Consider the following 144,179-nt stretch of genomic DNA (forward strand, 5'->3'; position numbering starts at 1 on the left):
GCATACAATTGTAAATCATACTTTCCATCTAATAGACACATTTTTAATTTATTAATCTTGTTTACTGATTGTAACTGATAATAACATTATGCATATTTAAAGTACTCACCATTTATATTAATATTCTAATAATTATTGTGCATTAACCCTACTTAAATACACAAAATTTAGTTTTAAAACACTCATGTCACTAAACTGTGTAATAAAATAAAAGTAAGGAGTAGACTGCACCGTGCAGTTTTGAATAATCTCATTTAAACAACATTATTTTTGCTACTAGGAGAAATTAAATTTACAAATTCCAGCAAAAAATATAAAACATAACATTAAAGTAATATCAGAGTATTGATTATAAATTTTCATCAAACATTTACAGAATATTAGATTTCAAAAAGAAGTACCTTTAACCAAAAGACAAAAGTTTTACTGTAATTTACGTGTAGGTATAACCAGATACAATATTGTTCTAACAACATATGAATTTATCAATATACACAATATATAGTCTACAAAGTATTACACTATGTATACTCATCAATAGCAAAAGAAAGCCATAAAAACAATGATTTAGAAAATATTTCCTTCTCCACCTAAACAGGAATTGGCAATTAATTAAATAACATAAATAGTGTTTTACAAGTTATATTGTATCACTTAATAATTTAAAATTATATTACAACAGAACATTTATATCTTTACTGTAATACCTTATTTTACGTACCTGACTTTACATACATAATACCTTTCTCAACCCTTATTCAAAATGGTAATTTTGGCATTCTTAATATTCCGATTTTGATTTCATTCATTTCAGGAATGATTTTCTCAGTCGACTAGTGTTAAAATGTAAAAATGAACTTTATTACAAGCAGATGTTTATTTTATAACATAAATATTTAAATTAGTGAATTATATGGAGTTCTTTAATGGAAAGTGTTAACTTTACTGAGGAAAATTTAATTGCAGAACGGTTATTACTATGAATAAGTTTTCCATGTATGTCTATCTACCTGTCCTTTATTTTTATTGCATCATTAGTTTTAATTGCTTTAATTATATCAAGTTAAATCCATTTGCATAGTATCATTGTGCATAGGTGTATATTTTAGTAAGCAAGTACTTTGAGTCACAGACATCTATAATCTACAGTCTGTGGATAATTCTGAAATAGATTTACATATTTATTTATGGAGCTGTATTGGGATCACTGGGATAGTTTCCTAAAATAGAAGAACTAATTTCTGCGAGAGTATTAAGAAGACAGCTGTCATGTAATGCTTCCCAAGTAGTTTTTAAAGTACATAAACAATATTCTGTAATGAACACTCAGATTAGCATATCAGATGAAAGAGTAGAAATTCATCCTGAATAACTTCTTAAAAGAAAGATATTTTGAAGAATTAAAAAAACAGAGTTTTTTTCTGATCCAATATTACTGTGCTTTTTCAATCGAAAGTTTGAGGGTGTATTTGCTGGTTTAAGCAGCTTCTGAAATGTTGCTGAAGCCCAGACCATGTTTTCCAATGAATTTAAAATAAACATGAAACCACGTTGTGATACCAAATGAACAAGAGAAGAATGGCACTTATCTTTTAACAAAAATGACCCTCAAGGAAAAAAAAAGAAGAAGAAAGAAAGAAAGAAAGAGAGAAAGAAAGAAAGGGAGAAAGTACCGAGGGAGAAAGGAAGGAAAGAAAAGACTCTAAAACATGGATTTATGTAGTAATCTGTGAAAGTCGCTTCATTTGCCTTTTTTTTAAACATTATAAAGTGAAGAACTAGTAGATATACGAAATACATAATATATATAGCACTGTATATATGAAAATATAAATACTATAAGTTCTATATGTTTACATATACGCTGTATATTTACTAGTATATATATATATATATACTAGTAAAGCATACATATTTACATGTTCTATATTAATTACACTTTGGACTAAGTATATACTATACATATAACTTTGAAGTAAGTAGTAAAGAAAACCTTGAGATCAGTGTTATTGAGAATTAAGGTAGCCATTCACAATCACTGATAAAAGATAAACTACTAACTGCTTCAAGTTATCCAAAAACAAAAGTATATTGTGGTAACTGGATAGCAAGACTACAAGCAGGGTGGCTGAATACAGCTGGTGTATAGTTTATACACTACCCTTGTAATCTCAGTAGAGGTGGAAAATTAGGTCTGAAATTCCTCTTGCTAATTATGATCCCTAGACTGAAGTTGCCTTAATGCAAAAGGAGTGATGATTCATAATTTATTCACTCAAAAGAAATACATATGCCTGTGTGAAGGTCTTACAGAGACCTAGCAGAGAAAAGCCGTTTCATCACAGCTCTTAAATAAGCGAAACCATGACCTAGAAGTTAATGATGAGTATTAGTAAGTACTCCAACTTAAAATACAAGAAAATGATGCTAATGGAAAATAAGCACAGAGTAAGAGAAAACAAAGAGGTTGTGTATCGTTTTGTATGCTCACATGTTTTGCACATATTGACCTCTCTAACTACAGTGGTGAGAAAAAGTCAAACAAACCAAGGAATTAAATCAGGAAAAAAAATAAAAATTCTTACTTTTGAGAATAACCACTATTGAGTATGGAAGAAATATACAAGACCATCTATAATAAAAACTTTACAAATCTGACTATAAAAGAGTAAAAGATGGGAAAAAGAAAATAAAATACTGAGAGGAAAATGGGAATAATAAATTTTGGCGAGTTGTCGGAAGATGGTACAAAATCTAAATGGAAGCAATGAAAAGTGCTGCAGAGAGAAACAGAGATGGGAGAGAGAACTTGGCAAATATGGAGCTCCCAGAACTGAGATGATACATGTGCAAATAGCATGGTGTCTAAACAAGGGAACAGACAAAAATAGAAACAAATAAAAATATAACTTATAGGAAATCATAAACTATTGATATCTCCTTAAAATCAAGAAGTAGGGAAATCGTTTGAAAATAGAAGCGATCAGAGGCTACAATTCGGTTTCTAAGGTTTCTATTCTTTAAGCCATGGCTAAGCAAGTCCAAAGAAGGAGGAATACAGAAAGGACATGTGCTTGAAAAACAAGAGCCTTTTTTTCAAATTTAATTTTAATTTTAATTTTTTTAAGAGAGAGAGAGCCAGGAAGCACGAGCAGGGGTTAGGGAGAGAGAACAGAGCCGCACGCAGAGCTGGATCTCAGGACCCTGCGATCATGGCCTGAGCCGAAATCGAGAGTCAGGCACTTAACTGAGCCACCCAGGCACTCCTAAAAACAAAAACACTTTTAAAATAGCTTCTGATAAACTTGATTTAGGTTTTTAATCTATCTTTAAATTCTAAGTCAGATTTAGATTTCAACCGGTAAAATATTAGATTTTACTTTTGAAACTATCCCCAGCTTCAGTTCTGAATCAAACTCAAATTGAGTTGACTCCTTTGTTCCATTCTCCTTCTCCCATTGCCTATTTTTTATCTTAGTCAATAACGAAAAAAATATAAATCTAGAAGGCTCAGTTGGTTGAGCATCAGACTCTTGACTTCAGCTTAGGTCTTGATCTCAGGTTTGTGAGTTCAAGCCCTACATTGGGCTAAAAAAAAAAAAAATCTAGAAGACATATTGAAAAATTATACAGCATAAAGCCATAATAACACTCTGTCAATTGAAGGCTTAATATTTCTGTACACTAGTGAAGTTATATGTGTATTATATATACTTTTACATATATGTAAAAAAGTATATGTGTACAAAATATATAATACTTATTCAACAATATGTATATACAAAAGTATTTACTTTGTATATATAATAGCAAAATTTATATATATATAATCTGTATATTATGTATATTATATATACTTATATACTAAATGTGTACGTATACTTTGTCTTAGGTATATTAATAATAATAATAAATAAAAAGTTGAAATTTGGGTCAGAAGGTTCCTAAGCAATTGGTATACAATGTGTGTGGGTATGTGATAAATACATGAACAAAACGGACATTTGCGGTTTTACTACCTTCTTCCTCCTTGTTTTTTCCATTGATTGTGAATTTTTATTTATATACTGGCTTTGTGTCAAAAAGGATAAAAAAGAGGTAAATATGAGATCATAGGTCCAGCAACCTGATTATGTATTAAGGAAGCAGTAAAATGATAATTGTCCATTAGACTGCATAACACGTAGGGTGGTTAAAACTTGTCGAGTTAGAGTAGAAATTGTATTATATATAATACATGTTATATATAAAAGATATGCATTACATACACGCTATATATATATATAATGTGTGTATATAAATATAAACATTTATGAGTTTATAGAAGTATTAATCCTTCAATAATGGAAAGCATTATTATGACTTTCCATTGTATAATTTTTCAGTATCTCTTCTAGATTTTATATTTCTTAGTTATTGACCAGATAAAAATAGGTGGTAGGTGAGATAAAACAAAGTCGGCTACTCAAATTGAGTTTGACTCAGAACTTAAGCTGGCAATAGTTTAAAAAAATAAGAATAATATTTAGCAGTTGAAATCTAAATCTAACTTAAAATTTAAATCTAGATTTAAAATTAAATCTAGTTATAAGTAGCTATCTTAAAAGTGCTTTGTTTTCTAAGCTCATGTCAATTAAACTATCATTTCAGTTTAATTTACTTTACAGTAAAGTAAGCAAATGTTTAATAAATATAGAAATTATAATTCAAGTAAATTTTGATAAAGGCATTGAACCAAAGGCATTGAAAAAACAAATGAACATACTAGCAACTGTTCAGTATTCTGTAAGAAGAGAGAAAAATAGAATAAAATGTTCCTTTATGTAACAATATAAAAAATGATTTCAAAAGAATACATTATTAGGATGTGAAAAAAAACAGAGGTGTAACTTGCTGCCTGTAAGCTTATCAAAATCAGAAATATAAAATTAAGCAAGAATGGCAACTAAAGCATGATTATAAATGTAAATTACTTATAATTTCTCATGTTCTTTCTCTCTCAAATACATAAATAATCTTTAAAAAATAAAAAATGAAAGATTTTTCAGGTCTTCTAAGGATTAGTATTTTGAGGAAATGCAAAGACAGGAACAAAACCCCCTCAGAATTATTACTAAGGTAAACCCATTTCCAAAGAATTTCCTCCCACTGTTGATACATTACAATGTGAAGCAGAAAACAGCCAAAGTAAAAGTTGAGCAGTTAGCATTTCTTTAAAATGAATCACTCAGAATATATCTAAATAATGAAGTTCATTTAACTAGTCTAACTGGCTTCAATAAAAATGAAAACCGAGGCTGAAAGTAATTGTTACCATTTTCAAAGGGCTGACTTGGCATCCTGCAACTATCACCACAAAATTTAAGATATCACTGCTGGAAAGAACTTCAGGTTTGTTTTGTTTTTAAATGACACTCGTAAAAAATGTAAACTGATCTTCATTAGAATCTTATCCACCAAGGCCCTGGAAGTTCTTGGGAACTCATTTGGCTGCTGAAACTTTCAATTCCCGGGATCATCCAAGCAGAGCAGATGCCAGATGCTCCCATGGCAACAGGACTCAGTGCCCTATGTGGTTACATAGAAAACGTGATATTTAGTGCGGGAAGTTATTTTTCCTTTCTTTTTCTACAAGAAAGAGAACCAAAAATAGTCCTAGAAACAAGAGATGACTTCGCTATTTGCATCATCCAAATACAGCCAGTGTCAAACTTCTAAAATCACAGACAATTCAAAGGAGAATAGCGCCTATTTGTTTTGAAGCAAGTTCTCACTTTGTCATGCAATTTGATTTAGTACATGGTGTAAGGCAAATTATTTTTGACGTTTAATTTAGGAATAATTCATAGTAATTTGTAGAAGTAGAAGAGATCTTAGAGAACATATAGGTCAAATCACAGACAGCATAGGCGAGAATATAGTCAGTAAAATTAATCAAGCCAATTTAGGAAGTGGTAAGATTAACGATTAATTTTCTTTCATTGGTAAAAGTAACCTTATAGTTATTGTAGACCTTTTGGATACACAAAAATTGTCTCATTACATTTAAAGGTCTGTTCAAACTAAGCATAATGTCCCTTTTTCAAGGACATAAAATATTAAATGTCAACTTAATTTGTACATTATTTATATGCATAAAGGTATAACATTATGAATATATAAGTGTTTTAAAGATTAGCTTCAGCACATTATATTGGTCAGATTTCAATACTCTTATCGTATACAACATTCCCGACCTAACCTGTTCTGGTTATATTAACAGAACTTGATAATGTTTAACCATGCCTCTAGATCATTGTTAACATATGTGTGTATGATTAGTTATATGCAAAAATAACTAATTTTTGCATATATTAAATTTGTATGTAAATGAAATTAAGCGAAAATATAATGTTTTCTGGTTATAAAAGCAATCCTTAAGAGAAGAATGAAAAAAAAGTTATGCACAAAAGTTTGTATTAGAAAAAGAAAGAATAACAAAGTCAGAGAACACTATTTTCCAAAGGATTTTAGATCTCAGTTCAGGGAACTGTTTAAGAGTAGAAAAGCAGAACAAAGTATTTCAAGTTATCCTTCTTTTCAACACAAAACCCACATGGATCATACTGCACATTGGATTTTTAATGGTGCCGATTGAGCCCTGCAGTAAAGAGGTGATTTGACTTTACTTAATGCAGATTTTCCTTAAGTTGGCTTGCTTAATTACTGATATTCTAAAGAATTGCATTATGTAGAATAGAGAACCGGACTGGGACAATTTGCTATAGAAAATTTCAGGACACATGAAGATAAGGAAATATTGTGATGGTACAGAGAGTATCTTTGTAGCAGAAGTCTATAAGGAAATCTTATTAAATGAATTTTCAAGGATAATATCGTTCAGCTTATCCATATTAAATACTCAGTAGGGGACACCTGGGTGGTTCAGTCAGTTGAGCCTGTGACTTCAGCTCAGGTCATGATCTTACTGTCTGGGGATGCAGCCTTGCACTGGGCTCCCAGCTCAGGGGGGATCTGCTTGTCCCTCTCCCTTTACCCCTCCCTTCCCTTCATGCTCTGTCTCTCTCATAAATAAGTAAGTAAGTAAGTAAATAAATAAATATTTTTAAAAATTTTCAATGGGATACTAATATATTTAATATCTAATATCCAGTTTCGTTATAAAATTATTAAAACATGGAAGAGTATTATGAGTTATAAGTCATGGAACAGATACAAAAGTTTCTATTTTTAAATAACACCTAGAAAATCTAAGAAAATAAGAAGATTACAGTTCGTAAGAGTTTGGTAAATTACTTGATTACAATTAAAATATATAATAGCAACTTATTTATATATCCAGAATCAACTAAGTGTAGAGAAGGCATTTCACTAATGATAGGAAGGAAACCTGCAAAGCTTAGAAAAACTTTTTCATGAAATGCTAAAAGTTAAGTTTAAAGACACTGTGAAACTTTAATGTAAAAAATACAATTTGAATAACCAGAAGCCATACAATGCTGGCATGGTATGGTATAGGGATTAATGAACACAGATTAGCACCTAGATTTTAATTTTGAAATATTATTCTTCAGGAAATCCAGTCAGGGCTCCTCAGAGAAATGTGACTTCTGACTTCAGGAAAGAATGAAGAAACAAAACAAAATTAAAAAAAAAAAAAAAGGGGAAAGATGAACCTGGTCCTGTTTTTTGGTTTGTTTGTTTATTTGTGCAAGACAACAAATATGCAATGAATGATGGGGTTTTGTCAAAATATCACAGACTGCAGTTTGAAGATTCTCTAGCTGGACAAACATGCAATAATTTGTGTGTGGTTATAAATAATACTATAACCCACTACATAGAGCAGGAATCCATTATAAATTATCAATATATCACACTGATTTAGAAAGATAAATTAATAGTTGCCTAAGGAGAGAAATTCTACTCTCTTCCAATCTTAAACAACTAGAAAATGGACAAAATATTTGAAGTAATACTTTTCAGACTTTGGATAACAGGAATCAAAGGACATGTAAAAGAACAGAGTGGGGTGTGGGGCCTGGTTGCTTTATAATTCTCTAGCTTACTTTGCAGAGGCAGTTGGAAGGCTTATGTAGCCCAGGGAAACTATGTCTCACTCTGGCCAGAGAGCGTGACAGTCTCCTTAAGTTGCAGACATTGTCGGAGTCTAGAGAAACGAAGGTAGATAAAGTCTGCTAAATAGAGTACTGGATAGAAGGAACTACACAAAAAGAGTGCTTTGAAGTTTGGTAGAGGAGCACCTGATTTTCTTTCTCTGATTTCTGATTTTTACATGTGTGGAAGAAACTACTTCAAACTGGGGTAAAAGTCATAATAAATGAATAAAAAGGATAATTTCTGAATATCACATAGAACTGGGAATAGATTGTTGCACAACTAACAGGAAAAAAATATATGGTATAGCAACAGAACTTTAAAGGTATGTTACATGATAGTAAGGCTAAATTAACCCTTGTATAAAGAATGCTCTGAATCTGCCTGGATAAATTGTAAAAGCCCAACTTGAAAGGACTCAACTGATTTCAATTAACTGTCCATAATAACAAAATCAAACACTATTAAAAGACTGTATTCAAGGTTCATCAAAAGAAAACACATCAATATCATCAATTAATATAATCAATAAGATAAAAAGAACTATTCAATTCTCTCACTAAATGCAGAAAGAGAATTTGACAAATTCCAACACCATTTCTGATAACAACACTCAGAAAATGAATTATAGCAGAGAATTTCCTCAACCTGATCAAAAATATCTAAGAAAAATCCACAAGTAACATCATATATTATGGTGAGACTATACGTTTTCCTCCTAAGATCAGGATCAAGACAAATATGTCTTTCTTCTCCACTAGTATTTGACATTGTACTGAAGGTTCTAGACAAGGCATTCAGGTCTGTTAAAAAAAAAAAAAAATTAAAGACATGAAGATTGGAAATGAAGAAGGAAAACTAGAAAACATCTATGTAGAAAATTTCAGACAAATGACAGATAAAAACAAAAACAAAAAACCCTCCTGAAACTAATAAGCCACCATAACAGAGTTGTAGAATACAAGCTTTATATACAAAAGTCAATTATTATTTATATGCTATCTATGAACAAATAGAATCTGAAATTAAAAACACAATGCTACTTATTTCAGCTACCCACAAAATAACTCTAACAAAGTTCATATAGGCTCTTTATGAGAAAAACTACAGAACTCTGATGAACAAATTTTTTTAACAAACTAAAATTCCATATTTATAGATAAGAAGACTCCATATTTTCAACAGGTCAGGTCTTCCCAACTTCATCTATAGATTCACTAAAATTTCAGTTAAAATTTTAACAAGTTACTTTGTTAATATCAATAAATTGATTCTAAAATTTATATGGAGAGGCAAAAGACCCAGAATAGCTAACTCGATATGAAAAGAGAATAATAAAATCAGGCAACTTACACCATTTCACTATAAGACTTAATAGAAAAGCTGCAGTAGAGACAGTGTGGTATTGGCAAAATAATAGCTTCCCCACATAAAAATCCAGGGGGAAGTATAGTGAGCCCAGAGTAGCCCACATATACAGACAATTAATCTTCGACAAAGGAGCAAAGCCAGTATCATGAAGAGAAGATACAATTTTCAATAAGTGATGCCTGAAAAACTAGACATTCACATGCAAATAAAAGGGGATGATCTAAACACAAGCCTTATATCCTTAACAAAAATTAACTCAAAGTAGATTATAAACCTCAATGTAAACTGCAAACCTTTAAAACTACTAGAAGATAACATAGAAGATTAGACCGATGACATAGGTATAGTGGACGACATTTTGAGTACCACATGAAAGATATGATCCATGAAAGAAATAATCGATAAGTAGGACATCATTAAAATAAATTTTAAAAAACTGCTCTGTGAAATATACTGTCAAGAAGGTGAAAAGACAGCTGGATTTGGGGAAAAATGTTTGCAGAAGATATATCTTATTAAAGACTGACATCTAAAATAGACAAAGAACTTTTAAACCTTAACAATAAGAAAATAAACCGTCCTGTTAATAAATGGGCCAAAGACCTGAAAAGACAACTCACCACAGAAAATATATGGACAGCAAATAGTCATATGAAAAGATATTCAACATGTATAACATCAGGGATTTGTAAATTAGAAGAACAATGTGATGCCACTGTGAACCTATTAAAAGGGCAGAAATCTGGAACACTGACAATACCAAGCTCTGGTGAAGATGTGAAGCTATAGAAATTTTCACCCATTCTTGTGAGAATGCAAAATGGTACAATCACTCTGAAAGACAGTTTCTTACAAAGCTAAACATTGTTTTACCATTTGATTTAACAATCTTCCTCCTTGATATTTATCCAAAGGAGTTGAAAACTTATGCCCAAACTGAAACCTTCACAAGATATTTATGATAGCTTTGCTCATAATTGCCAAAACTCTAAGGAACCAAAACATCCTTCATCAAGTTAATGGATAAACAAACGGTGGCCCATTCAGAAAATGAAATATTTCTTAGTGTTAAAAATCAGTGAGTCATCAAGCCATGAAAAGATATGGGGGAACCTGAAACACATATTACTAAGAGAGAGAAACCAAAATGTTATCTACTACATGATTCTGACTATATGACATTTTGGAAAAGGCAAAACCAAAGAGACACTAAAAAGATCGGTGGTTGCCAAGAGTTCAGGGAAGGGAGAGATGAACAGGATGAGAACAGAAGATTTTTAGTGTAATGAAATTATTCTATATGATGTTATAATAGTGGGTACATGATATTATACATTTGACAAAACCCCGTCCACTGAAAGTGAATCCTAATGTAAACTGTGGACCTTGGTTGGTAATGATGTATCAATATAATTTTATCAGTTGTAACAAATGTACCACTCTGATGTGGAATGTTAAGAGTGGGGAGATAAGATATGTGGAAGCATGCATTTTGGGGAACTCTCTACTTTATATGGAATTTTGCTATGAACTTAAACCTCTTCTAAAAAAACAAATTTATTTAGGAGTACCTGGATGGTTCAGTCAGTTAAGCTTCCCAGAGTTCAAGCCTCACATTTGAATTAATTAAATAAAGAAAGAAAGAACAATGTTTATTTAAATGTCCTATAATAAATAGATATGACAATCACTATTTTAACCAAGTAATCAAAAAAGAAAAATCAACATTATGTACCAAACAATGGACTGCAATGAGAAAACTATGTGTGTTTTTTTGTTTTTGTTTTGTTGTTGTTGTTGTTGTTGTTGTTTTGTTTGTTTGTTTTTATGATACTCTAGTTCTAGTTTGTAGAGATAATGACCATTTGGTTGAGTTCACGGCTTTGCTGCTGAGTTCCCCTGTAGTGGCCCATATGGACCAAATTTCACTACATAATAGATCTTGGTGAATTTTGATAAGAAATATCTTTGTCTTTCCAGTATTTGATTCTTGCAGGTAAACGTGAGTTAAAAATGATTAGGAAAAAGCTAATATCTGACTACTAAAATGGGACTAGCCAGTTCTGTGGCAATTCTGGGGAGCGAAAGCCCTGGCACCTGGCAAGAAAACACATTAGACCCTAAGAAGGATGGAGATAGGAAGACCACCAATAATCCTTTCAATCTGAATCAGCCCTGCATCATCCTTGATGAAAGGAAAACACCTAGATACAGCTCATTCAAGCTTGAGAACATGACCGTGACTGTGACTCAGACTGCACTCTCTTTACCCTTACCAGGAAATCTAACTGAAACAGCAGAGGATGACCCCAACTTCTGCACCACACGATTATATTCCTATAGCTGATAAACCCAATTACCAAATACTGGATGTATTAAAACATATATGGATTTATTTACTTAAAATTCTAGGGGATCAAAATTCCAAAAACAGGTGTGAGCAAGGCCACATTCCCTGCAGAGGATCTAGAGGAGAATTTGTTCCTTTGCTTTCCAAGGTTCTAAAGCCACATTCCTTGTATTTATTTCTTGGCTCATGGTCACTTCTTCCAACTTCAAAGCCAGCAGCATAGTATAGAACTTATCTTTTATAGTAGAACCTCTCTCTGTATCCCTCCTATAAGGATGCTTTGAACCAAAATTAGATTCACCTGGATAACCCAGGGTAATTTCTGCATCTCAAGATCCCTAATTTAATCATATCTGCAGAGTCACTTTTTTGCCATGTAAAATAACAACAGTAGATATAAAATTTGGACATGTATATCTTTGGGGAACAACTTGAACCTTGGCAGATTTCTGGTTGGGCCCTAGGATTCTGCACTGAAGTGCAGGATGCTGCCCCAGGCTTTGAGTCTCCTGGAAGGCTAGAGATTTTTGGCCTGAGCATGCGCAATTCACTCTACCTTGTGAGGTCTGGTGGGTGGGGAGCGGGGTTGGGCAGGTCAGGGGTGGGGACAGTGAAGTGGGGGACAAGAGGAGGATTGGGTTTTGCTCGGTAGATGACAAGAGCTAGGCTCTTTACAGCCAACCGCATCTGGGACAAGGGGTATCCAACTTGTGGGTCATCTAGGCATTTTTCATCCCAGGTCTCCCCTGCTGGCCCCAAAGTACTCCCGATATCCATGAAATGGGGCTTCTGGGAAGGGTGGGTCAGAGCAGCTGCTCCTGAGGTCGTTTTCCTCCCTTTTGGGAGCCAGCTCTGACTCTACGTTCGTCCCAGACCATCCTCTCTTTGCCTCTCCATCAGGACTCTCCCTCGCAGTCCCACAAAAAAAAGAGAAAAAAAAAAAAATTCGGCCTAACACCATCTACCTCAGGTCTCCAAAGTTTCACAAAACATCCCGTATACAAAATGCAGTCAAAATATATTAATCTCTTCCGAACATACTCTGGCTTCTTGGGAGAGTTTCCAGAAGGTATATTTCACAGTTATTAAAGTCACATTCTGGAAATTTCTCCCTATGATGGAAGTTATCAAATTAAGAAAGGCAATACAAAATTCATCCTTGACTTTAACTGAAGTAATCAATACAACTACCTCAGCCTAGGATGGCATTCTGGTTATCTTCAACACACTGAGGAGAATAAATTCTATGGAATATTACTTTCCACATGAGTATTTTTTTTTTTTAGGCTTCCAGGTAGATTATTATTTTTCTATTTATTCTGCTAGCACTCCGTACTCCTCTTTATCATTTGTGTTGATTTATTTTGCTGTGTTTATCATTAGACTATGCCCTCTTTAAAATGAGATCTCATTTTGCTCACATTTTATATTCTGAAGAGCGTGGTACCGTGTGCTGTAAAATATGCTTTTAGTAAACTGTTGTTGGAAAAAAATGTCTGTAGAGCTATTTTTGTGGAATATTTTAATTGGGGTTTGAACAGCTCATTCAGGGCTTTTACTAAAGAGGCAATTGGGAGTCCATTGATGACTTTTTGAGTAGGAAAATTATATAGTCATACATGCAATTTAGTAAGATTAATTTGAAAGTGGTTTTTATGGTGCATTGGAGCAAGACATGCATGAGACAATTACTTCTGTTAGGAGAGTGTTTCAATAGTCCAAATGGTAGTTGTAGTAGAGTTAATCCTAGGGTGCTGAGAGCCATGAAGGAAAAGAAACAAGATGTCACATGGAAATATGTTATGGAAATTAGAAAAAAAAAAATCTAAAAATTCAATGATGCTCTACTGGGAAGGACAAAAGTGCATATTTATTTATTTAAAGTAGACCATTAATTACATCATTTTACTCTTACAACTGAAGGTTAATATTCATAACACATAAACAGTAAGTTCATGAATTAAGAAATTCTACCTATTTGTTTTGTGTTAATGGAAAAAAAGTATGAATCATCAATTTTTTGCATTTGTTATGTGCAGTCATAAATAGAATCTGCATTTGTGTAATTTATCAAAGTCTTTATAGCCTACAAAATAATTAATAAGAAAATATTCTTCATTTTTAATCAACACCCAAAGTGCTAGCATTATTGAGTTTTAAAGAAATAAAATTATCATTGTACTCTCTGATATAAAAGTATAACTCTAATTATAATTCATATAACAAATGGCCTTTTAAACAGTATGTGGATTTTAGCTATGTTCTAATAATCTATAAATATAAAATTTAACAACTTTTTTCTGCCAGAAGTTGAATCTGTGTGATCTTCCAAGGAAAATATTATTAGAAAGACTATTATTTTCTGTTTGTCTTAAATTAAATATTCTTAAAATGTTGCTCTGCTTCTCTTCTTGAAATTGCATTTGAATTATCTATAAACTTTTAAAAATAACATACATATATGTCAGTATGTATGTAAATATTAATCTTTATACAGACAATATCCCTAACTTTTATTATATTTTAAAATATTTATAAAGGTAAGAATTACCATAATACAGAAACGTGCTTTAAAAAATATTAGAATTTAAAAGTTAATCATCATGTATTTATTCTATTTTAGTCTATGTTTTATTGTAGGAGACAAATTCAGTGGAACATAGGTATGCTTGCTGTTAATAAGTAGAGTAATCCCTATATACAAATATATTGATTCAAATTAAAAATGCCTAAAACTTACCTTCAATATACAGGCAAACTATTCATTGAAGTCTAAATGCATAAGAAGATTATAATTTTTCAATAGATTTTATTGTTTAGGACAGTTTTAAGTTCACAGCAATACTGAGTGGAAAGTATAGAGAGGAAGGTTTTTTTTAGGGTTTGTTAAAGAAGTGATATGAAAGACGTGGGAATTAAATGGACATAAAATTCTAGCACTTGAATTTGCATTGAATATTGAGAGATTACATGTATTTTTACTGAAACTGGTTCACCTTGGCTATTGAGTACCTATTTTTATTTTTTTATTTAATTTTGTTGTTGTTCAAGATCCTACTTTTAAATGCCAAGAATTTTTGAGTTAGGTGGTAAACAAAATAAAATATATATTTTTTTTTAATTTTTTTTTTTTAAGATTTTTATTTATTTATTTGACAGAGAGAAATCACAAGTAGATGGAGAGGCAGGCAGAGAGAGAGAGAGAGGGAAGCAGGCTCTCTGCTGAGCAGAGAGCCCGATGCGGGACTCGATCCCAGGACTCTGAGATCATGACCCGAGCCGAAGGCAGTGGCTTAACCCACTGAGCCACCCAGGCACCCATAAAATATATTTTTAAAAAGGCAAAACACAACCCATCTTTTTCTAATTATTTTGTGAAATTTTACCATCACCTATTCTTTTGAGATTATTTTTGTCTATAGTATCTGTATGGTGGAAAAACCATATAACATTGCATTACTATTAGTCTCTTCCTAAATCTTTGGTCAATAATAACACAAAGGTATTGTTATGGGTTGGACAGTGTCCACCCAAAACTCATGTGTTGAAGTCCTAACACCATGTATCGCAAAATGTGACTGAGACTGTATTTAGTGATAGAATCAGTATTTAGTGATAGGTACAGAAGTAATCAAGTTAAAGTGAGATCTTTAAGGTGGTCCCTAATGACTGGTGACCCTATGACTGGTGTCTACAAAAAGGGGAAATGTGAGCACAGAGACATGTACAGAAGGAAGATGATGTGAAGAGACTTGGAGAAGACAACCACCTACAAGCCAGAAAGAGAGGCCTGGCATAGACACTTCCTTCACACCCCTCAAAAAGAACCAAAACCCTACAGACAATTTGATTTTAGACTTCTATCCTCCAGAAGCATGACCAACTCCAACTTTACTTGGACCACTCTCTTCCAAAGCAGGTTCAGCCCATAAAGGCACACACCTATGCATCACTGAATGATGAAACTGTACCAGGCACCTGCTGTGACCTTCTTAGAATGTTAGAGTCCTTTGATTGTCTCAGTACAAAACACTCAGTAATGGAGAGATGGTACAGGGAATTATTTTGCACTTCAGAGCACTATAATTTGGAGAAGTGTAAATGACTTAATGTCCTATATTCCTCATGTCCAAATGGGCATAACCTTTCCATACCCCATATTTTTTGTTGAACAGTTAATAAGTGAGAAGATCCCTAGAGATCTGGCAAGTCAGTGCTTAAAAATACTAGCTATTACTTTTTTGGTCGTCATATTATTATACCTCTCTCTGTGAGGGTGGGAGGTGGAGCATATTTATCAACATGACAGGCTGTTACACACGGAGACTCATTTAGGAAACATCTTGATAGAGATGGCATTGTTAAGATTTTAGAGTAAACCGGACTTGGGCTTATTTCTGGATTTTCTGTCACATAGAACACAGTTTTGAGCATGTTTTTAGATTTCCTGAAATCAGTTTATTCATCTTTACAATGTGTAATTAGGGTGCTTTTTAAGGAGGGTATTGTTTGACAAGATAATACATGCAATGTGCTCAGATTGCTACTTGGTTTATAATATTCAATAAATTATATCTGTTTTTTTATATCACAAATATTACTTATATCATTACCAGTATCAAGATCATGTCATAGTTCTAAGGGGAGTGTGTAAATACTGTATTCATTATAAGATCTGCAGTAAATAATTCCTACAGGGGATAAACATGTATAAAGAAGCTTTATGGATTTTTAGGTCTATTCTTGGTTATAGGCATTCCCCACAGTAGTCAGACATGTTAAAGATAATAAATTAAGTAGAAAACACTTATTACTTAACTGCTGGTTTCTAGTAACTTTAAACTGCCTGCCTACCCCATCTCATTTATGGCCATTAATATGTTTTTCTATCTGGAAGTTAAATGGTTATTGATCATCTACTAAATTCTAGATGTGAGATAAATAGTGGTAAACAAAAGAAAGTCCCCAAGCTCAGGAAAAAAAAAATAATAAGCAAATTAATATGTGCCTGTCAGTGATGTTAACTCTGATAAAGAAAATGAAGTATGATTATGGGACAGATCATTTGTGGAAGGGTTATTTCAGTCAAAATAATCAATAAAGTCATCTTAGATAAGGAGACATTTGAATAAACACATAAATAAAGTGAAGCAACAAATGATATTGATTGAGAGAGAGCGTTCCAGGAAAAGAAACAATATGATCTAAAGCATGTGGGTATGTTTGGATGGTTCTGGAAGTACTAAAGAAGCCAGGGTTGGAAGAGGTGTTTGAACAAAAAAGAAAGTAGAAGGTAATGAAGTTGGAGCTGTTGTTAGGTATGTGAGGGTTGCTATAGCCTATAGGGACTTAGAGAGCATAGTGGGGACTTTAAATTTTATTTTGTGTGAGGTTATAAACTCCTGGAAGTCTTTGTATAAAACAGTCACATAATCTTGCGGCTCTCGGCTCAGTCAGTTGGGCATCTGCCTTAAGCTTGGGTCATAACCCCAGGGTACTGGGATTGAGCCCCATATTGGTCTCTGATGAGTGGGGAGCCTGCTTCTCTCTCTCCCTCTGCCTGCAGCTCTCCCTGCTTGGACTCTCTTTGTCAAATAAATAAATAAAATCTTTATTTCAAAAAATTCACCGGGCGCCTGGGTGGCTCAGTGGTTTAAGCCGCTGCCTTCGGCTCAGGTCATGATCTCAGGGTCCTGGGATCGAGTCCCTCATCGGGCTCTCTGCTCAGCGGGGAGCCTGCTTCCTCCTCTCTCTCTGCCTGCCTCTCTGCCTACTTGTGATCTATCTCTGTCGAATAAATAAATAAAATCTAAAAAAAAAAAAAAATTCACAGGGCATCTGGGTGGCTCAGTGGGTTAAGCCTCTGGTCTTGGGATCATGGGATCGAGCCCCACGTTGTACTCTTTGCTTGGCGGAGAGCCTGCTTCTCTGTCTCTCTCTGCCTGACTCTCTGCCTACTTGTGACCCCTCTCTGTCAAATAAATGAATAAAATCTTAAAAAAAAATAAAAATTCACATAACATACGTCAGTTTTGAAAGTGTTCTTAGCTGCTGGGTAGACATTACGATTTAAATAGACAAAAGCAGAAGCAGGGAGATCAATTTGGAAGTGGATACTATTTTCTATGCCTATCAGATAAGTAGTTTGTAAATATCATCTTAAGTGAATTCATTAAAAAGAGGAAACTTTTATTTTTATGGAGATTATATCTCCTTACTTTGAAAAATAAGCCTCAGAACATTTTATCTCACTTTGTTTGTAAAGGAAATTTTATTATTATTCCATAAGTTTCCCAAAGAAATTATATACAAATATTCATTTTCTCTTTTTAAAATCCCATGAAAACATCAATTTCATATTTGTCTTTTGCACCAGCCTTAGTTGGTGTATCATTTATTAACTTATTTCAGAGTTTCATTGATCTCTCTTGACCTGTAACTCATTCTCCAGTGAAGACATAAAATCTATACATTTCCACATTTTTCCTTCTTTCATAGTAACTAGTCAAATGTTGCCAGCTCCTCACATGTCATGTGTGAGACTTGATAATCTTATGATCTTTCATACATTCTACATCTTCTACAAATCTTACAATTTCATTTCATGAATTATTTGTGCTATTTCACTGCATTGTGGTCATTGCTGTTGATAATTAAAAATAAGGACAATAAGTTGAGATGGTGAGCTGGGATCAATGTAATAAATATAATCTAATTTTATAATGATTCACTTGATTAGCAAATGATTTTATTTCATGATGACGTGTCACTCTAATGAAAATCTAAGCTTCATCCGAGCAAATCAAGCTAGATATATTTGGGAGGAAGACACTGTCTTTAAATAATCAAATACATTTTATGGCTTATTGATATTTCAGTTGTTGTGAAAGGTTTATATCTGGTGATGCTGAGTAAGTGATGTATGATTTTAAGGACATGAAGTATTAAAGAAAACTCTTTCAATGTGCTGAATTGTTCCTCCAATTTTTCAAAACTATTCTAAACCCCAGGCACCTGGGTGGCTCAGTGGGTTAAGCCTCTGTGTTTGGCTCAGGTCATGGTCTCAGGGTCCTGGGATGGAGCCCCACATCAGGATCTCTGCTCAGCAGTGAGCCTGCTTCCCCCTCTCTCTCTGCCTGCCTCTCTGCCTACTTGTACTCTCACTCTCTCTGTCAAATAAATAAATAAAAATCTTATATATATATATTAAAAAAAAAAACTATTCTAAACCCAAATTCCAAAGGATTGATGCCCTCTTAGAACATATATCTAGAAGATCAAAAAGCAGTGTTGCTCCTCCATTGGTCTTTATTTATACCGAAGAAAATTTACCTAAGTCAGGACTTCAAGGTCTTAGGCAATCAGAAGGAAAACATGTGCCCAGTTGGGAATGTTCTTGAAAATATGCTATTAACAGTCTGTTAAATTTTCCATTGTAATGCTAAAAAAATTAACTTGGTATGTCACAATCAAGATGCAAAATAAATTGGCTTTTGAGTATCTAAAATGTTTTGGCTGTGGCCAAGAGCAGACAAACACTATCAGATGCAAAGGAATGACCAGGTCAAATGAATTGCAGGAAATACAAAAACAGCAGAATGTTTAGGTTGTTTTGTGTCAGGTTGGTACATATTTTGTTCAGCATACTATTGAAAGCCTGACTCATTAGGAAATAAAATGAACATATGTCTAACGGGAAGCACATATGAATCTAATCTGTTGATAACCAAGTGAGTAGAGAGGGGGCTACAGGTAATAAATGTACCCTGATTATTGAGAACACTTCAGATAGAAAGTTCTATCTTTATTATTTTTTTAAGAGAAGGATAAATAGCAACAACATGGGTTCCTCTGAAAATAATCCGCTGTAAAAGAGTAGCGGAGGGAATGGGAAAAAATCATGAAGCAAATGCATTAGTAAATGAATACTTCTCTCTGTATATAGATGATTGATGATAGCTAGATATATCATAGATAGATGATAGATGGATAGATAGATAGATAGATGATAGATACACAGATACATAGAGATAGCTAGTTATATAAGATATTCTATGAAAACCCTCTCTTATGGTATGGAGCTAAAAAGACATAGTTTCTGCCTTTAGAAATCTTAGGAGTCAGGGGAAGAAAGACAGATAAACCTATACGCATGGTAAAAATGTGCTATTGTCATTACCAACTGCTGCACAATACGTTATGAAAATACAGAATAAAGTAGATTTTATACTAGATTTTACTTGTCAATACATTTTAAAAATGCATGAGTTTATGGAAACAAAATATTTAAACATAAGAAACAATATGTGTTTGAAAGAGATTATATGTATTGGAACTCAGATAAATATATGTTTTGAGCAAACTAAAACGTCAAAAGCAGAAAAAATTTTTACATGGATTAGTGATGTAAAAATAGTTTTCAGAATCTGCCAGCAGTTAAAGAAAACTGGGAGAGGGATAATGGAAATTAAAACAGAATATGCTGGATGAAGATGTTAGCAAATACAGATTAAACTGATGAATATGTAGTGAAAATATAGAAACTTGGTGGAGATAAAAGGAGAAACTATAACCAGAGAAAAAGTCAGAGTACAACAAAGGTGAAAATAACATATCATTCATATCAAGAAAATAAAAATTAAATAAGCAAACTAGACAAAACTGAAAAAAGGTGGCATATTCAATTTATAAATATTCATTAATAAAAATCAGAAATAGCATATAGTTGATAAAAAAGGGTAGATATTTATCTGAAAATAAGATTCTTAGAATTTTATAAAAATTAAAGAAAATACGCTTTAAAAGCATAGTATCATCTAATTAACAAACAGGAAAAAGACTTGGACAGGTACTTAACAAATGAATATTTCCAAATCGTTCAGAAATGTTTAAAATGAAAACAAAATCACTAGCTATCAAGGAAAATAAAGAGCCCAGAAAGGTTTGCATAGTCAATGATTAGTTAATTCACATTAGACAAAGGTACAAAGGCAATTCAATGGAGGATGAACAGACTTTCTATAGATTATCTAAGAATAACTGGATGCCTGCATGCAAAGAGTGATTCCTGACACGTACATGGCAAATTATACAAAAACTAACTTGAAATAGGCAAATGTATAAATGTAAAAGAAAAAACTATAACATTTATAGAAAAGAAAAGATAGAAGAAAACTAACATGATCTCAGGTTTCACGATGAAAGTCATTTATTTATTTATTTATGTGAGAATGAAAAAGAGTGAGCGAGTGAGGGGAGGGAGAATCTCAAGCAGACTCAGCACTGACTGTGGAACCCAACACAGGATTCAGCCTCACCACCTTGAAATCATGACCTGAGCCAAACCCAAGAGTAAGGTGCTTGACTACTGAGCCACCCAGACTTCCCAATGAATTTTACATATGACACCAAAACACATTTTATTAAATAAGAAAGGTGAATTGAATTTTATCAAAATTAAAAATTTTATTCTGTGAAAGACATCTTAAAATGGAAATAAAAGCAATGGATTGGAGTTAATATTTGTAAAACACATTTATGACAAAGGACTTACTCTCAGAATATATATAAAGAACTATTAAAATTCAAATGTAAGATAATAATACCCCAATTTTTTTAAACAATAGATCAAAAAATCAAAAACGATCCTTCACCAAAGAATAAATATGATAGTAAATAATCACATAGAAAGATATACAACATCAGTAGTTATCAGGAACATATATTTTTATTTTTTTATTATTTTTTAAAGATTTTATTTATTTATTTGACAGAGATCACAGGTAGGCAGAGAGAGAGGAGGAAGCAGGCTCCATGCTGAGCAGAGAGCCTGATGCGCGGCTCTATCCCTGGACCCTGGGATCATGACCTGAGCTGAAAACAGAGGCTTTAACCCATTGAGCCACCCAGGTGCCCCAAAATATGATTTTAAATAGCAGTGAAATAACCACAATATCAGTAAATATTTGTTATAACAGCTAACTCCCATACATTGTTGCTGGAAAGAGAAAATGATACAGTCACTTTGGAAAACAATTTGGAGGTTACTCATAAAAGTAAATACACATGTATGACTCATAAATTATATTCCTAGTTATTTATCCAAATTTATAAAAAGCTGTATATAAATATTTATAACAACTTTATTCACTATTGACAAAAGCCTAAAACACTTTAAATATGTATCAATGGGTGGAAAAAATAGACTGCGGTATATTCATACAACAGGGTGCTATTCAGTAATAAAAATTTGCATAACAGCACAAATGAGTTGCAAAAATCCAGGTTCAAAAATCTACACTGTGTGTGGTTCCATTTATATGGTAATATAGAACAGATGAGACTATAAGGACAGGACAATTATGGGTACAACTTCAGACAGGGATTAATAAAGGGTACGGGTGAAGAGGGAGGTAAACTCAATGGGACAGCCCAAGTTCATTTTTGAGATGATAGAACTAGTCTGAATGGTCAGTACATTTTAAACCACATGACAGTCTGGAAACAGATTATTTCCAGAGTGGACACATGGCTTTGTGCAAAACCAAATGATCAGAGTTATACAAATTATACCACTATTATTGTCCACCACATTCACAATGGAATGACTAAAATTAAATAACCAAGCAAGCAAGTGAATAAATAAATGACAAATTACAAATTTGAAGATGTGGAGCACCTGAGATTCAATATACTAACTGCGAAAGGTTAAACCAGTATAACCACTTGGGAAAATTTTGACAACATCCCTTAAATTCAATGCATGCATATGCGATGATCCAGAAATTCTACTCATATATAAACAATCCCACATATAAATGTGTATTTTCCATATATTTGCATCTATCAGTCAAATACATATGCAATTGTGTCTGATGTTGTATTATCCATAATTATTCAAAACTAGAAACTCCACAAAAGGTCAACAATACTTGAAAAGATACATGCTTTTGCAGATATTCCCATAATGGAGTATTAAACAGCAGTGAATTGAACAAAGTCGCACTTGTACATCACTATCATGATTCTAATGGTGTATGAAGGAAACCAGAAATAAAAGGTCTGTTTCACTCCATTTCTAAAAAATTCAAAAATAGAAAAATAATCAAGATGTGTATTAGTTTTCTTTTGTTGCTGTAGAATATTATCTTAAATTTAATGTTTCTTTTTAAAGATTATTTATTTGGCAGAGAGTGAGAGAGGGAACATAAGCCGGTAAAGTGGGAGAGAAAGAAGCAGGCTCACCACTGAAATTTAGTGGTTTAAAACAACACAAATCTATTCTGTTACTGTTCTGGAGGTCAGGTGTCTGAAATGGGTCTCACTGAACTAAGATCAACGTGTGGGCATGGCTGCATTCCTTCTGGAGGATCCAGGGGGAAAGCCTTTCTCTCCATCCAAAGAATGTTTGAAGTCCTAGATTTCACGCTGCCCCCTTTCACTGCACCTTCATCTTCAAAGTCAATGATTATTTTCACTCCAACTTCTGTTGTTTTAAGGACCCTCATGATTACATTGGGCCGAATGAATAATTCAGAATTACTGCCTCATTTTAAGGTCAATTGAGTAGCAGCCTTAATTCAGTCTCAACGTTAATTCCTCCTGGCTGTGTAACATAACATATTCAGAGATACCCAGGATTAAGATATGGTCGTCTTTGAGAGTCCGTTATTCTCTCCCACCAAGTGATAAAAAATTAGAATAGCGGTTACCTGTTCATAGGAAGAATAATCTATAGGGACTAAGGAGGCTTCTGGTATTAGTAAGGTCCTATATCTTGATCAGGGTTGACTTTACAAGTTATCTTTCCTTTAAGTGGTGACAGGAGCTTTAAAACTACATTCATATTTTTTCGCACTTTTAAGTGATGTATTGAACTTTGACAAAATGGTACATAAACACAAAAAAGGATATATAAAGGGATTCTTGATGTAAAATAATATAAAACATATAGTAAGAGTAAATGGATAATTGTAAGAAAATTTAAATTACCTTTTTTTACAGAAAGGAAATATTATACAAAAATATATAGTAAGGATTTTTAGCCAAGCAATTACTTTGATAGAGACTTTAAAATTTATGAGAAATGTTTTCAATGATACTTTTACCCTTCTAGAAACATTTAATGAGATAAAGGTATTCCAATGTATTTGAATCATATCATAAACATAATACCAAGAGCTGACAGAAATATCATATAAGATTCATGTTTATCTGTTTGCTTATTGCTAGCTAAACTAGCTGCTTCATAGCAGAAGTGTCTTTTAGTGCTACACCCACTTTCAAAACAGTTAATTTTTTGTTATGGTATCTTTATATACTAGCATGTGTATTTTCTTTAAACTAAGTATCCCTTATATATATTTAATATAACAATGTAATTTTAGTTACCTTAAGTTTTTTTAAGTCTACCTATATTCTATAGAAGTATAGCTTTCATTACATAAAACATAGTACTATTTTTTTCATACTTACCACTTCTAATAGAAACACTTTTTTAAATTTATTATCACCTCCTTTTACTTTTCTTTCCTAGAATTCTTCCATTTTCATCATTAAGCTCTGCTGCCTGGACCTCTATAAAAATAGGAACACACTAGAATTGTATATAGATATAGGATTATGTTATAGTCTATTTATTTTAGTTTTTTTATGAAACACTATAATTTTGTTTCTATTCCAATATATAAAGTACATATTAGGCAGGTTATTTTAAAATAAATAAACTGACAGAAATGGCCAAATGTCTATTCAGCAAACATACATACTATAAACATTCCAATGTTTCTTGATGGGGGCTTAATTCAAAACACACTTAACTAATTTGCAAAGTTTCTATCCCGCTGCAGTAACTAATATGTCAGTCTGCAGTTACCAAGACATTTTTTGGTCACTTTTCCTGAAATTTTCCTCAAAACAGAGATTTGCCCATAATGTCTCTGACTGCTGTATTATCAGAAGTTGCTTTCACCTCTCCTAAATCATAAAGTGATGTGCACAATTCTTATTAACTCTACTGACTAGAAATCTTTAAGAAGTGATTGATGTGACCATTCTGAAATGAAGCGGCTCCCAGCATTCCAACAACAAAGGTGACCACCGAAGATGATGGACCACTAAATTCTGCAGGAGAGAGAATTTTTCTATTAAGGTATGATAAACAACAGCAACTTCTGTGTCCATTTACTTTTCATTTTGCTTTAACTTCTTCATTTTTTAATTTAACTTTTCTAATCCATCTTAACTCAAAAGTAGTGTATCAAGTATCAGTTTAAAAAAAATAACTGTAAAAGTGTTTGCAGACCCTGCACCTTCAAATAGAATGACAAATAAAGTATGGTTTGATAATTTCATCAAATGTAACTCTGTAATTTCACTACGAAGTTAATAATGGTCTTTCTATACTTACCAGATTTTTCCTGCAGTCATTCAGTTAGTCATGTAGCAAAGGCTACTTGTAGTGATTCTAAAATTCAGAGTTTCTTGTGAGGCTTTGCCAGTATAATATTACCACTACATGCAATCACAGCAGAATTAGTGTTAGGACTTTGAAGGTGAATTTAACCTAATTTTCATGTGCTTATAATAAGTTGTATAGGTATATAATGTGAACATATAGGTTTCATGTGTGTGTTTTTGCCATTGTGCAAGAAATCACTCCTTTTCTCGATATATGCTTTAAAAACAAACTTTAGTATATCCACAGATATGTATTTCCATCTTTGTTATATTTATGTAAGCATAAAAATGAATGACTGAATCCTACTACCCTAGCTATATAGATCTGCCAACATTTTTAGAACCTGTCCTATCGATAACAACAAGAGTGGCATATTTTATCAGATCTAGAGTTCCGTGCCTTTAAAAAAAACTCATTCATTTCACCAATATTTATGTAAATGAATTGTAAAATATTCAGTGACTGTTACATTTCTGCCCCTTTCTTTTCCAGTTACTGATCAGGAAGTTAGAATGAATTATTATTGCTGGCTTACTCAAAATTTGAATAATTTAAATATTATTTGCTTTCTTTCCCATGCCACAACTTGGCATCAAACTATGCTAACTACATGAAGTCTTAGCAAACTAGAGGTAAGGGAATTCAAAACGAATTCATATTTTGGCCAGTGCGCAAAACACTGTTAAATAATCCACCTGTGTTAGAATTCTAATGTTCTTTAAGTCCTTTTTTTTGATGGGTGCTAACCATTTGAATGGTTTCAAATTAAAGGACAACACCACAATGGGAATCACACAAAAATAATAATGGCTAACGTTTATTGAGCTGATACTATGCAGCAGGCAATACACTGTGACTTTTACCAGGACTGAATCATTTAATCCCCAATTGATACGTTACTCGTTACACATATAAGGGAATTAATTTGTGGAGAGAGTAAGCGAACTTCCAAGGTAAGGCAGCTTGTCCATGGAAGGATTTGAGATATCTTACATCCAGTCTCTAACACAATCATGTGTGGCTACATATGTAGGTTGCTCAACACAATACACTTTTAAAAGCAAAGTAGTTCTATTTAATTAGCTTTTGTTGAGGGAAGTTCAGTAAATGTGTCTTTCATGTGTTTTAACGGAAGGAATTTGCCAACTCCCGTGACCCTAAAACATAGCCTGGACTAATGCTCTGTCCATTCACTGGCCCTCTTTCCAGAACATTAGGGTATGTTCCCACTTTTCCAGTTCCATAGACTATTATACCTAAAATAGGTATTTATCTCCCATTACCTGTTTTCCTTCAATGGTACTTACTTAAGCTGATAGTCACACTTAATTTGCTCACTATTTTATTGGATTCGAATTTTTAATTAGATATATTTAGGGATCAAATTATGTATATGCTTTAAATATATATTATCAATTTAGTCATGGCAACTAGTCCCAGATAATATATTTTACAAGATAGGTATGCAGGAACAATAATGAGTACATAAATATAAATATATCAAATGCCATTTAAACATCTAATGTGCTATAGAATAAAATAAATCATTTTATATCTATGAAAAAGTGAACTATGTGCTTTTTAAATGCAGTATGATTTTAAGAGTAGCAAGAAAATTAGTAATATCAACAAAATGAAGTGCTGTTAAATTCGTAGTAAGATTGTTCTTGAATCCTCTCCTCGTTAGAAGTACTGTGTACACTAACTTGTTTTCAAGTTTGTTATTTCCTGGAACTAGAATTGTCCTTTCCTGACAAGAAAACAAATTTCTATCTCAATTCAAAATTCAGTAACATACATAAGCAAAACAATAAGACCATTTATAGTCAAGGTAATAAAAAGGGCATGCTTGCGTACCCTAACTACTGATAGTAACATTGATTTGAATTTTTCTAGCCAAATTAATAACACATACATACATACACACACGGTCATGAATACCAAAACACTATCACTATTGTAGATTGCACCATTCTCCTGAGAATCCTAACCATTGAGTAAAATAGAGAAAACACATGGTGTTCAGTTATACAGCTGCATAAAATAAATAATGAAATCTATATGTTATATATGTCATCAATGGGTAAAAATTAAAATGGTAAGAAAATCCTACCAGGAGGAACAAAGAGCAAGGATAAGCAAAATAATTAAACATAATAGTAAGTACAAAACAAAAAAACAAACCCTCAAGTGTGTAGACATTTATTTTAGGAAAACTGAGCCTAATCTTTTTAGTATTTGTATGGGAAACAAAACTTGACTCCTATATCACTTTATTCTTAAAAACCATTCCCAAGATAATTGTAGATTTGAATGTTGATGATAAAACTCTAAAGCTTCTAGAAGAAAGCATGGAAGATTGGTTTCAAGTCTTGATATTTGGAATTTTTTTAACAAGTAACACAAAAGTCACTAATTTTAAGGGAAAAAATTTATAATGGAAATTCATTAAGTTTATATACATTTGTTCATCAGACAATCCCCTTTGTAAGAGGAAAAGAAAGCTACAGTGTAATAGCAGATACGTGCCAGATAAATACCAAAGAAATACTGAGCCAGAATACTCTAACTTCTGCAAGTTAAGAAAATCATATTGAAGATACAATTTTCAAAGTCTTTTACAAAATTGGATATCCAGCTGTTCCATAAGAATGTATTAGCTGTTTAACCTCAATAATGGTCAAGAAAATATAAGACAAATTGCGATATGATGTCATTTCATCTCCTCTGGATAATAAAATTGAAAACAAAACAAAACAAAATAATAATGCGGAGGGTTGAAATACACATGGAGAAGTAAGAATTCTAATGACTCCTGGTGTAAGTAAATTATTTAAAACACTTTGAAAAATTTTTTAAATTGCCTACTTAATCGGAACTTACACATTCTCTTAGATTAAGGTAGATAGAGAAAGATAGTAGTATACAAATACAGATGATAGAGATATGCAAATAACAAAAATGACTACATATATGCACTAATAGATGTGTGTGCAAATGTATCTAGCACCACTCTTCACAACCTCTCACTTAGAAAAAAACCTGATGGTCAACAATAGAATAAATTATAAGTATTAAAATGATATATGTTATAATGATGCTGCCTAACACAGCCATGGCCAGATATAGAACATTTCCATCAGAGCAGTATGTTCATTGTACAGTGCTGCATAGGAAAGAAGCAGAATTAATGTGTGCTACCCACAACCGCATAGATAAATTTCACAAACATGAAGTTGATTGAGAGAAATCAGTCACCAAAGAATGGTGTATTGATTCATTTACATAAATTACAGGCAACCTCATCTGTAATGGTAAAAATCATGATGTTTATTTTTCTTTTGTCAACTAATGAAAAATTAATGAATGAAAAAGAGCATGAAAGGTAGATTCTGAAACATGATTAATATTTATTTCTAAAAAAATTATTTCTTAATCTGGGAAATAGGTACCTTGGTATATTCATTTTGTGACAGTTCATAAACACTTCACTAATTTGTTCACATTAAATAAGAAATGGTATTTCAAATGATCAGGAAAAAGAGAGAAGAAACCTGAGAAGATCAAAATAATTAGAAAACAAAACCAAACATTTGGCTTAATATCCATTTTCTTTTAATGGTGTCAATTTTCACCTTGTCAGGAAATGCCTTCTAATTTTCAATCTATATATAATTATCTGAATGCAAATTAATAGACATTTAGCTCACACATATGAAATACACTCTTTCTTACAAGGGCTATTAAACCACTTGCTAAATTAAATCAATTTGATAACATGAATTGTTATAGGATAAATAAAAGTGTATAAATCTGAACTTTCATATTCATATATGTACTGGTAAATCAATTTATTAAATAATTTTACTGAAACTGCACCCCTTGCATTACAAAGAGACCCTTTTCCAGTTAAAAATTGAGCTGATGCATTTGACTCTCTCAGTTAACCACATGGTCTTAGTGTTTCACTGACATGAAAACAAGATCTTTTTAATATAAATGCATAATTAAATGCCACCTAAGCACATATGTATAATTGAGAAAACATCGTATTTGTTCATTGTCTAATATCACTAAGAGTTCCATTACCAGTTTCTCGAAATCATTTCTCATACAATAGATTAAAACCATGAAAAACAAACGTGAATTTCTTAGTGAGAATGCCACTGAATTTTAGAGAGCTATTGGTCCATCTTTTTTCTGAACCACTTGTTTTCAAAGTCAGGGAATCTTTCTTCAAGTGACATCGAACACAGAAACCCAATATATTAAAAAAACAGTTCAACACTTAAAAAGTGGTGTTCTGTATGAAAAAGCAGAAGACAGAGGCTGCAGCATATTTCTCTGTTCCTTTAATTTCCCAATACCCCTCGGCTGAGGCCCTAGAACAACTTAAAGTAACCATTATACATAGTCAGAAAACTGAGAATCAAATAACAGATTTAGTCGATGCTTTGGGTTATTGAAACAAAATCCATGAGATAATACAGGTGAAGCATTTTATTCAGTTTCAAATATTTGGACAGTGATAAAATGAAGAGAGAATTTTCCTCGCCTTTAGAAAAATGTTTATCTACAATCCCCAGTGACATACTTTCCACTTGGTATTATACCTCAGTAGTCCAGAATTACATTTACAGTAAAAACAAGTCTGTTGACTTGTTGAGGTAAATTTTTCTGCACATTCTTTTTCTTTTTCTTCCTGCTCAATTTCTTTCATGACCAGAGTCCTGAGTTTGAGAAGAGATGTAGTAGTGTCCTCAGGAGTTTCTTACTAGTTCTTCTGGCATTTTGGTGAAACTTATGTTTCCATAGAAACAATCCATAAAGAAATTTCTGGATCTTATATAATGTTCCTAACGAAAGGAGCAGTTTATTTTTGCCACCTTTAGTAGTTTTTCTTATTAATTAATTTTTATTTTTTTTCTTATTTGAAAGGAAAACATTTTGATTATCTCCTTGAGTGAAGGAGACAATCTAATCTATCTTTTAGATGCCCTAGTTAGGGGTATAGGATACAAAATGGGATTATAACAATTCCATAGGCATATCTGATAGATATATGAACTGATAAAATTAATTGATGAATTAAGCCTATTATAAAATGCCTCCCCCAAGAATCTAACAACATGTAAATGTATCTATGTGCCCCATTAAGGATAATAAATGTAAGGACAATACAAAAAATTGGGTCAGAAGAAGAGGAAATGGACAGGGAAGGATTATAAGAGGTATCTAGGAATTGGGTTAAAATCCTTAGACTATATAGACGTGGCATCTGTAGCTGTTTAATTAGGCAAGATTCTATAAACATAGATTGTATGAAATGAAGTAACAAGAGCGCTCATCCTGGCATTTTACTTTGAAAACATTAGCATGATGATCCGTCTACAATGGCGACAATTTGCTTAATTGCCTGACACAAACCTAACTCAAAGGTAAGTTGCTCTAGCTTGTTATTGATGAATCAGTTAGGACTTGTCAAAATATATGGAAAAAAAAGGAAACCATCTCAAGAGAAAAAGATTAGATTGTTTCATCATCCTTATGTGTCACACACCTACATAATACAGAGGGCCAAAGAATCAGCTCTATTTCTGGTTATAAATTATAGATTGATGATTTAATCCATTTTGTTTCTGACAAATATTTGATAGTTTATTCTATTATAGGTTTTGAGCATCTTTTGAGAAAATTGTTGTGGTACTCTCTTCTCCTTGTTACTGTGTCTGCACACATAAGATTTACATTGAATCATGAGATGTGGTTATTAGGTACAATGGCTATTTGGGGTCTTGAAGGAGACAAGATTGCGGAGCTGATGGAGAGGAAATGGAGGCAAGGTTGTGAATGACACTCTCAGAAGAGTTTCAGGATCTGAATCTCTTTATATCACACATGAAAAATCACCAGAATATTCCCACTGGAAAGGGGGCTCTTAAAAGTGGACAGAATAACATGTTTTATCAATAACGAGTCATAACTCACACTCTGTGGGCTCCTGACCACATACACACAAATTCCTATGAATACATAGAATGAGTTTCACCTCCCAAGACTGAATAGTTTTTGTCATCACAGTTTCTAGTTTTCCAGCAAAAAACTCCAAACTGTATCTGATGACATAGTGCTGCTTTCAAAGACAGCAGCCAGTTACATACAATGTTACAGATTGACCATATTGGAATTTTGTGATGAGAAGAGTGAATGAACAATGGAATAGATATTAATATTGGATTTGGGCATGCATGTTCCTTGGGCCTCTGGGAGTGTCAGGAAATACTTGTTTACATGCCAGTTTAGTCAGTTGGAGGATTTTTTCTCTCTCTCTGTCTCCCTCTATTCCTCCCCTTCCCTATTTTTTCTCTCTCTCTCTCTCTCAAATAAATAATGATTTAAAAATAAAAAATAAAATAAGGACCTTAAAATGGTAGATTATCCTCAGTTATCAGAGTGTGCCTGATGTAATCAGAAAGGAAGGAAGATCAGAATTTGAAGCAGGGCAAGTGAGAACAAAAGCAAAGATTGCCGCGATGGGAGAAAGAGGTCTCCAGTTAAAGAATGCTGATGAACTCTAGAAGCTGAAAAGCCAAGAATATGGATTCTCCTCGAAAATATTCTGGAGGGGACAAGCCCTCCAGACACTTTGCTTTTAGCCCAATAAGATTATGTACTTCTGATTTTCAGAACTGTGAGATAACGAAAGTCTTTTACAGCAGCAATAGGAAACAGGTACACAAAGTTTGTTCATGGGGTTTCCAGGATCATAACTGGTTACTGTTCTCCCAACAACCATGGCTATGAGCTTCCCTTTCATACAGGAAATGATTGTCAGCAATGATATCCATCCAAAGTTGTTTTTTCCCCCCTAGTCTTATTGGAGTCCTGAGCTTTAGTTTTCATCATCTAATAGAAAGATCATAATGCATCAAGTATGGTAACATTCCTGGAGTATAAAGCAAGTTGAAAAGATAGGAAAAACAGGGGTACCTGGTACCTAGGTAGCTCAGTTGGTTAAGTGTCTGCCTTCAGGTCAGGTTTTGATCCCAGGGTTCTGGGATCAAGCCCTGCATTGGGCTTCCTACTCCACAGGGAGCTTCCTTCTCCCTCTCCCTGCCTGCAGCTCCCCCTGCTTGAGTTCTCTCTGTGAAATGAATAAATAAAATCTAAAAAAAAAAAAAAAAAAAGGAAAAACAAAATAAAACCTCAGGCTTACATTCTTTCCTCAACTTGTAACTTTACTGAATTATATATTGGGATTGAAAAATGCCAAACATTCAAGCAACATCCTACCCTGGTGACAGTTAACTGTCGGTGCCCGAGCGGCTTGTAGCGTATGCGCGGTGATGCTTTTGGGCTCCGCCATGCCCGCTCGTTGCCTCGGCCGCCGCTGCCTCAAGCCGTCGCCGCCGCCAGGTGGCGACGATGCGGAGCTGCTCCGGCTGGGCCCGTGGGGGCCTCGGGCGCCGCATGACTTTTTCCTTGCCCGAAAGTAAACACGCCATTAAGATGGCGGCTGGATGCGAGCCAGTAGGCGGAACTTAGGATTTTGTATCTATGTGGCTGCGAGTGATTGGTTGTGCAACCTTGGTATATATAGACATGCACAGGCGGGGGGGAGGGAGATCCCAACAGCCACCCAGAAATAAAGCTTGCTTCGCTGAGGTCTCCTGGTCGTTCTTGCTGGCGAGAGCGACAGTTAACTGAACCCATCTCTTCCTAAATAGGGAAGGTGTCATCAGAGTGTGTTAGTGCAACAGTCTCTAAGAAGCAGATGTCAAAGAAGGCTTTTTAAAACTTGTAAGGGTTTCATTAGAAAAAGCATCTAGGAGAGCAAATGGAGTGGTAGCGAGGAGAGGCTGGGTCAGTCCTCAGATCATAATATTTGAAGTCTGACCCTGTGAAGTAGAGAAAGAAGGAAGTTTGGGTAAAAATGTCAGTATTGCCTAAATTTAAACAAGGCTGCCGAGGATTTCTTGAACAAAAGGTCTGTGAGTTCCAGTAGTGAACTCAACTTTATCCCCTATTTCTTGTTGTACTTACCTAGGCTTCCACACAAACACAGCGCCATATTTCCAAGTACAGTATCCCGGGCCTTTGGTTACTTGAGGTCACTGTATTTGGATGTCTGTGAGGTGCATGACCTCATGGATACCACGTGTGGCAGTACTGGGAAGCAAACCAGTTCTCCTGAGGCAATCATCCAGTGGCTCACCTGATGCACTATAAATGTTTAGCATGCTGCCAATAATCAATTTAACCCACTTTTTTCATAGGAAGCACATTAGAAAAATGAAAATTTTTAATGCTGTCTTGGACTTGAAGCCAAAAATCCTAAATTTTAGAACAAATCTATTGATCTTGAACTACAGGATCCATTATGCAATTTTTTTTTTATTCTTGGTTAATTTATAAATTATTTTCTAATAGACATTTATTTATTTATTTAAGATTTTTATTTATTTATTTGAGAGAGAGAGAGAGAGAGAGCAAAAGAGAGTGAACACACAAGCAGGGACAGAGGCAGAGGGAGAGGGAGAAGACTCCCCACTGACGAGGGAGCCGGATGGAGGGCTCCATTCCAAGACCCTGAGATGATGGCCTGAGGTGAAAGCAGATGCTCAACCAATTGAGCCACCCGGATGCCCCAGCATTTCTTTATTTAAAAAGTTAATCAACACATTTCTGCTGATAAGATAGATATATACAAAGAAACACACACATATCTCTAGTTCTATTTCTATTCCAATATTCAGTAACATTTTCAGGAAAGCTTAGTGTTCCAGTTGTCTATATATGTATGTATTTATGTTTGTATACATCTACCTATCATCCATCTATTATCTATCTATCATCTATCATTTTAGGTGAATTATCCTTCAACAGAGGCACCATTCTAGTATTTTTTTTTCTGTATATTGCAGAAACAGGGAAATTCAATCTTCTAAATAACTATAGAAAACAGACCCCTAACTGTAGAAAAGAAACTGAGGGTTGCTGAAGGGGAGGTGGGTAGGGAGATGGGTTAAGTGGGTGATGAATATTAAGCAGGACATGTGTTATGATGAGCACCTGGTATTATATGGAAGTGTTGAATCGCTATATTGTACACTTGAAACTAATATTACACAGTATGTCAACTAACTGGAATTTAAATGAAAACTTGAAAAAGGTAAATAAATAAATAAATAAATAAATAAATAAATAAATAATGCCTGTATGCCTTTCTCCTCAAGCTCAATGATAGAAGTACCACTTACATTATATCTGATTTTTGTAAAGTATATGGAACTATTCAATGGATGATTGTTTTTCAGTTCATAAGGGAAACTAAAGAAGAAATAATACCACCATTGTTTTTTACAATTTGGTGAATTACCAAAAAAAGGCAGTTCATTTTATCATAAAGGTAATTTAGGACAGACAATCTTTACACATGGATGCTATAAATTAGCAGTAACAATGCTGGCAAATTTTAGATAATGTGTTCAAAATATTTTCTATAAGACATATTCATTTTGCCTCTCATTCTTCCACCTGTTCAAATAAGATTAGCACCTGCTAGCAAAAATAAAAACAAACAGTTCAGAAAGAATCAGACGTCACTGAATTTATTAAAAGCAGAGTTGTTTCAGCTGAGTATGTCATCATCTGTTCCAAAATCTACATTTATGGAGTATTAATGTATTTCTTTAAAGAGGTGAGAGAATTTCCTGCTTTATATAATTTGGATTTGAAATATTACAGTATAAATAAATAACCAGGTAATTTCACATGTAAGATAGCAGTTTATCAAATACTGCAGTTAAATATTAAATTTAATTGCTTGCTTATCTAGAATTCTGAATATATAAAATAAACATCCCATTTGGGATATAAGCCATTAACATATAATGGACAGTATTTATGATTTTTACTGCTAATTTTTCTTAACCCAATTATTTCAGCATAGTCACATATAAGTTAGAATCTATCCATGTGAAAAATTACAATTGGTAAATTCATGTTCATCACTGATTAAATACTTCAACAAATTGTTGTGTTTATACTCTGTGTAAGACTCTGGGGATAAAGCAATGAATAGAAGATAAATTTCCTACTACCAAAAGCTTGTAAAATGCATACTAGGTTAAAAATATGCTACAAAATGTGGAGTGAGCATATTTGAAAGGAAATTTAGGAAGAAAAACTCATTCAAGTGAGCAAGTGGTAGCCTCTCTGGTTTCTTGCACAGTGAATGTTGAAAGGAAGAGGAAGAAGAGACAGAGACAAAGATAGAAGCCATGCTCATTTTATAACCTAATGTTGGAAGTAACATTGTGTCACTTTTGCCATACTTTCTTTAGATTATAGTCAAGAAGACCACACTTGAGAGGAAGGAAATCCATTATGGGTAAATCTTCAAAACTACCATCATTCCATCACTCTAAAACATTTGATTGGATTACAGTAAGTTAGTCACTACAGGAAATTTGTTTTACCTTCCTTTTTGTTGTTGTTTTATCGAGATACATGACATTGTGTAAGTTTAAGGTGTTTATTTGCTACATTTATATATTGCAATACGATTATCACTATAAAGTTAGTGAATGATTTTGCTACTTCACATACCATCTCTTTTTCTGTGGTTAAAAATACTTAAGATCTAGTTTGGTTATTTAACACCTTATTTTTGTCATCTATCAGATAGACCATTATGTGTTGGTTGCTTCCTTCTGCCCAAGTCCACAGTATCATTTGTCAACCCTCTCATCCCTTAAATTTTTATTGTGTGTCTCTCTTATTTCCTTTTATGTGATAGGAAGAAACAGCTCCCTGTTACTATTTTTTGCTATTGTACTATCAAATGCACTAAAAATGAACTAAGAATGGTATTTTCTTCTGGTAAATAATGGTATTACACTAAGAATGGAATGGCACTATTAGTCTTATATGTTATATAATTATATATGTAAGTATTTATTAATGGAAGAATGGTAAGGAACTAAAAATGGTATTACAGTATTCTTTGTGTTTTTTTTTTTTTAATTCTGACAACATCTATGTGAATTGTCCTTTAGCAAAATTCTCTTCACATAACCTAGAGTACAGCATCTGCTTTCTACAGGGTTTCTAACTGATGTAGCAATTAAGAAGACATCAGATATAAGACTCAGTTGAACCAGGATTCTAATCTAAGCTTAATACTACTTAATAGTTGTGTGACATGGGAAAGCTAATTAATTTCCCAATGCCTCAATTTCATCATCTGTCATATCAATTAAGAGCTTACTAAATATCAGGTCTGAAACAGTTACACATCAATTTGTGTAACACTCGGGATTGTAGCCTCATGATGTTGATTGATTATTGCCCATATTTGATAGTTATCAGTTCCTAATGAACTCACCTGAGTTTACACAGCTAGGATGATGTAGGACAACATTTTAATCGAAATTTGGTTCAAGAGCACATTTATTTGTCCATTGCTCTGTGTCATAGTGCCTCTTTCAAAGGCTTGTCAAGTCATTATGTTCACAAAAGTAAAATGCTTAGATTTGCATGGGCCAGTCCTGAATAAATGTAAATTCTCCTGATCATTATTTATAAAATTTTTACTATGAAATTGTTAAGAGATATGTCAAAACTAATAAATTTATTTTAATAAGAAGTTTTCTCCTGACTAGAAGTAAAATTTACTATTTTGATTTAAAAATTACTTCTACAAGATCATCAGTAAAAATTTCCTTCATAAATTTGAATTGTGTTCAGCATAAAACCTTAAGATGATTCACAAGAAGGCATAAGGGAATGACATATAGTACACAGCGATTTTTTATAATACCAGAGAGCTATAGTCAGAGTAACACTATTTTTATAAAAAAGTCACTTTCTGAAAATCAGACCCTATGCTCTAAAATACCTAATAATTTGATTTTAATCTTGCTTAAACACAAGTTGAATCATGATTTAAAAATAAGCTGGGTGAAACATGGAAGTTCCTTTTTAAAAAATTTTGTTTCATATAGAAATGCAAACACATAAGTGTATATGATTTTACACATACACTTTTCAAGTAACACTATAAAAATAATTAGAAATTAAGTAAATTTTTCTGAAATATAAAATTTTTATTAGTGTAGTCTTTGTCTCAGTGGAATTGAGAAAGAAGTGCTGATTTTCTGTTTGTAAGGATCATTAGGAATCTAGACCAACTCTCTTAATAAAGGCAAAAAAAAAAAAAAAAAAAGGCTCTTGGGAAGGCTCTCTGGACTTTCATTATTTACGGTGACCAAAGAGGCTCCAAGGTTCCCCTCAGCCTAAGGTTTGGTCAAGCTTCTTCCAACTCTGGGTCCCTGACCACACAATCCTTAGAGCAGTTACTTAGAAAACTCATCCTTTTTCTGCTTCTTTGTGATGTAAATTTCTTTAAAAGCATCTTGCCACTTTTACAACCCAGTAATGTCTTTCTCAAGGACCAGGGAACCACCTCTTTGTTGTCCTCTTTAAAGTAAATACAGACTCTGTTTCTTCATCTCCATAGGGGAGTCCAAGCCTAAATTCTGTGGATTCTGTGGGGCAGGAATGGGTGTACTGCTCCAAACTGTCAAATGGACACATAGAGTTTATTTTCCTTTAAGCAAGACCGATTAGAAAATGCAATGGCCTGCAATCTCTGCTCCCATCCATCCCAGCTCTTAAAAACTCTAGCCTTATATCAGGGAGATCATATGATAGCCACTTCCTCCCTGATATGAGGAAGTGGTGATGCAACATGGGGGGTTAAGGGGGTAGGAGAAGAATAAATGAAACAAGATGGGATTGGGAGGGAGACAAACCATAAGTGACTCTTAATCTCATAAAACAAACTGAGGGTTGCAGGGAGGGGGGTTATGGATATTGGGGAGGGGTATGCTGTGGTGAGTGCTGTGAAGTGTGTAAACTTGGCAATTCACAGACCTGTACCCCTGAGGATAAAAAATATATGTTTATAAAAAAAACAAAAACAAAAACAAACAAACAAACAAAAAACCTCTAGCCTTCATGGTGAGTGCTATGAAATGTGTAAGCCTGGTGATTCACAGACCTGTACCCCTGAGGCAAATAATACATTATATGTTAATAAGAAAAAAAAAAAAAACAAAAAAAACACAAAAAACAAGCCAAAAAACAAAACTCCTGCCTTTTGTCTTTGCAGAGCACAGTATTCAAGACTTGGTCTGTATTTGCTCTCCTCTTGCTGCCAGTAAAATCAGTTTTGTCTGCTCATCTGTCTGGTGTGATATTTTTCTTCAATAGGGTCAGGCAATGGGAGTGTATGTGAAAGATGGTCTCTTGGAGGGAGTGACTTCTCTAAAATATTTCAAAGGTTAAGATTTTTATCTTTCTCCTGAGTAGGTTCTATGTGCTCACATTCTGGCTGAGTCAAATTCCATGTTGAAATCTTTTTCACTGACATCCGAACACTCAGATTACAACCTCTTCAGAAGAGTGTGACTGACCTGGGTTCTCGAAGAAATAGGACGACAGCCTCAACTATAGGGGTGTGTTCAGCTGCACTGCAGCTGGATTAGTAAACTATTTTTGTTTTTGATGCAAATAATTAGAAGCAGATCTGCTCTCACTGAGGAATATTCCTTTGTACGTTATTCCCCTTATCCTTAGTGTCACTTTTTACAGCCTTTGTTACTTCTTTGACCACAATTTGGAAGCAGGTCATCCTCTTTTTGACCTCAGCAAATTAGTAGTAGTCATACCACATCGTAAAGCCTGCGTTGTTCACTGCACTTTGTCTGTCACAGACATCCTCTCACATCTCAAAAAGAAGAGTAAATGCAGTACAAAGGATATTCTGTGTGTGAGAGGGAGAGGTCACATTCATATAACTTATTATTATTATTTTTTGGATTTTATTTATTTATTTGACAAACAGAGATCACAGGTAGGCAGAGAGTCAGGCAGAGAGAGAGGAAGGGAAGCAGGCTCCCTGCTGAGCAGAGAGCCTGATGTGGGACTCAATCCCAGGACCCTGAGATCATGACCTGAGCCAAAGGCAGAGGCTTTAACCCACTGAGTCACCCAGGCACCCCTCACATAACTTTTATTACAGTTTATTGTTATAATTACCTTATTTTATTATTATTGTTGTTAATGTATTATATACCAAAATTATAAATTAAACTTAATCATAGATACATAAAAATAGGGGAAGAAAAAACAGGGAAAAGTAGGGAAAAAAACATTTGGAGATACCTATAAATGGGGGGGGGGAGAAACAAAGGTGGTTGTACTATCTGTGGTACTATCTGTGATTTTAGGCATCCAGTAAGGATCTTACAATGTGTCCCCTGAAGACAAGGGGAACTACTATATTTAAACTTGTGGACATAATTACACAAATAAGTAGAATTGCTAAGATTATGAAATCATAAATAAAAGAGTCCTAGAATGTCAAAATGAGAGAGGCACTTGAAGTGTTATTTTTTAAAACAATCTCTGATAATTGAGGAAATAATTTAATTTGTGTGATTTCTCTTTGTTGGGAGTATGCCTACATATGTATTTTCAGTTCCTAGAAAAGTTAACTGTGGTACTCCAGGCCTTATAGTTGGTGAGCAAACAAATACATGCTAAATTGCTTCTTTCTGTGTAATTTTCATCCACTGGTCCTCGTTTTAACCCTTCAAACTATGCATATTAAATGAATGCCTCTTCCAAAAGATGTTTTAAAAAGTACTTGGAATATGTTATCTCCTTTTCTTAAGCTGCCTACCTAATTAATACTTCTATTTTCATCATTCTTTCTCAAAAAAAAAAAGGGTTTTCCTCAAAGATAATATTCGTACAGTTCTTTACATGTCCTTTATAATATTATTATTTAAGTTATCTTACTAAGACTGTCCTAAATAGAATGTCTTAAAGTTCCCTATTATCACTTTTAAAAGGCAGTAGTCAAAACTAAGTGTAACACTCAGATATTATATAAATAGAAATATCTGAACAGAAATAACATATATTCAGTTGAGTTCTGTTTTCAGGCTGAGCTTGAATGATTAGCTTTCTTGAAAGCCACATCACAGGCTAACTCACATTGAATTTATTGTGCTGTGAATCACTTAAACATTTTTGTCACATGCTGATGTTAACTCAGTACTTACATCATCTGCAATTTGGATCTAAGTATGGTATTTTCTATACATCTATCTCTACTGCTTTTCATTTGTTCAATTCAGCCCATCATTACAGGTTATAAAGATCATTTCTGGATTGTAATCGTTCTGCGGTGCATTCACTAACCCTTCAAACTTCCAGTGACCCACAAATTTAATGAACATATGAGCTTCCTGTCTGTATGGTCATTCAAGTTACTGATTAAAATGTTGAGCAGGACACCACTGGAGACACAGCTCTGAGGTCTCTATCCAAAATCATATTAGTCTTATAATCTTTTTTGGGATTTTTATTTTTTAATTACTTATTAATGTACCTAATTAATGGTCCTTGCATTTAGAATATATCATAAAATGTGTGCCATGGCATACTGGCAATAAACAGGGGGACCAATTTATTAAAAAGATTAAAAAAATGATTACCTGTTACTTATTTCTTACATAGTATACACAGAGGATCTAAAAGCGAAGTAGAGGGGTACCTGGGTGGCTCAATCAATTAAGTGTCTGGCTCTTGGTTTCCATTCAGGTCATGATCTAATGGGTTGTGAGATCAAGCTCCATGTGAGGATCCACACTCAGCTGGGAGTCCACTTGGAAATTCTCTCCCTCTGTCCCTTCCCCACACTCTCTCTCAATTAAGTAAATAAATCTTTAAAAAAAAAAAAAGTAAAGCAAAGTAGAAAGAATAAAAACTAAAGATCTAATAATGTTCATGACTATGGTTCACTCTAACCTGGGCTCCATGACTAAACACATTTTTCACAAGGTTCACAGAGTTGTTTTTGACCCTTCCAAAAAAGTTCAAGTCTTCCTTAAAGCTTTAAAATAAATATAGCCTCCCAATTTCATTATGTCTAAGATGGAAAAATTCTGATATTTATCAAAAGCACCAGACAAGCAAGAGTGGTAGGGTAAAGTGAAGAGCAAAGTACAAATGCATGTCAGGAAATAACCTTAATTCATTATATAGTTCACTTTAGATCTAGTTGAAGTGGATATTGTGTTCTTTCTTCCCCACTGTAATGCCCTCAGGACTTGAACAAGTTTGTATCAGTCTTTGTCACTTATTCTGTGACTTTGGACTATACTTGAGTTTTGTATGCTGGGGTTTTCTCATCTTTAAAAATGGGGTATCGTTATGTGGGAATATATATATATTATGCATATATAATTTTAATATGTGTATTAATTTTTTAAAAGATTTTATTTATTTATTTGACAGAGATCACAAGTAGTCAGAGAGGCAGGCAGAGAGAGAGAGGAGGAAGCAGGCTCCCTACTGAGCAGAGAGCCCAGTGAAGGGCTTGATCCCAGGACCCTGAGATCATGACCTGAGCCGAAGGCAGAAGCTTAAACCCACTGAGCCACCCTGGTGCCTCATGTATATTGATTTTTATAAACATCTTATTTATAAAGAATTGTGAGCATAAGATGATAGTATGTAACACAGTGACAAGCACTTATTCAGCATTTTCCAAAGTGTTTTTGTTCTCAGGGGTGTGTGCTGTTGTTATTATTTTGTTGTGTTAGGACTGTTTCATGTTGTCCTTCTTTCTTTCCTGTTCCAAGAGGAGTATTGCTGCTCATTTTAACTATCAAATATTTAGAAAACAAAGGCAGACCTAGGAGGATATCAGGGTTGAGTGGGCATGGGGCAGGCCTTCCGCTTTTCATACATTAAAGAATTTTAATCTTGAAAACGACTGAATAATCTCGTTTAATTCTCAGTGCTCAGAAAACAGATAAAGACCTAGATCTAAATGGTGATTTCCTTTGCAAGTGTATATGCTGCTTTGAAAATGAGTAGGAGACATATGGGGGCCGTGCATTTGTACCAGTTACTTCAGGGTAAATGTTTTACAGAGCAGCCATCCCGGACCCAGGTCTTTACAGAGAGAAGATACTGTAGTACTGAATCATCTGTGTTCTTTAATCCTATGCTAAAAGGACTTGATGTTTCAGTACACAAAGAGCCATAAAAAAGAGAAAAGATGAAGACTGTATAAATCTTAAAAAAAAAAAAAAAACCTTTAAAAAAAAATCTTTACCTTTGTCTTCTGAAAAGTGATATTATCTAAAGGATCTATACATATATACCATTCTATGATATGTTGTAATCCTAAATCTATAGAACCTTACCTAGGTCCCAATTTTGTTAATTCTGTTTTTTTACATATTTACTCTCTGGTGCTCTTCAGAGATGATAGATTTGAGGCCTAAAAAAAAAAATTATAGAAACCCCTTTTAAAAATTCAGAGTTTGAATAAAGGAAAAATAAAATTAAAAAATTATAAAACTGGTGTTCTAAATATGAATGTGTCTATATTCTTTATATGTTGCTGCTTAGGTATTCACTCAGAGTCTATCCCTAGCTAATTTCTCTATTTTTCCAGTTTCAAATGAACAACAATACAAAGCAAATTACTTTCCTCTTGTCTGAGCAGTTTCCTATGTGCCTATTGTTTTTATTTTTCTATTTTGAATGCCAAGAGAATGAAAAATATTGTTATTTAAACAGCACCTTTCAATATATCACTGGCAAAAACAGCTCTTAAATACAGTGAATGATTTAAGTTTACTGTGTATTACCTTGCCCTCTGGGGTCACAATAAAGAAACCTCAAACGTTAAACTAAAATAATCGAAAAGAAACATATGACTGTCCGCGTAGTTAAGAAAGTGATGCCTTTAGATAGGATGTGCTACATATTTTGCAATATTCACACCACTTACTGGGATTAAATGTGGAAATAATGGAAATTGTGTGTTGAGTGTGCTTTGAGTTATGGAATGTCAATTTAAAATGGTAAAAATGAAAACTTTATTAATTTATTTATTCATGTAGTCAACAAAATATATTTGGCTCTTACCACACAGTTAATTTTCTCTAAATATTTTTTCTTAATCTACTGTTTTAAAGGAGGGAGGTGCCTCATTTACACTCTCTTTCCAGAACACAAAGTAGGACAGGGTACATAGAAGATACTCAGTAAATATTAAGAGAACTAATTAAATGAGTACACAACATGAATTTTAAAATTTCTGACTTTTGAATACTACAGGATTGCTTGAAACATCATAGTCAGAGGAGATCTTATATTTAGAAATGTAAATTTAAAAGTACTGTGCAAATGTAAGATCATTATTGCCATGAATATGAGTTCACTATTTCTTAAAATATGCAGGTGGAGGCTTTGTGTTTTTAAGAAGGTCAAGAACAAATCTTGGCCGTATTTTTGTCCATTCTCTCATGGAACTAGAACAGCTGGATTCTAAGACTTTCCTGTTTGCACCCGATGCCTAGACAAACTTAGTTTTCATTCATTTTACATATTTTGCCCTCTTCCACCTCTGTTCCTTTACTTAAATTGTCCTTGACATTTGGAGCAAACTAATCCCTGCATCTTTTTCATTCCACAGTCCTGTCTTCTGTAAGTACTCAGTTGGATTTTCACTTATTCAAAGAGCAGTCTCTCATTAACCCAGGCTCAAGAGCCTTCTACTCACTCATCAGAAAGAACAATCAATTCTAATTTACATGCATAAGAATCTCTGGCCAGTAGTGCTTTGGGGAACCACAGTTTTGTCTATTATAGTTTCAAGAAAACACTGAATTATATCTGTATCCTCCAAATGTCAGGTCTGCAGTTTTCATGTATTTGGTTCATTTTGGTCCTCTTGAAGGATAAGAAAAAAATTAGTTATCTTTCTCCTGCCTTAGCTATCATGTGAGTAGGCTGGGGGATGATAATATAGGGAAAGATGGTCTAAAGTCTGTTGGTTTTTTAAACATCTTGTGTATGTTTATGTCTAGGCCCAGGATTCATTTCCTTAAAATGATAATGGTTCCTTTAAATTTAATGTAGGTTTGTTATAATTGATGATATTAGAAAGGAAAGTATAAGTGCAGGAAGGATGCTATATCAGGCCAGTAATACCAAGACCACCTCATTCAATGCATAACAAAGCACAAAGGGAGAGTTTATCTTTAAAATCTTCGTATTGAAGCTCTGAGGAGGTCATCAAGGCTATTTCTGAAGTAAGAACATTCTAAGTATTTTATTTACTTTTGAAGATAAATGCACTTGTTTCTGTCTGCATGCTACTTGTTCCCATATGCACTATCATATGTGATATTTTGGGTTACTTTTCTGCCTCGATGAAATAATACTGAAAATTACACATAGATTTTAGAAGAAATGGGAAATTAAGCAACTCAGGTTTCATCGTGAAAGCTTTATACACATATATGCTTATAAAATCTGGATTTCTATCATCCGTCAGAAATATTAAAGTGACAAAAATACCACTGGTGACAATTCACATTTTTTACTTAGTATGCAAAGCAACGGCAGAAAACGGCTCTACTAGCTTTCAATTTGCTGCAAAATTACTTCAATCAAAAGGAAGAGTGCCTTGATTTTAATTGACTTTATATTAAATCAAAAGTGCTATGTGATCCATAGTTCAGGTTTCTAAAAATGAAATTTGTTCAGATACACTAGTCAAGGCCATCTGATCTTTTTATTTCTAACTGCAAATGATAAAATTGATACTAATGTACTCTGTGCAGCTATTTCAGAATGGTTAAAAGTGTGTATATGTATATATATATATATATATATATATATATATATATATATATAATAAACTGGGCAAAAAAGATGAAACAAACCAAATCCTCTGGTTCTCTTCATTATCTCATTAATTCAATTTCCACTGAGCTTTCATTCACTAATTTTTGAAGTAAGTCTTGAATTGAGATTAATATGAAACTACCTTTTTACACTTTCCCTTCCATCTAGGCTTTTAGGTTCATTTTTAAAGATGGAAATAATGAAACTGTATGCTTTGCACAGAAAGAACAATCCCTCTGGGTATAAGTATGCCAGATGGGAGTGCGTAATAGCTTCCATAAGCTAAGTCGCAAATGTGTATTGCCAGATCTTACACTATAGAATTTGTATATCTATATTCCTTGAAGAGTCGATTTTCCTTATGTAGAATAGTGAAACATGCATACGTGGAACTCTTATTGTCAGACCTCTGTGATGCTTTTGGAATTAAGGGCTTTCTATAATATTGAAGAAACGTAGCTGACCTCATATGAGTTTTTCGTGAATCTTTTCAAGGGAAAAAATGCAAATCAGTAGTTGGATACTAAATAATCATCTAATAATCTAGCTCCATCTAAACTGTACTGGATGGATATGAGCATTTACACAAAGACAATAGGAGAAGAGAAGGAAAATAAAACCAAATAAATGTTTTTAGGCAGCTTTATGCACTTTATTCTGGAAAAAGTTTTAAAAGAACAAACATTTTTAAGAAGCACAAAAATAGGTTAGTTTATTAAATCTTAGCAATAAACCTTTTACAATTGTTTTGGAGATAAAATAGTAATTTTCTAATAAAATCAGATTTTTTTGTAACCTATATATGCTAGTACATGATAAAAAAATATTTGGTTGACTCTTGAAATACATGGGTTTGAACTACACTGGTCCACTTATATGGGAATTTTTTTTGATAAATACAGTATGGTTCTGTAAATGTGTTTTCTCTCTTCTGATTTTCCTAATAACATTTGCTTTTCTTGATAACATTTGCTTTGTACAAACAAAAATGACCTTATTGCAAAAGACTGTGATAACTTTATCACAACAACACAGTGTATGATACATATAAGTTATAAATGTTTGTGTTAATTGACTGTTTATTTTATCTGTATGACTTCTGGCCAACAGTAGGCTACCAGTGGTTTTCAGGGTGTCAAAGTTATACATAGATTTTCGACTTCAGGGGTAGAAAATGTTGGCAATCCCCACATTATTCAAAGGCCAAATGCAAATATCTATCTCACTTATGCACATGTGTATGAACCTCCCTTATAAATATGTCATCTGAATTCTGAAATGTGTGTAAAATAACAATCGATGACTGTTCTATCCTTAAGATTCTAAGTGTAAAAATTGTACATTTTATTTACTACATTGTAAGATTAAAGAAGAAAAATTTTAAAACAATAATTTGTGAACTAATGTAAAAATAATCAAACTTAAAATATAAGAATTTTTTTTTGCAAACCAAGGTTTTAAATAATATTTTTTAATCCACATAAAAATTCTCTACACTGCTTAATGATAGTGTATGTTAGAAGTTTAAAATTAACAAGACATAATATTACTAATTGCTGAAGAAATATTTGTCTACATAAAAAAATCTTTGATAATTTATTTATCATTGGGATTAGTATGGAAGCGCAACAATATGGCCAAATAAAAAATAAGGTACATGTGACTTGTGATCGTTTATTTATTGTCAATGGTTTGAAAATCGCATTGAAGCTCTATCTTGAGATAGTTGGTGGAAATGGTCTCAAAATTTCTTGAAAATTTCTTCAGACATCTAATGAGGTTAGGAGAACCACAACTTTGAACTGGTGTAGTATCTGATAGATTAATCATAAAAAGACTGGAGAAAGAATAGGTTATTAAATAAATGGTGATTTAATGAAGTGTTGTCCCTATTTAAAATGATTGGTTCTTTCAGGTCATAAACAAAAAGCCCAAGTAAAATACATTCTGAAAAATAAAGGTTTTGTTTAGTCAAAAAAAGCAATAAGATATCCAAAAAATTTAGAGAAGTGTATCTTAAATTGGAGGGCAGAAGGAATTATGGGTTGCAAGACATAAATTTTGAGATAACTCTCCCACATATCTGCTTCTACTCTTAAAGTCAATAAATTGAAAGCAACTTGAAATATAAAAATGGATGGGGGCGCCTGGGTTGCTCAGTTGTTGGGCATCTGCCTTTGGCTCTGGTCAGGATCCCAAGGTTCTGGAATGGAGCCCTGCATCCAGCTCCCTGCTTGCTGCGGGGCTTGTTTCTCCCTCTCCCATTCCCCTTGCTTGTGTTTCCTCTCTTGCTGTCTCTCTCTCTGTCAAATAAGTGAATAAAATCTTTTATATATACATATATATATATATATATATGAAGAAAAAAGAAATATATACATGTATAAAAATGGGTGAAGACAGAGACTCTTGCTATCACTTCAACTTCCAATTATGTTTTCTTCACAGTGATACACCCTAGATTTTTAGGGGAATAATACAAGCTAAAATGCTATTTTTCCACCCTGAGTCTAGACATGGCCATATGACCAGTGAAATGTAATTAAACTCAGATATTAAATGTACCTGAACAAAGTCCTAACAAGTAATTCTAATAAATGAGACACAGAATGGCTAATGACAAAAAATAATAATAATGATAATTACAAGGATTGGTACAACTTGAGCTCTTTCACGTAACTGGCCATGATTTCAATTTTGATATTATTAAAGAATGATTTGGAGTACAATTTGAAAACTCTCGAAAAAGCTGCATGGTAACCAACTATACTTTTTATCATCTGCCTATTTGATTCATTTCGTCATATGTAATTGGTTATAATATTTTTTGGAATTATGCACAGTTGTTATCAAAATATATATTTATTCTCACACTACCATATATATTTCCCAAAATACTACTCAAATGGACGAATGTGGTATATTCTTTCAATAAAAACTCTCCAATAATTGAATTAACTGATTAAATTTTTATGTAACTAAATCAATAGGTCTTGAATACTGTGCTATGTAGAAAAAATTTCAAAAGTTAGTTACGATTAAATACTTTTGAAGGTATGCTGAAGAGGAAACTGTTTTTGAGATGTTAAGAAGCAACAGTAACAAGCTAAACAACCCCAAATATCAGTGACATATCATAGTGTTTTGGGTCTCGTCACAGTTGTAAGTACATCAGCAATGGGGAAAGGAGTAGAGGGTCTGTTCCACACAGTGACTCAGAAATCAAGTCTCCTTTCACAGAGAGTTCTGCAGCTGTTAGAGTCCGCTACTTCTCTGTATTCAGCCAGCTAATGGTGGAAAGAATGTTTTATGTTTTCAACAGGCCTTGCCTTGAGGTGGTGCTCAATTCTTAGTGGGTGAAAACAGCTAATGTCAGAGAGGACTGGGAAATACGATTAAGCCGTATGATCTGTAGTCAAGGGCAAATAAACTATACAATTTACATAGAAAGCAGCATCATTTATGATTTCTGAATACATATATTTATAGTGTATATGTATTAGTTTTAGCTTCTTAGTGCTGTTAAAAGAAATTACCTCAGGGACGCCAGGGTGGCTCAGTCAAACAGCTACCTTGGCACAGATCATGATCCCAGGGTCCTAGCATGAAGGCCTTTATCAGGCTCCTTGCTCAGCAGGGAGCCTGTTTCTCCCTCTGCGTGCTACACCCTCTGCTTGTTCTCTCTGATAAATAAATAAAATATTTTTTAAAAATAAGAAATTACCACAAACAGTTGATTAATTCAACACAACTTTGATCTAGTTTGGAAATCTCATTGTCTTAAAATCAAGGTGTTGTAAACGCTGTATTCCTTTCTGAAGTTTTCAGGAAAACAATCTTTTTTTTCCTTATTTTTAAATGTTTTTTTTCTATTTTTAAGCCAGCAGCAACATGGCCTCTTCAAATCTCTCTCTGATCCTGACCCCTCTTCTTGCCTCAGTATGCACTTTAAAGGACACTTGTGATTATATTGGACCCACCAGGAAAATTCAAGAATAATCTCCCTATTATAAACTAATTAGCTAATTTACAATTTTAACCCCATCTGCAACCTTAATTTCCCTTGGTTAAACAATAACATACCCATAGGTTCCAGGAGTTTGGGTCTGGAGATCTTTGGGCAGCAATTATACTTCTGCAATACATATAAAGATATTGCCTAATTTAAACAATCTGTAATATTAATTGTCTCCCTCTGGATAGACAACCTCACAACCTGCCCCAAATACTTAGACTTTATTTACAATCCTATATTTATTTTTAAAATATGACTATAAATAAAACATTATAAAATTATTATTGGTTGATTTTGGTAATGTGTTCATGGTTTAATATTAGTCTTTAAAATTTGCCACATATTAGTCATTTGAACTACAAAATGGATCACATGTAAATAAATATGAATAGAATAAAATCATTATTAAGAAATAGTTTAATTAAAAGGAAAAATGACTTATCTTTCTACAAAGTATTTCAGATATCTAAGTTTTAGTGTGAAGGGAGAAAAAAGGGAGAATGAACAGGAGAAAAATAAAGAATTATGAATTATGTACCAAAGACAATCATTAAGAAAAATATATCAAATATCAATATCATCATAGAAAAATATTAGAGTTTCACTCAAATTAAAAAGAGGATAAGAATTGTACACATATAACTTGATGACAAAAATAGCAATTTTGGGCATTGGGATATATGTGAGAAACTTCTACCTTAACTTTGAAATTTAAAGTTTCTCCTGAGGTCAAGGGAGGGGGGCTGTGCAATGCCTGCGGAAAAAGAATTTCAATTACCATCTACCAATTTTTCCCATCTCCATCAGGAGGCTTTTGATCCGAGGTTGCCACACATGATTTATGTCCTGGGAAGGGCAGATTTGCAAATAGAAATGCTCCATGTTAAGCCTTGGCAAATGCCATTGACAAAGTAGGAGGCCAGAGTAACAAGTGAAGTTGTTACTGTAGACAGAGTGTAAGTTTAGGCCTCTGTACCAACAAAAACGACCTTATTGCAAAAGATGGAGAAATGAGAGGTAGGGAAAGGAAAAATGAGGAAAAGGGTCAATGTTACCATATCTTTCACTTTTCCGTTTACAAATTTTGACATGACTACAGTCTTTTAAAAGTTCAATAAATCTTTATATCTTGGAATGAAATATTATTCAGATAATTTTTCTTTACAGATACATTGTGACATTTAGCATTTTTCAGATTCCAACTGGCATCACACTCTTTAAGTCTGCACGTTTTTAATGCCTTCAATGCTTCTAAAAATTTAAAAGACTAAGCATAAGATCAATTGAAGTAATCATTGTTTTCATATGAATGCATGTCACAGCGCAACTTTTTGCACCTTGGTTTTTTAATTGTTTCATAAAAATAATATAAGTTTCAAAAGCAAGAGAGAATTAATTGGTTAATTGATTAATTAATTGGTTAATTAATTGATTGATATTACAGTTTATCTTTCTATGTGCAGGTAAAATACCCAAGATACAAGAACACATATGAGCATTAAAGCTTTGCAGCCAAAAGGAAACTTGGGGAGGCAAATGAAAGTTGCCTTCAACTCAGTCCCCATTTATAGTTCCCTTTTATTTTTGAATTTGATCTTACCCTCTGTAACATCAAAATTTATTTTAAAAAATATTTTAAACTCCATTTTATGGCAGACATTTTGTTACCAAAAGAGGAATTATACCACATTATTCTGCTTTTGAGGAACTAAGAAAGGAGACTTCAGACACACAAATATGGTTTATTATCAAATTAAATATAAAAAATGTCAGAGGCCATTAAGACAAAATAAAACAAAATAAACATAAATTCTGCAAATGGAGGGTAATAAATGGGTGGGAGTTGTAATCTCTGCTGAGTCTTGAAAAAGGTAAATAAAAATGAGAGAAAATAATCAAGGGATAGGGATTCCCTATCATCACACTTTCTAACAATCAGCTAAGATTGTTGCCATGGGACACTGTGAAGTTAGTGACATTTTTCAGAGTTCACACTATCATTTCACTTCTTTATGCTCAAATACATCATTGTGGTTACCTCCTTTTCTCCATTCTCCTATGAATGCTTCCACTGGAGTCCATTCAATCCATTCTGGATGGACCTGCAGAAGCGATCTTCTTAAAATTGTAATTTAGATCATGTCACTTCCTGGCATAAGGTGACTCAAATCCATATTGCATTATAGTTATGAATATGGCCTACTCAAAAACAAGACGAAACCCTTCAATCTATCCACAGGATATAAAAGTTAAAACTATGCACCCTTCTCAATTACAATTCCAGATATAGGAGAGACATGTGGAGATCCATGCACTGCACAGAAAAAAAGCCAGACTCACAATATGTTCCTAGTCACTGAAGAAACCCTTCAGCACCCATAAACTAGGACCATAAAACATCTAAAACTAAAACTGAGCCTAGAGCCATGGCTTTTATGGATATTGATTGCACACTATAGTGAGAGGAAAAGAGAATACCATTGAGCCTTGGCTTAGGACAGGTTACTTGAGTTGTGATATCCCCCTGGTTACCTCTGAACAACAGTGTCAAACTGTGGGGTGTAGAGTTGAGTGAGGCAACCATAAAATCACAAGTTGGAGAGAAGTAAGCACTGATTAAAAACAAACAAACAAAAATCTAAATTAAACAAAGAAAATGTGCAAACTAAAACCTTTTATAATGAGCAGGGAGCTGGCAAATAAAGATTATAAAGCAAGCAAAGGAAAAATTTGATAAAAAAAAAAAAAAGACATGCAGATGGCAAACAGATACATGAAAAATGCTGAACATCATTCATCATCAGGGAAATGTAAATCAAAGCGATGATGAGCTACCACGTCATACCTGCCAGAATGGCTAAACTTAACAACACAAGAAACAACAGATATTGGCAAGGATGTGGAGAAGGAGGAAGTCTCTTACATTGTTGGTGGCAACGCAAACTGATTCAGCACTCTGGAGAACAGTATGGAGGTTGCTCAAAAAGTTAAAAATAGTACTAACCTACAATCCAGCAATTGTACTGCTAAGTATTTACCCAAAGGATAAAAACAAACAAACAAAACAAAGAACCAGATTCAAAGGGGCACATGTATCCTAAAGTTTATAACATTATCCACAATAACCGAACTATGGAGAAAGATCAAATAATTGAATAAAGAATATATATATAGATATAGGATATATCTATATATATATAATAGAATATTATAAAACTATTAAAAAGAATGAAATCTTGCCATTTGCAAGGATGTGGATTAAGCTAATGTATTAAGCTCAGCAAAATAAGTCATCGAAAGACAAATGCCATATGATATCATTCATATGTGGAACTTAAAAAACAAAACAAATGAACACAGGGGAAGGGGGAAAAGAAGGAGGGAGAAAAGGAAGCAAATCATCAGAGACTTAACTAGAGAGAACAAACAGGATTGATGGAGGGAGGTAGGTAGATGGACTAAATGGATGGATATTAAGAAGGGCTCTTTTTGTGATGAGCACTGGGTGTTATATGTAAGTGATGAATCACTAAATTCCATGCTTGAAACAAATTTTACCATATATGTTAACTAACATGATTTTAAATAAAAGCTTGATATTTTTAAAAAAAGTTTTTAAAAGCCCTCATTGTTAATGAAATAAACTTAAGAAATTTTTCAATAGCAGGGAATCTGACAATAATTTCAAAATAAGAGCATTCAAATTTCTTAAAAAGAAAAACAGGTAAGTAAAATGCTTAAAGGGCACATGATGACAGAAATAAGGAAACAGACCAAGGTGAGAAACCAGGTGAAAACTCCTTATAAAGGAAAATAAGAAAGATGTCATAACTGCCATGGGAGGAGAGGGAAGAGTTCCTCAATTAGATCAATTCTAGATTAATCTTACTCAAAAGAATCTGTCATTTGGATATATTTAACAATTCAGAACATAACAAGAATCTCCTTCTTGGTTTGTATGTCTGAACCTAAAATGGGATAGCAAAGCTTAGATGTTTCTCAGAAATAGGTCTGAGAGTTTGAGTATGTAAAATTTTTAATGCTTAATGTGACAGGTTTCAGCCTTGCAATACTGCTTTTAAAGACCAGGTTCTTGGGAATATAGAAACATACTGCTAATTGAAGACCGGCCCAGGTATTTCATGCTCTTACAAAAATCTCAGCTCTACAGTCAGCCTCAGCAGAACGTTTATTACTATAACTCAGAACCTAGGGTATTGAGAATCCATTTCCTGATTTGGAATTACCTATGGGGATTTTCATTTTTTTTTATTATTTTTTAAAATTCTCTCAGCAATAGAATGACATTTTGTTCTTAAATATTTTTCCTATTTTCCACCATTCTTGATTTTAATATATAAGATGCCTGAAATTCTTCTGTTTTAATAATAAATACCTTCCTAACTTTTCAATGTCTAGCACTAAAATATATTTCAGGTAATAGAAATTGTACTTTTTTTAAACAATGCAAATCAAGTATCTAGCACACAATAGGTGCTCAATAATGATTCGTTATAAAAAGAAGTGGGTCTTTTTGTGGTTCTTTTCCTTTCCCCTAACCCTTTGGTACATCTGTTTCTCAATTCACACATGTTTATACTGAACTATCTGAATACTTTTTGTCTCTTAACTCATTTGCAGAAAGTCTGTTACTTCCTTGTTTAACTGAAGTGAGTCATTCAAGTGAACAATCAAATATTTCATTCAGGCTTTAGGCAATGCAGTCCTAATGTAGAACTAGTAGGAGATGGTAGACTTAGTACAGCAAGTCCCATCTACCCCAAGTTGACTCACTCATGAATAGTGACTTCTGCTAATCCAGTATATTTCCCACACAGCATCTAGAATGAGCAGGAACATTCCTTGATGAATATAGAAATCTAGCTAATTCCTACCACTTCCCTTTCTACTCTCATTCTACTGGTGAAAGAAAAGGTCTAAAAGGGTGACTAATACATGATTGACTGTATAAATTATCATCTAAACAGGGACACTTTTCAAAGGGAGAATAAAATTAAATGAAATCATCTAATTTTAAAATATTTTTGTTTTGCCAAAATATTATTTTATAAGTTGGAGGATATAGTAAATATTTATATTACAACATATTAAAACAATTATTCCTAAAACAAACACAACTTTGTAAGTAAAAAAATAATAATAATAATACATCATCATTAATATAATAATTATATTACTTTACTAGTATAAGCAACAAATGAAGGATAAAATGAACAAAGGAAGTACTGTGCATATTCATTTATGTGAACTGGTTTCTTAGTCCTGGTTGTCCTTAAAAGCTTGTTATATTTTTTGATCAATCTATTTTTCAAATATGATCATATTATTTTGTGTAAAAGCATCAGCAATCATCTTCAGATTTATATTTTATTGTTGCAAAATTTGAAATTGAGACAATCCTTTAAACCATAATATTTTTCATTGAAAAAGTAATTTCTCTAAAAGTGCTGAGCTGAAAACAAATTCTACTAATGGAGTGTTTTCTTAAAGCTATTTTTTTCCCTACATTTGAATGTGTAAATATTTACATTCTAGCCTTTTCCCAGATGCTGCATTTTTTCCCTAATGCAGAGTGTCTTTCCTTGACAAACATTTCATAAAATGAAGCTCATTGAATAAGTTATCTCTATTTATGGCTATTAACAAGGTTTTTACTAGAGTCAGAGGCTGAAAAATGTCAAAGCCTTTCTCAGTTTTATTCCATTTTGGTACAGCATATCCACTGATACAATTTAAAAATGTGTGTTCATAAAATTATTATTCCAACAAGTTGAGAGTTTCAATATTCACAATTAATCCACATACAACAGTTTAGTTCTCCTCATTTAATGTTTGTAGAAACTCTCTTACTTTTATAAAGTTAATTGCAAATGTCTTCTGGTTGAAATATTTGTTTTCAATAAGTGTGAGTCACTAAACACTTCAAGAACTGTGTTTGTTAGCTGTTTTAATTGTGGAGTGTTTTACTATTTCTCTAATATTTTCGATCGATATTAAACAAATTACAAGCAAAAACTATCCACTACCATTATAGCACGTAGAGTGATTTACAACAGAATTCTTCAAAGAGTTCGAGCATTTCTCAAATCTGATTAGTGACAGGAAATAAAAAGAAAAGAGTAAGTACATTTGCAACAAGTTGAAAAGTGAAATCTAAATTTCTGTTAAGTGAGCAAACACAATGATACCTCCTGCTCCATGTTACATATGTATACAAATAGAGCTCAGAACACAATAGAAGTGAAGTCACTTTAGAACAGTAGTCATTTGATTTAGATGTAATGTCAGGCTTCAAAAATGATGTGCATAGACATTTTTTATAGATGCCTGTGATAACTCCTTATCGGAAGAGACAATCTTAAAATAACCAAGTTATCATTCCCTCCCTCCAGAGATTTGTTTCTTCTGGTTTCGTATGGTCCGGGCTTTTCATACAGCTTCCATAATGGATGCAAATATTGACATTTTTTTCAAGTTACATATTTGTCATCAAGTTTCTTGAGATATTGAAATCCAATGTTTATTTTTTCATTAAACACACAATTTTCCCTGGAAGAAAAGTTTCTATTATGTTGCATCTGAAAAGGGTTGAAGAAGAAAAGAAAGAGTGTCTTGTTATAAAAAGAAAAACTTGGGGCGCTTGGGTGGCTCAGATCATGATCTCAGGGTGCTGGGATCAAGCCCTACATCGGGCTCTCTGCTCAGCGGAGAGCCTGCTTCCCCCTCTCTCTCTGCATGCCTCTCTCTCTACTTGTGATTTCTCTCTCTGTCAAAATAAATAAATAAAATCTTAAAAAAAATAATAATAATAAAAGAAAAAGAAAGAAAAACCTGAAAACACACTAAACTAAATAAGTTAAGACAACAAATATAAACCAGAGCTGTCACTAACAGAATATCATCATCATTTAACTATATGGCATATATCCTATGATCTCCACCTTGTGAAGTAGCAGTCCCTAAGCATTGATCAATGCCTGCTTTCCCTCTTGTCCCACATTCTGCCCCATAATCCTTCTCAACATAGGACAATGAAAGATAACGTTAAACTATCTTTGATGAGATACACACTTGACCCAGGCCACAGCTGATTCCACAAACCATTGATAAATAAGAGTATATGATCAAAATAAGAGAAAAAGAGAGAGGGGGATAAGAGATCTTCCATGAAAAAAAGAATGCAATCTAACAATGAATAATCCTAAACTATTCCAAGAATTTATAATGATTGCTTATTGGAGACAAGGTAAAAAAAGTAAGTATGTTTCAACTGATTAAAGTGAGAAAGAAAATCTAAACTATGAATAAATTAGAAGGTACCACAAAAATTCAGATTGTGAAAAACAATGCATAGAATTTATAATTACTATAGTGAGCTTACAATTACTGTTGAAACATTTAGTAACTGAATTTGAAAACACAATAAGACATTTACAGATTAGCTCTTCTTTTGGAAAATGTATTGAAGATCACCAGTAACCTGCCGCACAATGAACTGCATATATCTGATCAACTTTCAAACATTGTAGCAAGAAATGCTCTCCTTACTCTTGTTGGATGGGTTAATTGATTGTTGTATAATGAATGAGGATGATTATATCAATTAATTTTTTAAAAATTACTATTCAGACTTCACTTATAATTTATTACATTAACTGCTTTTCTAGTCTGTTATCTTGTTTTAGCACAAGAAATACAGACAAACTAAATGCTAATTATTGCTCATTTGAAGAGGTGAATCTCTTTTCTTTTGAAGAAGTAAATCTTGAAAAATAATTTCATGAAAGTCACATATGTCTTCAAAATCAAAAGTAAAGTTTAAATGAAATCTCTGTGTTTAGAAAAAAAAAATTCTTTCAAATTGATTATCTGTTCATTATATGTAATATACATATATGTAATGTGTGTATATATATATGTAATGTGTGTATATATATATGTGTGTGTGTGTATATATATATATATATATATATATATATATATATATATATATATGGAGAGATTAATATTTCAATGGAAACATGCCTCACTCTAACAGTCTACATAGTCGGCCTTAGAGAATTGTGAAGGACAAAGCAATAAAGCCATCTGAACTAGGAGGAGAAGTGAACATTAGAAAATAATTTCAGAAACAAAATTTGAGATTATTCCAGAATATCCGTTTTATTACATTCTCCTATTATCTTCTTAAGATGCTTGATAATATTTCCAAAAATACAATCTTATGTAGTATTTTACTTTTTTAGGTAAATACCTCAATATATTTATCTACTTGGAAGAGTAATGTACTTTGAAATATACTATCTTTACTCTCCAGAAAGGTGCCCCCAAAGTCTCACTATGTGTATGCATGACTCAGACTACAATTAAAAGTAGTCTACTAAAAGAAAACCTCATTGTCTCTGTTCCCTAGAATAGTTGAATTAACTACTTTAAATTTAACAGGGGTTAATGTAAAGAACTTTTTGTGTTATTGCAACAATTAAATTAAGCAAGTAATAATATGTACTAAATAGCTGATTTTTTTAAAAATAGAGGAAATAGTAATCTCTGACTCAAAGACATATATATTTATAATATATGTCTATATAATTTTAGTATTTAGAATTGATTAACTTAGTTAAGTGGAAATCATGGTAAATATAAGCTGAAAAGACCAGTGCTGATTTTTGCTGAAACAGAAGGCACTAAAAATAATTAATCATTCCCTTATACAAGAGGAAGGATTTGGATTAAAGTTATAATTGGCACGGTAACAGTTTAGAACAGAGCAGAACAAAATAGCATCTGCTTACTAAGTAAAGACTACAAAGAATTACTTCTCCATTAGAGCAGAATTCAGTTAATGTTGTAGGTGACATCATACACTTCTGCTACAGAGTAATCTATGCATATCTTTTTATGTCATATAAATAAGTAAAAATGTCTATTATACCTCCAAGTGCAGGCATTATAAATAGATTTAGCAATTTACAATGTGTAGGATAAAATAGTTTTAAGAAAATTACACAGGAGATTTTTATTATTTCTATAATCAACTATCTTTTACCAAGAATAAGATATTTGGTTATGGATTTGATATATTTCTGTTTAAGTTCCAGTCGGGTGTGTTACTTACTATTTATATGATCTGTACAACATTCCTTTTTTTGTGTGTGCTATGTTCCTTTTTTTTTTCCTTTTCAGAACACTGATTAATAATTACTTATAAAGTTATCATATTACTTGGATCATAAACATAAAAACTTATAAATTATAATGCTCTATATAAATGTAGACTTCATTTTCCCACAAAGAATGACAAGACCCAATTGTTGTTATATCACCACAAGTGATTTTCTTCAAATGTATTACATTATAATGTGCCTTGGAACATTTGGAATGTAAAAGAGGGAAATTCCATTCAAGTATCTTCATCTTTCATCAATATTTTTTTCCACAATAAAAAATAGCTTACACTGAATTTTTCCTATAATCTAATGATTATTTTGAATAGGCATTACTGACAACCAGGTTGTAAGCTGCCTGAGGAAAGTATAATGGTGTTTGATTTTTCTTTAAAATTCTATTTATTTATTTGAGAGAGAAAGAAAGACAAAGAAAGAGAGAGCACGAGCAGAAGAGTGAGACAGGGGAGAGTCAGACTTCCCACTAAACAGGGAACCTGATGCAGGGCTAGAACCCAGGACCTGAGATCATGATTTGAGTCAAAGGCAGACACTTAACTGACTGAGCTACCCAAGTTCCCTGGTTATGATGTTTCAAATTGTCAAGCCATCTAAGAAACTATAATCATTATCCTTCTATCATGGCAGGGGGAGAGTATTGCATATCTTTCATGTATAATTATTCCTAACATGATTAATTATTCCATTTGTTATTGATGTATAGCAAATTATTCCATAATTTAGCATCTTGGAACAGCTGTGTCTGTTTTCACAGATTCTGGGGTCAAGAATTCTGATCAAAAGAAGAAGGAACGTCTTGCTTTCATTACATATTATCTTGTGGCCTCAACTGGGAAGACTTGAAGGCTTGGGTTCTCCTGATAGCTAGGGACTAGAATCATCTGAAGGCTTATTTCACTTGAAATTTTGCATTTAGGGTGGCATGACTTGAAGACCAGGATGGCACTCCAGAATACCTGGCCTCCCCAGGTATGTTGGACTTTCTCACAACATGGTGGGCTTTGGGATAGTAAGACTTCTTATATGTCAGCACAAGGTTCTAGCCCTGAGAGTTCTCATGATCAAGATGGAAGAAAGATGAATTGCCCTTTATAATTAAGCCACAGAAGTCAGAGAGCATAATCCTGCCCTACTCCTTTGGGTAAAGGAAATAGAAGTTTGCCAAAACAAATGAAAGGAAATATAGATTCCCACCTCTTAATGGGAGACGTGTCAAAAACGTTGTGCGTGTCTTTTAAAACTATCATACACATAACAGTGTGTATGTGTTTATGTACATATGAATATCTGTGCTTATATTACTAACTATATACACATATGTTATACAGATATATATGTTTGTGTAATTAATGACTATATTTAATAATAAACCTCATAGTTTAGTAAGGAAAGCCAATGAAAGATGTATATCTGTAGATCTTTGGAAAGTATATTTTTCACCTATGACACCCATTAAAATTGAGTGTTAAAATAAAAGCTGAAATTAGAAATGTACAAGAAAATGTGCAATCACATTGCCCTCATGAAAATGATAGAATAGTTTAATAAGAATTTATGTGTACCAAATATAAACAATAAAATTTACCTTTATCTTATATTTCTAACATTTAAATTGATTTGCACATCTTATGAAAAATATAATAGATTATAATATTCTTATATATCTTCTTAACTAATAATAATTAATGGTTGAAAGTCCACATGTCTTTAAGTGATGGGATATGAAATAAAAATATTTCAAAACCATATTCCAAGAAACAAGGGTAGACTTGATTTGGGTTGATTTAGTTTTCATTATGCTGAGTACAGAAGCTCTCAAATGAAATCAGACTTTTGATTTCACCCATAATACATTTGTCTATCTGTAGATTGGATGTGGACTCGGGATCACTTCACTCTTTCAGAAGCTGTGAAAGTACCATTATAAAATGTTTCTGCTTTGCAGCATAGTATATTAGTTCACTAAAAGCAATACAGACATTTTACCTTTGATCACCCATTTCTTATTATATACACACACAATTTAGTGGCTAAAAAAAAAAGCTCAAATATTCATCAAAATAAGAGATTTTAGGGTGTGCTGTCTATGTTTTTCTTTCACAATGTGTTCTCTTAATATCCTACTCAACAATTTTTGTTCTTAGATACTGGGTTTAGAAATTTGAGCAATGGATTACCTCCTGACTAAATTCCTGTGATTTTCAACATATGGCTTCTAACTTATATTAGATGGCAATATTTTATATGTAACCTGTATCTGGAAACAAAACTTCTTGCAGAAACATTTAGAAAATGCAGTTATTAATCTTTCTTTTTTGTGATTCAGCATCTATTTTTTAAGATGCATAGGATTTCAATTTGAACTGTAATACTATTTGTCAACTTTATCCTCGTATTCTGTTTCATTTGCTGAAGGACTATCATACCAAATGCAGAAGAATAAAGCTTCATATAATGATTTGATTATAGCTTGTTAAGAATAGACTTGTTTTCCACTCATCATTCCCTCTTCAGTTTTTCACTGAGCTGTGCTCTTTTAGAAATCTTGTTGAGTGGGAAGATGTGAGCTTATGTAAACATGCATTGAACAGCTGAACCGAAATGTTTATAGCCCCAAACAGGAGATTACTCATTGGCACTAGTACAATGCACAGACATTTTCATGCACAGTCTGTAATTGCAATATTGTATTTGAGGGAAAATGTGTTTGATAAAGAATGAAAACAACTCTACAGTTGCTCAGGAAGATAACATTAGTTAAGTTAACCAAATCAATGTTTCATCTGCTGGTTTATATTTCATCAGATTTATGAAACATTATGTTTAAAGCATGCTGAAAATACTAAATTATAATTAAATGTGATATGATAAAATTAATTCTAATTTATTCAATTGAGTGTAAAGATGGGTACTGGTAAATTTGTATGTATATAATAGAATTTATACAAAGAAATTACTTGATTGCCTTGTTATTTTCTGTCTGTGGAAAAAAATAATATCAATTCTAATTCTACTATTCTTTAATCAATATATTCAAAATGCTTTAATATGGCTGGTAAAAAAAAGTGAATTCAATGCTATACCAATTTACGTAAAGCAATTAGATACAGTTTCTTCACCTATTGTCTTCAAGTTCATTATTCAAATTTCAGGATTTTATGTAAAATGAAAAGAGAGACTCTTGATTAATGTATTTAACTTTTTTTTTAAACTTATATTATTAAGATGCATTTGGGAGCAGATAACAGATCCAGGTTTCCATATTTCCACTTCGTAATTTCTCTGGTACAGTTTGTGTAGCTTTTTATCTTGTTCTAAGTGTGAAGGCAACACTTTATCAATTTTTTTCAAGCTCTGACCTGAAAGCAACGTTTTCAGCTTTCAAATCAGATTTTAATAGGACTGGAAAGACTATTGCCCCCCACCCCCACTCAAAACAAGATAAAAATCTCACCAACTACAAATAAATGCTTTTTTTGAAAGCACTGGAGAACTCAATGTCAAACTACCTGAAATCTAAGGAAGGATGGGTCCATGAGAACAGAAATGGAATCTGAGCATTTGCTTTTCTGGAACAAACACCTGGTCATATAATCTGGTGAGTATATTTAACAAGAAAATTTAAATAAGTTGCTAAATATAGGTCAGCATGATAGTGTAAAGTTCTAGCAGACCATAAATGAAGGGAGAATTGCCTGTACTTGCAGGCTGTCCCTCCTGGAACTCCACCAGGATCTCACAAGGAAAATCAGGATGAAGACTTAGAAAGTTTTTCTATGTGGTATTGACTTGATAGGGGAAGGAGGCACTTCAGAATTCCATCTCTACTGATCCCATTATTATATACATATACAATTATATTGTATAAGATAGAGTATATATAAGATGTAATATATGTATAACATACACATGTAATTAAATATACAATATATGTGCACATTATGTATATGTTACACACACACACACACACACACACACGCCCCTCAATATAGGGAGTAAGAAAAAGGAAAAAACAAACAAACAAACTGTAGTCTTCGGGCATTGCTGGAAACCCAAGGCATCAGGGAAAAAGAAAGAGAAATAGTGGGGAACAAAAGAAATTCTAGCCCTGGCTGGAGGTGGGGCGTGGGTGTGGGAAGAAGAAGTAATTACTACATAGGTTAAAGAGCAGAACTGAAGAGATAGAAGAAAGGATCAGTGAATATGAAGTGGCATTTTAGAAACTGCCCAATCAAAGTAACAGAAAGAAAATAGGCTAGAGACAATGAAGAACACCTTGAGAACCTGAAGGAACAATGAAAAATCTAGTATTTGTGTCACTGGAGTTGCAGAAAATAAGGAGACTGGAGTTGAAGGAAAAAAGTATTTAAAGAAATAATGGATGACATTTTCTGAAATTTGGCAAAACTATATAAACCTGTAGAGAAACAACCTGAGTGAACACCAAACTGGATAAATCTAAAGAAATGTATGCCAAGGAACATCATAATCAAATTATTGAAAACTAAAGACAAAGAAAAAAATCTTGAGACCAGCAGAAAAGATTACTTACCTGCAAGGAAAAAAAAAAAAAAACAATTAAAATGAGATTTGCATCAGAAACCTTTGAGATAAGAAGCTAGTGTCACAGTATTTTTCAAGAGCTAAAGAAATAAAACTTTTAATCCAGAATCCTACACCCAGAAAAAATAAAATTCCTTCAGGAATAAAGCAGAATCTACCTCACAAACCTCAGAAAAATGCTAACTAAGATAATTTTCTACCAGTGCAACCTACCATAAAATAAATATCTCTGAAATCAAATTGATACAAAGGATTGAATAAAAATTAAAGAAAAAGTTCAAATCTCCCTCAAATAATTCTGATTTATTAATGTAGAAGCAATGAGGTAATGACAAAGACTCTGTCCTTAACCATATATTAGTCAGACTCCTCTAAGGCTTTTTGAGAAGAGACTATGTCTTTGGTCTTTGTCTTCAAGAGGAGGAATCCTGCTGTCATGTGGGCAAGAATCTACCCCCCCCCAAATGTCTAATCATTTTCAATATCTGCTCAAATAACACATCCCCTCGATGATACCAAATCACCCTGGCCTATCTTCAGCAAGAATCTTGTCCCCTTGGTTTAACCAGAATCTTCCACTACCCCCGACATTCCTTCTTAATACTTTTCATACACTGACACCCACGCTATTCCTTGGCTGTAAATCTCATCTTTCTCATTTCTGCCCAGACTTGAGACTGATTTCTTTCTTGAATAAAGCCTTCCTTATCATCTTTAACAATTGTTATAAATAATGTTTAACTGTTAATAGAAAATCAACATTAGAGCACCACAGTAATAATTGTTGTGGCTAAAGACTATTAAAGCTTGTGGTCAAAAACTTTAAGGAGAAACAGAACAACTTCATAGATTTGAAGTATCTCCCTCAAAATAGTTAATGACTATGGTGATTTGTGAGTTTGTCCAGACATGGAGCTTGATTCCCTTCCCCTTGAGTGTGAATTGAACTTATTTGGCCTGCTTCTATCAAACAGAGTTTGGAAAAAAGTAGTAGCTTTATAACAGAGAAATCTGACAAATACCACATTTTAAATAAGTGATCAAAACACTCATGGAATGAGTCATGTCAATACCATGTACTTTCTGATACAATGTGATGAGAACACCACTTCTATGATATTCAGATATATCCAAATAGAATGATGGTGTCTCTAAGTTGTTTGATTGGGATCCATCAATAGTGTCTAGGTAAGAATAATAACGATTTTTAAAACTTTGCAGGGGAGAGAAGCTGTAACAGATTAAAGTAAGTTAAAGTAATATGATGTCTAAATGCAGCATAATTGTGCTAGATTGTATTCTGGAGGTGGAAAAATAAACAGTGTAAAAACTAGAGAAATGAATATAGCTTATACTCTGGTTGTTATTGTACTTTGTACCAAAGTTAATTACTAAATTTTGGTAATAAAGAAAATATATAAAATCAAGGAGGGAATTCAAAAAAGATAAATCGGTGCCAGGACACATTGGAAGATTTTAACCTTAATGGAAGCTGACTGAAGGATACACAGGAACTTTCTGTGTTGTATTGGCTCTTCTTCTGAAATTCAACATTATTTCCAAATTACAAAAGTTTTTAAAAATCCTAAGTTGAACATCTTTGATATTTCCAGCTCCAACAATTCTCCTTCAAGATATTCTATCTGGAGGCACCTGGTTGGCTTAGTTAGTTAAGTGTCTGCCTTTGACGGGGGTCGTGCTTCCTGGATTCTGGGATCTAGTCCCACATCAGGCTACTTCTCCCTCTCCCTCTGGCCCTCCCTTGATTGTGTACTCTCCCTCTCTCTAGCTCTCTATCTCCCAAATAAATAAATAAGATCTTTAAAATTTTTTTTTTAAAGTTCTATCCGATCCTTGTTTTTACTTTATTTCCAGTTAGCTGTGAATTGTTTTGTGATATCAGTAAAAAATACAACCCCCAAATACTCACATATAAGCAAAATATACTTTCTGAAATATTTAAACTTAAAAGGCACATTCACAAATTTACATTCATTCTTTAATGCAATCCTTTATATGAATTTAAGCATGGATGAGTAAATAATGCAAATACTCTGCATCATCATAGAAAAATTGTTCCTAACAGCACCGTCTCTCACCTAAAGGAATATTTTCATGCACATAAAAGTATTCCTTCAGTGACGACTTCCTATTTCTATTAATAGGAACAAATTTTTTTTGGCTCTTAACCTCCCTTTGGGAAGATATCCTCCCCTATGTGACTGTGCTTCAGTAACAGTGCTTTCCACTTTTCACAATCAATGGCTTATGTATTAGATTACATTTCCATACATATATTAGTTTTTAAGGCTTATGTATTTTAGAGAGAGTGAGAGCACATGCACATGCATGGGGAGAGCAGTAAGGGGAGAGGGAGAGAGAACTCAAGCAAACTCCGTGCTATCTGTGAGAACCTAACACAGGGCTTGATCTCCTGACCCTGAGATAGCCCTGAGCCAAAACCAAGAGTCAGATGCTTAACCAACTTGCCACTGAGGTACCCCAACAATTAAGTTATTTTTAAATTCCTTCAAATAATCCAAGGATTTGACATAGAGCTTTGTTCTACATCCTTGTGATCTTCATGAGGAAAATTCCACCTACTTAACTGCCCTTGAAGGTGTTTTTCTTCTTCTTCTTCTTCTTTAAGATTTTATTTATTTATTTGACAGAGATCACAAATAGCAGAGAGGCAGGCACAGAGAGAGGGGGGAAGCAGGCTCCCTGTTGAGCAGAGAATCCAAGGCAGGACTCAATCCCAGGACCCTGAAGTCATGACCTGAGCCAAAGGCAAAGGCTTAAACCACTGACTCACCCACGCACCCGAAAGTGTTTTTATTCTTTTGATCAACACTATCTTCTAAACCACAGGCTTGTATTTTTCTTGCACTTTATGCATGGAGGTACAAATTTATTAAATCAAAATTAAGATTTTGAATTTATAGATAAAGAAACTCCAAATCACTACAAGTCAGCCAGTTAGCATCATTTTTATCTGGAAGTTTAAAGGTGATTTGGAAAGACTAAATTTTTACATCTTCCCATGCCTGGTTGCTACTCTACAAAATCAGTAATGAGTTAGTCCATTCTATTTTAATATTACCATTCTTTATTGTTATCCTATCCAATTAACTTGTGCTTATCCCTACTTTCTCTCTCATCATCATAAACAGCAGGTACTGAAATTATCGAAGTCTATACCTTTTAAAGTCTCAATCCAGATTCACTTCTCATGAAAAAATTTCCTTGAAGATCACAGCTTCCATTAAATTCACTTTTTGAATTACTAAAATACAAACAAGAAGAAATAAAAACGGTAAAATTTAATTATTTACTCTGTGTGAAATGTAATGATGTTTTACTATCTTATTAATTATCATATTCATTCTGTAATACGGGTATGATTCATGTACCTTTGAAGGAAAATTTCAAATACTAATCACTCGTATAATGCTTTTAGTCCATGCTCTTTTATTAGGAATTTTTTTCATATTATATAATCTCTTTCTCTTTCAAATTCTCTGGCTGCTAATGATATGCATAACATATATACAAACAGTACTATTTAGAATTAGTAAGAACTCAACATAATATGGATTATGATTTAAGGATAGCAAATGAGAAAGGAAGAGTGTTACAGATTGTTCCCAGCACAAATGAAGATGTTAGAGAAATTATTAGACTTGTAAGCACTGATTGATTCTGTTAAATTTATATCACTGTTGCCTTGATGTTCTAATATAATTCTATTTTGCTTGCCATCTCTGTAGATAATTAGCCTATAACAAATGTTCCCTAACCTCCACAATCTATATTCACCTTTAACAAAAGAACGTTAAATTGAAGCATGATTCAGTAAAGTATTACTAATTTCTTCTTGTTCTTTTTTTCTTTTTTTTAAACATAGATGACTTCATAATCTTGATTAGGTCAGCTGTGATTACTTTTACCCCCCAACACATGGGTCAGTTCTTATTTTCACTGTTGATTTACTCGATGGATAAAAAGAAAATTGGGTCATGATGTATTTTTCTGGCTTATCTTCATGGGCAATCTCTTATATTGATTAGCCCCCAGGAGAACAGCATCCTAAAACTCTTTGCAGGAGGACATGGCACTTTAGTTAACACCCATGGTATAACTGAGGATAATGGGGAAGCTTGCTTAGTAGAGAAACTAAAACTATCGTTGCCTTGGCAACCAAGGATAATTTGTGCCTGTTCTCCATGTGACTTTCTTGGTATATGTAAAATTTCACTCTGAGATTAATGATTTTTCCTTCATCAAATTGATTTTTCAGAAGTATGCCCCTTGGAGATGCTGAAGACATTAGTCTTATCTACCAAATGAATTACAGTTAAGAATCTGTTTTTTTCCCTATCTGAACTTCCTGTTTTAGACAGCAAGATCTTTGCACTTACCTTTAAACTTGTAAAACAACTGCACACCCTTATAAAGAGGAAACTCCTTTTCTATGTTCTGAACATGATTTGGGGTTACATGGGAGTTGGCCTACATGTGCCAGCCCTTCCACATAATGTAAAGGCCACAGATCTGGGCTAACCTAGAGAAGCCTGATGGAACCTCTTATCTTTTTTAGTGCTTTAGATAAATACAATATATTGGGAGAATATAGCATGCAGAAATTCAGAATATTAAATTATACCTATATTTCCCTTGAGTTTCCCTATACATTTTACTGATATGTATAGCCTATGATTTTATAGGACCCCTTCACAAGAGTAAGAATTATGTCCTTTTTCCAATCCTTGCTTCCCTTTTACTGCTATTATTGCTATAGTCTTTTTATTTCTTATTAAAAAAAAACACACACACACAATTCCTCACAAAAAGACGTTCTTGATTTTAACTTTTGCTTTGAAAGCACAGAATTGAGTGGATATCCTAAAGGATAGTGATGAACAATTTATTCTTCTAAAAGAGTTGTTCCACAGGATGGAAAGGCATAATATAAACATTTCACAATTTTCTAGAATTATTCAGAAGACTTGTATATCTAGAGTGACCTTTACAAGGGGCAGATCATCACCAGGTGCTAACAGGTAGATATATCATTAACCTGCAGGTTATAGTGGAAAGTTTGAGAATAGTCAGATATGGAAGAGAATGAGAATACACATATATGTAAAATATAACATATATATATTTGAAGAAAGAACTAACAGAATTTTTGTTCAGTTAGGTTCAATGGAAAGAAAAAAAAAGGAAGAGAGAAGGAAAGAAATAAAGGAAGAAAGAAGAAATAGAAGAAATAAAGAGTAGAAAGAAATCCTTCTCTATTTCTGGCATTTCTAACTATGTGTATTAGAGAGAATACAAAAATAACAGGTAGAGGAGTTATAAGTAGGCCAACTTCAAAAGTGCAATTATTTAGTATGTTATGTTTACATGACTAGGAGTTATCATATAGGCAATGACAAATAGGTAGTGTAATATACAAGTTTGGACTGATGTGGAAGATTTTTTTCCTGAATATATAAAATTGGTGACTTGTGGAATATAGAATCTGTACTATAGATCCATCATGATGTAATCAGGGCAATAAGGTAGACTGTGAATAGGTCCTGATAATAACCCCTGAGGGACATGAAGAAGTTTAGTTAGTTTGTGTCCATTTAATTATTAGTAAGCTTTAGAAATAATGTACAAATAAAAGTCAGTTTAACATGAATATTTCAGGTGAGAAAAATGTAAAACTATAATATAAACTATATTAAGTCAATTTGTCTTTAATACTGATATTTAAATGGTGACAATATTTAAATTTGACAATACTTTGTGGCATCAGGGCCATCCTGGCATTTGCAAATCACCTAGAGTAAAGCCCTAATATGAGAAAACTTTGAACAAGTGCACAGTGCACATATGAACATTGCACACTAACGAAACTGGGAACAATGGACCCTAAGGTAAGGTGGTGGCTTTCCAGCTCCCTGGACTAATGAGTGGCAGCTGCAAAAGTATAACTTAAAGCATATATACAATATGGCTTTCTCTTTGTCACTATCTTGAGCAAAGAAAATGGTGACAATTCTCAGCCTTTGAAAGATGACCTAGATCTTAGCAAGACAGACCAGCATGGAGTATCTGAGATGATTTTAGATAAATATGTGTCTTATCACAAAATAATATTATAGTTATTCTAAGCATTTGCAGAGGGTGTTCTTGAAACAATGGTAAACTAAACTGAATGAGGTTTGGCTTAAATAGCATCCCAGATACTAAGGTTCTTTTTTTTTTTTTTTTTTTTTAGGTTCAAATAAATACAAATTCATCATCATAAAGTTCCTAGACTTTCTAATCAAACTGATGACTGATTTTCTCCTAAGCAACTTTGATATATATGCATCGATATGATGTATTTACTCTATGTTATTCACATTTATTTTTCTTCATCTCTACTGTTATCCTGTTTAGACCTGTAAACATTCCTAGAGAGGCTTTTGTTATGAGTTTATGTTTCTGCTACTTTTTAAAATTTTTTTTATTTGAATTCAATTAGCCAACATATAGCATATCATTAGTTTCAGGTGTAGAGTTCAATAATTCATCAATTGTGTATAATATCCAGTACTCATCACATCACATGACCTCCTTAAAGTCCATCACCAAGTTACCACATCCCTCCACCCACCTCTCCTCCAAAACCCCTCAATTTCTTTCCTATTAAGAGTCTCTCATGGTTTTTCTCCCTCTCTGATGATTTCCCATTCAGTTTTCCCTCCCTTTCCTTACAATCCTCTGTGCTCTTTCTCATATTCCACATATGAATAAAACCATATGATAATTGTCCTTCTCTGATTGACTTATTTTGCTCAGCATAATACCCTCCAGTTCCATCCACAATGATGTACATGGTAAGGGTTCAACCTCTGGGATGGGTGAGAAATACACCATTGGATATATATGCCTCACCTTCTTTACCCATTCATCTGTTAATGGACATCTTGGCCTTTTCTACAGTTTGGCTATTGTGGACATTTGCTGCTATAAACATTGGGATGCAGGTGCTCCTTCAGACCAATACATCTCTATCTTTGGGATAAATACCTATCAGTGAAATTGCTGTGTCATAGGGTAGCTCTATTTTTAACTTCTTGAGGAACTTCCATACTTTTTCCAGAGTGGCTACACCAGCTTGCATTCCTACCAACAGTGTAAGAGGTTTCCCTTTTCTCCGTATCTTCGTCAGCATTTGTTTTTTCCTGTCTTCTTAACTTATGCCAGTTAGACTGGTGGATACAGTAGTTTCTCATTGTGGTTTTGATTTGTATTTCCCTGATGCCAGGTGGTGTGGAGCATTTTTTCACGTGTCTATTGGCTATTTGTATGTCTTCTTTGGAGAAATGTCTGTTCATGTCTTCTGCCAATTTCTTAACAGGATTGTTTGTTTTTTGGGTGTTGAATTTGATTAGTTCTTTATAGTCTTAGATACTAGTTCTTTATCTGATATATTCGCAAATATATTCTCTCATTCCATAGGTTTCCTTTTAGGTTTTTTTTTTTTTTTTTTTTCCTTTGCTATCCAGAAGACTTTCATTTTGATGAAGTCACAATACTTCATTTCTGCTTTTGTTTCCTTTGTCTTTGGAGACATATCTAGCAAGAAGCTGCAGCAGCTGAGATCACAGAAATTGCTGACTGTGTTTTCCTCTAGGATTTTGATGGATTCCTGTTTTACATTGAGGTCTTTCATCCATTTTGAGTTTATCTTTGTGTATGATGTAAGAAAATGGTACAGTTTCATTCTTCTGCATGTGGTTGTTCAATTTTCCCAACACCATTTGTTGAAGAGACTATCCTTTTCCCATTGGATATTCCTTCTTGCTTTGTTGAAGATTAGCTGACCATAGAGTTGAGAGTCTTTTTCTGGGCTCTCTATTCTGTTCCATTGATCTATGTGTCTGTTTTTTGTGCCAGCATCATGCTGTTTTGATGATTAAAGCTTTTTAAGAAAGCTTGAAGTCCAGCTTTGTGATGCCATCAGCTTTGGTTTTCTTTTTCAACATCACTCTGGCTATTCAGGGTCTTTTCTGGTTCCATACAAGTTTTAGAATTACTTTTTCCAGCTCTGTGAAAAATGTCAATGATATTTTGATAAAGATTGCTTTGAAGGTGTAGATTACTCTGAGTGGCTCAGTTGGTTAAGTGTCTGAATCTTGGTTTTTGGCTCAGGTCATGATCTCAAGGTCATGAGACCAGACCCATGTCAGGCTCTGTGCTCAGTGGGAAGTTTGTTTGAGATTTTCTTCCTCCCCCTCTAGCCCTCCCCTTACTCTCTCTCTGTCTTTCTCTCTATATCTCTCTAAAACAAATAAATAAATCTTAAAAAAAATCAATGTTACATTTTTTGATATTTTCCTATTTTAATACACTTATCATCATCCATCATTCATATGCTGAAGTCTAGTCATGTATATAAACAAAATTTATGACATACTCAATTTATCATTCAGCAGGTCTTAGAATGAACATCACACAAGTAAAAGTGTATAAGAAGACTAACTTTCAACCACAACCTACACAAGAATTAATCACCTGGTTTCAAACAAAATGCTTCCAGTAATAGTTAACTTGTCACCTCATCATAGAATTTGGAATGTATCTCTATTCTTTATGGATAAAATTATATATATATATGTATACATATATACATATATATATATTTTAGTTTGAGGAGGAAACTGTAAAGCTATGAATTTCAAATGTCTATCTTCATAGGTCAGATTTCTCTTATATAGGAAAGGATTTTGTTTAATAAATTAAAGATAATGTACAACTGAAAAATTCCAGTGTATCCCAAATAATTTATTCTTATGTGCCATGACCATAAGTACTACACTGCTTTACTTGTTATTCTGCAAGAAGAAGATGTTTGTTATTACTACTGTATTTTGACAGCAAAATTAATTTCATGTTTTTGGAAGTTCATATTAATTACTTATTAATTATGTTTTAACTACCTTAAAAAGGTTAACTCCTAACTGATTTGTTTTGGATTGTAAGACCATTAAAACTTGTAAATACTTTATTAATATTGCTCTTCAGCATCATCCATATTTGTTTAAAGAATTAAACTAATAGAAAAATATGTTAATGAGAATAAGGAAGGGCAAATAATTCAAGCCTGTTTTTAATCAGATATTTGCAACCCTTATTATTTTTCTTATTTTTATAAAGCCACATTTTTCTTCCTTTGATTGGGAGAAATAATGGAAAATGGAGTGAACCATTATGCCATCTCTATGGATAGGCCACTTTCTGTTGAAAATGTAGTTCTCTAAATTTGATATGGGTAATTTATAAATAATAAGATCATAAACTTAAATTGTTCAAGTTAATTTCTCTCACACTCTAATTTTAGGAATTTGCAGTAAAAATATATTAAAAATTTATAATAAAACATTTTATAGTTAGATTATACCTCTGTTCATCTACTACTATGTTTGATATTGTATTGTTTGAAAACCCATTTAGATTTCAATGTGCAATTAAAGAACTTAAAATGTAATAGTGCTCTGGAGATCAAACGCTACAGCTCACTAGTCGATATGTGAATTTCCTTAATGGCCATTTACATGTGACTCATCAACTGTTACTTGCTACCTGCTCCAGGAACTGGAGACTCTTTTCTGGATTACCTAGTTGATGCAATTATCAGGATATTCTAATAATTATAAACAATTATATGCCTATTTTTTATCATTTTTACCTAAAAGATTTTTTGTGCCCTGGGACACTCAATAAATAAGCATGCTGGTATTCCCTAGCAAAATAGTAAAATAGTTAATGATAGCTACTTTGTTTTTTTGGAAAAAAATGTCTATTGAAGTGATGTTTCATTAAATCCAAATATATATTTACACAGGACTTTAAGATTTGTAATTTTGAATTTCCATAGGGAAAATCATAATCACTTTAATGTATTAAATGCATTACATAATCAATTTAATGTAATTTGTTGTTATTTTTTAAAACATACAAGGATTCTATACAAATAGCTAATTAATAGTAATACTGCTTGCCACCTGGGTACTTTAAAATCCATTTTTTTCATTACCTATGAGGTATGTCATTAAAATTTCAAAATTTAGTAAGATATTAAAAAAAGGAGGCAAGCAGAGAAGATGGAATGAAACCACTTGTAATCAGTAAAATGAAGAACATTAATCTAAATTTTGTTTTATTAAATTAAATCCATGTTGAGTCTTCTACACATTTAAACTGATTTTAATAATTTACATAATGTTAAAGACAAGGAAAGAAATTCAGACAATAGGAAACCTGCTTGAATTGATCCCGGAGCAACTTGCATTGAAACTTGAAGACTCATGACTCTCCTGGAAGACCCTGGACTTCTCTGCTGCCATGCTTATGACAACATTAGGTGAGAAACAAGGAAAAGCAGTGTCACACTGTATCACCCACAGAGAAATAACAAGAGTTGATGGAAGAAGCAATGGGTTATAGGTTACCAGAGGTCTCTCAAGCCCATGGACTCAAGATAATGTTTTTGTAAAACATAAAAATATTCCACGTTTTGACCTCATTGTCTGTGGTACAAACTTACCACTTGATCCTTCCCATTAGAGTAATTTCCTCAGTTCAAATTTTGCTCCAATCTTGACTGAAATATATGCAATCACACCAAAAAGACTTACATAAGCTTTGAATTGCTATTAGTGTTCGTACTATTGTAGTGTTTTAAAAGAAAACAAAGCATTGCACATTTCTCTCTGCATTTATCTAAATCTGTCTTGATTTTCATAGTCTCTCTTTCATTCACTGTCACATTATCTTTGTCTCTCAATCTGTCTCTTCACGAGAAGAATCTGGTCAACTTATTTCTCTGTAAGCTCTTTTTTTCTCTTTCCCTTTTCTTAAATAATGTATTTTTTCTGATAAATCTCCCCTTATTCTTATATCTTACTCAAGACTTAGAAATCCAATAGTTAACTTTAATCTTATAATTTCCCTAACATGTAGTTATAAAGTCACTAGGTTTTAATAATTTATTGGTCCACCTCGCTGTTAATTATCTTATAGTTCTGAGACCTATTTTTTTATTAACTGTAAAGTTTGCTATCTTCCAAGAGCAGTTAAGTAAATATATCAATGTGCCTTATAAATTAAAAAATGCTACATTAATTCATGGTGCCATAGCTCTAGTTCATAGTCATAAATGATATATGAGGAATAAAAATATATTACTCCAAAGACAAAGGGAGTGTTAATTGTACACATTTCTTAAATCAACCCTTTTATAGTCATAGGTCTGTTGTGTGCTTAAAGCAAATCCAGTTTAATAATGATTTTAGATTATTTCTGTTCTGATTAGTCAAGTTTTTTTTTTTTTTTTTTTTAAACAGATTATTTTTAAAGAGATTACATTGTAGAGTCTTATAATACAATTTTTGGAGTGAATATAACATCAATCTGAATTTCTAGTCTGCCATTTGTAAGTTGTGTGAGCTTAGCTAGTTACTGTTTAAACCAACTTACTTGTTACTAATAAGGTTCTCCTAGGATTCCTCTGCATTGCTATAAGGATTAAAGCATTAGAGGTGCAGTAAAGTTCGTCTTGTTCCACAGATTGCCAGGAACTATTTTTTGCTCTGTCCTCTTTTCAAACAATCTCAATTTCAAAGGAATATCATTATGCACCTGAGCCAAAATAAACAAAACTCAAGCTAAAAATAGTTGTTATAAAGTTAAGTGAAAAGCCTTAAAAAAAAAAAAAAAAGGAAAAACAAAAATGTAATAAAAAATCATTTGGAATGACAATATACTCTACAGTTTAAAGGCAAACAATGGGGCGCCTGGGTGGCTCAGTGGGTTAAGCCACTGCCTTCGGCTCAGGTCATGATCTCAGAGTCCTGGGATTGAGCCCCGCATGGGGCTCTCTGCTCAGCGGGGAGCCTGCTTTCTCCTCTCTCTCTGCCTGCCTCTTCTGCCTGCTTGTGATCTCCATCTGTCAAATAAATAAATAAAATCTTTAGGGGCGCCTGGGTGGCTCAGTGGGTTAAAGCCTCTGCCTTCAGCTCAAGTCATGATCCCAGAGTCCTGGGATCGAGCCCCGCATCGGGCTCTCTGCTTGGCAGGGAGCCTGCTTCCTCCTCTCTCTGCCTGCCTCTCTGCCTACTTGTGATTTCTGTCTGTCAAATAAATAAATAAAATCTTAAAAAAATAAATAAATAAATAAATAAATAAAATCTTTAAAAAAAAATAAAAAAAATAAAGGCAAACAATGCTAGTCTCTGAAATATAAAAACTTCCCTACTTAGAATTTACTGGATAATCATCTATCCAGTTTTTCACTATTAACCCCCTTCTTCTTTTTAAAATTTAGTAAACTTTTTGTTACAGGTCTGTTAGGGAGATTTTATACAATAAGTCGTACATAGAATATAATGCAATTCTAATAAAGTATTTCATAAATAATACCTCTTTTATTAATGTTATCAATATTGTCATTACTATCACTATCAGAATTCTATATTTTTTCTGGAGTGGAATTGCATACTTTTTTTTTTAATAACCTCAAAAAGGTTCATAAAATTTTGCAAGGTGTTGTTAATCAGAAAACTCACATTCAAAATAATCTGTGGAGGGAAAGGAACATTTAAACAAATAAATATACTAGCTAAATTAAGTATTAGATTGTAAACACTATCTCTCTTAAAATTTCCAGTCTCCAGATTATGAGTATCAATTTAGCTAGCTCTATTAATCAAACATTCTAGAATATTTATAGATTTTGCTTGAGAACCTTTAAAGATAGAAAACCTTTTTTTTTTCTTTTGTCTGTATAGCACAGTTATTCATTATAGTAACTGTGCTTCATAGCCAACAATAACATTAATATTGAGTCAGTCAATAAATACATATTTTAAGTCATTGGAAAAAATTTAAAAATTGTTATTCTGTATTGTATCAGGTCTGTCTGGCATGTTCTTCTATCATGCTTCAGACAAAGAAATGTCTTCTTTATCTTCCAGGAAGACCATTCTGACCTCCATAAATAATTTGACATTATTTTAACTTGTACCATATATCTTATGTCCCCAAACATCAATACTTTCCTCTTAACTACCAATTACTTTTCTTTTGGGGACATTTCACCTATTCAAAATATGTATTTTATTTTGTTTTTAATGTAATTTCCTTGAAATCTACAGTTATTTTTCAAAATGCACAATTAAACTATATTTTTCAAATAAAAGTAAATTATTTCTTATGGTGAATATTTAAAATGGGTAAGTGGCAAGTTATTTTTAAAAAGTAAGTAGATAGAAGAGAGAAGACAGAGTGCCTACCTCAAATTATGAAGAAAAAGAATGGAAGACACTTGGATAGATAGAAGAAGAATTTGAGAATTTAAAAAGAAAGAGACACAAAGACACTCAAAAAAGTAGTTGTTTAAGATTTCCATAGTTCCAAAATTATTTTAAATCTTCACAGTGAAGAGAGAAATTTCAAATCAGCCAAAAATAAACAAATGTCTATTGAGAGGCTGTTTGCAACTGTCAAAAAAACAAGTTTCACTGTTTTTGAAGTTTAGCAGAAGAAAAAACACATATTTTGTCAATTTTTCTGTATTATTTTCCATTGGCTCTTAAAGCTGCCCAATGACAGCAACTTTGTAGGGAGAATCTACTACATACCCTTTATCACAGACATGTCAATACCCACTATGATCATAAGAGCATTTCCATGGAAAGGAAAAAGCAATGATCATGGTAGTTAAATTCTGATTTCACTTCAGTTAAAGTAGAATGTAAGAACTTCTTTTTTTCTTTTCTTTTTTTTTTTTCATCCAGCAGCAGCTGTGTCAGAATAGGAACAAATGAGAGATTTAGATATAGATTAGGAACAGTTAAAGGAATTAGTGTGATTAAAAGCTTTTATACCTAATATGCCTAGTTGCATAAAAGACTCTGAAGTTCCTAGCATCAAAGAAAATCCAGCATATAACAAATCAGGGAAACAGCACAGTGAGGGCAGTTTCTAAATAATATGCATCTCACCCTAGGGCAGGAATGAGTTAATCAGTATGATAAGAGAGGATTCAAGACAAAAAATAAGCTATTGTACTGTGTCTTCTATTGTAATTATTAGTCTTTTCCTTGTTAACAAGGGTTAATCACACATAATAGAGACAGTTTTCTGGGTCAATGACTACTGTGTTGTTTTATATAATTTACTTAAACTTTAGGTTAACCTCCTTTTTTTTTTTTTTTTTTGCTTTCTTTTTGTTTTTCAAAAAAAAAGAGGATCGTGAGAGTATAACTTTGACTTTATGAACCATCTCAGGAGTCACTGAGGCATACAATTAGAAGATAAATCGGCAGTATCTTGAGTGTATATTGTTAAATTTTAACCATACCTTAATTACAAATGCCCATGAGAATGTTTTGAGTTCCCCTTCTTTAGTATTTGAAACTCTAATAATAATAACTAATACTGATACTAATAACTTTAACTGTTTACTTTGTATTTGTAAAATAATATTTTGTAAACCTAAAGGTTTAATTCAGTTTATTGAATACTGTACTAAAACACTCTTAGTTTGCTATAGATTCTGCAACATAGAACCACACCCTGGATGGCTTATATAGCTAGAAGTCTTCGATCAAGGTATCAGCAGGATTGCTTTCTTGTGGTCTGTGAGAGGTGAAGGTATGTGTCTCTCCCAGCATCTAGTAGCCTCCCCTTTGTAGATGGTGTTTCCTTTTTTATAACGTCAGCAGTTGTATTGGATTAGAGTCCACCCTAAAAATCTTATCTGAACAGGATCATCTGCAAAGATTATAATTCCAAAAAGTTCACATTCACATGTATAGAGGCAGGGGGCTAGAATTTATAAATCATTCTGGAGACATAGTTTGGCCCATAACAATAATCTTTGCCAATAAGTAACTTGAAATACTTTTTTTTTTTTTTTTTGAGTAGGAAAAATCATTTCTGCAATGCTAACAGCCAGTAATTTGAAAAATATTCATGATTTTTTTTTTCAGGGATACTTTCCCACTGACCAAAATAAATTTTTTAAAATTTTTTAAAGAAATTTGTTTAAAGATTTTTATTTATTTATTTGACACACAGAGATCACAAATAGGCAGAGAGGCAGGCAGAGAGAGAGAGAGGAGGAAGCAGGTTCCCTGCGGAGCAGAGAGCCCAATGTGAGGCTCGACCCCAGAACCTGGGATCATGACCCAAGCGGAAGGCAGAGGCTTTAACCCACTGAGCCACACAGGTGCCCCTCAAAATAAATTTTAAAATGACCAACTAAATAATATAGACTTAAAATACAATAAGACATTCTCTAGATCTCAAATTTACAGTGGTTTAAAATGAATTAAGCTTAAATACATAAATATATAAATAACAATAGATAGAGCAAGTCAAAGATTTTATAAAAGATGATGTTTGATTAATTGTTCACTAAATGTTATAGATATTAGCCATAAGAGTTAAAGAGTAGAACATGATTCTTTTTAGCTGGACTGAACAATTACTATGATAGGTACTAAACTAGAAAGTGGAGACTGGATACATTTTAGAAAACCAAAGTAAAGTAGAAATAGAAATTGATGAATATAATATTAGAGATGAGGAAAAGGCCCTTGAATTTAGAGCAACTAAAATTAATTTAGAAAATTAATTTTCTAAATTTCTAAAAATTAACGAGTATAATATTAGAGATGAGTATAATATTAGACATGAGGAAACGACCCTTGAATTTAGAGGGTGATGGGTTACTCAATTCATCAAAAGTCCATTTCAGTGCAGAACATACAAAACTATGTTTCTGTTACACTGAGAAATGACTAGAAATGTAGGCTAAAGCAAAAATGAATCTCAATGCAAGAGAGAGGGTTAAGTTAATGATGAAGCAGAAAATGTTTTAACTCGTAACAAGTAAGTTCAAATCCATCTCTTCACATTTGAGTTGTGAGGTCTTGAAAAAGTAACATAATTTTGAGGCTTTGTTCATATATATATATATATATATATATATATATATATATATATTCACACACACACATACTATATACATACATATAAAGGGTTAGGTAGCTAGCAAGTTTGGTTGGAGTGTTGCCCATGGAACATTAAAGTCACTTAAAAAATGACCTCATCTTTAAGGTTACAATGACTTTTTTTTAAAGTATTTGAGTATCATGTGCCTCAGGGCCTTTGCCCAAGCTATTATTCTCTTGATTTCTGTCATTATTGCCCATGTTTTTTGCAAAATTTTCTTCTTTGCATTATTTAATGCTCAGTTTCCATATTTCCTTCTCAGAGAGCTATACCCTAATTACCTTCTTCTCTTTTATTCGTTAATCTTAGTTGAATTTCAATATAACACAGATCAAAATTAATAATTACTTAATGCTTATTTATTCTTCACCTGGTCTTCTCCCGAACTAACATTTACGAGACAAGTACCAAATCATTTGTGTTCACCATTTTTACTTTAGTTTCAACAACTATATAAAAGAAATAAATATGGTAAAATGGATGCATATAATTTTAATTATCATTAATTTTGTAGATAATAAAAAAATGTTTTGTTTTGTTTTTTTCCTGAAGAGCAGAGGTAGCATGAAGTTCAATAAATTATGTTCCTTATACTGTGCAATTATTTTTTTTATATCAAACTCATTATCCTAATTCCAACTTTGAGAGATACTGCATTCATAGGAAAATACAGCAAAAAATACAGTGGCAATTGCAACTTGACTCACAGTCTTAGATTAAATCTTGGTCATCATCAGGCAGCCCCTGCATATATTCCAAATGGTATCAGAATATTCACAGAAGCTTTCAAGGTACACAAACATACATACTCACAATCATAGCATTAGGGTGGTCCAGAGAAATAGAACCAATAAAATATGTATACAGATAGAAAGAGATTTATTTTAAGCAATTGACTCATATGATTGTGTGGGGTTGACAAGTCCAGATTCTGAAGGGGAGGTCAACAGTCAGGATACTTAAGAAAGAGTTGCAGTTTCAGTCCAAAGGCAGAATTTGCTCTTGCTTGGGGAGGTCCTTCTTCTAGTGTATTCAGACCTTCGATAGACTGGAAAGGTCTACCATATCATGGAGAGCAATAGGCTTTCTTCAAAGTGAACTGGTTTATGTAAAAATCTCCTCCAAAAACACCCCCATAGAACATCTAGAATAATGTTTGACCAAATATCTAGGAATAATGGGTCAGCCAAGATGGTTTATAAAATTAGCCATTGAAAACACAATCACAGAATAACAGAGAATGAGAAGCAGAATGAGAATATGAGGGAAAAAGATTTGATGGAGCTTTACATTTCTTTTCTAGACTGAGAAGTTTAGCAGATTTTCTTCTGCACATTTCTCTTTAAAATATGTCATGATTTGAGTAGCAATTTTTTTTAAATTAAATCTAAATTTTCTAAATTATTTATTCATTTATTTATTTATTTATTTTAAGGAAAGAGAGAGTAGGAGGAGGGGCAGAGAGAGAATCTTTAAGCAGACTCCCTTCTGAGTGGGGAGTCCAACATGGGGCTTGATCTCACCACCTACGAGGTCATGATCTAAGCTGAAACCAAGAATTAGTCATTTAATTGACCGAACCACCTAGGAATCCTTAGAGCAGCAAATGTTTGAAGGACTCTAAAAAATCCTCTTACATCAGGAATGGCCAGCAATCCCTATGCTGATGGATGAAACATTACTCCAAACTTTGCTGTGAAAGAGAGGAGGTAAATGGGTCAAAGCTCAGAGATGATGACCCTTTGCCCTTCTTTGCTCCCACTTTTATTTGTCCTTCAGAATGATCACAAATCCTTATCACTGTGTCTCAAGCACATGATGTTTGACAAAGGGTCTAACTAGAACCAGGAGGCTCTGTTTATGGGAATGATATAATACGCTAATCTGTGTATTCTATGAGTTCTGCTAAACATAGCCTAAGGGACAATGCATACATCTTTTAAATCACAGGGCAGCTGTTTGGGCTAAGAAAGCTTGTGGAAGGCAACCCCCCACAGCATTCTTACCCCAGAGTGGTCAGGAAGGCTTCTGCATTCCAAAGGCCTGAGCTCTTCTTCTGTAACTTCCCTTGCCCTTGGTGGCCTCTGTGTTAACATTTTAGCAAGCCAAGTATAATGGCTGATTTCATACTCTGCATTAACGCCAACACTTTTAGAAAGCTGAGTGACAAAATTCTTACATCTATCTCATTTAAGGACCAAGAGATACTCACTAAATTGGTATTTTTGTCATTGAAACCACCTGATCTGTCTCTCCCACTGTAATGAAGATGCTGTGAATACAGATAGTTTGTACTTTCCATTACTGGTTTTTTTTTTGGAATCTAGTATGATGACTCGTATATGGAAAGTTTAAAAGAAAGACAAAATAAGCTAAAATACATCATGTTAATAATGAGTGATAAAAGATAATCAGATTTGCTCACTCACTAAGGCAATATGATATAATACAAATTATTAATATTAAAATAATCCTAATAATAATGCATGTGTATAGACCAATCAGTGTATCAAAATGGAAATTCAAAAAATCCCCACAAAGATCTATAAATATTGAATAATTCAAATCAACAAGTTGTTCAAAATGGGTATTAATATATTTTAAGTACAATTATTAAAAAATAATAGCAATATGAAAATTTGAGAGTTTAAATGTTCAAGATACCATGCTAAGGATTTTATAAATATCTTTTTGTTTCATTAACTGTATCAGTATTACTTGTTTTGTTAAGACAGATTTCTGGGTCCCACCTCAGGATTCTGATTAAAAGGTTTGGTGTGGGTTCAATCATTTGTATTATTAACAGATACTGCATTTTTTACAGATTGAAGGTTTGTGACAACATTGCATCGAACAAGTCTGTGAGTGCCATCTTTCCAACATTGTGTGGGGTTCACTTTATGTTCACTTTATGTCTCTGTCTCACTTTGGTAAAATGTTTTCATTATTATTATATTTGTACTAGTGGTGTGTGATCGGTGATCTCTGATGTTACTATTTTAGGATGTCATGAACTGTGCCCCTATATGATAACAAACTTGATAAATGTGTATGTTCTGAGTGTTCCTCTGACTAACCAGTCTCCATCTCTCTCCCTCTTTTTGTGCCTTCCTCTTCCCTGAAGCACAATACTTAGATTAGGCCAGTTAATAACCCTAAAATGGCCATTATGTGTTCAAGTGAAAGGAAGGGTCATATGTCTCTCATTTTAAATTAAAAGCCAGAAATGTTTAAGCTAAGTGAGGAAACACTCACTTTTTGAGCATGTCAAAAGCTGAGATAGGCCAGAAACAAGGCATGTTGTGCTCAACAGCTAGCCAAGCTGTGAATGCAAAGGAAAAGTTCTTGAAGGAAGCAAAGAGTGCTACTCCAGTGAACACATGAATGGTAAGAAAGCACAACAGCCTTACTGATGATGTGGAGAAAATTTTAGTGATCTGGATAGAAGACCATACCAACCACAGCATTCTCTTAAACCAAAGCCCAATGCAGAGCAAGGTCCTAACCCTCTTCCTGCAGAAGACAAGTTTGAAGCCAGTAGAGGTTGGTTCTTGAGGTCTAAGGAAAGAAGCTCTCTCCATAACATGCCAGTACAAGGTGAAGCAGCAAGTGCTAACAGAGAAGCTGAAATGACACTGAGGCAAGACCCTCCATCAGCAAAAAGATTGTAGTGCACTCAAAATCTAGATGATGGATAACATTTCTTAGCCATAAAGTATTCTTTAATTAATGTATGTTGCTTTTTATACATTAAATTTGCTCTCTTCATGTCTCTGTCACATTTTTGACAAATTTTAATTTGTACTTTGAATCATGTACAATGTTTTTTAAAGATTTAATGTTAGTACACATTTACTAGACTACAGTCTAGTATAAGCAAAACTTTTATATGCACTAGGAAACTAAAAAATTTATTTGACTTGCTTTATTGGGATATTCACTTTATTTTAGTGTTTGGAACTGAACCCATAATATCTCTGGGTTCAGACATACAGATAAATCTGTATATGAAACACAGATTTGCTTAATTTGATCCTACTTATATTTTATTATTTTTTAAAGATTTTATTTATTTATTTGACAGCATGAGAGAGAACACCGGGAAAGTGAGAGGGGGAAACAGACCCTCCTCTGAGCAGAGAGTCCAATGTGGAACTCAATCCCAGGATACCAGGATCATGACCTCAGCAGAAGACAGATGCTTAACTGACTGAGCCACCAAGGTGCCCCATCTACCAATAATATAAAACTGACTACATAACTCTATCATTGATTGTCAGCTTAATGATATTATCAAGAGATTTGATTCCCTTATTGATAACGTATTCTAGGTATGATACTGATGTGGAAACAGAGCAGAAGAAAATCATTAAATTTCCTTACCTACTGAAAAGCCCTTGAAACAGGCAGCGTGACCTCCACGTTAAGGCTTTGCTAAGCGCAGAGGACAGTCCTAGCCTGACCAACCCTATCCCCAACCAGGATCCTGTAAGTCTACTTTAACAATTCCTTTAGGAAACTTTATCTCTAAACCTCCAAGATAGTGTCGACAATCACTTCCAAGCATATGGCCCACTGATATACGTCTAAAGGGTCTCAGAGAAGGTTTTATTACTGGTAATGAATAACCTTTTCCCCAGACAGTAGCTAGCCCCTCAAGGTCCTAGAAACCTTTCTTCCAAAATTCCTTAGAGACTTATGCCATCCCTAATCCCCTCCCTAACTTACAAGTATATAAGAGATGACTCCTCACATCCCCCAGGGCAGCCGCTCTTCCTGCCCATGGATCCTGTCCCCATGCTTTAATAAACCACCATTTTGCACCAGAGATGTCTCAAGAATTCCTTCTTGGCCATCAGCTCCAGACCTCACCCCACTGAACCTCACCTATGTTCTAGAACTTCATCAATACTACATTTTATTTTTTATTCTTTGAGTTAACTCTTAATTCCTTCTGGAGATAACTCTGCTTCACACATAGGAGCAGAGGGATTATTATAGTGCAACTTTTGTTGAAAACATCGTTATTCCTTTGCATGTTGATTACTTATATCTAGTACCAGTTAGTTGACTGATTACAGATGAAATCAGATTGGGAAACAAACCATAAGAGCCTTCTAATCATAGGAAACAAACTGAGGACTGCTGGGGGCGGGGGGGGGTGGGGAGGACTTGACAATGGGCATTAAAGAAGGCACATGATGTAATGAGCACTGGGTGCTCTATACAACTGATGAATCACTGACTGCTACCTCTGAAACTAGTAATACACTCTAAGTTAATTAATTGAATTCACATTTTAAAAAAGTCTAAAGGTATTGCATTGTGAGTGGGCAAAGGCCATATTTCTGCATTACAAATGTGATATGACTTTTAATATATCACTTAAATATTAACATATTAATCAGTGTTTATAAATTAACAAATGCATATGTGATTTTAAGTATATAAGTAATTAAAATATGTTAAGTATCATTAAAAACAGATTCTCATTCTTCTGTAAAAAAGAGTTTTTTGTGTTTTTTTTATCATTTACTATCATCATTTGCATTTCTACTGTGGCTAAAATGGCTTTTCTTGGAGACACTGATGTTTACGCAATGATTTGAATCTAGTATTTAAAAACTAAATTTATTTCATTATATCACTCTAAATAAAATAGATCAACATTTTTAGTAAATATAAGACACTTTATTGCCTAGAGGGGTAATTAATTACAAGGTATTTGAAATTACTTTCTGAATAAATTATTTTTAGTTTTGCTTCTTTTCCTACTTAAAACTATCAATTTAAAAATACATTTACAATTATCAAGTGATAGAGACCTGTCACTGACACTTTTTTCTCTCAGAAAAATAATAATATTGGCAACATTGTATCAATCAACAACATTCTGGATATATATTTCAAGATTAACAGTATATCTTAGAATTCAATATGTTTGCTTCTGAATGAGTGAAAGATAATTGTAGCAGTAGTGTTTATGATTTAAAATAATTTATATGTGACAGTTTGATCATGTATGCTCATGCAAACCAATGAACATTTTGACAACTATCCAAGACAGATTCATGTGTTCTTGACCAATGAGTTAGCAGACATTGAGAAAGGCTTTCCTTCCCTGATACAGACCTCCACCTTTTGACTTGATTCAGTCAGCACCTCAAGTTCATAGAAGCAATAATATTTCTAAGTATGAAATACTTGAAAAACTATGGTGTAAATTTTTACTATTAACTACCTTTACCATGTGAATCTTTAAAACTTAGGTCTTAATGATTTTACTGTTTTATCACATGAAAATGCTCTTCATTCTAATTGTCTGCCTTGACATTATAAACAATGACATGCCATTGTATTTAAAGGCCCAGTATTATTACATCACTGATACTTTTGTCCACTTTAGAATGAAGTCTATGTCTTTGTACTACCTGTTTGCCTCCAAGAGATTGTAAGCTCCTTGGGGACAGGGACCATGTCTTATTCATCTTTGTGTCTCCAGGGTCTAGTACAGTGGCTGGTATATAATAGGTCCTCAAAAAATGTGGAATCAACTGAACAGAACTGCCAACAATACAAAACTCTACATCCCTTTTTAACTATTTTCACTTAATTTCGTAAATATTACTAAGGAATAACAACATTACTTGGAAATACCATTCTCAGATTTCTCAGTTATGTTCATATATTATTTAAATCTTAAAATGTTTTGTTTCAGAAGGGCTTTCATTCTATAATATCTAGTATTATCAAATACTTATGTATAAAATAATATCAAGAATATTTAACATAGTGTTATATGAACTTAGAAAAACTAAAAGAATTAGATTTTACAGAGTACTCACATAACAAAAGTTGTTTGGATTCTGTTTTGCTCTTAGAAATCTCTGACTTTTTTAATTTTATGTAATTTGAATTAAGCTTCCCATTATGACAGCACTTTACTTTGAAGTGGGATTTTTTTAATGTCAAGAAGGAAAATCATCTCCCAGTTGGTTGACAATTTATTAAGCAAGAGGTCTTGGGAGATTATTACACATAATATTATAAGACATAATGTCATAGGGCTTGTCATTACAAAACAAATAATTTTATGTGAATCAGAATCTATTTCAAAGCGCTCTTTTAAAAAGTCAGAAAAAGCCTTCAGAAAGATAATTTTTGGCATCAAAATGAATATTTTATACTCTTCTGAGAAAAAAATATTGTCCATTCAAACTTGCAAATATGTATGCATTGAAGCCTATTCAAGTAAATAAAAAATGTCCATGTTTATAATGTTAAAAAGAAATAAAGTGGAGAAACAACAATCAGGTGATATATGTTAATATTTCTTTTCCACCCCAGAATTTTAATTGTCACTCACCTGTTCCTATTGCCAGTATTATGCTCAGAATTTTGTCATGGTTGATTACCAATCATCCTCTATTTTTACAATAAGTTGGTTATGATCATGAGTATAAGCTGACTTGTTTTATGTTACTCAAGTAGCAAGTTGAAGACTTAAGCTGAAATATAATTTGAATCTGAATGAGAAATTATTGAATTGCATAGGCAAGTATTGGGCTATTATGTTGTAGGAGATCCTTCACTATTAGTTTGGTAAAGCAGAAATTCCAATATAGTTTTTAATCTCAAAGTATAGATATAAGGAGATGTTACCTATGCTTTTTACTAGAAAAAGGGATAAATTAAGAGGAAAAAGCATAAAGGAGACAGAGATCCTACCTGGTCTCTAGTGTTTATGTTGCCTCAGTTTAATGTCAATCAATAAATAATACTTGAATTTCCTCTTTTGTAGAATTAAAGTATCAAAGCATATATATATATGTAATATATTATATATAATATATTATGTAAAACAAATTTATGAATGCTTATTAAATTTATTGCCATTTTAGTCATCAACTAAAATAGTTTGACTACAAAATATATTTCTGAATATCTTAATCAAGAATGAGTAACTTCTTTTTAACCTAATCCTAACCAAAAAGGGAGTAGTATTTAAATACAGACATTTAGGTTTTCTCCAGAAACACTCTTTTTCTCTCTTTTTCTTCTTCACTTTGTAACATCTAACCAAGGGTCAACATAAGCATTTAGTTTAATGAGATTGAAAGGTAAATTTATATTAATTTAGCAACCATTATGTGTCAAACTAGTCATTATTTTATTAAAACAAATATGTGTCAGTTATTATTTCCCACCATATATATGAACATATGAAAATTTTAAAAAGAAGTAAATTGCTAACATTATGTCTCTGTAAGTGTTAATGCCTAAATTTATAATGCTTAAGTTTAAAATTTAATCTAAGGTTTAAATTAATAATTCTTTGATTTCAAATCCCATACCTTCTCTAGTTCCGTGTTAACTTCCAATCCAAGTGTTTAGGGTGAAAATGAAGAAATTCTCAGGTACTATGGCTTCTTTATAGAGAGTGCTCCCTTGGTTTAGAGAATTTCTTTATGCATATGTCAAAATATTTGACTCCAGACAATATGTTGTGAGGGTCATCTACACATGAACCTCTGATGATCAGAGAATTGAGCATTGATTTTTTCAGTAATTATGCCCCATTTTAAATTATAAATTCAGATCTTAATAAAATGCCATGATTAATTTTATAATTAACACTCTAATTCTATTGGTGATTACTACTACCTAAATCAACTATGATATCAAATGCTGACTATACACCCTATTCTAGTATATAATTAGACTGTATCTTTCCTTAATTACTTATTTATCAATTGAGATATGCATTTATCTGGATGTACATTCAAACTGGAACATCATAGGCCAGCATATAACCAACCATATATATTCATTCTCTGAACAAATACCATTAAAAAATCCATTAGATTCCAGTTAAACACATTATTAACATATACCAGAAAATTACCCTATAAAAAATTATTATGAAATATATGAAAATTAACTAGCAAAGATAATTTCTATATACATTTCTCTAATGGGGAAATGCTATTTTCTATAACAGTCATGAGATAATCAAAATTAGTAAAATTCTCATAGAAAAATTAAATTCATAGAATATACCAAAAAATGCAATTGTCAGGATCCAATAATATAAAAAAGTACTACAATACATTATAAATTTTAAGTCACTATAGAAATTAAAACAGTAATTTGTATATATTTGAAAGTATTATGTACAAAATTACATAACTTTCTGCCTTAGTCAATTGGATTATAGTAAAAATACTAAATTAAATGAAGAGCAATTATAGTTACAAAATTGGGACTCTAATTGTATATGATGGTTAATTTTATTCATTGACTTGTGTCACCCAGTCAGTTGAAGGCCTTCATAGAATGAAAAGCCTGACTGTCTCTCAAGCAAGGGAGAATTTTTTTTTACCTTTGGACTTGAACTGCAGCATTAGTTCTTTCTGGACCTCAAGATTGCTGGCCGTCAGACTAGAACTGTGCCATTAGTACTCCTGAGTCTCCAGCTTGCTGACTCACCCTGCAAATCTGGGGACCTATTTCCGCCTCCATAATCACTGAGCCAATTCCTTATATATATTTTATTGCCCTCCCCTTACCCCAGGGAACTCTGAATAATACAGTATAAATGTCACTCTTAAAAGGATGAGGAATGTTCTTTAATAAACTTTTATCCTCCCAGGTCCTCAGCTGTTGCCTAGTAAATGAATGTTGAATGAGAAATTCTCAGATCAATACCTTTCTTATTGTTATAACAAATTTTCATGTTACTTCTTATTACTAATAACCAGTGGTGGCAATTCTTATCATTTATTCTCTTTTAATTTTATGTTCAATTTTTTCTAATACAGTAAGATATTGACATTAACATTATCAATATGTAAGCGAAGAGTAAGATCCAAAATAGTTTCATTTCCATAAAATTACATAGTACTTTGTATTATTAGCTATATACAGAGTACAGAATAAACCTTAGAGTGGATCTGAGGGCTTTACAGCATGATTCATGGAGACTTCTAAGAAACTGTCCTCTATTTGATTTTGACAACCTTAAATTTGGGAGTACATGCAGCTCTGTTACCCTAGAAAAACTTCATCTGAAGGACAAAAAACTGTTTCTTTACAAATATGGTACATACTTAATTTTAGATGCCATGTTGTTACTGAAAAACTTTGACATTAAGCAGATAAACTGAACAAGAAAAAGAGGTCTCTAACACATAATCCAATTCTACAGTATGGCTGAGATTTATAAAACATTTCTGTGATTCCAGGAGATCTAACAGATTTACTTCCCCAGATGCTATTATCCACAATTGTTTAGATTTAAATGAGAGTAGATTATACTTCTTTCCATAACAAAACATGGAGCAACTTTATCTATTCTTTATTCTAATAGAGATAAAGTTTTTCAATATTCTATGGGATAAGTAAAATTTACTTGATTAACCTTGACATAATTGATGGATGGCTTTTCATCAATAACAGCCTTAAGGAAAATTATTTAAGAGTGTGGTAATGGACAAGTTAATTATTTTTATATATACTTAAAACATGCAACATATTTTCATTAAATATCAAAAGCATTCAAGAAGGTAGGAATGGTAAAGACAATTTTTAAGTATAAAGTGTAGACATTATTTTTAGAAACATAACAAGAGAACAGCTGTTAAAAATAAATTTGACTATACAGAACCCTAACATGTTAGTGAGAATGAGAGAATGTGTTCTATGAAGTTTTATGTATGATTTCTTTTTTCCTGAAATAGAAGAATAATTGAATTTGTTTAAGTGCTGATGGGATCCAACAAAGAAGGATATCTGGAAGACATTGGTGATAGAAGGAATAATTGATAGAAATGTCTCTAGGGAGCACAGAAATTAATGGAATACAATGAACATAATGAAGACATATCTAGCCTTGAGGAAGACATGTTATCCATTGTAATTGTTGACAAAAGCAAAGGGATAGGAGCCAAATTTTCAGCTGTCAATTAAACTACTATACTATCAACTTTTTCAACTCTCCCTGATATCATATAGCACTGGAAACCTGAGAACAGTTTTTTCAGAATTCTTTTTTTTTAAAAAAGATGTATTTATTTTAGGGAGAGAGAGAGAGAGAGAGCACACCTCTGAGACTGGGGGGAGGAACAGAGAAACAGACTCTCTACTGAGTGCAAAGCTAGATGCAGGGCTCAATCTCATGACTCTGAGATCATGACCCTTGCCAAAATCAAGAGCTAGACACTTAACTGATTGAGCCATCCCAGGAGCACCTCAGATTCTTACCAATAGAAGGCCAGGTTAGATTCTTCCATCAAGAGGCATTTACATATTCATAGAAATTAGAAGCTGCAATTGTCTTCCAGCAGGATGGGAATACCATGCACAAAAAAAAAAAGATATAAATTGTGTCCTAATTCTGAGATACCCTTGAATATAATCCACTTTAGTGTTATGAGTGTTATCATTGGTGTGGTTTCCTCATTTTCTGAAAGCCCGAGAAATGCCTGTTATTAGCTCTTCCATAGGTTTGTTGATACATAATTAACCATATATCATCCCCTCCAGTTGAAAATCCTAGAACAGTTTTCTTTTTGTTGTCTGATTGCTGAGGATATTTTCAAATAACATATCAGATAAAGGGCTAGTATACAAAAACCTATGAAGAACTCATCAAACTCAACACCCAAAGAACAAATAATCCAATCAAGAAATGGGCAGAAGACATGAACAGACATTTTTCTCTAGAGAAGACATCCAAATGGCCAATAGACACATGAAAAAGTGCTCAACATCACTCAACATCAGGTAAATACAAATTAAAACCACAGTGAGATATCACCTCACACCAGTCAGAATGGCTAAAATTAACCAATCAGGAAATGACAGGAGTTGATGAGAATGTGGAGAAAGGGGAACCCTCTTACATTGTTGGTGGGAATACAATGTGTAGCCACTCTGGAAAATGGTATGGATGTTCCTCAAAAAGTTGAAAATAGAGCTACCCTATGACCCAGCAATCACACTACTGGGTATTTACCCTAAAGATACAAATGTAGTCATCCGAAGGGGCTTGTGTACCCAAATATTTATAGCACCAATGTCCACAATAGTCAAACTATGGAAAGAACCTGTAAGTCCATCAACAGATGAATGGATAAAGAAGAGGTGGTATATATATATATAATGCAGCCATCAAAAAAAATCTTGCCATTTTCAAGATTTAGATGGAATTAGAGGCCACTATGCTAAGTGAAATAAATCAACCAGAGAAAGACAATTATAAGATCTCTCTGATACGAGGAATTTGAGAGGCAGGGCAGGAGGGTCATGGGGGGAAGGGAGGGGAAAAATGAAACAGGATGGGACCAGGGAGGGAGACAAGCCATAAGAGACTCTTAATCTCAGGAAACAAACTGAGGGTTGCTGGACAGGAGGGGGCAGGGAGGAATGGGGTGGCTGGATGATGGATATTGGGGAGGGTATGTGCCATGGGGAGTGCTGTGAATTGTGTAAGTCTGATGATTCACACACCTATACTCCTGAAACAAATATTATACTATATGTTAATTTTTAAAAATCAAGTTAAAAACAAAACAAAACAAACAAACAAACAAATAGTTTTTGCTTCCTTGACTCAAACCTGACTGAAAATGTGCAAGCACATGTGTAGTTATAGTGGCTGAAATTTGAAGTAGTTTCACTATGAAATGTAAGAAACAAATTTAGTCATAAAAAGGGGAGTTAAATACATTTAAGAAACAATATTTCCTTGCAGAGAATAAGAGAAAAAAAATCAAGTTGGCAAATAGAGTGTAGCTTTGCACCACTAAAGGTTAGAAAAACTTGATAGTGAATATATAGTTACCATAGTGCAGTGTTGTTTTTTTTTTTTTCCAATAGCAATTATACTCCTAGAATAAAAGTAGAAAAGGACAATAATGGCTTAAGAAGCCCAATAGAGCAAAGAAAATAAGAATGGTGGTTGAGGTAACATAATAGATTAGATAGTTTCCCTAAGGGACAAGTGCAGATACCTTGTTTTTAAAAAAAAAAAAAAAAAAGTGTTTGAAGCATTTAGAATAACTTAGATGTATTTGAAGATTTTTATACTTTTGCACATGGTGAAATGGGTTTAGGGAAGGAAAAAAAAAACAAACAAACCATGATACTGTCATACTTTTGATCAACGAGTATATACCCACAATGGATGAGACCTAGATTAATCATGTATTTGTGGAGCTGATATTTGTGGAGCTGACCTTGTGGACAATAATATTTGTGAAAGGGGTGTGTGTTTTAAGCCTTAAACAACTGATCAGGAACATACTTCTAGAACACAACTCACTTGCTCTTGAAATATAAATGTATTCCAATAAAATATGTTTCAAATTTCTTTTCAATCCTTAACCTTCTAGATCCAGTGGATCTAGAAGATTTATCATCTTATTCATATAATTTACCTCTGGGTATAGTCCAATGAATAGGTACTTGTTATTATAGGAAAAAATTTTTCATTTGCTTTTTTACATTTTTGGATTCTTAAAAAACTTTTGTCTTATTCTTACTTTTAATAAAGACTATTTCTTGGCAGACTATTCCATCTTTCTTCATTCGATGGCGATACAGTACAAGTTATTACTGTAGCATTTTAAATTATTCACAACAACTTGATGAACTGAAATTAAATGAATAATAATAAACTATATATGGTTAATTGCTTTATAGTCTAGACAGCTGTCGGGTCATAATGATCATGTAAAATGTTAAGGGTCTATTAATGGCTGAAATACTATTTATAAGAATATACACAATCAGAATATAAATATGAATATATGAACTTTCCTTTACTTAAAACATTTTTCTTGAAAATTGTTATCACAATCAGATCAATCACAACACATTCAATCAAAGTATTATCCAAAAACCTACATGAAGACACAACTACTTTTTCCACTACACCTTACTACACTTATTCCTCTCGCCTGTCTTGTGGAACATTTTCATGATATTTCTATACATACAAATAATAGGCTTACCAAAGGCATCCACTAGAATATAGGTAAAACTATTGCAACAAAGTTCAAAAAATACAGCCACATAAAGTTTTCCTTTTTCATTTTTCTTACTCATTTTACTCTTCACATAGCACTCTAGTGACAGGCTGGAGTAAAAGCCAGCAGCATAATATGACTCAGCTTCAGTGTGTCACTCAGAGATCAAATTTCTTCCACCACACTTCAGGGGATTTTCCTAGTCCACATGGTTGAAACTAGGAGATATATATATATATATATATATACACACACACACACATACATACACACACACACATAACTATACATAACTATACATATAATTATATAGTTATATAGGTAGGTTATGTATTCCGACAGGATGGGCAAAAAGCAGAAAAGGTGGGCAAGCAATATTATCTTTATCTCATACATTATTATCATTTCTCTTTCACTCAGATCACATTAGCAAGACAAAAATTCCCTAGGTACTTCTAGGCAGGAAACACAGTTTCTGATTACATGGTCATATACCCAGCATAAACTCTTGGGATTAAGAAAGACAGGATGTGGGGGGAGGAGTCAAGATGGCGGAGAAGTAGCAGGCTGAGACTACTTCAGCTAGCTGGAGATCAGATAGATAGCTTATCTAAAGATTGCAAACACCTGAAAATCCATCGGCAGATCGAAGAGAAGAAGAATAGCAATTCTGGAAACAGAAAAACAATCACTTTCTGAAAGGTAGGACTGGCGGAGAAGTGAATCCAAAGCGACGGGAAGATAGACCCCGGGGGGAGGGGCCAGCTCCCGGCAAGCGGCGGAGCAATGGCGCACAAAATCAGGACTTTTAAAAGTCTGTTCCGCTGAGGGACATCGCTCCAGAGGCTAAACCAGAGCAAAGCCAACGCGGGGTCAGCGTGGCCTCAGGTCCCGCAGGGTCACAGAAGGATGGGGGGTGTCTGAGTGTCGCAGAGCTTGCGGGTATTGGAACGGGAAAGCCGGCTACAGAGACAGAGCCGACAGTAAGCTCACAGCTCGGTGTTACCTTGAACCGGTCGCAGGCTCGGTGAGCTCGAAGTGCGGCAGGAGGTCAGGCAGACGGGAGTAACTGGGCGCTGTTCTCTGAGGGCGCACTGAGGAGTGGGGCCCTGGGCTCTCGGCTCCTCCGGGCCGGAGACCAGGAGGCCGCCATTTGTATTCCCCGTCCTCCGGAACTCTACGGAAAGCGCTCAGGGAACAAAAGCTCCTGAAAGCAAACCCGAGCTGATTACTCACCCCGGCCCCTGTAAAGGGCAGTGCAATTCCGACTGGGGCAAAGACACTTGAGAATCACTACAACAGGCCCCTCCCCCAGAAGATCAACAAGAAATCCAGCCAAGACAAAGTTTACCTACCAAGGAGTGCGGTTTCAATACCAAGGAGAGCAGCAGAATTCCAGAGGAGGAGAAAGCAAAGCACGGAACTCATGGCTTTTTCCCTGTGATTTTTTTTAGTCTTGCAGTTAATTTGATTTTTTTCTTTTTCATTTTTTGTTTTTTTTTCTCGCCTTCTTGTAATTTTTTTTAACTTTTACCTTTTTCTTTTTTAACGTTTTTTAACTAGTTTATCCAATATATATATTTTTTCTTTTTTATTTTTTTCTTATTTGTTTTCTTTCTTTAAATTCTTTTCTTTTCTTTTTTCTTTTTTTTTCTTTCTTCCTTTTTGAACCTCTTTTTATCCCCTTTCTACCCCCTCACGATTTGGGATCTCTTCTAATTTGGTTAAAGCATATTTTCCTGGGGTTGTTGCCACCCTTTTAGTATTTTACTTGCTCCTTCATATACTCTTATCTGGACAAAATGACAAGACGGAAAAATTCAACACAAAAAAAAAGAACAAGGTACCAAAGGCTAGGGACCTAATCAATACAGACATTGGTAATATGTCAGATCTAGAGTTCAGAATGACAATTCTCAAGGTTCTAGCTGGGCTTGAAAAAGGCATGGAAGATATTAGAGAAACCCTCTCGAGAGATATAAAAGCCCTTTCTGGAGAAATAAAAGAACTAAAATCTAACCAAGTTGAAATCAAAAAAGCTATTAATGAGGTGCAATCAAAAATGGAGGCTCTCACTGCTAGGATAAATGAGGCAGAAGAAAGAATTAGTGATATAGAAGACCAAATGACAGAGAATAAAGAAGCTGAGCAAAAGAGGGACAAACAGCTACTGGACCATGAGGGGAGAATTCGAGATATAAGTGACACCATAAGACGAAACAACTTTAGAATAATTGGGATTCCAGAAGAAGAAGAAAGAGAGAGGGGAGCAGAAGGTATACTGGAGAGAATTATTGGGGAGAATTTCCCCAATATGGCAAAGGGAACGAGCATCAAAATTCAGGAGGTTCAGAGAATGCCCCTCAAAATCAATAAGAATAGGCCCACACCCCGTCACCTAATAGTAAAATTTACAAGTCTCAGTGACAAAGAGAAAATCCTGAAAGCAGCCCGGGAAAAGAAGTCTGTAACATACAATGGTAAAAATATTAGATTGGCAGCTGACTTATCCACAGAGACCTGGCAGGCCAGAAAGAGCTGGCATGATATTTTCAGAGCACTAAACAAGAAAAACATGCAGCCAAGAATACTATATCCAGCTAGGCTATCATTGAAAATAGAAGGAGAGATTAAAAGCTTCCAGGACAAACAAAAACTGAAAGAATTTGCAAACACCAAACCAGCTCTACAGGAAATATTGAAAGGGATCCTCTAAGCAAAGAGAGAGCCTACAAGTGGTAGATCAGAAAGGAACAGAGACCATATACAGTAACAGTCACCTTACAGGCAATACAATGGCACTAAATTCATATCTCTCAATAGTTACCCTGAATGTTAATGGGCTAAATGCCCCTGTCAAAAGACACAGGGTATCAGAATGGATAAAAAAACAAAACCCATCTATATGTTGCCTCCAAGAAACTCATTTTAAGCCCGAAGACACCTTCAGATTTAAAGTGAGGGGGTGGAAAAGAATTTGCCATGCTAATGGACATCAGAAGAAAGCAGGAGTGGCAATCCTTATATCAGATCAATTAGATTTTAAGCCAAAGACTATAATAAGAGATGAGGAAGGACACTATATCATACTCAAAGGGTCTGTCCAACAAGAAGATTTAACAATTTTAAATATCTATGCCCCCAACGTGGGAGCAGCCAACTATATAAACCAATTAATAACAAAATCAAAGAAACACATCAACAATAATACAATAATAGTAGGGGACTTTAACATTCCCCTCACTGAAATGGACAGATCATCCAAGCAAAAGATCAGCAAGGAAATAAAGGCCTTAAACGACACAATGGACCAGATGGACATCACAGATATATTCAGAACATTTCATCCCAAAGCAACAGAATACACATTCTTCTCTAGTGCACATGGAACATTCTCCAGAATAGATCACATCCTCGGTCCTAAATCAGGACTCAACCGGTATCAAAAGATTGGGATCATTCCCTGCATATTTTCAGACCACAATGCTCTAAAGCTAGAACTCAACCACAAAAGGAAGTTTGGAAAGAACCCAGACACATGGAGACTAAACAGCATCCTTCTAAAGAATGAATGGGTCAACCGGGAAATTAAAGAAGAATTGAAAAAAATCATGGAAACAAATGATAATGAAAATACAACGGTTCAAAATCTGTGGGACACAACAAAGGCAGTCCTGAGAGGAAAATATATAGCGGTACAAGCCTTTCTCAAGAAACAAGAAAGGTCTCAGGTACACAACCTAACCCTACACCTAAAGGAGCTGGGGAAAGAACAAGAAAGAAACCCTAAGCCCAGCAAGAGAAGAGAAATCATAAAGATCAGAGCAGAAATCAATGAAATAGAAACCAAAAAAAAAAAAAAAAAATAGAACAAATCAACGAAACTAGGTCCTGGTTCTTTGAAAGAATTAATAAAATTGATAAACCTCTGGCCTGACTTATCAAAAAGAAAAGAGAAAGGACCGAAATAAATAAAATCATGAATGAAAGAGGAGAGATCACAACTAACACCAAAGAAATACAAACTATTATAAGAACATACTATGAGCAACTCTACGCCAATAAATTTGACAATCTGGAAGAAATGGATGCATTCCTAGAAACATATAAACTACCACAACTGAACCAGGAAGAAATAGAAAGCCTGAACAGACCCATAACCAGTAAGGAGATTGAAACAGTCATTAAAAATCTCCAAACAAACAAAAGCCCAGGGCCCGACGGCTTCCCGGGGGAATTCTACCAAACATTTAAAGAAGAACTAATTCCTATTCTCCTGAAACTGTTCCAAAAAATAGAAATGGAAGGAAAACTTCCAAACTCATTTTATGAGGCCAGCATCACCTTGATCCCAAAACCAGACAAGGATCCCTTCAAAAAAGAGAGCTATAGACCAATATCCTTGATGAACACAGATGCGAAAATACTCAACAAAATACTAGCCAATAGGATTCAACAGTACATTAAAAGGATTATTCACCACGACCAAGTGGGATTTATTCCAGGGCTGCAAGGTTGGTTCAACATCCGCAAATCAGTCAATGTGATACAACACATCAATAAAAGAAAGAACAAGAACCATATGATACTCTCAATAGATGCTGAAAAAGCATTTGACAAAGTACAGCATCCCTTCCTGATCAAAACTCTTCAAAGTGTAGGGATAGAGGGCACATACCTCAATATCATCAAAGCCATCTATGAAAAACCCACCGCAAATATCATTCTCAATGGAGAAAAACTGAAAGCTTTTCTGCTAAGCTCAGGAACACGGCAGGGATGTCCATTATCACCACTGCTATTCAACATAGTACTAGAGGTCCTAGCCTCAGCAATCAGACAACAAAAGGAAATTAAAGGCATCCAAATCGGCAAAGAAGTCAAATTATCACTCTTCACAGATGATATGATACTATATGTGGAAAACCCAAAAGACTCCACTCCAAAACTGCTAGAACTTATACAGGAATTCAGTAAAGTGTCAGGATATAAAATCAATGCACAGAAATCAGTTGCATTTCTCTACACCAACAGCAAGACGGAAGAAAGAGAAATTAAGGAGTCAATCCCATTTACAATTGCACCCAAAACCATAAGATACCTAGGAATAAACCTAACCAAAGAGGCACAGAATCTATACTCAGAAAACTATAAAGTACTCATGAAAGAAATTGAGGAAGACACAAAGAAATGGAAAAATGTTCCATGCTCCTGGATTGGAAGAATCAATATTGTGAAAATGTCTATGCTACCTAAAGCAATCTACACATTTAATGCAATTCCTATCAAAGTACCATCCATCTTCTTCAAAGAAATGGAACAAATAATTCTAAAATTTATATGGAACCAGAAAAGACCTCGAATAGCCAAAGGGATATTGAAAAAGAAAGCCAACGTTGGTGGCATCACAATTCCGGACTTCAAGCTCTATTACAAAGCTGTCATCATCAAGACAGCATGGTACTGGCACAAAAACAGACACATAGATCAATGGAACAGAATAGAGAGCCCAGAAATAGACCCTCAACTCTACAGTCAACTAATCTTCGACAAAGCAGGAAAGAGTGTCCAATGGAAAAAAGACAGCCTCTTCAATAAATGGTGCTGGGAAAATTGGACAGCCACATGCAGAAAAATAAAATTGGACCATTTCCTTACACCACACATGAAAATAGACTCAAAATGGATGAAGGACCTCAATGTGCGAAAGGAATCCGTCAAAATCCTTGAGGAGAACACAGGCAGCAACCTCTTCGACCTCAGCCGCAGCAACATCTTCCTAGGAACAACGCCAAAGGCAAGGGAAGCAAGGGCAAAAATGAACTATTGGGATTTCATCAAGATCAAAAGCTTTTGCACAGCAAAGGAAACAGTTAACAAAATCAAAAGACAACTGACAGAATGGGAGAAGATATTTGCAAACGATATATCAGATAAAGGACTAGTGTCCAGAATCTATAAAGAACTTAGCAAACTCAACACCCAAAGAACAAATAATCCAATCAAGAAATGGGCAGAGGACATGAACAGACATTTCTGCAAAGAAGACATCCAGATGGCCAACAGACACATGAAAAAGTGCTCCATATCACTCGGCATCATGGAAATACAAATCAAAACCACAATGAGATATCAACTCACACCAGTCAGAATGGCTAAAATAAACAAGTCAGGAAATGACAGATGCTGGCGAGGATGCGGAGAAAGGGGAACCCTCCTACACTGTTGGTGGGAATGCAAGCTGGTGCAGCCACTCTGGAAAACAGCATGGAGGTTCCTCAAAATGTTGAAAATAGAACTGCCCTATGACCCAGCAATTGCTCTATTGGGTATTTACCCTAAAGATACAAATGTAGTGATCCAAAGGGGCACGTGCACCCGAATGTTTATAGCAGCAATGTCCACAATAGCCAAACTATGGAAAGAACCTAGATGTCCATCAACAGATGAATGGATAAAGAAGAGGTGGTATATATACACAATGGAATACTATGCAGCCATCAAAAGAAATGAAATCTTGCCATTTGCGACAACATGGATGGAACTAGAGCGTATCATGCTTAGCGAAATAAGTCAAGCAGAGAAAGACAACTATCATTGATCTCCCTGATATGAGGAAGTGGTGATGCAACATGGGGGCTTAAGTCGGTAGGAGAAGAATCAGTGAAACAAGATGGGATTGGGAGGGAGACAAACCATAAGTGACTCTTAATCTCACAAAACAAACTGAGGGTTGCTGGGGGGAGGGGGTTTGGGAGAAGGGGGTGGGATTATGGACATTGGGGAGGGTATGTGCTTTGGTGAGTGCTGTGAAGTGTGTAAACCTGGTGATTCACAGACCTGTACCCCTGGGGATAAAAATATATGTTTATAAAAAAAAAATTAAAAAAAAAAAAAAAGAAAGACAGGATGTGGGATTACCTAGTCATCTGCCATACCAAGATCCTAAATTAGAAATGTGCATTACTCAATCATATGGACGAAAGCTATCCCTTTCTATGTTTCACCTAAGAGCCCATCACTCTAATTTGTCTTTATTCTACATTTTCACCAACTTAGCTGCAGTTGGGGTTCAAGTAATACTTACTAATATAATAAAGAGTACTTAGTTTCTATTCCACTTGGTTTTCCCCTCAGTTATCTAAAACTGGGGAACATATCAAAGCTATTTGATCTTTAATTTCCACATGTGCAAATTCAAGTTAATAGAAATTAATTCATAAAATTACATGACTTAAATGAAATAAAATGGATATAGCATCTGGATACATAATAAAACACTACTAATTTCCTAACTCTCTTTAGTCTCATTAGCAAAATAATTCTTATATAATATAAAATTCATCCCAGGAACTTCAAGGCATTTAAATTCTGACAAACTCTATAGAAATATAAATACAGATTTTGTGTTTCAGTTCCAAGGCCAAATTTGTCTAATAGGGAGTCAAGTAACTGTGTGGAAACATAAAATGATGTAGTAATTTTCCCTTTCACTTATATAATTATTTGCTCTACTTTTTTTCTTGTTGTTGTTGGATTTTTACTCTCAAATTTGTTCCCAAGTGTTTGGAATACACCATTCCACTTTAGATAAAATGAATTAGAAATAGTATATGAATCACTATGATTGTGTTTTCACAAATACAAGAAACACCTAACTTCAACCACAATATCCATGATATATGGTATAATCCATGTATGTTTACCACACATTACATATACAACTTCCACGATTCCAGCAGTCCAAAAAAGCTCCCTTAAGCTATCTTTGCAGCCACAGCCTACCTCAGTCACCAAGTCCCATTAACTACCACTTTCTTCTCCAAAACTATAACATTTGCTAAGAATGTAATGTAGAAGTAAATAAATAAAAGGCTCCTGGGTGGCTCAGTCCATTAAGCATCTCACTTGTGACTTCAGCTCAGGTCATGATCTCATGGGTTGTGTAATCAGGACCCCCAACCCCTTCCCCATCACATGGAGTCCTGCATCAGGCTCTGAGCTTAGTAGAGAATCTTCTTCTTCTTCTTCTTTTCATTTTTTTTAAAAGATATTTATTTATTTATTTATTTGATAGATATCACAAGTAGGCAGAGAGGCAGGCAGAGAGAGAGAGAATTGGGGAAAGCAGGCTCCCTGCTGAGCAGAGAGCCCAGTGCAGGACTGGATCCCAGGACCCTGAGATCATGACCTGAGCCAAAGGCAGAGGCTTAACCTACTGAACCACCCAGGTGCCCCTAGCAGAGAATCTTCTTGAGATTTCCTTTCTCCTTCTACCTCTGTCCCTCCATCCCCCAGTGTTCTCTTTCTCTCTCAAATAAATACATAAATCTTTTTAAAAAGAAAGAAAGAAAGAAGCACACAGTGTATGACTTTTTGATGATGGCTTTTTTCACTCAGACTAATTCCTTTGATATTCACCCAAGTTGTTGCCTGTATCAAGTTTGCAACTTCATCTTGTGCAATAGTTTTCCATTGGGTGTCTTTACCACAATTTGTTTTTCCATTTACCTATGTGGAACATTCGGATTGTTTCCAGTTCAGAGACACTGTGAATACAGCTACTACAAAACATTTGTGTATACGTTTCTGTGTGAACATAATTTTCAATTCTCTCGAGTAAATTCCCGAGAAGAACTGTTGGGCCATATGGTGAGCACATGTATATAGCTCTATAAACAACTACCAAACTATCTTCCAGACTTAACTATACCGTTTTTCATTTCCACATGTAAGGTATGTATTAGAGTTTCAGTTTTTCAATATAATCATCAACACTATGTTCTTTAAATGATGTTGTTGTTTTCCATTCAAATAGGTATGCATTTCCATTTCATTTTGTGGCTTTAATTTGCATTTCCCTAATAGCTATATATTTTTTATTTACCATTTGTATATCTATTTTCTTTGATTAAGTGCTTGTTATTTTTTCCTATTTTTATTTCATAGTTTGTTTTTTATAATGTTGGGTTTTGAAAGTCCAGACTCTTACAAAAGTTTTTTAGATATATGATTGTAAATATTTTCTCCCTGTATATAGTTTGTCTTTTCCTTCTCTTACCCGTCTCTTCTCACAAGGCACAAGTTTCTTATTTCAACAAAGTCTCATGTGTTATCTTTTTTTTTTTTTTTATGGTCATCCTTTTGGTATCATGACTAAAATTGTATGTAAAACACAGATCATAATGATTTTCTCTTAAAATTTTCACTAAAGTTTATATAGTTTTGTGTTTTATATTTAGATCAATGACCCATTTTGAATTAAATTTGTATAACAATTTTGTATAACAAAATTTGGGTCAAATGTATTTTTAAAAAAATTTTCACAGTTATTCCAGCAGGTTTGATAAGTTTGGTTTTTTGACACAGGATATGGTAAACTTGCTGAATGTTCCATGTATATTTGAAATGAACTTGTATTCTCCTGAGGTGTCTAAAGGGTAGGAGTAGGTATCTAAAGGGTATAAATTAGATCTAGTGTTTTTATACTGCTTTTCAGTTCTCTATAACCTTGTTGATTTTCTTTCTGCAAGTGATAAAAAATTACAGAAAAGGGTATTGAAGTGTCCCTCTATAATTTAGCTTTTTCAATCATTTCTTGTGTATTTTGAAGCTCTATTGCTTGGTGCATGTGCATTTAGGATTTTAACATCATTTTAGAGAGCTGATTATTTTATAATAATGTGATATTGTTCTCTTCCCACAGTAATTTTCTTTTTTATATGTATACTTGGTGTGATACTTTTTAGCAGTTTGATTATGATGCATCTGTGTGTAGATTTATTTGGGTATATCCAGTTGCAGTTTACTAAGCTGCTCAAATCTATACATTTATATCTTTTGCTTAATTTGGAAATGTTTTATCTATATTTTTAGCTATTTTTTCTCTAAAGATTTTTTTTGCACCATATTCTTCTCTTTCTGAAACTCTAATATATGTTAGAATTATTATTATCATAATCATCATCATTATATGAGTTAAGGTTCTACAGAAAAACAGAAAATAGGACATATACAGAAAGATTTATTTTAAGGAATTGGCTTACATGATTTTGGTGACTAGCAAATCTGACATGTGAAGAGCAGGTCAGCATGCTGGAAATTCAGAGAAGTTGATGTTGTAGTTTGCGTCCAAAATCTGCAGGCTAAAAACTCACACAAGGTCCCATGTTACAATCTTAAGGCAAAATGGCTTCTTCTTGGGACACCTGGATGGCTCAATCAGTTGAGCAAACAACTCTTAGTTTCAGCTCAGGTCATGATCTCAGGGTCCTATGATTGAGCCCTTCACTGGGTCCACACTCAGTGGGGGGTCTACTTGAGATTCTCTCTCTCTCCCTCTGCCCCCCCACCCACATCCCCAGGCCATGCACTCACACTCTCTTTCTATAATAAATAAGTAAATTTTTTTTAATTGCTGTTTCTTCACCAAGTCCTCAGTCTCTGCTCCTAAGACCTTTAATTTATTAAATGTAACCCACACATATATCATGGAGGATAAACGGTTTTACTCAAACTCATTGGGTTTAAATGTTAATCACATCTAAAAAGTGCAACATCTACACTGGTATATGCAACATCTACACTGGTTAGTTTGTAAGTACAGACTAACTATTAACCTATAATAAGTATTATAGGAAATAGCAAAAACGTTAAGGATAATATCACATTTTTTTTTTAAAAAAGATTTTATTTTTTTATTTGAGTGAGAGAGAGTGCAAGCAGCAGGCAAAGGGAGAGGGAAAAGCAGACTTCAGGGACTCCACTGACCAGGGAGCCCAACACGGGACTCAATCCCAGGACTCTGAGATCATGACCCACGCTGAAGGCAGACACTTAACCAACTGAGTCACTCAGCCTCCCCAAATACCACATTTTAATGAATATTTTGTCTGTTGCTTTGTAATGGAAAACCAAGGGGATAATATTCATTTGTTACAGGTGGCAATTATTAGTTACATGTATCCATATGGGGCTGGGTATAGGAAGGAAGAGCAACTAGGGCTCAAATGCATACTGTAGATGACAGATCCATCCTTGGTGAGTGTTTGTGTGTGTGAGTCAGTGTGTGCATACGTGAGCATTTAGAATAAGACACGTGTGTCATGCTTGTTTTAAAAGGTAACTTTTTTTATTATTATTTTCTAGATGGGCCTGGTTTTATTTCCTTTTTTTCAGGCTTTCTCATGTTCTTATCTTCTACCAATTTAGCCATTTTAATATATTTTTCTCTCTGATAGTGGTATATAGAACTTAACAAATTTCTCTTATTAAAGTGAATTGAGAGAATTGCACCATGACCACCACTTCTTTGTGCCACCGTCCTGCTTTATTTTAAGAACTGTATTCCTTTCCTGTCTGAGAAATAACTTGGCACACTCTACGAACATTAAATCATTTTCTAAAAATAAAAAAAAATCATTTTCTGCCACATTTTTGTGTGGAAAATTGGTAAAGGTAAACACTCCATATTAATAATTATTGTCTTTCTCTTCCAGAAAAGAATGAAGCAAAAGCTATTCATTCTGTTTTTTTTTTATCATCTTTTCCTTACAGTATATAGCCTGATAATTAGAAAAAAGTTCACCCAACCCACACTCATTTCATATGTGCTTTCCCTTATCCCTGATTAGTGAATCTGTCTCTTTTCCTCTAATGTGTAAAATTAGGTCTCTTTACTTTGAGATGGCTTGTTAAAAGGGAGATAAATGCTATGTCCATGTGGGTTCGTGTCATATGATGAGCTCTAAGTATCCCGTGAAGCAATCATTTATAGGGTCAGGCACCATGGGTCAAATCAGGCACAAAGGTATGGGGAAAATGTGCTATGATAATCTGAAGTAAAATGATTTTAAAAATATGTTAATTGCTTGATTTTATAAGTCACTGAGGGTTAAAATAAGTCAGGGACTACATCAAAATTCAATTTTACATAGCACATTTAATGAAAAATAAAGGTCACAGTGTAAAAGTGCCTGGGGCATCCCATAGTTTTATAACTGTTTAATCCTTAGAAGCTGATGCTTAAAACATGTACCTTTCAATTACAAATTAGTTTTTAAAATAACCAATTATCGTAGGTATTTAATTTAAAAAAATGTATACTATTCAATTTCAAAGTGGATCTTATGGCAAAGGATTAGATGATAGCTTTTTATAAGGAACAGGCATATTTGTGTGTGTGTGTGTGTGTGTGTGTGTGTGTGTGTAAAATGTCACTTTCACCCCCTGGAAATCAGTGTTTTTAGCACATTGGTAAAAAGAGCATATTCAAGTGTCTTTCAACAACATCTATTATGGCTTTAAAATACAAACGGAGGTGCCCGGCTGGCATGAGACTCTTAATCTTGGGGTTTGTGAGTTCAAACCCCACATTAGACATAGAGATTACTTTGAAAATAAAATTCAAAGTGGAGTTTTCATTTTTATTGAAAACAAATTTTTGCACAATGATTTTGGTTCAGATAAGTGCTAAAAAATAAGATGTTAATACATTTTGCTGTCTGTGGAGTATCTGTTCTTGTTGGGAATGGAGATGTGTCGGATGAAATCTACAGGGGTAAAAATGTGAAGAAATAAATTATTTTTTTGTAATAAGGACAGAAATGTAAGACCATTGGGAACATGTACATTATTGCTACAATTTCAAAAAAAAGAAACAGTGGATAAGATTAAATATCATTACATGAAGCACAGTGTAATTTATTTAAAATATGTAAAATAATATATTTATAGTAGTTCATAGGTATAATGGTGTGATAAAATGGTATGAGATAATATAGAGCAGTCAATTTTCAAGAGAATATCTACATTCAGTAATGTAAAATAAACTCATGAGGACAGGAATTTTACTTTTTTCTCTTTCATTCATTGCTATAAACTAATGTCTGTATCAGCAGTTCACATATCAAAACCATTCAATAAATATTTTTTGAGCAATGACTATTTCCTTATAGTTCGATTTAATTGTTACTTTTAAAAAAGATTTTATTTATTTTTTGTCAGAAAGAGAGCGAGAGAGAGCACAAGAAGGGGGAGCAGCAGGCAGAGAGAGAAGCAGCTCCCCACTGAGCAAGGAGCCTGACACAGAACTCTATACCAGGACCCTAGGATCATGACCTGAGCCTAAGGCAGACACTTAATGGACTGAGCCAGGTTTCCCTTTGTAACACATTGCTTATATCTGATATGCACTTGGAGCAAAACTGGCAATGATACATTTAGCTTGGGTAAAATGAACATTCACAATAATGCCAAAAATCTTTTATTTCTTTGTCAAAAATCAAAATAAATAAGTTGGGTACAAAAAAAAAAAAACCAAAAAAAACCGATTCTTCTCTTGCTATGGAGACATGAGTTCACCAAGAACAAAAAAACACCAACTACTATAAAATGCTAGAAAGGAAGATCATCATTCATTCATTCATTCATTCACTCATTCAAAGAGCCTATTTGGGTACCAGCTGTGGTTTGAAAAAACAAGAAATATATTATTTCTCCAAATGATTTATAGCTTACTGGATGATAGAGACATATGAACGCATAGAGGTGGGAAATATTTTTGGACATGGGCAAGTAAACAAAAGGACTAACTCACCAAGAATTTAGATAGCAGGGGAGAGAACGAATCAGAAATTGAAGTGAAGCTTAATCCATGACCTAACAAATAAACTGTATTATTAGAATGAATAATATTATTTCATCCACTTCAAAATATATAGATCATAAAGAAAATCTATATTTTTAAATCTAAATGCATCCACAAATATGTATCCCCTGCACTTCCTATCATTAAAGAACACTTATGCCACTAAATTGTCCCTTAAAATAATTTTGACCAGTGAACACTTTTATGTATGATTCTAAATAATTTTTCCCAAGGCACAAATCTTATCATCCCAGGTCAGTGTTTCTTTGGAAAAACAAAAAAACAACAAAACAAATTTAATCAAAGACACTTAACACTCCATGGAAATCATGGGATTTCATTCCCTTGACCTCTTCATTTGTTTTGGTTTGTCCTTTTCCACCTGCTTTGTCTTCATTCTCTTTCTGAACTTGCATATGTTATCTAACATACTGCAAGCAACCGGATACTATAAAAAATGGTTAAGATTTTGCATTATGAAATCCACATTGGAAAGGAAATAAACGAAAACAAGAGAAAGAAAGGCCATGATTGTAAGATTGCGATTTTTCATTTTGAATTTTTTTCTCTAAATTTCCTTTCCCCTTTCCCCGCTCTTTATGTTTTTTATCTCCATATGAGTCATTGAATTTTTTCATAAATTCAGTAATTAGTGTTGCTCTCTTTCTAATATATTGGGTTAGAACTTCTTTTTTTCACAAATATCCTTCAAATATTGAGAACAATTAAGATATACTTTTGCTGGACAGGATTTATCATCTTATTATAGTTAAGAATTTTATTCTCAGAACAGTAAAAATAAGTTAAACATCTTTCCTTACAGAACACTTCTTGGGAAAGAATTTTTCTATCAAAGTATACTATATTTCAATATGTTTATTTATTAAATTTAATTTTAAACATGGACTATTTTCTAAAAAATAACAAAATAATACATGTTCAATAAAAAAATGGAAGAAAAAAAAACAAAAATATGTTTGAAATCTCCACAGTAACCATAAATTATAGAGCATAGAATACTATATATTTTCCTTTTTAGGGAAAATATATTATAGTGTCTGTTACGGTTGGATTTCATTCCTCCAAAATTCTTAGGTGGAAGTCTTAATCCCCAGTCCCTTAGAATGTGACCTTATTTAGAAATAGGGCTGTTAAGACAGATATAATTAGCCAAGATACTGAGTGTTGTCTTTTCAAAAAGAATGCCTTTGGAAGAGCAGAAGACAGGCATCCAATATACTGTCATGTGAACATGAAGACAGAAATCAAGGTGAAGCTTCTGCACATCAAAGAATACCAAGAATTGTCATCAAACCACCAGGAATGAGGGGAAAGACTCTGGAACAGATTCTCCATACCTCTTAGGGGGGAAAAAAAAATTCATACCTCTTAGAAGGAAAGAATCCTCTAAAACCTTGACGTCAGACTCCTAACTTCTAATACTGTTAGACAACACATTTCTTTTGCTTATTGAATTTTAAAATGGCTACTGTGTTTGTTTTTTGTAAAATAATCTCACGATATATTCCCAGTAACTTTACAAAATGTCTTGATGTAGTATCTGTCAAGTGGTGACTTTATCACAACTTATATATGAGCAAGCCCCTTAAGGAATGTGAGTAAAATGTTAATGTTTATAAAGAATAGATTTTAAAACTATTTAAAATGCATATATTCACATTTCTGGGTATTAGATGAATTCTATTATCCAATAATAATTATATACTATTTGGAATTGAGTTTCATCAATAACACAAACCAGTTAGCAATTAACACATACCCTGCATACAAACCTTTAACAGTTTATCTTTACATCAGAGAGCATATGTACTTTTTAAGGCTCTTTCTGTTAAAATTGCTTTAGAAAGGCGGTACTTGCATGAACTTTCAATCTTAGCATGTCTGCCTCTAACTTCTTTGCTTACATGATTGCAATGGTCAGTTTAGATGCTTCTGATTTTGTAGAATTCATATAACATTTAATTATCATTAAAAAATAATGTTTCTTATATTTTTAGTTATATTTTCATTTATTAAATCAAATTGGATGCTATTTAATCTTCTGATTAAATAGAGTTCATCATATATTAAATTATGAATCTTTTGTGGCTTAATTACATTATTAATTTCATGGTATTTTAAAAGAATAACTGAACTATAGATATGACAAAATAATATCTTGGTATCTATCAGTACAACTTTTCCTTGAGTTATCAATTTGATTCAATGCATACAAAGATTCACTAATACTAAACATTTTTGAAATAAAGCTTAATATCCTGTACTTTGCATTTATTCATGAAATGTACATAAAGCATTAGGTCTTATTTTTAAAAATCTTAAATACAATGGAAGGCTTAATGTGAGTCATTGACTTCTGTATTATAGTATTTGGTATTACAAAAGACTCTTAGGTAGAGGTTGTTTGGGGTTTTTTCCTCTTTGGTAGTAGACTTCTTTGCCTAGATACTTTCAGGATACCTTTTTTTTTTTTTTATTACAATTTGATGTTACATTATGTTGGTGCTTATCTCTTTACATCATTTGCTCTGAGTAAAAGTATTTTCTTGGACAGGTGTAGTATAGTCCAACTGATAGAGATAGTACTGTATCTGTTACTGGTTTATCTAATGGTTGCCTAATATGTTATTTACATGACATAACATAAAATCATTTCTTGACTGATGAGCATTTTCTTTACTTTCATTTTTGTTCCACCACAAAACACCATGTGTGTATGTGCACATCAATATCCATGTGTGCAATTATTTCTTCCATCATTGCAATGGGATAGATTTCCCAAAGTGCAATTGCTGGATCAAAGGCATTTATATGTTCAATATTGCTTTTCAAGAAGGTTGTTATAACTAACAAGTATACCAACAGCATGTGGATGCACTCTTTTTTTTCTACCAAAATGATGAAAGATGGTTTTCTTTCTTTTAGAATTGTAAATCTGACAGGGCAGGGGCCAGCAAATGGGCAAATCAAGCAAACCACATATTTTTGTAAATGAAGTTTTATTGCAATGTGGCCACGCCCATTTGCTGACCAGCATTGATGGTTGTTTTTGGGCTACAATGACAGAATCGAATACGTGTCAAAGAGATAATGTGGCCGACAAAGCACAAAGTGTTTATTATCTGGCCTTTTATGGAAAATGTTTACAAATTCCTACAAATTGGTGATGTGTAATACTTCAATGGAAATGTACAACTCCGATGACTGTTTGTTTCCAGTAGCTTTATAAATATATATTTGGCTTTTTAAATTTGGTTTCTGTCACTTCCTTACCTCTTTCCTTCACCAATATTTATATAACGTCAAGGGTTTTTGTCATTAAATTATAATCATCTCTTATCTTGATTGAAAGTATTTTCTTTTCTTTTCTTTTTTTTTTTTTAAAGATTTTATTTATTTATTTGAAAGACAGCGATCACAAGTAGGCAGAGAGGCAGGCAGAGAGAGAGGAGGAAGCAGGCTCCCTGCCGAGCAGAAAGCCTGATGCAGGATTTGATCCCAGGACCCTGGGATGATGACCTGAGACAAAAGCAGAGGCTTTAACCCACTGAGCCATCCAGGCGCCCCGAAAATATTTTCTTAATAATGTTTTCTATTGACGGAACTTTTGAAATACGTAGGTTTTAGTTTTTAATAGTTCATTCATATCCTCCAGAGCTGCTCTTTTCTGTCTGGTTAAAAATATCTCACCACTGGGTGCTGGGCAACTCAGATGGTTGGGCATCCGCCTTCCGGTCAGGGTCAGGTCATTACCACAATGAGGTCCTGGGATCCAGTCCTGCATCTGACTCCCTGCTCAGCGGGGAGCCTGCTTCTCCCTCTACCTCTCCCCCTGTTTATGCTCTCTCTCTCTCTCTCTCTCAAAGGAATAAATAAAAACTTCAAAAAAAAAAAAAAAAGCTCACCAGATCTGGGCAGAAAAAAGGATTATAATTTAATAAAAACAAAACTTTTAATTCACTGATATTTTTTGATAGTTTTGGGTTTTGTGTCCAACTGCATTTTCATTTAGCTTATGACATAACAATTTATCATCTATTCAAATCCCATATAAAACTATGATAAATTTGTGGACCCTCTATTTTATTCCCCTCAAATATTTGTCTATCCTTTTACCAGTAGCTTACTCTTATGATTAACACTGACTTCATAAGTGAACTATGACACTTTAAACATATTGTTTATGTTGTTTTATTATTCTAATCATTTCAAGGCAAAAATTCTTTAAATGTCATTAGAAATACTTGTTTAAAAGTTAGATGGAAATCACCTATGAAAAAACTTGAACCTTGTGTCTCACTTTGAAAATCTCTTCAGGGGTGCCTGCCTGGCTCAGTGGTTAAGCATCTACCTTCAGCTCAGGGCATGATCCCAGAGTCCTGAGATCAAGCCCTGCATCCAGCTCCCTGCTCAGTGGGAAGCCTGCCTCTCCCTTTCCCACTCCCCCTGCTAGTGTTCCCTTGTTCTCTTACTGGGTCTCTCAATTAAATACACAAAATGTTTTTTTAAAGATTTTATTTATTTATTTGACAGACAGAGATAACAAGCATGCAGAGAGGCAGACAGAGAGAAAGGGGGGGAGCAGAATTCTCCCCTGAACAGAGAGCCCCATGCAAAGCTCGATCCCAGGACCCTGAGATCTGGACCTGAGCCAAAGGCAGAAAGAAGCTCAACCCACTGAGCCCACTGAGCCACCCAGGCACCCCCCAAAACAAAATATTTTAAAATAAAATAAAATAGGAGTGTCTGGGTGGCTCAGTTGGTTAAGTGACTGCCTTTGGATCAGGTCATGATCCTGGAGTCCCAGGATCGAGTCCTGCATCCGGCTCCCTGCTTGGCAGAGAGTCTGCTTCTCCCTCTGACCCTCTCCCTTCTCATTCTCTCTCTCTCTTATTCACTGTTTCTCTCAAACAAATAAATAAATTTTTAAATAAATAAATAAATAAATAATCAAAAAATTAAAAAAAAACAAAAATTCAAAATAAAATAAAATAAAATCTCTTCAAATTAAAGTTGTTTGTGTAGGGGTCCATGGTAATTTTATACATTAGGACTGTTCATCATTTTATACTTCAATAGAATTTTAATCAGTACCCTTATTTGAGTTCTTTAATCTTTGTTGCATCCATCCTACTTTCTCAAACATATATTTTTTGTTCTTTCTATTTTGGTTTAATCAAACACATCCAAACCATCATGCTATATGTCTTATATTTATACATCAATGTGTGTCAACTATTTCTCAATAAAACTAGAGAAAAAATTTAAAAGCAAAACTCCAATGAAAAGAGTAAAAAAACCACAAAGTGTTGATTGATCTTTTCTACCTTTCAAAGTTAAAATTAAACTTTTTTGTTTTTTATTGTATTTTTTGTTTTCCAATACACTTACTTTTATTCATTGCATTTTATAAATACTTCTTGTATAATTTTATTAACTGATTTGCCATATTTTTGTTGTTTATTATTTACTTTTAATTTTGGAAGGTTTAACTAGAAGTGGCAGGTCTTTGATTCATCTGTTGAATTTGTATTTTAAAAATAATTTTTACCTTCACCAAAGATGGTTTTGTGTTTAATATTGTAATTTATTTTGGTATTGGTTTAATTGCTTGTTTGATTTGGTATAGTCCATCTCCTCCATCCTTTATTTTTCATTTGGAGAAGACTGTTTTGCTTACTTTTCTTTTTGGTTGGTGGATTCCTTAAGTGAACAAGAAATTTCTACTGCTTCCTCAAGTTTGTTCCCCCTATAACCTGGAAGATGAAGAATCTAAGGAGCAACGGTCCCAGGAATGGTTTGAGAAGCAGTGATTTCAACATGATTAGTGATCTATGGTAGTACTAGGAAGAATTTCTTGTACTACTCTATATCCCAGACTTAGTAGTCAAATGGAGGATTCTCTACGCAATGAAATACCAGCAGTTCCTTCCAGAAGTGTTGGTGAAACTGGAGAAGCCTTTTCTTTCAAGACCCTTGCAAGGTAGAGGACCAAACTCACCCATTTTGGATTTGTGATGTTCAGAAGATAATTTTTAATATATTTGATACTCCAGGTCTCTTTATAACTGTTGAATATTTCTGTTCAGTTGATAAATTATTTTCCTTATATTCTGTTTATCTGTGGGCTCTTCACCATGGGTCCTGTGGATCACTGGCTTGACCCCTGAGTTCTATCTAAATGGAAGACAGATTCAAGAAAACCTGCAGATAGTCTTGGCAGCTATAAGCATTACAAAAAAATAAATATTCCACCAAAACAAGAACTTCAGAATTATAGTAATAAAAAAAAGTACTCAATGGTTTTAAAACTGAACTGAAAAAAAAAAAAGAATCATATTACTATATAGAAATTCAGGATAAAGAATTAAACATATGTATATATATTTTTAGGTATCCAAGAATTAGAAAAGAAGATTACCATTTTCTAAAGTTTACATATACTTCATAAAATTTTCCTACTAAAGCATTTTTTAAAGATTTTATTTATTTATTTGACAGACAGAGATCACAAGTAGGCAGAGAGGCAGGCAGGGGAGGGGGGAAAGCAGGTTGAGCAGATCCCCAATGTGGGGCTTGATCCCAGGACCCTGAGATCATGACCTGAGCCGAAGGCAGAGGCTTAACCCACAGAGCCACCCAGGTGCCCCCCCTACTAAAGCATTATAATATTAACATGATTCCACTTCAGATGGTAAAAATATGAACCTAAAACCTAAGTGTGACTTTTTTCCAATATTACTTCTACTTAAATTCTTGAACCTTTACCAAAAGAACTATTTTTCCCCTTTGGAAGATTATTTATGTTATCTGGTATTTTACTTTACTTAAATAAAGCTAACATTTTTTTTTCTAAAAAATCAACAATTTTTTAATATTTGCTACATAGTGTTTCTGTGAGTGCAAGGAATATATCTCTTTTTATACATTATTGAATTCCAAACATTAGCATAATGTCTGGCATCAGATGAACTTTTAATATATTTACTTTTGAACACTTTGAACACTGAAATTGTATATCTAACATCTAAAAAACTGTCAAAACAGGAACTAGGAAGACATGTTTTAAACCTTACCTAGAAATAAAATATACTGTGAGAAATTGTTGCCCGTGAAACTTGGCAGATTCCAAAATAAATTTCTACAAAGAAAAGTAAATTAACTACCTTTTAGAAACAAAACAAACAAACAAAAGGCCACCCGAAAAACAGACTCTTAACTATAGAGAACAAACTGATGGTTGGAGAAGGGAGGTAGGTAGGGGGATGGATCAAATGGGTGATAGAGATGAAGAGTAGACTTATCATGATGGACACTTAGTAATGTATAGAATTGTTTCATCACTATATTGTGCACCTGAAACTAACATAACACTGTAAGTTAACCATATTAGAATTAACATTTAAAAATAACTATATTTAATCACATAAAATAAAAATATCTTATGAAGATAAAATAATAATAGAAGTTATAATTATTATAGCTGTAAGTTTTGAGACCATATTATGTACCAGATGTGTGCTAGAACGCTTCATGGGAATTACACATAAAATTATGTACAACTAAACACTAATTACAAGAAGAAGGTGGGGGCAGATTAGAGTATAACAAAAGTGGTGAAAGTGATATTTTAAATTTGGCAGCTGATTAATTGTATTAAGCTGAAAGAAAATATAAAACCTCAACAGCTGGGAGACTGGTGACATTTTTCATCTTTGGCCAAGTATGTGTTGCTCCAGAAGAGAACAGAGAGTGGGAAAAAGCCTTAGGCTAACTATTACTGCATCCAAATGTGCTTGGAAGGGCATAAAGTATGGGTTATTTATCAGATTTTAGCTTAAAATTAAAATTAAATTGATATTCCATTGCATTCTATGTAATATAAATATGTGTATCTTAAACATTTCTATGTCACAAATATGATAATATAAAAAGCCAGCTATCTGGTTTATATCTTATATTTCTTAAATGACAGATTTGAGTGATCATTAATCTATGAATTATAATACAGTATGTTGGAGTCATTATTTGAAAAGCTGTGAAAAAAAACATATATCTGATTGTGTTTTGGATACGATATAAGTTTTTAAAGTAAAATTAGATTTTTACAAAGTCAGTAGTGAAATGTATTTCATACACAGTAAAATTTAAATTTAATTGAAATTTTTGTAATAACCACCGCATCACAATTGTTCCCTTGGGCCTCTTTTTAGTCACTCTCTCCCTCTAACCAAACCCTGTCAGCTAGCCTTTTTTGCTGAGATTATTTCACAGGTTTTTTTTTTTTTTTAAAGATTTCATTTATTTATTTATTTACTTTTTATTTAGAATGAGTTTATGCACCCAAGTGGGGCTGGGGTGGGGGAAGGAGAATAGAAGAGGGAGAGAAGAGAATCTCCAGCACACTCTCCCCATGCAGGGCTCAATCCAAGGACCCTGAGATCATGACCTGAGCCAAAAGCAACAGTTGGTCACTTAAATGACCGAGCCACCCAGGTGCCCCTATTTCATTATTTTTGAGACCCACCTATGGCTGCATATTATTAGTAATTTGGTCTCTCTTACTATCAAGTAATATTCTGTTGTATGGATACATTAAAGTTTATTTATTCATTTGTCAGTTGAGAAACATTTAACTTTTTGGCAGTCTGGTAATTATGAAAAATGTTACTATACATTCAAATAGACGATATAAATTTTCAGGTCTCTTAGGTAAATAATTAGATATAAGATTAGAGTGTAATTGGGTAAATATATGTTTAATTTATAAGAAATTGACAGTTTTTCAAAGTAGAGATCTATTTCAGACCTCCATCAGCAACATATGAGAGTATCAGAGCACATTTTTATCAGTGTTTTATTTCATTTTGTTGATTTTAGCCATTCTGATAGTGTTTAGTGATATCACATTGTGGTTTTTTAATTGTCATTTACTTAGTAACTAATGATGTTGACCATCTCTTCCTGTTCATTTGCAATCAATATGTCTTCTTTAGTAAAATGTTTGTTCAAATTTGTGTCAAATTATTATTGTTTTCTTTGTATATTGAATATACATATGGATATATATATTAAATTTATAAACACATTATATATGTGTGTGTGTGTGTGTAGGCTTAATTTTTCAGTTTTTTTTTTTTTTTTTAATTTTTTTTTTAAGATTTTATTTTTTTGACAGAGAGAGATCACAAGTAGGCAGGGAGGCAGGCAGAGAGAGAGAGGAGGAAGCAGGCTCCCTGCTGAGCAGAGAGCCCGATGCGGGACTCGATCCCAGGACCCCGAGATCATGACCCGAGCCAAAGGCAGAGGCTTAACCCACTGAGCCACCCAGGCGCCCCAATTTTTCAGTTTTTTAACAAGGGTCCTTTAAAGCAAAAGTTTCTAATTTTGATGAAATACAATTTAACAACATTTTCTGTCAAGATTTCCCAAATGTATGAAAATTCTGCCTTCTGAAATGAAGACACATATCTTGGAATTATTTCATTGGGAAAACAAAAGACCAAAAAGTGAAATTTGCTGGGAGTGTCATTTTGTCACCAGGTATGACTTATAACAAACATATACAAAGATGTTATTGTCTTTGATGTTGTCACAGTTATAGAATGTTTGCAGACTATGAATTTATAAATATATCCATAGTATTAAACTTTCATTATTATTTTTCAAGATATTCTAGTGTCCAATTATGAATTCATAAGATTTGTCTGCATGATTTACATATTTATATACTTTTACATATTTTACCATATGCTAACCAAGAACACAGGCTCAGGAGTCAAAGAGCTTGAGTCTCAACCTTCAATCAGCCTTTTTCATGATGAGCAGCTTTAGAAAACTTACTTAACCTCGGGGTATCTTTTTTGACTTGTCAGCTAATCAGAGATTTTCAGACTTTCACAGTTCAGAGTGTCCTTAGCTACCACTCTTTTGTCCTGGCACAAGTAGATCAAAAGAAATACCTAATATCAGTCCATTTACTAAGTAGTGCATTCTGTTAACATTAGAATATTTATGTCTTGACATAATGTCATTTAAATAAATGAACTCCCCAAATTAAAAGAGAAATATTATTTAATTCTTAAATAGTTTTTCTATTATGTAGAAACAGTAACAATAGCAAATATTTTCTTTTATTCAGTATATTGCTTATTGCATTACAAAACAAAAACAAACAAACAAACAAAAAACAGTGCTTACTATATACTATTCACCTAAAATACCGGACTCCGATTTGACACCACCATTCTCATTTCCTCTTCTATACTGATTTTTGCACTATACTTGCCTTTTATATAAAGACCTCTAAAAACCCAGCTTCCCCAAAATTCATCATTGAGATAAGTGTAGTGCAGTCTAATCTTAAAACAATGGTTTCTTGCTGGTAATTCATATGATGTCTGGCAAATCTCAAGTATTGCTGCGTCTCCCTTTAAATTTAAAATACTCCCTGTGCGTTTTCTGGGTGTCTTGGAGGCGACTTTGTACTCAATTTGGAAGCCATGGTATTAAATGGAGATATGAAATGCCCATATCAAAGATTAAGAAACAGAGAAGACATTCCCTGTCTCTCTCTCCCCCTTTCACACTCCATTCCATTTTTTTTCATCATTCCACTTTCAAGTTCTAATAGCTCTACCCTCAAAATATTTCTCATCATTCCCATTTCTACATCTAATAAAACTAGTTATTCAGAAATATTGACTATTATTCTCACTTCTTTTTTAAAAATTTTTTTAAATTCTCACTTCTTTACCTGACTAAGCTTTTCTCCTTACCCTGCAAGACTAACATTTATTAATATCCAGACCCTAGAGGGTTAATCCAGGGACTTGTCCTAGTAGATGCATAAGAATTGAATAGCTTATGGCCTGAAATACATGTCTAGTGTCACAAAATATGCCCAAGCTGAAGACTAAAACTTATATTTCTACATTTTCCATCCAGTACACTGTTTATGACAATGCTAAGCTATTAAACATTTTTTTAAAGCACTATTGGTAGACAGCATGACAAAAAGGGAGGGATGTTTTTGTCCCATTGGAGTAGAAACTACACATCCCGTCTATGTCCCTAAAAAGAGTAACTCTTGTTTGACTCCAGCAGCAACAGCCCTATCTACAAGATTATCAGTCTGTGATGCCGTAGATAACTCCCATCTGTGATGATTAAACTGTATATATCCTTAAAGAAATATTTTATTAAAAATTAAATTAAGTTACATACTGCGACATTTCATAAGTTATACTTTAATTAATGTTCAATTATAAATACATCCACTTTTATATTCTGATTCATTCTTTGAATGCAGCATTATTTTGAAGTTTAAGTACTGAGCTTTAAATGTGTTGTCAATTATTTTAATTTAATTGCAGTTTTGTCAAAGAACAAATTCTTATGCTTGCCGCTTTTTAAAGATTTTTGAGATTTTCCTTATAGTCTTACCCATGCTAAAATAGTATGTTCCACATGATTGAAAATCATCCATGTTTCTATACCTTGATTGTAGTGGTCTCTATATGTATCTTTAATCATTGTTATTAATTGTGTTGTTCCAGTTATCTAAATCTTTATCATATTTTTCTGCCTGATCTATTATCATGAGAAAGGTGTTAAAATCTCATATTCTGATTGTGTAATAGTTTTTGTAATTATGTTGATTTTTTTGCTTTGTTGAGGTTTTATTAGCTGCATATTACATTAGAATTATTATAACTTCCCAATAACTTAATATTTTATTCCATTTTAGTGATTTATTTTATCAATATCAATGGAATTTTATATAAGATGATTTTATCTAATATTAATAGGACTAACCCAGTATTATTTGGTTTACATTTACATGAGATATTTATCTATCTACCTACCTACCTACCTATCTTCCATCCCATCTTTTAACTTTTCTATATCATTTTGATTTGGATGTATCTTTAAAAATGTGAATATTAGTTCATTTATATTTTTAACTCAGTATTTTAGTGAGTTTGTCTTTATTATCATTACTGTAATTTTAATCATTTCTACTATTTTATTTATACTATTACCCCTCATTTTCTGTTTTTCTCCTTTTCTGCTACTAAATTGATCAAATTTTCTGTTTCCTTTTCCTTTAGTTACATGCCCCTCCCCTGACTCTCAACTCCAAAAGTTTGGAATATCTCCATACTATCATGTTTCATTGAGTGTTTATCTTTTAAAAACATCATGAATACTTTTTTTAAAGGTAAAAATGTAGTATCTCCCCCCTTCAGCTAAATAATATAAGGTTCTTAAAAATCTTCCTGTGTTACATAATATTTAGGTTCATTATTGTAATGTCAACATATTCTGCCTTCAGAGTTAGCATCTTTTAAAATTCTTATATGTTGAGCAATTTGTTTTCACCAGATGTCTTCTTACATTGTATTCCTTCTGTCTGGATTCAGTGTTGCTCCTTTTGAAATGCCATCTTTTTTGTGGTTCATTTGTGTTAGTGCTATTTATTACTGAAAATATTTTGTGTATGTTTAAGTCAAGTAACAGTTTATGTGGGTATGTTAGGTTTTGGGTTAGTAATATTTTATTTCAGCCCTTTAAAGAAATTTTTTAATCATTTTCTGGCTTCCATTTTTGTTCTTAAGGAGCATGCTGTCATTCTAGTAATCTGCATTTTCTTTGGAGCAGCTTTTTAAAGTTATTTGTCGTGGCCGGTGCAACGACACGAGCAGGGTCGAGAGGGTAAGAGAATGGAGAAAGAATAAGACTTGTAAAGAAATGAGGACAGGAGGGACACAGTGGATGATGTCCAAGCAGTGCCAATTTTATTCAAGGCTGTGAGGCATTATATAGCTAACAGAAACAATTATAAGGAAGTATCTATTCTCGGTTGATTGCTCATACACAGGTAACATTCACATGAAACCCATTTCCCAAGTGCTGGTAGCAGATCTTGCCACGCCAGTAACTTTTGTCTGCTTAGCTAATCTTTAACTAGCAATTCACGAGTTTACAATGGTACAATTTATAATCCGTGCAAGTACAAGGTAATCTTGTAACAGTTAAATGTACGACCCACTTTTGCCTCTTAATACATGCAAGCAGTCAGGTCAGCGAGTTTTAGGGTCCATAGGTCAGGCTCTTTCTCAAGCGCAGCTCAACTGATACTCAGGAGGCACGAGTCAGGGCCTGGCCTGACTCCTCGCCTCTAGCTCGGTTCGTGGCTGCCTACAGTTACTTCTCTGTCTAATTGACTTGTTAATATTAATTTATTTACTTACCTTTCTCCAAACCAACTATGTTTTCTTAGCCTTATTATTTCTTGAAATATTACTTTTTGATATTTTTCATCTCTAGACCTCACCAACCAGAGTTTCCATTACATGCTCCAAGTCTTCTACTTCTTTTTTTTTTTTTTTTTAAGATTTTATTTATTAATTTGACAGAGAGAAATCACAAGTAGACAGAGAGGCAGCCAGAGAGAGAGAGAGAGGGAAGCAGGCTCCCTGCTGAGCAGAGAGCCCGATGCAGGACTCGATCCCAGGACCCTGAGATCATGACCTGAGCCGAAGGCAGCAGCTTAACCCACTGAGCCACCCAGGTGCCCCTCTACTTATTCTTTTTAAGTGATTTTGAAACATGATCTTTTGAATCATAGTATGATGTTATTTCCCATCTTTAAACTCTCCAAAGCTTCCTATTGAACTTAGTTTGAAACATAAAGCTTTACTAAAATTACAGTTGCAATCAAGCCATTGCTACATCCTCATCTCTCATCATGTTTCCTTCTCTCCTGATGCTCCTAAGTGGTCATATCAGTCACATAACTAAAATGGAAAAGCATTACCAGAAAAGTTTCAATTAAATTAATTGTGTTATAATGAAAAACAAATATAGCTGTTGAAAAATGTAGTTATTTAATGTTTAACACCTAATTTTAAAAGGTGAATTGATTAAATGAGTTAATCAAAAGCAAGGGTTCCACCAAATGTCATTTTATCTTCTCAGTCACGAATAGTGCCTGGCACAAGGTAAGTGTTCAACACTGACTCAAATAAATGTAATTGACTTCAATGGAATAGAATTTTTAAAGAATGTTGTTCATAGGTATTAATAAGCATATGGATGGATATATAAAATATTTAACCTCAAAATTAGAAATGTGGAAAAATGATTTAGAAGGATTTTAGAAAGTGATAATGAGAATTTTTAAAGTCTCCATAAATGTAGTTAACACAGCAAATTCATTAAGCTTAAGGTTATTTAAATTGAAATATATTTGGTATATAATGTCATATAAGCCTAAAGTGAACATCATTAAACTTTGAGTTTTCCTAAAAGACTCAATTTTTAAGTTTACTGGATATTCTGAGAAAATGAAATTTTAAAAATCAGAATATCAGTCTTTGATATGAGGTAGCCTTATCTTCCTTTCTTTTCTACACAAAATAATGGCATCTCTGTTAGCTCATAGTTCAGATTTCCATGCATAAACTATACTAGCAATTACCATAAAAACATAGAGTGCCTAATAAAAACATATCCACTGTTTAGAATAAAACTTGCCTTTTATTGAAGTCAGAGTCATCACATTTCTCCTACCCAACTTCTTGAATAATAAGAATTCTACTTTCTTTAATGTTCTGAGAATTTTCTTTCTGAAAAACATAAAGACATATTATCATGCAGAGGAAAAGGTCTGAGCTTCTATTGTGAATGTGCTGCAATATTCCATTTAAATAAAGTTGATTCAGCACAAGTTTTCTAGGTACTAGCAATTTTATAGTTCGAATAAATGTAGGATAGTTGCCTGGGTTGACTCTTTCATTATATTCAGGCTTTCTATCATGAGAGACTGTCTCAGGATCTTTGTTAAAGTACATTTTGGAAAGAAAGACACAATAAAAAGATATTATTACTTCTTTTCTTTGGTAGATGTGATATAAATACACCTTCGACTATTAACAGATAGTAGTCATGGCTTCAAGAGGGTTCTATTGCTTAATAATTTAAACCCTCACCTTATTGTATATAAAAACAATTTACTGGAGATTCGAATAATCTAGGATTTATAAAACTATGTCATTCAAGAATCTTCTAAAATGTTGAAGCCTGTATTCCTTATAAGGAGTGAATCAACATGCATGAAGATGGAAGATGACAATTCAAACAGTGGAGGGAAGATAGAATCAGAAACAGGGTTGAGCCACATCACCAAGACTGAACTATTCATACCTGGACTTCATTTCGTGTTGGTAAAGTATTCACCTCTGTGATTAAGCTACTGAAAGAACTCCTTTTCATTATGTATAGTTTAACATAATCTTGACTGACACAAAATTGATGGATGAAGGAAATAGAAAAAGTCCAAAGATTCCCCATGCAAACCAAAAATACAACCTTTTCTCATTAACAGGACTCTGCTCTTCTTACTATGTTCCTTTTTCATTGCAATGCTTGTTTTTTGTTTTTGTTTTTGTTTTAAGATTTTATTTATTTATTTGACAGACAAAGATCACAAGTAGGCAGAGAGACAGGCAGAGAGAGAGAGAGGAGGAAGCAGGCTTCCCTGCTGAGCAGAGAGCCCAATGCAGGGCTTGATCCAAGGATCCTGAGATCATGACCTGAGCTGAAGGCAGAGGCTTTAACCCACTGAGCCCCCAAGGAGCCCCTGTAATGCTTGTTTTTGCTAGTTTTCTCTTAGCAAAATTCTAGCTGTCCCTTTCCCATTTTCTTTGCTTTTTGTCTTCTGCTTGACCTTGAAGTTTATGGTAGACTCTTACAAAAATAATCCTTAATGCATCATGCGTCCTTGTGTCTATAGTCATGTATAGTTTCTTCCCATGTTGGCTGGGACTGGCCATGTGAATTTGTTTTGACCTGTGAGATATTAGCAAATACCATCCGAGCATGGGTTTGAAAAATAATGATCATTGAGGATTGCCTTTTCTTTTGTTGTTTTTGGAAACAATTCCCCATATAAAAAAATCCCAGGGTAGCCTGAGGAAAATGTGTGGCCTAGGAAACGGCTAGAACCAACTGCCAGTTGGACGAGCGAGACTATTTAAAAATATTCAGACCAAGACAAACCAGCTGAACTCAATCTAAATTACCAACACAGGTGAATGTAAACAAGTAAATTGTTAATTTTAAAGTTACTTAGTTTGGGGTGGTTTATTACACAGATAAATGATACAGATTTCTATAAGTGTCTTTTATGTTCTTCTATTATATGGCTATATTTTTCCATCACTCTCAAATGGCTATCATCAAACTTTTCTACTCTCTAGACCCTCATTTCCAACTCCCTTCCCAATACCTCTATGAGAATGTTACCTATACAGGAACTTTAAACTAAATATATAACATAATCTCCCTTATGGGTATTCCTAAAATTGCCTTAGCTCCTACTTCTGCCCCTGTATACCTCTCATCCCAATAACTCCATGAATAGATGAAATAAATCTGTAGGTCATAACTTCCTCTGTGTTGTTGTTTCACACTTCCAAATCGCCATGTTCTATCAATTTTTCATGAAAGAGCTCTTTAATATCCAGTTGTCTGCAACTCCATTGCCACTACATTGTTAGGATCAGCAATTAGTCAGGTTCTAGGAGGACACTGAGGTCAGCAACTAGGAAGTTACGATCAGCTATTGAGAACGGTCAGAAGTCTTTTCTGGCAGCACTCCACAGGAAGCCAGACCAAACCAGCCAGGCCCAAGATGGAGGGTGCCATAACAGGAAACCCCCAACCAAATTAGTAAGAAGAAGCCTGAAACCCTGCTTCTGTACTCCAAGTAATGGATATTCTGCCCCTAGGTAACAAATGATATTTAAAGATAGAAACCCCAACCCCTGTGTCAACACAGCATGCACTCTCTTTCTCTTTCTTGAGCTCTTCCATTGTCATCTCTCAAGAGTGTACTTTTCACTTTAATAAACTTTCCTGCTTATGTTTCTTAGCACTGTGCTGCATGTCTGTCCTTAAATTCAATCTTGTGACTAGACCAAGAACCTTCATCATCTCCTTCACATCTGGCTGGGTCAAGGCTGCAGAACCCAGAATTTCCCCAGTTCACCCAACAACATCATCCAAGACAAAGATCATCTCTCTCTCTCTCTTTGACTGGGAAGAAAAAAAGGAAAAAAAAAAAGTTCTGCCTATCCAATTTGCATAGAGCTCTTATTTCCTCTTCAATCTACTATGCAAACCATAGCAAAATTAATATTTCAAATGCAGACACGATTAAATAATACTGCATTATATTCCCACTGTATTTGAACTAAACAAACCATCATATTCGTATGATTGGGAAGTTTTTACCTGAGAATTTCCCTGTTCATTTCTAAACCATAAATTTCTGTCATTCTCCTCTCTCTGTATTTTCTAATGTAAACTATATTAAACTTATTTCATTGCTTTTAAGGTATCACATTGTTTTCTATGTATCTTTGCTTTTGTCATTATGCAATTTCATTTACAAAAACAAAACAAACAAACAAACAAAAAAGACAAGCCACCTTCTCTCTACATCAAGATCTATTTTGTCTGTCTTTCCTGCTCAGATTAAGCATCATTTCATTTAGGAGACTTTCAATGAATGATACCTCCTCCAATTTTTGGTCACGCAGATTACCCTTACTTTGCATTTCAAAGACTGGTGTGATAAAAATACTTAAAACCAGCTGGGGGGGGGATGGGTGGGTAGGAGAACAAAACCAAAATCTAAGCAAACAGATTTTTATTTTAGCATTTGTTGATTTTTATGGTTTAAATAACCCCGCCATGGTTTCCAAGTAACATAATATCAACTAATCAGCAAAATCCATGCCCTCCAAAATGAACAATACAACCTGACCTCATGAGCTGTTGCATACCAGCTCGAGCACCACACTTTCTGTGGAGTCCCACATTTTCTGTCAGGATGCCCAGTGCAGTGTCAAAGTGAAGGTCTCATGTTATCAAGATCCATCTCTTCCTTCTCACTTTTTTATTTCCAGTGGATGGTACACTGCTCAAACCATAGCATATAACTCACAAAAATGTACTGAGTGCAAGAAAGAAGGAATGCACAAATGTTGATGCTCCCCTGGCTTTCAGATTTCCACATACTTAGAGGGCTAGATAGTGTCTGAAAGTAAACATCCACATACTTCTGTTCTGGACTACTCACATAAGCATACTTGGAAAAGAAACTGAATTTAATTTATGTAGGTTGAAAATGCTTAGCTGGCGATTCTGATTCACCCAGTGTTAAAATTCATTGTTTTAAAATTATGTATCTTGAGGATATACATATTGGTCAAAAAAATATGGCATTGAGGAAATATTTAAGACAATTTTTAAATGATAATATACAAGAGCTTGTATGCATGGCTGTTTAAACAACTGAGCTTCACAGAGATTTAGTTGCATACCTAGTTAACTGGCAAAGAAAAAATTGGAACTAAATGATGATGGATGAGTAACCCAGTCTCTTTCAACCACTCTATCATTTGTAGTCTTAAGTATTTTAAATAAAACGATCTTGATTACTGTAGATAAGTTGCTTAAACAAGTATAATTTACTGGAGATTGGCTATGGAATAGGAAGTCAACAGGAGATTCAATGAGTATATGCACATTTTAGAAGCTTTGGGAGAATAATTTCAAAAGAATTGCACATGATCTGAGCCCCCATGAAACTGATGCTGAGGTATTTAATGGCCATTCTTGCAAGTTGAATGACAGTTTTGTTAATGAACAGTAAAATGATTATTTACTAAATTGCCATATTTTCATGATTCTAAGATTAACCTTTTTAATTTTCATGCCTCTAAAATTCATATACAATAATTAAAACACATTGGATTATAATTTAAATGTAGCATTTGTTTCCATCTTAATAATACACACAAACAGGGGCATCATCGATATGATAAATTATAGCAATGATATTATGTCATAGTGAATACCATTTTATACACAGGAGATAAAATTACAAAAATGTCCTTTTTCAAAACCCTGATCCAGGACAGCAAAATGAAAGAGTTAGAGGTAATAAATATTAGATCAAAATTAAAACAATAAGATCAGGGGAACGGCAAATATAATTATGGTGCTTAAAATAGCATTTGTTCAGTTCCCACTATGGCTTTAAAGCATGAGGATCGGGAGATTTAGAAAATGTTTATATACACAATTACTTCAATAGTCTACCTTCTTTGCCACATATTTATAACATTTGGTTTATTACACAGAGGCAGACATAGAGAGAGATAGAAGGAAAGAAAAGGTCTGAAATTAAGCTAAATGTTAAAAAGGATAGGCATGAGCAATCAAGATAAATAATATTTCTAAAAATGTGCTCTGGGAATCATATCCATAATAATTACCTGGCATGCTTGTTAAAAATGAAGATTCTTTGGCTGAGACCCAAACCCACTGAATCACAAAATCTGTGGATGAGAACCAGAAGCCTTTATTTTTAACAAGCTTTCTAGCAAGTTCTGTGCACAGTAGAGTTTGGAAAAAACCTGTTTAATGGGAAAGAAAACAAAAATAAGCCAAAAAATAAGATGAACATAGGATGTTACACCATAATTTCAATCATACAATAGGAACTTCCTGATAAGTATACAGAGGAAGCACTTGCAGTTATAATGTTTTCTTATGAGAATGTTTATTTAAAGTGGCTATAGATCAATGGTGTTATGAATGATCAATGACTGCTTAACTCCAGAACAGAGGGCTAGATAATATTAAGCCTATATGTTATTGAGATATTTGATGCAATGTTATGTTTCCCTTCCCTTAAAGAATATAAAGTTAAGGTTAAATATCCTGGCATAAATTATTGGTTTATTCAGAAATATTTATATATTTTTTACTTTTTTTTTTTTTACCCAGGGTCATAGCGTATGTATTTTGTCAATGTAAAGTCATTTACAACACTAGAATTTTATTAGAAAGCAATTAGCAATAATTATATGTGTTCCAGTTTGTTATTAGCAAAGTTGTATTCATATATTACAGAAAAGTGTTATGGATTTATTGCTTAAAACTGAATATCAGCAACAAAGTTATGAGTGAACTTATTAGGAAGGAGTTATGTGTTGAACACATAAAAAAACAATTAAATATGTGTATCTCTTAAAGAAAAATAACGTGGTATATTGAAAAACAAATTAAAAATTAAAATTGTCTTAATTAGTTACATGTTTGCATAACTATAAGATAGTATCTGAATTGTTAAAACTTATTTGCAAATTTTTGTTATAAAAAATGACAAGATAACCCTAATTTTCTTTACTCACCCTCAATTGGTTTTTGTTTAATTACCTAGATAATCTTTATTTTTTAAAGAACTTTTAAAATTTATTTGAGAGATAGAGAAAACAAGGTACGAGAAAGAGAGAGTACACAGGTGGGGGGGAGGGCAAAGGGAAAAGGAAGCACACTCCCCAGTGAGGAGGGTTCCTGATGCAGGACTCCAACCCAGGACCCTAGGATCATGACCTGAGCCAAAGGCAGCTACTTAACAGACTGAGCAACCCAGGTTCCTCCCACCTAGATAGTCTTTATTATTTACATATACCATTGAAATATTTTAATAAGAAATTGCATTGCCATCACATTTTGGAGAAAACACAATCATAAGTAATTTCAATGTCAATTTGTCATTTTAAATAAAAATTTTAATCTTTTTCTTCACCTAACTCCATATTTTGCTATTTAAAATTTTATAGGTAATAACATATTTACTGCATCTATGCCATGTTTGGGCAGAAATGAAAGACCTCTTATAATTCAGAAGCTTTAAATTAACATAGACAACTTTTATTTCCCTCAATTTCATGTGAAGAGTCAAGGACAGAAATGAAAACCAAAGCAGGGGTTGGGTGGGAAATAAAGTGTCTTTGGTCTACATTTTCTGAGTGGAAGTTTGCTTCATACCATATTTCTCTCTTATTTTCCTGATCAACTTCAAGGACAAGAATATCTTCTCAAGTCAAGATTATGCAAGAGTAACATATTAGCTCTGAATTGGTTCAGACAGCTTTCTAACCATTGAAAATTGCTCAGTAATACATAAAAGCCATGATGTTAAAGGGAAAACTCTTTTTAAGCTTGCTATGTTCTTGATTTATAAAGTAGGGCAGCTAAAAAATAGTCAATGTTTAAATAAATTGTGCCATTTCTACTTGTGCTTACTTAGCAGAATTATTAAAAGAACAAGCCCACAGACATAAGAAAAATGATATTAGTACATAAGTAAACATTATTAAATTTAAACAAGTATAGTTTTTGGCACCTGTAGGAAACTGATTAAATATAATTTCAAGCTGAAGTGAATGCCAAAGTCATTTTTTTAGAACTTTGCCTTTGTTGATGGTCCATAAATGGTAATCTCCTTACACTGTATAATGTACACACACATATGTACAAATATATACACACAGAAAAGCACTTAAGTCTTATAATTTTACTTTTTAACTTTCTGTTACACGAGACTTTTCTTCTTTTCATGTCATTAGAGAATCTCATATATCTACATTGTCTTTACTACACTGAGCAAAATTTACTCTTCTATGGGGAATTCTGCGTTGTCTTAACAAAAAAAAAAAAAAAGAAAGAAAGAAAGAAAGAAAGAAAGAAAGAAAGAAAGAAAAGAAGGGAAAAGAAAACCAAGAAATGAAAAACAAAAAGTAAGATCAATGGCACTTTTAATAATCTTCATAACACACTGGTCTTGTATGTCAATAAGATGAATATTAATGCCATATTATTAGCTTAAAAGTTCTAAAAATTTTCTGAAAAATCTTAATACATATTTTATATTTCACTTTTGACTTTTCCCTACAGAGATATTCACCAACTATTTTGAATCAAAAGAAAATAAACTACAAAATTCATTTTATAAAATAGTGTTATTTCTGTCTGATTTGACTAACTCCATGCGATCACTCCAAAATCAGTTCATGAGGAAATTATGTCTTGGAACAAAGAAAAATTATACCTAATGGAGTTAAAAGGTCAAGGAAGACTTTTTCAGGACTATTATAATAGGGAAGAGAGATTGAACCAAACTGCACTGAAACAAACAAACAAACAAACAAACAAACAAAAACGAGAATTTTTAAGTCCTGTGAGCTAATGGAAAAATACTAGAGAATCTTAAAAGAGAGAGACTGGTCATTATGATTAGGTCATCTGCGTGTGCTAATTGGGTCTTAAACTAGTCTCCTGGTCTCTCACAGAGAGTGGGATGAAATATCTTTCCTGATGATTACATTTCAAAGTGTTGTCTCCCAGGTTCTTGAAAGAGACATTAGTGGGTACAGAGGATGAGAGAAGATTCACATCTCAGAGGGGCAAAGAAAGAATTTATAATCAAAAGTTTTCTTAAGTAAATGTTCTAAGGAAGGGGAGGTCAAGAGACCAGGTCAGAAAGAAGCCTGTCTAAAGGTTTGTCAAACTGAGGGAAACATTAAGGCCATCTTAGTCAAAATAAGATAGAGGAACGCACCAGCTTCATTTACATACTGTGTCTGCTCAGAGAAAGCCAGAGGGAAAGTGAATCCATTTGAAGACATGTTGGATGCCTAAGCCTTAAAGTCCTTTTCCTCCAGCTTCTCTTTTGTGAGTCAAATAGCTTTTCTTCTCCAAGAAACCTTTGAAACACTCCCTTTACTCTTCTCCTATTTGACTTCGATGTCTTTTCTCTGTGTTCCCAAGCAATCTAGCAGTATTTCTTTCAAAGTACTTATACTAGAAATCCAATTTTGGAGGTCAATTTTGTCTTTCCGTCAACTGTGAACATTTTTAGGGCAAGGTACTGTGATTTTTTATCTCTGAATCCTCAGCAACAAGCTAAGTGTCACACTTAGTAGGTCCATAATAATGACAGCTGAACACGAGACATGATTCTTTCACATTAAATAGTTTAAAGGCAGTTAGTGTAAGGAGAATCAGAGATTGACAAAGGGCTCTCCAAAGTCCCTTAAACTGTGAGTGTTTAAACATTTATTCTGCTACTTTGAGCAGTAAGGCCAACTCTATTAGAGAGCATTATAAATGAAAAATATGCAAATGTTTAAAAATAGCCCAGTTTTAACAGGGATTATAACAAAATCCAATAGGAGCTTAACTTTGAATCTGTTGGCTTTTATGTTTCAAGTTAAATCCATGATGCCATTTGAAACTATCTTTTGGAATGCAAATCAACACGAGTACTGCTGAGCCTAGTGAAAATTAATGAAAATAGTAAGAGAAAAGGCCTGTATTCTGTTTTAACATAGTAAGTAGATTTGAGGTGGTCTTTACTATGATGATGATGAACTGATCGCATAGGAATACAACTTTGCTTATCATTTCACTTGAACTTAAATATAAAGATGGTTGTATAACTTCTAACAAGAAGAATAAATGGAATGCAGTTTAACTAGCCAACCAAAATATCATTTTTCACATTTTACCTAGGAGATTGTAAGAATGAATAACCTCAAATATTTTATTCCAGGGGAAAATATGCATTGTGTTTCGAATAAAATTTTAAAGATTTCAAAGATAATTTCAATATTGAAATAAGGAAAATCCATCATTAATAATGTACAGAAGCCCAATTATTTTTTATATAACTATTTTTCATAGAATTGATTTTTTTTCTTACATGTTGCTGTCCAGGATTTCACAGTAATTATAAATGATTTAAAAACTACACATTATTTAATGTGTTCTTTTATTCCAAATGCACTCTTTTATAAACATTTTAATTCAGTGCAATTTTACTCAGACAATGCGGCTATACTTCAACACACTCAATTTTGTTACACAGTTTTATTTTAGAAAAAAATTAAATTTGTATAAACTCAGGTTGTAAGATGTTATAGAATGCTTGATGAAAAAATCTTATAAGACACGGAGACTGACGAGAGAGAGAAAGAATCTGGAGCTACATAATTATAAACATAGAGCATACATCTTTCCTAGTTTCTGATTTGCGTGATCTCTCACTAAATATTTTGACATTAAAAATTTTAGGTATCAATATTTCAATGATTTTCTATTATTCCATGCAATAAATAAATAATGCCTGATTAAAGATTATATTATTGCTGGAAATTTATTAGAGTGTGCCCATTAATACCATATGTTAACATTTACATAACTGATAACAAGTGAGTGACAGAAAACTCATTAAATAGTCTAAAACGATGAGGGCAAAGGCAGTACAGTTACAGTGGTTAATTCTGTTATTCAGCAATGCCATGGCAAACCTTCTGTGCCCTATCTGTTTTAACCTTCAGATTAGAAAAGTAACCTCAGGGCACCTGGGTGGCTCAGTGGGTTAAAGCCTCTGCCTTTGGCTCAGGTCATGATCTTAGGGTCCTGAGATGGAGCCCCTCATCAGGCTCTCTGCTCAACAGGGAGCCTGCTTCCCTTCCTCTCTCTCTGCCTGCCTCTCTGCCTACTTGTGAACTCTGTCTGTCAAATAAATAAATAAAATCTTAAAAAAAAAAAGTAACCATATTTGCTAGAGACATTATATGCTGATATCTGTATCCACCAGTTTAAAATATTTCAAAAAAAGGAATGCTTTTATTTTGTCTTCCTTCAGAGGTTATAACAAAGAACTTCCCAGAGCTCCAGAAAACTTCCTTGTACATCGCATTAATGATGACCATGCCCAGTGCTACTTTTTCAAGTGAATGACTCTAAGATAACTGATTTACAATAAGACTCTTCACCTGGAGTAGGACAGAGATGTAGAATTTACAAAAGGACTATTAGGAGAAAGGCAAACAAAATCAGAATTCTGCTATGCATTTCTTGTCATCCTAGATTTAGAAGATGCTCTATGTATTTTATAGACAAATTTTATCATAGATTGTGAGGCTGTCATAAATATTAAATATGACAAGTTCAGACATTTATTTACACAAGCCAATAGAAATTGAAATATTAATATTTTATCATACAAAATGGAAGAATTTTGTAGGAAACTAGTATTTGTGAATTCTATGTTCCACCTGGTTGTTTGTAGGGTTCATACAAATAACAACAAATAACTAATTTATCACATAACAGAATACATTCGATATTAATAACCATAGTTAATTTATTTGTGTTTCTGAGGGCCTTAATTAAAAATACTTTTATATCAAAAATAGATTTATAATGAGAAAATGATTCTTGTCCAGGTGGGTGAAAGAAGGGGTGTTAGTATGTCTCAGATTTATAAAACAAGCATGTGTGTCTATATCTTTTTTATCATTGTATATATGTTTTAAAGTATTAGTTTATGACAAATTTTCTCAGCAGATCCTGAATTCATGAGGTCCTATTGTAACTTTTCTAAGTAATGACAAAAATAAGTAATAACAAATATTGTTTTAAGAATTATGCATGATATAAATTATATTTACATTATTTGGAAAGCAATGCAGCAGAGCTCAATATCCACTAGTTGAGTGAAGTAAGAATAATGTTTGTATTAGTTTCTCAAATAATCCACTAACATTCTTCTATTTTACCTGAGAGAACACTCTATAAAACTGAAAGATTTGCTACAGATTTTGTTATTTCAACTTTTGAACTCACAATCAAGTTGAAATATTTACCACTTAAAAATTCAGTTATGTAAATTATATGAAAAAGAGTCATTAATTGGTGCACAATGATGTGTTTGTTTTTAAAAGACACTCTAGGCAAATGACTTGGATTTATATTGCTTATAGAATAAAGCATGAAGTAGAAAAGTAAATAGTAATTGTCTTGATCTCTCTATAAACCACAAAGGAGGTTGAAACAGAAAGCATACATAAATAATTCCTTTTATCTCCTCAATATGATGTTTGCTTCTTACCCTTCCACAAGCTGATGGTAATAAGGAAAAACAGAGAGAGAGAAATGCAGTAAGTGGTGATTCTTCTGGTTTTGTCCTTGGAACTAAAAATCTTGTGCTGCTAATCTGAGTGTAGGTTGCAACAACCTACCTGGATATTTCTCTAGTCAGTGCAGGCATAATCTAAAAATTCTATTGTATTTTAAACTACTTCTTCATTGGGTTCAGCAAAGTACGTAGGTATTATAGATACTCTAGATTTTAAAGGGGTAATAAAGATTGCAATAAACAATTTTAATGCAAGATTGACCTGAGAAATAGGAAGCCTGAAGACCCTATAAACATTCTGAAAAATGAATTCATAATTAGAAACTTTCACACAAAGGAAACTTTAGGCCCAGATGCCTACACTGGTGAATTCTATAAAACATCTGAGAAAGAAATGTTGCAAACCCTACACAAACATTTTTAGAAAATAGAGAAGGAGGGAAATAAATGATTTCTCTTATGGAAACTGATGATAAATTTTTCACCAGTAAAAATGAATATCCTTTAAAACCCTTCCAGACATACAATTAAAATGGAAGATCGCCTGGGTGGCTCAGTGGGTTAAGCCGCCGCCTTCGGCTCAGGTCACGATCTCAGGGTCCTGGGATCGAGTCCCACGTCGGGCTCTCTGCTCAGCAGGGAGCCTGCTTCCCTATCTCTCTCTCTGCCTGCCTCTCCATCTACTTGTAATTTCTCTCTGTCAAATTAACAAATAAAAATCTTTAAAAAAAAAAATGGAAGATCATTTCACAAGAGCTCTCTGCTTCAACCAAACACCAATGATTATTAAAATTATTAAGTTTCTATGGAAGATGAAGAAAAGAGATCTAGGTGCTACAAATATAAGAGGTAAATAAAATGGACAGTGGATTGTAAGTGCAAAAGCAGAGAGGCAAACATACATGCAACAGGTGGACATTCCTCCACTATCTGCATCAGATCTATGTACCCATGCATCATCTAACCTCCACAGAGGTTAGATTTATCAGTTTCTGATAAATTTATATATACACTTACCATGCAGCTGAGAATTTCATCTAAGGAATTTATCCACAAGAGATGAAAACCTATGTGCATGTAAGAATATGTGCAAAGACTTTACAGGAGCTTTATTCGTGATAGCCAAAAACCTTGGAAAACTTACATCAGCATGTAAGTGGACAAAAAGTGGTGATCGAGCCATACAGTGGGATACTACTCAGCAATAAAAAATAACGCACTATTGATACAAATAATGATATGGTCAATAACACTGAGCTGCAGAACGCAGATGCAAATACATTTTCCATAATTCTGTTCATATGACATTTAGAAAATGTTTTTTAAATCTAGGGTAATAGAAAGCAGATCATGCTTGCCTGAGACAGATGGTGTTGGATCCAATGATTGCCAAAGGGACCGAGATAACTCTTCGGGACAACAAACAGTTCTACATCTTGGTTTTGGGTGGATACATGGATTTACATACTTATAAACTATACACTGAATATTATTTTATTTTATAGTAGCTAATGACAACTAACTACCAGCGCTGATCTTTAAAAATAAATGTATTTTGACACTTAGAAAACAAGAAAATACACACAAAAATATTGTAGCAGAAATCAAAGGAAAATTTTACACCTGTATAGATAACAAATAAGACAAAAATATATATATAAGAAAAATATGAATTGAAAATGATTAAAAAAGTAAAATGTTTTCATATTTTATCATTAAATTTATTTATAAATGTATTTGCGTCATTTAAATATAATATCACATACCACCCTTTGGAAGAAAACATTTGCCATACCTCTTTCTTATATATGACTTGATCCAAAGTATTTAACAAAAAATTTATGAAAAGAAGATAGCCCACTACAAATGGACAAATGATTTGAGCAAGTATTTCATAAAATACGATATATGGCTATTATGTGCATAAAAAGTTTATTATCATTATTTATCAAGGAAATGGAAAGTAAAAGCACAATGAACTCCCAATAAACATCTGCTGGAATGGCTAACTTAAATGGAATAACAATGTCGAATTTCAGGCATAGGAATCCATTTGAACTCTCATTTTGCTGTTGGGAGTGTAAATGCTATAACTACTTTGTAGAACAGTTCGGCACTTTCTTATAAAGTTAAACACACACATCATATTACCAACTATTCCACTCAGAGTATTATTCAAAGATAAATGAAAGCATATATTCACAGTAAATACTTGTACAGGATATTCATAGCAGTGTTAATCGTAAGAGGCAAAAACGTAAAAACCCAAGTCCATTAACAGGTAACTGGCTAAACATCCTTTCGTACATTTGTCCATTTGAAGAACACTTAGTGGTGAAAAAAACAATCAAAATATGTAAACAAAAGAATAAATCTTTGAAATACTATACTGAGTAAAAAAGTAATGCATAAGAGAACAGAAATAATGTGATTTTATTTATTTGAAGTCCTAAGACAGGTGACAGTATATGGATAATGACAGAAAGCAGATCAGTGGTGCTGAATGCTGTTTTGACTACAAAATAATGCACTCAAGGGTACAGCTTTGTACTCTATTTTGATTGGTGTGGCTGTTACATACAAGTATATATTGTCCAAGCTAATCTAATGAGATATTAAAATGTGTTTTATTTCCTGCAAAATATGCCTTAATTTAAAAATTTAAAAAATAATGAATAAATAAACAAGTAGAGAAAAACAGGTTAAGTATTTTCATGGAAAAAGATGTTATTAAATATGTGCAAAAAGATGAAACATAAAAAATGAATTATTTATGAGAATTTATGTGGAGAATAGGAAACATAATTTTTAAATTTTTTTATTGATTGATTTTATACCTGAAATTACAATAAAATGTGGAAATAGTTTCCTAGAAAATAATTAGGAGAATCTATTTTTCTTCTGCTTTCTGTTGTGAGATGCTGGAACCTGGATGAATTCACTCAGAAACAAGAACTGGCTATTGAAGATGTATTTTTAAGCAAATTCTCTTCAATAAATAGCTCTGAAGGATCTTGTCTGAATTGCCATACCTAATCCCTGGAAAACACAGCAAGTTAGCCTGCTGCTACCATAAAATATTTTGCAACATAAGAGGTGTATATTAGTAAAACAGACGATTATCAAACAAGTGAATAGAGCTTTGATGATAATCTCCTCCAGGCCCATCAAATAACAGCCATCTTAAATAACATGTGGACATTAAATCTCAATATATCATCTAAACAATTCACTGTAATCTAGCATAATGCTGGCAAAATAATTTTGTAATTATTTTGAAGTTACAAAATATCAAAGTAACAAATACTTTTCTAAAAGTTGGATATTTTGTGTTTAGTGAAATATACTGTGAGATATTTTCCTTCCAAAACAGTTTGCACTTAACCTTTATCAGAACACAGAAACTCAACTTTTATAAGTTACAGGTGTTGGTTTCATTTAAAACTAACATTTATGACTCAAATAAATTAGGTCATATTATGTTAATGAAATTAGCATTAGACAAATTAGAACTTTCATACTGGTTATAAATATACTAAATATTTAAGTCCTTATTTCTCACTGAAATGGGTTTATTTCCATTTCATTTCAATCAAAATCAATTATTTGTTGAAAGTACAAATTAATGCATGAGGTACACCACTATGACATTTTAAAAATGTATATTTTACCTAATAAGTATGAAAATAAATTAATAATTTTATAATATTTCTTTTAAAATATCCAACATAAGGTGCACTTAATTTTAACATTAATTAACACTTATTTAGTAGTTTTTCTATGCCATGCATTGTGTAACAGTTTTCCCAGATGAAGTTTATGATAACCTTTAACATAATGGTATTCCATACTTCCCAAATGAGACACATGAGGTTCAGAGTTGAGGAACTCATCCAAGATCAGTAAGTTGGCCCATGATTCAAAGCCTGTGGAGTGATGCTCTGCAGTTGCCCTACTGTCAGGTTTTGTGTGAACCCCCAAACTCCTACTATCATTTATTCCCTCACTATGTCTACACCCCAATGTGAAGAATTTGGATTTATGAATTCCAAGTGTATGACACCCCATTGACTCTGCTTAAGTCTTCTTTGTCTTTCTTTTGTCAGATAGCAAGTTTTTCTGCCTGTTTCCAAATCGGAAATTATGAAGTGACTTACTCAGAGTAAAAACCAAAGATCTCCCTAGATAAGAACACACTGTTAGGGTGAGCAACTTAGCTAATATTTATGTCTTTAAATTTGAACAAAATTTAATGACCAATGGATCCAAAAATGTTTGAGAAAGTTTAATAGTTTGAGAAAGTTTGATGGGCCTTCTCAGAAGAAGGAAGAACAATTTAATAACTCAGACCTCCTCTCAAATACATCACCATGACAGAGAACAGGCTCAAGCTGGGAGCCTGAAGCAGGGCTTGATCTCATGACCTTGAGATCACAACCTGCACCAAAACCAAGAGTAAGAGACTTAACATACTGTGTCAGCAAGGCACTGACAGACTATGCTTTTTTTTTTTTTTTTTTTTTTTAATCTATTTTGTTGTTAGTGTATAAAACTGCACCTGATTTCTGGATGCTGATTGAATGTCCTACAGCTCTATTGAATCTGTTGATTAGCTCCAAAAATATTTTTGGTTGAGTCTTTACAGTTGGTTTGGTTGAGTCTTTAAAAGCAAGAGGGATTTAGGGGGAAGATGAGGAAAAAAGATAAAGGGAATTAAGAGGTGCTAACTTCTAGTGACAAAATAATAAGTATAAGAGATGAAAAGTACAGCATAAGGAATACAGTCAATAAAATTATAATGGTGACAGATAACTACTACAGTTATGGTGAGCACTTTGTAATGTATAGCTTTGTTGAATTAATATGCTGTACATCTGAAACCAATACAACATTGTAGGTTAATTATACTTCAATCAAAAAAAAATAATATCATCTGCAAACAGACAATATTATTTTTTTCCTTTCTGATTTCGTGTATTTTTTTTTTCTTATCTGATTGTTCTGATTAGGACTTCTTATACTATGGTGAATGAATGTTGACAATAGACACTTTTTTTCTTGTTCCTGATCTTAGAGGAAAAGCTTTCGGTATTTGACTATTAGTATGATATTAGCTATGGTTTTATCATATATAACCTTTATTATATTGAGGCCTTTTTTTCCTATATAAAATTTGTTGAAGATCATTATCACAAAAAGATGTTAACAAAACAAATTCAACAAGATATTAGAAAGGATTTTGTACTGGGGCCTGGGTGGTGCCGTCAGTTTAACGTCTGATTCCAGCTCAGGTTGTGATCTCAGGGTCTTGAGATCTAGTTCCGTGCTCAACTCAGAGCCTGCTTAAGACTCTCACTTTCCTTCTGTGCAACACCCCCCATACTTGTTCTCTCTCCCCCTCAAATAGTTAAATGTATCTTAATAGAAAAAGGATCATATACTTTGATCAAGTGATTTATCCTTGGGATGCAAGGATGTTTCAACATACACAAACAAATAAAAGGTAAAAATCACATGATATCTTAATAAATGCATAAAAATTTGATAAAATACAATATCCTTTTATGACAAAAACACCCAAATTGGGTATACTACATTTTGTAATGAAGATATTGTTAGTCTTCTGACTTTGTTCTTTTAAAAGTCTTAGATCTTTTCCATTTCCATATGAGTTTTGAATAAGTTTTCCAACTTCCTGAAAATAGAATAATGGGATTTTGATTGAGATAATTTTGAATTATAGATTAGTTTAGGGAGAATTGATATCTTGATGATATCAAGCTTCTGACCCACACCTGGTATAGGTCTCCATTTATATATGAGATCTTCAGTTTTTATCAGAAGTATTATTTTCAAGGTGTAGATCTTTCACAACCTTTGTTAGATTTATCCCAAGTTATTTCATGTTTTTAAGTGGCATTTTATTTAGTATTATTTTATAAATCTCACTTTCTGATTATTAATTTTAATTATATTAATACATTTGATTTTTGTGTTAATCCTGCATCCCAAAATACTTTGCAAAATACTTCAGTTCTGCTAGTTCTTTAATCCCATCACATTTTCTGTATAGACAAACAGGTCTTCTACATATAAAAATATTTTTACTTCTTATTTTTCCACCTGTATGCCTTTTACTTCCTTTCTTACCTGATTACCATGGATAGAACCTGCAACTCAGTGTTGAATAAGTGACATTGTTATGCTCTTCCAGATCTTAGGGAGAAGCATTCAGTCTTCCCAAATTGTCTGAAGTCAGCTATGGATTTTACATAGATATAATTTATCAGGTCAAAAAAAGAAAGAAAGAAAGATAAAGAAAGTTTCCTTCTATTTCTATTTTGCTAAGCATTTCCATCAGGAAGGAATGTTGGAGTTCGTCAATGCTTTTTCTGTGTTTTTTGAAATGATCACACAGTTTTCCTTTTTTAGTGTGCTAATATAGTAAACTGTCTTGATTAATTTTACATACATAGAATAATACCCACTTTGTCATGATATATTATTCTTTATATACAATGTCATTTTATAAAGATATAGCTAGATAGATATTAAATATTATTACCAATGTATTGATTATGTATTTTGCTAATGATGAATTATTACTTGTTTAATTTGTCTAAAAAAGTCTTCACATTCAGTGGTATAGAATTCTTGGTGAACATACTTTTTTGTTTTTTAGCACTTTTAAAAATGTTTTTCTAGGGGCAACTGGGTGGCTCAGTGGGTTAAGCCGCTGCCTTCAGCTCAGGTCATGATCTCAGGGTCCTGGGATCGAGTCCCACATCAGGCTCTCTGCTCAGCAGGGAGCCTGCTTCCTTCTCTCTCTCTCTGCCTGCCTCTCTGCCTACTTGTGATCTATCTCTGTCAAATGAATAAATAAAATCTTTAAAAAAAAATGTTTTTCTACTATCTTCCTGAATTATTTCTGATGAGAAATCTGCTAATAAGTATCTTATTTTTTTTCCTTTTGTACTACATTTAAGAATTTTTTTATTACTGGTATTGAGCAATTTGACTGTTATGTGACTAGGAGTAATTTTGATGTTGCTTGTGTGTTAGATTCATTGAACATTTTAATATGTGAATTTATTATTCTCATCAAATTTTGGGCCTTATTCTCATACATTGTGGGCCTTATTCTCCCTTGGCCATCCCTGAACCTTCAGCTCAATTCTCAACTCTGTGAGTTCCCCAGAACTCTATCTGAGCTTCCCCTCCCTGCCCAAGGCTTGGAGGTTCTCTCAAGGCAGTAAACTTGGGCAAATGTAGGGATCACTTTACTTGCTTTCCATCTCTAAATGATCATGGCGATTAAATGCCTGATGTTCAGTGTCTTGAAAAGCATGGTCTTAGATATTTTGTCTATTTAGTAATTGTTTAAAATGGTGGGATGAATCTCACCCCCGTTAGCCCATTTTGTCCAGAGATGACAAGGCATAGCTTTAAGGGTGTACACAGCTATACCTCAGATTATGTAAGCACAGACACATTAATTTATACAAACCCAAACTCTCTACTCTGTTGATTTAGTAAAAAACAAATACACAAACAAAAGCTGAGCTTTTTAATGAAAGTAATGAGGTATATCAATAAAATTTCAGTATGACATTGACTTGAAAGAATGAAGTTTTACTGCTCACTCATTCAAAAAAAAAAAATACAGTTTAGGGGGCGCCTGGGTGGCTCAGTGGGTTGAGCCGTTGCCTTCGGCTCGGGTCACGGTCTCGGGGTCCCGGGACCGAGTCCCACGTCGGGCTCTGTGCTCAGCAGGGAGCCTGCTTCCTCCTCTCTCTCTCTCTCTGCCTGCCTCTCTGCCTACTTGTGATCTCTCTCAGTAAAATAAATAAATAAAAATCTTAAAAAAAAATACAGTTTAGGTGACCCCCATTCTATCTTGTAGTTATGCAAAACACAACCTTGCTACTCAAAGTGGACTCTATGGCCAGCAGCAAAAGCATCTGAGAGCTGGTTAGAAATGTACAATCTCACACTCCACCACAAATACACTCTATCAGAATTTGCCTTTCAACCAGAACCCTGGATGTCTATATGAACATTAAGTCTAGAAAGCACTGTTTTTATTAGAAGTATGTAGCTTCCAAAGTTGCTGATCAGGGTAAGTATCCCACAAAATACTTTTTTTTTTTTTTAAGATTTTATTTATTTATTTGAGAGAGAGAGTGAGAGAGCATGAGAGGGGAGAAGGTCAGAGGGAGAAGTAGACTCCCCAGGGGGCTGGGAACCCAATGTAGGACTCGATCCTGGGACTCTGGGATCATGACCTGAGCCGAAGGCAGTTGCTCAACCAACTGAGCCACCCAGGCGTTCCCCACAAAATACTTTTAATGACCTATTCTGGAAGTGTCTTCCAGCATTCCCACTCATCCAGTTGGCCATTAACCCAATCACAAGACTTCAATCTATATGCAAAGAAGGCTAGGGTTATAAAGGGACAAATGGATCTTTAGAAGTTTGACTAAATTATCACAGTTATTGACTTAGCTAATCATTTTAATATGAAAGGAATCTAAAGTTTATGTTGTACTTAAATATGCGGATTTTTTAAAAATATTGTAATTATTAAAAGAAACTCAGGGTTGCTGGGGGGAAGGGGTTTGGGAGAAGGGGGTGGGATTATGGACATTGGGGAGGGTATGTGCTTTGGTGAGTGCTGTGAAGTGTGTAAACCTGGTGATTCACAGACCTGTACCCCTGGGGATAGAGTATTATGCCTCCATCAGAAAGGATGAATACCCAACTTTTGTAGCAACATGTACAGGACTGGAAGAGATTATGCTGAGTGAAATAAGTCAAGCAGAGAGAGTCAATTATCATATGGTTTCACTTATTTGTGGAGCATAGCAAATAGCATGGAGGACATGGGGACTTAGAGTGGAGAAGGGAGTTGGGGGAAATTGGAAGGGGAGGTGAACCATGAGAGACTATGGACTCTGAAAAACAATCTGCGGGTTTTGAAGGGACGGGGGGGGGGTGGGAGGTTGGGGTACCAGGTGGTGGGTATTATAGAGGGCACGGATTGCATGGAGCATGGGGTGTGGTGCAAAAATAATGAATACTGTTATGCTGGAAATAAAAAAAAAAATAGCAATTATTATCCCTAGTTGGTAGTGTTTCAGATAATTTTTAATATCTCTTTTGTACCTTCCTGGATCATATTTTATTAAAGATTACAATGTAAAAAAAATATTGTAATTATTAAAGCTTAAATGTACATACATAATGGAATACTTGTCCGGCTCTTCCTTCTATAAAGTTGATCATGCATACCTCAATTAAGAGCTTCGCTTATTCTCTAGAGAAAATACAGTTTTCCAGTCTTACTAATCATTTGCCAGGCCAGACTATACTAAAAGGAGCAATTTGGGAAACTGAGCTTACATATCAACAGGGTAACAATGACAAACCAAAACAATTTGCAACTGATAACCAAAAGAGAAAAAAAAAAAAAAAAGCTAAAAAAATAATAATGAAATATGTAGGGGCTCATAAGTGGCTCAGTCAGTTAAGTATCCAACTTTTGTTTTCAGTTCAGGTCATGATTTCAAGGTCATTTGATCGAACCCTCTATCAGGCTCCTCACTCAGCAGGCAGTCTGCTTGAGACATTCTCTCCCTCCCTCTCCCTCTGCCTCTCACCCCCCCGACACACTCTCTCTCTAAATAAATACATCTTTAAAAAAATAATAAAATATGTGAAGATTGGTATTATTTTGTATAAAGGGAAAAAAAACTCACAAACTGCTACACATATACTACATATATTTTCATAAGGTCAAGGAAAAAAAACCCTACCAATCACTATATATAATCCTTTGATTCTACACAAAAAGGATTCAGTATTCAAAAATAAATATGACAAAATTAAAGAAGTAAAACTCATTAAGCATGGAATATCCTCCTTAAAAGACCATTGATACTTGCACACAGTTTTATAAACACACTCAAAAATAATCTGTATAAATGTTTAACCTAGCTTTGAAAAACATACAGATTCAACTAAAGAACATAGTTGAATATTGTTTAAGAAAAATCAATTTTTCTTAACTATTCACTTAGAGTGATAAATTACAGTATAACAAATATTATGAGTTTATAAAAAGTAAAATAAAATGTAAAAAGTGAGTATTCCATGTCTGTATTTTAATGAAATTCAAGAATAACTTTTTTTAGATTAAATACAGTTAGAGTCACTGAATTTAAGTCTAAATTCATATAAAAATTATATTGTGCACAGTGTGTTTTATTGACTACCCTCTCAGAGTAGACAAAATAATATTAAGCATGGGTGAGTATATAAATTAATTTTTACTTCAATTCTTATATAAGAAAAAATTAAGTATCAATTAAAAAGTTATGAGTCTGTAGGACTTTTATTTATTTATTTTACATTGCTTTTAAATCTGTCAAGGAGAGATAATGAGCTAGGGTGAAAGAAAGGAAAGAATATTTATTAGTTAGTATTCACTTTAATAAATTATTATAAACATTTGTACCAGAAAATAAACATGTAAATTAAATAATATTGATCTTTTGCTATTGTAAATCATTTTTGTACCTGAATTTGTGTTCAGATGCCGGTTTTAAGTATTTTTAAATCTGTTGAGTACATAACAGTCTTGTATAATACTATCTGAAGGACTTTATATTCATAATTACCTAGAGCTCCTTTTATTTAAAAATCCTTATTATTTGATATTTAATTATTAATAAATCATTATATGATATTTATTTTAAAGAACAATAGGGTTAATAAAATTTCCTCAGCTATTATATGTAGTAATTTCTTTGTATAAAAATTTTATTTTATTTAATGAATTTACCAAAAGTTATTGAAATGATGTCTTTATTGCTTTCAATTACTTGTAGAAAGAGAATCTTACCAGTCTTGTTATTTCCACATGTAGCAGGTAAAAGAATATCTTTATAAAATAATAAAAAAAAATAACTATAAAACTACTATATAACACTGCATGGTAATAAGCCAATTTTTGTGGAAATGAACTCATTAATGCTAAATTTTTGCTGACTTCCAACTGATCGGAGAACTGCTTTACAAAATTCAAAAGGCACTTCATGAATTGTAAAAGATATGAGAAGAAAGGAAATGAACCAACCATAGCCAGGCATATTTTACTCATTTGGCTTCCAACAAACTTCTATCTAATCTATATCTGTGATCTGGGGAAAAAAGTGAGTAAAATTGATGAGGGTGACGGAGGGTTCCATCAGAATGGCACGAAAGCGTGTTGAGCGATGTAAAGCAGTTTAGAAGTGAAGTACAGCTGGGCTTTGATTGTTTATTAGATTTTATTTTGGCTTTCCTTGCACTTGCAAGTTTTCTACAGATTATTTATAAAGATGTCAATTCATCCTAAGTGAGCTTCAGACAGTGGAAAGGGCAAACTGAAAAACAAAATGGAATGTAAAATAGATAAATATGCAATAGACATTGGCCAAAGGGGAAAAATAAGTTACTCATGTTTGATTAAAGTACTTCTCCAAAATATTTAAAAAATACTTGATAAAATTGGTGATAGTTTATTATAAACATCCATAGTTTTAAAAGCAAAAAAGAATTTCTAGTACTTATCAAAGGGACTGATTTTTAAGCTAACAATTATTTTTCCTTAAATAACCCTGAACATATACGGCCCACTCTAAAGCACT

Source organism: Mustela erminea, chromosome 3 (assembly GCF_009829155.1).
Source record: "Mustela erminea isolate mMusErm1 chromosome 3, mMusErm1.Pri, whole genome shotgun sequence".
Lineage (NCBI taxonomy): Eukaryota > Metazoa > Chordata > Mammalia > Carnivora > Mustelidae > Mustela > Mustela erminea.